The sequence below is a fragment of the Zychaea mexicana genome, assembly GCF_025766255.1.
Source record: "Zychaea mexicana strain RSA 1403 chromosome Unknown BDB00scaffold_76, whole genome shotgun sequence".
In the NCBI taxonomy this organism is placed as follows: domain Eukaryota; kingdom Fungi; phylum Mucoromycota; class Mucoromycetes; order Mucorales; family Lichtheimiaceae; genus Zychaea; species Zychaea mexicana.
Window position 1 is genome coordinate 1 of NW_026516739.1, and position 129,320 is coordinate 129,320.

The 129,320-nt window shown below is 43.1% G+C and overlaps 43 protein-coding genes across 43 annotated transcripts; 14 read left to right on the forward strand and 29 right to left on the reverse strand.

The window, feature by feature from the left end:
• Window positions 1–16: 16 nt before the first annotated feature.
• On the reverse strand, window positions 17–1,056 carry BDB00DRAFT_875639 (uncharacterized protein; the record flags this gene model as incomplete). Its single annotated transcript, XM_053127380.1, has 4 exons — window positions 17–25; window positions 166–301; window positions 409–493; window positions 618–1,056. 4 exons carry the CDS (start codon window positions 1,054–1,056, stop codon window positions 17–19), a joined length of 669 nt encoding a protein of 222 aa, XP_052976312.1.
• A 1,023-nt stretch (window positions 1,057–2,079) lies between these two features.
• On the reverse strand, window positions 2,080–3,612 carry BDB00DRAFT_980116 (uncharacterized protein). The gene is made up of 4 exons (XM_053129970.1): window positions 3,074–3,612; window positions 2,922–3,000; window positions 2,512–2,810; window positions 2,080–2,399 (listed from the first exon to the last, which is right to left on the reverse strand). The coding sequence occupies exons 1-4, from the start codon at window positions 3,477–3,479 to the stop codon at window positions 2,302–2,304; spliced, it is 882 nt and encodes a 293-aa protein (XP_052976313.1). The 5' UTR covers window positions 3,480–3,612; the 3' UTR covers window positions 2,080–2,301.
• Window positions 3,613–8,093: 4,481 nt separating this feature from the next.
• On the forward strand, window positions 8,094–9,371 carry BDB00DRAFT_790569 (small subunit of carbamoyl-phosphate synthase; the record flags this gene model as incomplete). Its single annotated transcript, XM_053120969.1, has 2 exons — window positions 8,094–8,292; window positions 8,392–9,371. 2 exons carry the CDS (start codon window positions 8,094–8,096, stop codon window positions 9,369–9,371), a joined length of 1,179 nt encoding a protein of 392 aa, XP_052976314.1.
• Window positions 9,372–9,415: 44 nt separating this feature from the next.
• On the reverse strand, window positions 9,416–11,084 carry BDB00DRAFT_567556 (uncharacterized protein). Its single transcript, XM_053117887.1, has 3 exons — window positions 10,893–11,084; window positions 9,688–10,818; window positions 9,416–9,592 (listed from the first exon to the last, which is right to left on the reverse strand). Exons 1-3 carry the CDS (start codon window positions 10,968–10,970, stop codon window positions 9,461–9,463), a joined length of 1,341 nt encoding a protein of 446 aa, XP_052976315.1. The 5' UTR covers window positions 10,971–11,084; the 3' UTR covers window positions 9,416–9,460.
• Window positions 10,993–11,867, reverse strand: BDB00DRAFT_567621 (dynein associated protein). The gene is made up of 3 exons (XM_053117889.1): window positions 11,722–11,867; window positions 11,462–11,661; window positions 10,993–11,364 (listed from the first exon to the last, which is right to left on the reverse strand). Exons 1-3 carry the CDS (start codon window positions 11,758–11,760, stop codon window positions 11,073–11,075), a joined length of 531 nt encoding a protein of 176 aa, XP_052976316.1. The 5' UTR covers window positions 11,761–11,867; the 3' UTR covers window positions 10,993–11,072.
• A 737-nt stretch (window positions 11,868–12,604) lies between these two features.
• Window positions 12,605–13,995, reverse strand: BDB00DRAFT_567567 (uncharacterized protein). The gene is made up of 5 exons (XM_053117888.1): window positions 13,606–13,995; window positions 13,376–13,523; window positions 12,956–13,301; window positions 12,734–12,796; window positions 12,605–12,649 (listed from the first exon to the last, which is right to left on the reverse strand). The coding sequence occupies exons 1-4, from the start codon at window positions 13,627–13,629 to the stop codon at window positions 12,793–12,795; spliced, it is 522 nt and encodes a 173-aa protein (XP_052976317.1). The 5' UTR covers window positions 13,630–13,995; the 3' UTR covers window positions 12,605–12,649; window positions 12,734–12,792.
• A 366-nt stretch (window positions 13,996–14,361) lies between these two features.
• On the reverse strand, window positions 14,362–14,637 carry BDB00DRAFT_769475 (CAP Gly-rich domain-containing protein; the record flags this gene model as incomplete). The annotated part of the gene is made up of 1 exon (XM_053119817.1): window positions 14,362–14,637. The coding sequence occupies one exon, from the start codon at window positions 14,635–14,637 to the stop codon at window positions 14,362–14,364; it is 276 nt and encodes a 91-aa protein (XP_052976318.1).
• A 354-nt stretch (window positions 14,638–14,991) lies between these two features.
• On the reverse strand, window positions 14,992–16,211 carry BDB00DRAFT_769460 (HAD-like domain-containing protein; the record flags this gene model as incomplete). Its single annotated transcript, XM_053119816.1, has 6 exons — window positions 14,992–15,107; window positions 15,167–15,300; window positions 15,373–15,578; window positions 15,637–15,748; window positions 15,861–16,004; window positions 16,096–16,211. The coding sequence occupies 6 exons, from the start codon at window positions 16,209–16,211 to the stop codon at window positions 14,992–14,994; spliced, it is 828 nt and encodes a 275-aa protein (XP_052976319.1).
• Window positions 16,212–16,445: 234 nt separating this feature from the next.
• BDB00DRAFT_790571 (Mal s 6 allergen) lies at window positions 16,446–17,519 on the reverse strand (the record flags this gene model as incomplete). Its single annotated transcript, XM_053120970.1, has 7 exons — window positions 16,446–16,536; window positions 16,634–16,722; window positions 16,814–16,890; window positions 17,031–17,154; window positions 17,242–17,301; window positions 17,388–17,426; window positions 17,505–17,519. 7 exons carry the CDS (start codon window positions 17,517–17,519, stop codon window positions 16,446–16,448), a joined length of 495 nt encoding a protein of 164 aa, XP_052976320.1.
• Window positions 17,520–21,040: 3,521 nt separating this feature from the next.
• Window positions 21,041–22,094, reverse strand: BDB00DRAFT_839401 (uncharacterized protein). Its single transcript, XM_053124695.1, has one exon. The coding sequence runs from the start codon at window positions 21,732–21,734 to the stop codon at window positions 21,162–21,164; it is 573 nt and encodes a 190-aa protein (XP_052976321.1). The 5' UTR covers window positions 21,735–22,094; the 3' UTR covers window positions 21,041–21,161.
• BDB00DRAFT_839402 (uncharacterized protein) lies at window positions 21,971–22,477 on the reverse strand. Its single transcript, XM_053124696.1, has 2 exons — window positions 22,198–22,477; window positions 21,971–22,070 (listed from the first exon to the last, which is right to left on the reverse strand). The coding sequence occupies exons 1-2, from the start codon at window positions 22,457–22,459 to the stop codon at window positions 21,976–21,978; spliced, it is 357 nt and encodes a 118-aa protein (XP_052976322.1). The 5' UTR covers window positions 22,460–22,477; the 3' UTR covers window positions 21,971–21,975.
• Window positions 22,478–23,177: 700 nt separating this feature from the next.
• Window positions 23,178–25,252, reverse strand: BDB00DRAFT_567794 (uncharacterized protein). The gene is made up of 4 exons (XM_053117890.1): window positions 25,076–25,252; window positions 24,721–24,898; window positions 24,497–24,642; window positions 23,178–24,407 (listed from the first exon to the last, which is right to left on the reverse strand). The coding sequence occupies exons 1-4, from the start codon at window positions 25,076–25,078 to the stop codon at window positions 23,214–23,216; spliced, it is 1,521 nt and encodes a 506-aa protein (XP_052976323.1). The 5' UTR covers window positions 25,079–25,252; the 3' UTR covers window positions 23,178–23,213.
• Window positions 25,253–25,427: 175 nt separating this feature from the next.
• BDB00DRAFT_769480 (chromatin associated protein KTI12-domain-containing protein) lies at window positions 25,428–26,596 on the forward strand (the record flags this gene model as incomplete). The annotated part of the gene is made up of 5 exons (XM_053119818.1): window positions 25,428–25,590; window positions 25,769–25,824; window positions 25,887–25,966; window positions 26,084–26,246; window positions 26,315–26,596. The coding sequence occupies 5 exons, from the start codon at window positions 25,428–25,430 to the stop codon at window positions 26,594–26,596; spliced, it is 744 nt and encodes a 247-aa protein (XP_052976324.1).
• A 323-nt stretch (window positions 26,597–26,919) lies between these two features.
• BDB00DRAFT_839410 (thioredoxin-like protein) lies at window positions 26,920–28,018 on the forward strand. Its single transcript, XM_053124697.1, has 5 exons — window positions 26,920–26,980; window positions 27,069–27,293; window positions 27,393–27,536; window positions 27,607–27,747; window positions 27,833–28,018. The coding sequence occupies exons 1-5, from the start codon at window positions 26,977–26,979 to the stop codon at window positions 27,904–27,906; spliced, it is 588 nt and encodes a 195-aa protein (XP_052976325.1). The 5' UTR covers window positions 26,920–26,976; the 3' UTR covers window positions 27,907–28,018.
• Window positions 28,019–30,797: 2,779 nt separating this feature from the next.
• BDB00DRAFT_918147 (beta-lactamase-like protein) lies at window positions 30,798–32,190 on the forward strand (the record flags this gene model as incomplete). The annotated part of the gene is made up of 5 exons (XM_053128723.1): window positions 30,798–30,943; window positions 31,023–31,078; window positions 31,224–31,419; window positions 31,509–31,650; window positions 31,727–32,190. The coding sequence occupies 5 exons, from the start codon at window positions 30,798–30,800 to the stop codon at window positions 31,943–31,945; spliced, it is 759 nt and encodes a 252-aa protein (XP_052976326.1). The 3' UTR covers window positions 31,946–32,190.
• Window positions 32,191–32,732: 542 nt separating this feature from the next.
• Window positions 32,733–34,656, forward strand: BDB00DRAFT_918151 (major facilitator superfamily domain-containing protein; the record flags this gene model as incomplete). Its single annotated transcript, XM_053128724.1, has 5 exons — window positions 32,733–33,127; window positions 33,226–33,456; window positions 33,522–33,651; window positions 33,877–34,360; window positions 34,456–34,656. The coding sequence occupies exons 1-5, from the start codon at window positions 33,052–33,054 to the stop codon at window positions 34,654–34,656; spliced, it is 1,122 nt and encodes a 373-aa protein (XP_052976327.1). The 5' UTR covers window positions 32,733–33,051.
• Window positions 34,657–35,700: 1,044 nt separating this feature from the next.
• BDB00DRAFT_567849 (uncharacterized protein) lies at window positions 35,701–36,182 on the reverse strand (the record flags this gene model as incomplete). The annotated part of the gene is made up of 2 exons (XM_053117891.1): window positions 35,879–36,182; window positions 35,701–35,768 (listed from the first exon to the last, which is right to left on the reverse strand). Coding segments are annotated over exons 1-2 (184 nt in total), but the record flags the coding sequence as incomplete, so codon positions are not given.
• Window positions 36,183–41,201: 5,019 nt separating this feature from the next.
• Window positions 41,202–43,023, forward strand: BDB00DRAFT_769414 (major facilitator superfamily domain-containing protein; the record flags this gene model as incomplete). Its single annotated transcript, XM_053119815.1, has 6 exons — window positions 41,202–41,311; window positions 41,394–41,458; window positions 41,551–41,789; window positions 41,879–42,346; window positions 42,454–42,748; window positions 42,827–43,023. 6 exons carry the CDS (start codon window positions 41,202–41,204, stop codon window positions 43,021–43,023), a joined length of 1,374 nt encoding a protein of 457 aa, XP_052976329.1.
• A 4,862-nt stretch (window positions 43,024–47,885) lies between these two features.
• Window positions 47,886–48,550, reverse strand: BDB00DRAFT_875650 (uncharacterized protein; the record flags this gene model as incomplete). The annotated part of the gene is made up of 2 exons (XM_053127381.1): window positions 47,886–48,205; window positions 48,271–48,550. 2 exons carry the CDS (start codon window positions 48,548–48,550, stop codon window positions 47,886–47,888), a joined length of 600 nt encoding a protein of 199 aa, XP_052976330.1.
• A 2,837-nt stretch (window positions 48,551–51,387) lies between these two features.
• On the reverse strand, window positions 51,388–53,281 carry BDB00DRAFT_839456 (uncharacterized protein). Its single transcript, XM_053124698.1, has one exon. The coding sequence runs from the start codon at window positions 53,139–53,141 to the stop codon at window positions 51,585–51,587; it is 1,557 nt and encodes a 518-aa protein (XP_052976331.1). The 5' UTR covers window positions 53,142–53,281; the 3' UTR covers window positions 51,388–51,584.
• A 31-nt stretch (window positions 53,282–53,312) lies between these two features.
• Window positions 53,313–53,840, reverse strand: BDB00DRAFT_839457 (uncharacterized protein; the record flags this gene model as incomplete). Its single annotated transcript, XM_053124699.1, has 1 exon — window positions 53,313–53,840. A coding segment is annotated over exon 1 (259 nt), but the record flags the coding sequence as incomplete, so codon positions are not given.
• Window positions 53,841–54,302: 462 nt separating this feature from the next.
• BDB00DRAFT_839459 (P-loop containing nucleoside triphosphate hydrolase protein) lies at window positions 54,303–58,078 on the reverse strand. The gene is made up of 6 exons (XM_053124700.1): window positions 57,935–58,078; window positions 57,461–57,721; window positions 57,362–57,387; window positions 57,257–57,272; window positions 56,519–57,174; window positions 54,303–56,380 (listed from the first exon to the last, which is right to left on the reverse strand). Exons 1-6 carry the CDS (start codon window positions 57,969–57,971, stop codon window positions 54,467–54,469), a joined length of 2,910 nt encoding a protein of 969 aa, XP_052976333.1. The 5' UTR covers window positions 57,972–58,078; the 3' UTR covers window positions 54,303–54,466.
• A 381-nt stretch (window positions 58,079–58,459) lies between these two features.
• BDB00DRAFT_568002 (P-loop containing nucleoside triphosphate hydrolase protein) lies at window positions 58,460–60,899 on the reverse strand. The gene is made up of 6 exons (XM_053117892.1): window positions 60,432–60,899; window positions 60,307–60,330; window positions 60,087–60,209; window positions 59,902–60,016; window positions 59,681–59,773; window positions 58,460–59,585 (listed from the first exon to the last, which is right to left on the reverse strand). Exons 1-6 carry the CDS (start codon window positions 60,523–60,525, stop codon window positions 58,532–58,534), a joined length of 1,503 nt encoding a protein of 500 aa, XP_052976334.1. The 5' UTR covers window positions 60,526–60,899; the 3' UTR covers window positions 58,460–58,531.
• A 1,582-nt stretch (window positions 60,900–62,481) lies between these two features.
• BDB00DRAFT_884277 (ubiquitin-related domain-containing protein) lies at window positions 62,482–63,855 on the forward strand (the record flags this gene model as incomplete). The annotated part of the gene is made up of 1 exon (XM_053128315.1): window positions 62,482–63,855. The coding sequence occupies one exon, from the start codon at window positions 62,482–62,484 to the stop codon at window positions 63,853–63,855; it is 1,374 nt and encodes a 457-aa protein (XP_052976335.1).
• A 2,188-nt stretch (window positions 63,856–66,043) lies between these two features.
• On the reverse strand, window positions 66,044–67,564 carry BDB00DRAFT_875655 (HAD-like domain-containing protein; the record flags this gene model as incomplete). Its single annotated transcript, XM_053127382.1, has 8 exons — window positions 66,044–66,216; window positions 66,318–66,359; window positions 66,481–66,497; window positions 66,589–66,751; window positions 66,837–66,995; window positions 67,082–67,124; window positions 67,267–67,410; window positions 67,481–67,564. 8 exons carry the CDS (start codon window positions 67,562–67,564, stop codon window positions 66,044–66,046), a joined length of 825 nt encoding a protein of 274 aa, XP_052976336.1.
• A 1,369-nt stretch (window positions 67,565–68,933) lies between these two features.
• On the reverse strand, window positions 68,934–69,246 carry BDB00DRAFT_769353 (uncharacterized protein; the record flags this gene model as incomplete). The annotated part of the gene is made up of 2 exons (XM_053119809.1): window positions 68,934–68,999; window positions 69,085–69,246. 2 exons carry the CDS (start codon window positions 69,244–69,246, stop codon window positions 68,934–68,936), a joined length of 228 nt encoding a protein of 75 aa, XP_052976337.1.
• A 298-nt stretch (window positions 69,247–69,544) lies between these two features.
• Window positions 69,545–70,112, forward strand: BDB00DRAFT_875657 (uncharacterized protein; the record flags this gene model as incomplete). The annotated part of the gene is made up of 2 exons (XM_053127383.1): window positions 69,545–69,669; window positions 69,749–70,112. 2 exons carry the CDS (start codon window positions 69,545–69,547, stop codon window positions 70,110–70,112), a joined length of 489 nt encoding a protein of 162 aa, XP_052976338.1.
• Window positions 70,113–71,400: 1,288 nt separating this feature from the next.
• BDB00DRAFT_839496 (uncharacterized protein) lies at window positions 71,401–72,558 on the forward strand. The gene is made up of 5 exons (XM_053124701.1): window positions 71,401–71,658; window positions 71,814–71,888; window positions 72,021–72,204; window positions 72,291–72,314; window positions 72,420–72,558. Exons 1-5 carry the CDS (start codon window positions 71,562–71,564, stop codon window positions 72,484–72,486), a joined length of 447 nt encoding a protein of 148 aa, XP_052976339.1. The 5' UTR covers window positions 71,401–71,561; the 3' UTR covers window positions 72,487–72,558.
• A 142-nt stretch (window positions 72,559–72,700) lies between these two features.
• Window positions 72,701–74,673, forward strand: BDB00DRAFT_839500 (uncharacterized protein). The gene is made up of 6 exons (XM_053124702.1): window positions 72,701–72,964; window positions 73,036–73,104; window positions 73,188–73,231; window positions 73,329–73,462; window positions 73,674–74,111; window positions 74,193–74,673. The coding sequence occupies exons 1-6, from the start codon at window positions 72,862–72,864 to the stop codon at window positions 74,272–74,274; spliced, it is 870 nt and encodes a 289-aa protein (XP_052976340.1). The 5' UTR covers window positions 72,701–72,861; the 3' UTR covers window positions 74,275–74,673.
• A 425-nt stretch (window positions 74,674–75,098) lies between these two features.
• Window positions 75,099–78,098, forward strand: BDB00DRAFT_839502 (monodehydroascorbate reductase). Its single transcript, XM_053124703.1, has 13 exons — window positions 75,099–75,358; window positions 75,462–75,553; window positions 75,616–75,664; window positions 75,764–75,807; window positions 75,881–76,142; window positions 76,226–76,328; window positions 76,422–76,517; window positions 76,607–76,691; window positions 76,789–77,268; window positions 77,346–77,494; window positions 77,590–77,704; window positions 77,799–77,866; window positions 77,961–78,098. The coding sequence occupies exons 1-13, from the start codon at window positions 75,270–75,272 to the stop codon at window positions 78,039–78,041; spliced, it is 1,713 nt and encodes a 570-aa protein (XP_052976341.1). The 5' UTR covers window positions 75,099–75,269; the 3' UTR covers window positions 78,042–78,098.
• An 873-nt stretch (window positions 78,099–78,971) lies between these two features.
• BDB00DRAFT_568999 (uncharacterized protein) lies at window positions 78,972–81,702 on the reverse strand. Its single transcript, XM_053117896.1, has 6 exons — window positions 80,691–81,702; window positions 80,428–80,571; window positions 80,106–80,363; window positions 79,859–79,949; window positions 79,489–79,781; window positions 78,972–79,400 (listed from the first exon to the last, which is right to left on the reverse strand). Exons 1-6 carry the CDS (start codon window positions 81,498–81,500, stop codon window positions 79,122–79,124), a joined length of 1,875 nt encoding a protein of 624 aa, XP_052976342.1. The 5' UTR covers window positions 81,501–81,702; the 3' UTR covers window positions 78,972–79,121.
• Window positions 81,703–82,660, reverse strand: BDB00DRAFT_568927 (uncharacterized protein). Its single transcript, XM_053117895.1, has one exon. The coding sequence runs from the start codon at window positions 82,425–82,427 to the stop codon at window positions 81,906–81,908; it is 522 nt and encodes a 173-aa protein (XP_052976343.1). The 5' UTR covers window positions 82,428–82,660; the 3' UTR covers window positions 81,703–81,905.
• Window positions 82,344–84,570, forward strand: BDB00DRAFT_839509 (uncharacterized protein). The gene is made up of 2 exons (XM_053124704.1): window positions 82,344–82,487; window positions 82,611–84,570. The coding sequence occupies exons 1-2, from the start codon at window positions 82,426–82,428 to the stop codon at window positions 84,430–84,432; spliced, it is 1,884 nt and encodes a 627-aa protein (XP_052976344.1). The 5' UTR covers window positions 82,344–82,425; the 3' UTR covers window positions 84,433–84,570.
• A 94-nt stretch (window positions 84,571–84,664) lies between these two features.
• Window positions 84,665–85,931, reverse strand: BDB00DRAFT_875663 (uncharacterized protein; the record flags this gene model as incomplete). The annotated part of the gene is made up of 4 exons (XM_053127384.1): window positions 84,665–85,045; window positions 85,131–85,227; window positions 85,301–85,357; window positions 85,858–85,931. 4 exons carry the CDS (start codon window positions 85,929–85,931, stop codon window positions 84,665–84,667), a joined length of 609 nt encoding a protein of 202 aa, XP_052976345.1.
• A 166-nt stretch (window positions 85,932–86,097) lies between these two features.
• On the reverse strand, window positions 86,098–86,899 carry BDB00DRAFT_568718 (uncharacterized protein). Its single transcript, XM_053117893.1, has one exon. It carries the CDS (start codon window positions 86,795–86,797, stop codon window positions 86,306–86,308), a length of 492 nt encoding a protein of 163 aa, XP_052976346.1. The 5' UTR covers window positions 86,798–86,899; the 3' UTR covers window positions 86,098–86,305.
• A 102-nt stretch (window positions 86,900–87,001) lies between these two features.
• On the reverse strand, window positions 87,002–88,126 carry BDB00DRAFT_790591 (uncharacterized protein; the record flags this gene model as incomplete). The annotated part of the gene is made up of 2 exons (XM_053120971.1): window positions 87,002–87,486; window positions 87,604–88,126. 2 exons carry the CDS (start codon window positions 88,124–88,126, stop codon window positions 87,002–87,004), a joined length of 1,008 nt encoding a protein of 335 aa, XP_052976347.1.
• Window positions 88,127–88,335: 209 nt separating this feature from the next.
• Window positions 88,336–93,300, reverse strand: BDB00DRAFT_568814 (uncharacterized protein). Its single transcript, XM_053117894.1, has 4 exons — window positions 92,963–93,300; window positions 92,600–92,702; window positions 90,814–92,482; window positions 88,336–90,740 (listed from the first exon to the last, which is right to left on the reverse strand). Exons 1-4 carry the CDS (start codon window positions 93,094–93,096, stop codon window positions 88,702–88,704), a joined length of 3,945 nt encoding a protein of 1,314 aa, XP_052976348.1. The 5' UTR covers window positions 93,097–93,300; the 3' UTR covers window positions 88,336–88,701.
• A 2,373-nt stretch (window positions 93,301–95,673) lies between these two features.
• Window positions 95,674–96,674, reverse strand: BDB00DRAFT_769488 (MoaB/Mog domain-containing protein; the record flags this gene model as incomplete). The annotated part of the gene is made up of 3 exons (XM_053119820.1): window positions 95,674–96,269; window positions 96,350–96,481; window positions 96,569–96,674. The coding sequence occupies 3 exons, from the start codon at window positions 96,672–96,674 to the stop codon at window positions 95,674–95,676; spliced, it is 834 nt and encodes a 277-aa protein (XP_052976349.1).
• Window positions 96,675–96,952: 278 nt separating this feature from the next.
• On the forward strand, window positions 96,953–98,869 carry BDB00DRAFT_839534 (uncharacterized protein). The gene is made up of 7 exons (XM_053124705.1): window positions 96,953–97,053; window positions 97,192–97,231; window positions 97,352–97,431; window positions 97,530–97,625; window positions 97,770–97,896; window positions 98,025–98,158; window positions 98,299–98,869. Exons 1-7 carry the CDS (start codon window positions 97,018–97,020, stop codon window positions 98,575–98,577), a joined length of 792 nt encoding a protein of 263 aa, XP_052976350.1. The 5' UTR covers window positions 96,953–97,017; the 3' UTR covers window positions 98,578–98,869.
• A 1,656-nt stretch (window positions 98,870–100,525) lies between these two features.
• On the reverse strand, window positions 100,526–101,878 carry BDB00DRAFT_769357 (arginase; the record flags this gene model as incomplete). The annotated part of the gene is made up of 4 exons (XM_053119810.1): window positions 100,526–100,633; window positions 100,721–101,333; window positions 101,417–101,588; window positions 101,659–101,878. The coding sequence occupies 4 exons, from the start codon at window positions 101,876–101,878 to the stop codon at window positions 100,526–100,528; spliced, it is 1,113 nt and encodes a 370-aa protein (XP_052976351.1).
• Window positions 101,879–102,497: 619 nt separating this feature from the next.
• On the reverse strand, window positions 102,498–105,173 carry BDB00DRAFT_839542 (Aldehyde/histidinol dehydrogenase). Its single transcript, XM_053124706.1, has 7 exons — window positions 104,848–105,173; window positions 104,726–104,775; window positions 104,395–104,638; window positions 104,118–104,301; window positions 103,489–104,032; window positions 102,991–103,389; window positions 102,498–102,911 (listed from the first exon to the last, which is right to left on the reverse strand). The coding sequence occupies exons 1-7, from the start codon at window positions 104,981–104,983 to the stop codon at window positions 102,693–102,695; spliced, it is 1,776 nt and encodes a 591-aa protein (XP_052976352.1). The 5' UTR covers window positions 104,984–105,173; the 3' UTR covers window positions 102,498–102,692.
• BDB00DRAFT_839543 (uncharacterized protein) lies at window positions 105,115–106,218 on the reverse strand. The gene is made up of 2 exons (XM_053124707.1): window positions 105,930–106,218; window positions 105,115–105,868 (listed from the first exon to the last, which is right to left on the reverse strand). Exons 1-2 carry the CDS (start codon window positions 106,159–106,161, stop codon window positions 105,135–105,137), a joined length of 966 nt encoding a protein of 321 aa, XP_052976353.1. The 5' UTR covers window positions 106,162–106,218; the 3' UTR covers window positions 105,115–105,134.
• Window positions 106,219–123,169: 16,951 nt separating this feature from the next.
• On the forward strand, window positions 123,170–123,922 carry BDB00DRAFT_839558 (uncharacterized protein). The gene is made up of 2 exons (XM_053124708.1): window positions 123,170–123,341; window positions 123,488–123,922. The coding sequence occupies exons 1-2, from the start codon at window positions 123,307–123,309 to the stop codon at window positions 123,852–123,854; spliced, it is 402 nt and encodes a 133-aa protein (XP_052976354.1). The 5' UTR covers window positions 123,170–123,306; the 3' UTR covers window positions 123,855–123,922.
• The last annotated feature ends 5,398 nt before the right edge of the window (window positions 123,923–129,320 follow it).

Here is a 129,320-nt window from a genome sequence, read left to right on the forward strand (position 1 = left end):
ACCTATTCGAAGGGCATTATCGGCGCTCTCAGATACAAACGCCAAATCCTTTTCCCTATACACTGTCTTGCCATCGACAGCGAGTCTTATCTTCCCATCTGCTTTTCCCGGTTGATTGAATCTGAGTGTTTGGCGGATCTTCATCCATTCACCGGTTTTATATACCCAAGATCCTCGTCCAAGACTGTAACCGTACGTTGCGTCGCAATATACTCCCTCATCTTGGCATAAATCAGCTCGCTGTAGATCTTCAGGAATATAAGCGTAGAGTTCACCAGCGCCTTCGGCGCGCCACATAGTTCTAATATAATTGTTGAGTTTTATAGTGGGTAAGCGCGGCTTATTACTCTGCACGTATTCTGTTACTGCCGACGTAATTTATCTTTCATGTTACACTTTTTGTTCTACCTTGTTGAGAAACATATATCGGTATGAATACCTCCAGAGCATATCTCTACGGGGCGACCGCCATAAAGACCTGGTAGTTTACCGCCTAAATAGATATCATATCGTTTTTGTTGAAAGTCATCAACAAAGAATTTCTATTAGCAACAACTTTAAAAGTATGAATTTACCTTAGTTGTCGTTAATAGCAGCTTGCTTAGAAATTCATCTACCTCGAACAAAATCAAAGCCCTCCGAAAAGTAAACTTGATACTCAAAAATAGCAGATTTAGCCTGTTGGCGCTGAACGATAGGCTCTGCATAAAATCCAATGCCGCCCTGAGGTCCCAATACACCTTTAGGGTTGATGCTTCCCTCTGGATATGTGATTTCCAGTACTTTTTCGCCCGTATTGGCTGGATCGTCAACGATGCGACGGTTGTTATAGGCTGTACCACGACCTGTTGGCCAGATCCAGCCTTCCGTTGAATTAACTGGGATACCCCACGCTTTACACCATTCTGCATTCTCGTCCGACGTATCGTTCACATAATTGTCCCAGTTTTTAAACGTCCAACTTTGTTTCACCGTGTAAGCACTAGCAAAGACATAATACTGTGCGGCAAGAAGAGCAAAGATTAGAAGCAAAAGAAGATGGGTTAAACGTGGCATATATGGTTGGGAAGTGCTGAAACGGTGTGAGAGTGAAAAGAAGAGAAAAAATTTAAGATACTGAGCTGTGCTACTTTTATAATAATTAGCTCCCGCAAACTGGTTAAACTTACATGCACATTTGGGGCACAAAGCCCCCAAATAAATCAATCCCAATTCATACAAGAAAAAAAGCTTACATGCACGGCTTTTACCCCTTGATAATTATCCGGAGCGCTCCAATTAAATCCCTGAGGCGTTTTAAATGTGAGTCTCGAAACTTTGCTGCCACCGGTGATAGTTAATACTAAAGATCTACATGAAGAACAATTGGTAGCGCTGAAGGCTTCTGGGCTTTTCATTGGCTGGAATAGTTGTTGATAATATACAATTCAAGGTACAGCACTCTATATGAGGATTTTTATAAATCTTATTTATCGTAAAAACTGTTGAGAATATCAACGAGTCATCATTATCGCTCAAATAATGTATTCTGGTCCGTTGGGAACGATTGCGCACAATGACACTGCATAAACATACAAAAGAGGGATTCGCAAAGGGGGTAAATTAATAATCTCTTTTTTATTTTCCGTCAATAGTGACTGGAATTATGTCTGTAAGTTTTATACAAGAATTTCAACATATGTGAGCTTCTCTAATACACAGATTCGATGTCAACACATTATCATACACGGATGAAGGGATTATAGAGCTGCTACTGATAATACTTGTAAGTAACTTGCGTTATGGCGATATGGATCTTCGGGTATAAGTCACAAATAACAGCTGTAGATGTTGTGTGTATTATTATGTATTATTATCATTAATGTGCATCTTGTGCATTGTGAGTACGCTAATGACACATTTTTTATGCTGTAAAATGTGTAGAAAAAACCAAACGCCAGGTGATCTAATCAAGGAGCAAATAGTAGTGAATTAGTTGAGCCCAGGACCTTTAGACCGTACTATCTACTTCGTATTCCTTTTGTTCTAGACATATAGCTATGATAACCAAAAAAGAACCACATATTTCTGCACTATGTTCACTTTTCTTATTTGAATTTCATTCTTTAGGCTGTAGATGCACAAGGTATCATGTGTACATACAGATGATGTCAAAAATTTGTATATTTGTGGATCAATTTCACGGAAAAAAGAAGAGTTTATGTATAATAGGAGCCAGCCCTTGTACATGCATGATGCATCTGAGTGTTTTCTACAAAATACAACAGGACAATGATATATTGTCGGTTTTTTTTCTGGTCTCTAGTACTGAGCCTTCAAAGAAAAGCCCTTGAAATAGCTGTACTCCTTCTTCTTTGGTGCCCAGGCGCTGCCATTGCCGCCAAAGAATGTATGGAAAGCTATATCGAAGAAAATAAGAGCAATGACGACGATATGAGTATTATGAATGATATACGCAACAAAAAATAGCTATGAAGGAACAAAGAGCATGATGAAATGTAGACAACATACCAACACCGACGACTTTGCCGGTATCCTTGTTTAGAAAAGCCAGTTTCTTTTCGGTATAAACATTTTTGCCATCGACGTCGACGCTGACCATGCCATCGTCCTTGCCAGGGCTGTTGAGCTTAAGTGTTTGACGGACTTTAATCCACTTGCCAGTCTTGAATGACCAAGATCCACGACCGAGACTGTAACCGTAGTCCTTGTTGCAGATATTACCCTCTTCGTCGCAGAGACCATCGCGTTGCTTGCTTTCGGGGAGATAGGCATACACTTCACCATCGCCTTCACGACGCCACATGAATCTGATTTGGTTCAACAATGAATATTGATGATAAGTCTCATGGTGCTGTGTGTATAACTAGGTGCTACTGCTGTTGCTATTTCTATGCATTAGTATCTTTGTAAATACGTACCGAGTAGAGAAACAGGTATCAGCATCAGCGCCCCCAGAGCATCCTTCGTGGCCACCATAGAGACCAGGCAGTTTGCCACCTATTTAATAAGACCAATTGTATCAGTAAGGCCATGTGGGTGCAGCAAAAGTAAACCAAGTAATGTTCTTTACCTTTGACAAATTGGAACTTCTTTGGGAAATAAACCGAGTATTCGAGAACAACAGTTTTGGCTTCATTTCGCAGATGGAGCGGCTGAGCATAGAATCCAATACCGCCTTGAGTACTACCACCGGGGTTACTGCTTCCTTTGGGATAGGCCACTTGGAGTACTTCTTCGCCCGTTTTTGCTGGATCCTTGACGATTTTGTGATTCGAAACCGAGTCGCCCTTGTGCGGCCAGGACCAGCCGTCGGATTTCGCGATGCCCCAGGCCTTGAACCAGCTTTCATTGTCACCGTCGGTTTTCGCGTCTTTGAACTTGTTCCAGTTCTTGAAACTCCATGTTTCACCGGTGGCTGTTACAACATGTACAAGGGTGATGACGAGCAAAAAGAGTTGAGCACGGAAGAAGCGCATTTTGTTTTTTTATATGAATTGTATCTTTTGTGTATATAAGGGAAAGTGAGGGGTTGGTGTGTTTATATGTACACTTCTATCAAAGAAGGAAAGAGAAAAGATTGGAAGTGGGTATGTGTCTAAAGAAGTTGTTTTTTGGATGAGGGATGAGGAAATTGAAAATGGATTCCGTATTTATATAGTTCTTGGAGAGCAAAGTCTTCCTCTTACATCCAACTCAATTTCTTTCTTTTCGCTTGCGAACTGGGTGATACAAGAAAGATTGACATTTTTGGGCATAATTTGTGAGATCCAGCACCACACCATAAAATATAGCATGGCACTTCTAATTTTGAAGCAGCAAATGCCCATATCACTCATACTCATTAGTAGCTTTCGAAGCTCCGTCGACCTCATTACCACCTCACCGCCGCTTTCATCTACCGCAATATATATTACTTGAGCTACTCGCTTTCTAGGAGTGTCCCCAGAGCTTCACATGAATAGGGTAACCGGTTTGACAAACAATCCTTTTTGGAGCACTTGGGCCTGACAGCCTGCATTTCACTTTTTTGTGTTACTAATTCGGTGCTACGGTTATTTTTTTGCCACTGCGACCCCTTTAATTTTCAAGATTACTATAGTTCTTCCAACAAGAACTGCAAGTCATCTTTTCGTCGGTAAAAAATGATAATTGCTTATTATATGTAGGCGAACGAGGGAGATCGACGACTGAAGCATCGTTAATACCACGGAGTGCACGAAGACAAATAAACGGCAGTTCCTATGGTGGTGACGGTTACCCTTGTTTTCTCTGAATCAAAAATTAAGAATCACCATAAAAAGGCATTTTTCTAAGTCATTAAGCAAAAATTGAGTAACAGCAAATCGCACGCGAGGTGGCATTAATAAATGAGCATCTAGCCAATCATGGTGCTACCACCATTTCTGGCCCCCTCAACCTCTCTCCTTTTGTTGTCCAACAAGTGCATTGATTTCCTCCCGCTGCCACAGCACTATTACGAGTGCTGTGCCCGTCCGTTACCATCCGGTTTAGCGTGAAGTGATAGTAGCACTCACTTGCCTCTCTCTCTCTCTCTCTCCCTTATTCTGTTGTAGTACACAAAAACTATTGATGTCAATCCATTATCGGTGTTGACAAAAGATCCTCTGCGATACCCATCTTTAGACAAGCCCAATGGCTCGGTATCCTTGTGTTACTCTGCTATAGAAACCCTGTGTGTGGGTTGAACAGCACACATTTATGGGCCTCCTTTTCAGTCTCAGCATTGGAACAACGGAAGCAAAAAAAAAGAGACCCCCACCTGTAACCAAATGACATGCATACTTGCTCAATCGGAAGGTGTACACACAGTATGAAGTAGGAGGCCCTTAAAATTGCATATACAGTAGCCTCTGGATTCATACCTAGCCAGTGAGCTGCTCCATGTGTCGATTTCAAAAGGCCTTTATAATTATGAAAAGGCTTGAAAATGAACGTATCAGCGAACTTCAAGAAGATTTGGTGATAATGGTATGTAGTGATGGCTGAGATGCTGCGATTTAGACTTTTAGTATGAAACAACCACTACTACTATATACAGTATGTCCAATAATTACTACGGTCACCCTTACTTCTGAAGAGAATGCTGCCTGTTACACTAGTAGTACTAGATTCGGCGTTTGATCTTTTTCTTCATTGCACAAGATCATCCCATTGATACCACTGTCGCCATTATTGGTAAAGTGTATTCCGTTCAGGTAATAATCTTCTACTCTATTGTTTCGCCACACACTCGGTCCATACATTTATTAAGGAGTATGGTGAGAAGCCTTCATATACTGCATCCAAATACATGGAAGGAAGGAGAAAAAAACTTAATCGGCTCACATTGTTACGCAAAGCAGCACTGATAAACCCACAACTATTTTCTTTTTAATTGCGCGTATTAGGATTGTGTAGTAGCGGGTAAAATCTGTTTAGTTATACTCTGCAGGTACATACGTATGACAGAATCGTGGTGGTTTTTTTCTCTGCCCAATGGAATCTCTGCTTAAAGATACCTATTTCATCATTTCGTATCAGATAAACCCCAAACAACCAACAACTGAGCGATATACCGGCACAGCGTATACCTAACCTAACATCTCATACGCAAAAGCGGACGAGGGATTGAACTGAACATTATACTATGCCATATCGTGTTGAAGGATATGGCTTTTGATGCGACCAATCAAAACTTTTGCTTTTATCTTTGTAACACTGGAGTAAAATGAAGCGATAGCAAAGTATAGTATAGCTTAGCGCGATGGAAAATCCAGCAGGATTTGACTTTCATGGTAAGCTTTGGACTCAGAAAAACCACATTATTTGTAGATTGGGTACCTTTGGCACGCTTGTACTATGCAGTATCGAATAATGTGTGTCAGTCATTCGTCGTATGGCAGTATCTAGCGTTTCTCAAGAGCAAGTGCATAGTTGATGTGCCCCAATATAAAAACGCAGAAAATGTGTGGGCGGAAGGAGGGTGTGTAGAAATTGACAGTGTCACTACCAATGTGTAGTCAAACGCATAAAGTTATGCGAAATTAGGTTTAAAACTAGTCGCGATCCAACCCGACCGAAAGAATCAACGTGGGCAGATACTTCTTAAACATGTGCCATCTAGAACGATTTCTTACGGCGAAGAACCTGATGGTAAAGTGGGTGGGGGTGAGGGTTATTAAAACTGTAATATCAATTGTTCGATTATATCAGCAGTGTTACTATATCCATAATAATTGATAGATGTAAGCGAGCAGAAATATAAAAACGAGCGATGTTGGGCATCCTTATGGATTAAGGGTCGTTTAGTATGATATGCGCAGACATACCAACTACTCGGCTGAATGATCGTAAATAGTAAATATTGACATGGCTACTCACGTTTTGAGCAGGTTGGCTTGCAGGACTGTTTGAGCACACAAAACGACTGGTTATATGACGATGGCCGTTTTTGACCACAGCTTGTACAGGTAGGGGTAGGAGCGACGCGTTCCTCGATCGAGCGCAAGAAAGAAAACAGTCGCGATGCGAGTAAGTTGATGACCGTGCATACCGTACGAAAGGTAATAAAAGTCAACGTGTCTGAAATTGAAGCAAGACCGGAGTGAACGATGGGATTACTTTGTCCGCTGCCAGTATGTAAATTAGTACAAAAATGATGTGTAGGTACGGTGACTGGTGAGCAAAAACGAGAACAGGGTAATAGTACCCGACACTACAAGAAGAAACGAAAAGAAAGAGGTGGTGGGCCTATCGATCGGACCAGTGTTTTGCAAAGCAGCAGTTCCTCGACTACATTAAGTCGAAACTGAAGCATACCATACAGTGAAGAGAGCAATTAGTTTGAAGTATATGAAATCGGTAAGCTTGGCGTACTTGCATAGCAGCTCATGAAAATCAAACATATTTGCCGGTTACGATCGCGAAGAAGGTTGCACGGTTAGCCTGTGTTTGTTTGCGGATGGTACAATATAGCACCAAGGATATAGGCATCGATCGCGGACTTGAAACGAGCAGGATCCGTGCAACAGAGCGTTAGATTGGCATGAACGGTTTACGGACTGAAGTCGCTGGGAGCACAAGCCCAAAGAAAAACCTGATGCAAGGAGCCACGTTGACTCATCTCCGATCATCATTGTGACCTTGGAAGCACAATGCATAAACAAACACCGGATGTTTTGATTCTCTCACCGACAATTTAGAAGCAGTATGATGGAAAGCTTGCGAAATAATGTCGAAATAACGAGGTCACAATAACACAGTGAGATATGGTGCTTGAGGTTGCTGTTCCCTTTAACGCAAAGATGTATCCGATAAGTACAGATTCTCTGTTCGAAACCACAAACAGATTAATAGTGTGTAACCGGTGTACACGGTGTGCATGTACACTGAGAAACGTGCATATCGATTTGGTGGCTTTTCTTTTTTCAACGAGAATTTCTCATAGAGCGAGCAGTATGCTTCTATACTTCCTTTATCCCGATTTGCTTTCCAAGGATCACATATGCCTTAGCGAAGCAGCATATTAGGTGGTGTGGATAAATCACAGATATCGTCTAGTGGAGAGGTAGCTGGTATGTCGTATTTGTTTCATCAGAAACAACATCACTCGGCGCCATTCTTCATCAAATCCAGGGGAGGAAATGCAGGAAGGCGCAAGCCAGTGCCAAAAGCGGTTCGGGTCGGACACGGTCGGGGATGATGAATCACAGTGCGTGGGTCGGGGCCCTAACAATAAAATTTTAATAAATGTGTGTTTTTTTTCTCTCTTCTGCTCTTCTTCTCCTTGTTCCTCTCTTTCTCTATCCCTCTTCGAGAAACACACACGCCTAGCGACAAGCTACAACACAGAACAAAAAAAGCGATTTATTTTCGCCCTCTTATGTATATTCACGCCTTTGAAAAGTGCTCAGCCGACTACATTTGCGACCAACGTATGTTGCTTCTCTCTGGTTTGATAATACGCTTTTGCTGTGATTAAAGGGCTGTACTTACTTACCAATACTACATCACTATGACATCTATGATTTCATCATGCCGTGGATGCTATATATCAAACAGTCTGGAAAGCCTCTGGAAGTTTTTAAATAATGCATCTCTTGAATCAAAAGCCCAACCTTGCCACTCTCAAACTCAAATCCGGCCAGACCTTCTCCGGTGTCTCTTTTGGCGCTGATACGAGCGTCACCGGTGAAGCCGTTTTTACTACCTCTCTCGTGGGTTATCCGGAATCCATGACCGACCCTTCATACACTGGCCAAATTCTTGTTTTTACTCAACCGCTCATTGGTATGTGCTTGTCCGGCGTTTTTCTCTATTCTTCGTTCTTGCAGAAAACAAATAAACAAATAAAAGGAAAACTAACGCCTTTGTTCTCTTTTGCAACAGGCAACTATGGCGTTCCAGGACCTGTCAAAGACAAGTACGGTCTCTTTAAGTACTTTGAATCCGACAAGATCCAAGTTTCTGGTATCATCGTCAACGACTACGCTGCTCAGTATTCACACTGGACTGCCGTCGAGTCCTTGGGCAACTGGTGCAAACGCTTCAATGTACCTGCCATCACCGGTGTTGATACGCGTGCCATTGTGCAAGTTCTCCGTGAGCAAGGCTCCACGCTTGCCCGTTTAACTGTCCATACTGCTGAAAGCGATCCAGCAACAACCAAAGAAGCCGGTTTTCTGTGGGATCCGAATGCGGAGAATTTAGTCGCTCGAGTGTCCACCCCGGCTCCTATCCACTATAATCCAGAAGGCGACATCAAGATTGCCGTCGTAGACTGTGGTGTCAAGCAAAACATCATACGATGCTTGACCAAACGAGGAGCAAGCGTCACTGTGCTGCCCTTTGACTATGACTTCAACCGCGACCAAGATATCTACGATGGTCTTTTTATCTCGAATGGTCCCGGTAACCCCGCAACGTGCGGTGTCACCGTGGTGAAACATCTGCGTGAGGCTATCGAGACCTATGGCAAACCCATTTTCGGCATTTGCATGGGCAATCTATTGCTTGGTATGGCCGCAGGTATGAACGTCTACAAGCTGCCATTCGGCAACCGTGGTCACAACCAACCTGCTTTGCATGTTCAGACTGGTCAGTGCTCCATTACATCCCAGAACCACGGCTATGCCTTGGATGACAAGGTCATGCCAGCTGGTTGGAACAAGCTTTTCATCAATGCCAATGACGGTTCCAATGAGGGTATCTGCCACGAATCACTTCCCATTTTCTCAGTGCAATTCCACCCAGAGGCTAAAGGTGGCCCACAGGATACAGAATATCTATTTGAAGAATTCATCACTCTTGTACGCGCAGAGAAACTCAAGCGCATGACAGAGGATGATGATGTCGTAGCTGTAGCTTGAAACATGAATACTAGTAATAAAGATATTTGATGTGTATATATTTTGACAAAAAAACTATGTTTTTTCTATATGTTTGTTCTGCGCATCTATTATCGCAAGAACATGCCGTGGATCCGCTCAAATTCAGCAGCACTCTTAATCTGTACGCGATGCTGCGATGCTGATGATAGCGCGGGTATCTGGATCTTGGCCAACGTTCGTGACAGTCCTTCCTGTAATGACTATAAAGTTGATAGACAATCAATTTGATTAGACAAGGAGGTGGCAAAAGGAGGGCATCATATATAAACATAGTCGTTATGTGTAATTTGCGTACCTTGATATTATTATTAGCAGCAAGATCTTTCCGTGCAGCTGGCTGCAGCTGCATTTCTTCCATCCGATTGCGAAGCTTTTCACTTCGCTGCTTGAGGGTATACAGGACCGACTGCTGTGTTTGGTATTGATAATCGGGCGTCTTCTTTTGGCTCTGCCATTTGCCACCGCGTCGCTCAGCATGAAGTGCAACTACCTTTGGTGAAGCGCCTGCCGTTCGCATATCTTTGATCAAAACACGCGTCTCAATGGCAACCGTTCTCAACTCAGTGTTGGCTGACTTGGCAGTTGGCGCGAGAGGATCGGCTGTTGACAAAGTATCCAGCTTGAGCGTAGACGCCAAATCGCGACTTTTGAGGTGCGCATTCTCGGTCTTGAGGTAGCGGATGGCTGCCTTTAATGCCTCTACTTGACCAGCTCCATCATAGGCACTCAAGCTAGTTGCAGAGCCTTCGATTTCTGTGAATAGCTTCTGATCCTCGCTAGTGTCTGTCTTTCCATTGGCACTAGTCTTGTTACTGTTGCTTTCAGAAGTCGACATTTGTAACTTGGCTTCTTGCGCAGCCGTAGCCTTCTTCAACTTGGTGTTTTCTTGCTCGAGTGCGTCGTACTCTGCCTGCAGGTTTTCAATCGCCTCAGCATACATGGTTTCTTGCGTCTGTGACTTTTGCAAGGTCTCTTCCAGCGTTGCAATCTGTTCTGCTTGCTTCTTGACAGTGACCATACGCTTTTCGAGGAGTTCGACCTTGACCGTGGATTCCTGCAAGGCCTGATCCTTCAGCTTGAGATCCTTGATCAGTTTGAGAATTTCATCGCTATGTTGTTGTAGCTTGCGCTCCATATCATGGCTCACAACCACTTCTGCCTTCATGTCGGATGCACGCTGTATCCAGGGTGCTACACCCGTGGCAATCTTGTCCATCTTGTTGTCATTGTCGACGCGTGTCACTGTTGTATTAAGCTCGTTTGTCAGCGATTTGATCGTTCGCAAGCAACCTTCCCAAAGAGAGCTTTCGGCAATCTCGAGTATTTCGTCAGCCTTGTTGTATACGGCTTGTTGGATAATGCCCAAACTAATTTCCTCCTTGCTTCCGCACTTTGCATCCACATAGGTGGCAATTTGCTTGTAAACCTAACCCACAGTTTTGCTTCATGTTAAAATAACGTATGTAGCGATGATATATCTTAACCTAAGATATTTTTTACCTCAAAACAGAACTGACTGAGCTTAGAGCTAATAGCGTACAACGTCTTGAATCTGTGTAAATGCTCAGACTTTAGCATCAAAGCTTGCTCAGACAAATCCTCCAATTGACGCAGCAATTTCCTATTCCATAAAAGACAAGGGGTAAGTTTTACGAGAAAAAAAGGCGTATCCTTGTCCCGCTATTCGCAACACACATACTTTGCCAGAATCTTGCTGTTCTTTGCATGGCTGATAAGACGACCCAACGGCTCAATGTAGTCGTAATCCAATCGTTCTTCACCTTCTGTGATACTAATACCCTCCTTTTTGATCGCATTCTCAACTATCTGCTTGACAAAGGTCAGTTCCACAGTCATTCTATCTGCATTGAGGTCAAGTGCTCGTGTGAGACCAAAGAATTGGTCTGCCAAGATGCTTTCGCCGTTTTGCACCAAATAGACCTCTGTCAAATGCTCCAGCTGAGCAATCATTCTAATCGTACAAGTGATTTAGTCTCTTCTTCTTTTACAGCTTATTGTGCTGCATGAAATTCAATGAAATGGTTTAAATAAGGAGAATGGTCGTTTACCTTTGCAAATCCGAAATACAATCGGAATTGTTCAACTCATCAGTACGAAGAAGCTCGACAATACCATTCAACCGACGCTCAGTGCCCACCAGATCATGATAAACTTGGCCCATTCTGATAAAGATTTCAGGACCACAATGCTTGATGAAGGTGACAAAGCGTTTTGCGAGATCGCTGAGCCATCCAGCACGTTGTCGCATCTATCAATCGAATTAGAACATTAGTGTTTATAAAGAAAAAATGGCGTTTTTTTTACTTACCTCACACACTGAAACTAGATTCTCGCTAACTGTATCCATAATCTTTTCACTGATCGGATGGTTTTGATCGAGCTGTTTGATAATGAGCTCAGATTTAAATACAAGGCGCTTAAACAACAGCAAACATGAAATAGGATCGTTTTCGGTCTTGAAGAATGAATCGGGTAGGTATGGCTAAACAAGACACATAAAAATTTCCATTAATGTTCAGTAAGCATCTATGCTCACTTGTTGTTTTCAGTGTAAACATCTGGTTATGTGATTTGAGGTGTGCTTAATACCTGAACATAAGTCAAACGGTCATTCGCCTGAGCTGCTTCAAGTTTTCGAAGCTCTAGATCAATGGCCTTAGCCTGGGCCTTCATCACCGTAGATTGGAGTTGCATATTGAGTGACATCATTGCTTGCGATTGACTGCTGAGCGAGCTCTTTTCGGATTCTTTGCTGACTTCTTTCTGACGGAGCTGTTCCAGGTCACTCTGCAAGTTGGTGACAAGTTCTCGGAATTGTTGAATAGTTGCTTCATAGTCAGCGTTTGTCTCTTCAGAGGATCGAAGACGGTCCAATTGCTCGCGCAAAAGCATATCACGGTGATCTAAAAAATATTAGAAACGCAAGATTGATATAGTCTCCTCAATATTTTTTGATACATGTGATATTTTTCTTTGTTTTTCCTTACCAATCTCAGCTTGAAGCTGTTTCTCGGTTTCCATATGGTTTTCCTCCAACTCATCAGCAAGTTCTTTGAGCGCTTCCAAATCATCAACAGCAACACGCATTTCTTCTAACTTTTCGTTCAGAGTCAAGTTCTTTTCCGTCAATTGTTCAACAAGGTCCTCGGCGCCCAACGAATCGTCCAAACGCTGCTTGAGATCATCGATTTGTAGTTCAGCATTATCAAGGTTTTCTCTAACACGCTCATATTGCACTATACGACATTACACAACAAAGGGAATTTGTTTGTTACACGATTCATGCCAAATTTCTGTTTCACTGAGCATGCCGAACTTACATTTAAAGTCTTCAAGTTCATAATTCTCTTTTTCTAATATCTTGATTTTACGGTTGAGTTCAGCTTCATGCTCTGTGGTCGCATCACGAAGTCTACGTTATATACGTTATATACGTTATTGTTGTCTCAAATGTACATTTCTCCCTCTTTTTTTTTGCTCTGTATCCTAGCCCCCCAGTTTTTCTAATTGGTTTGTGATTATCACAAAAAATAGGTCCTTACCGCATTAATGCATCCTTGAGTCGCTCATTATGTCGTTCTAATTGGATCACTTCCAATGGTGTCTTATCATCGCCATTACTATCAGTAGGTGGTCGGTTCAAAATATCAGCCTCCTTTCGCAAGATATCCAAATCAACGCTGATCTCTTCAATTTTGTCCTTGAGCAAGTTAACTTCTTGTTGCAGGTTTTCTGCGCGTTCTTCAGCGACCTCCTTATCCAACGTCATCATTTCCATTGATTCAATGATGTCCGTGTACTTGGCTTCATATGAATCCTTTTCACTCATGCTTTCTTTGAGCTGTCGCTTGGTATCGCGCAAATCCTTTTGAAGTTCAGAGATCTTGTCTGCAATACAGATACATTACAATCGTTTAGCTCTCCTGTTGTATGCTGTTAAAACCTGTCATTTTTTTGAGTACCTTGTAATTTGTTTCGTAGCGTCAAGAACTGTTCAGCTTCCTCTTTGACCTTTTCGTTTTCACGATGACGTTCACGATCCTCTTGACGCTTGGCTTCCAGAATTTTTAGCTTAAGTCGCAATTCTTCGTAATCTTTCATAGGCACCATCTAAGTAGTACGTTTAGCGGTTATTCTGAAAACACATATAGGAAGGTATCTTCGTGTCCCTTTCTTTAGTTCTTTCTCCTACCTGTTCTGATTTGCTAACAGGCATTGTAGGTGCAAGAGTACCGTATACAGATGTTGGTTGTGCTTGTTGTATAACCGGTATCTGCGCCTGAGGCTCTGGTGCTGGTGTTGGTTCTGGCTCAGGCTCCTGTTCTGGCTCTAATTCTTCTGGCTCTGGTTCGTGTCCCGACGGTGGTGGTGAAGAAGGTACAGACGGCTGCTGTTCGGGTGGTTCATCGTCTTGTTGCTCCTCTTCTTCTTCTTCCTCTTCTTCTTCCTGGTCATGTGTTTGCTGTTGTTGTTGTTGCTGATGATGTTCCTCAATTTTTTGCTGCTGTCGTTTTCGTTCTTGAAGCTGCTGAATACGCTGTTGTCGTAATTGTTGTAATTGCTTATCGCGTTGTTGAGCACCGGCCGAAGATGCACCTTGTGTGCCTGATCTTGGACGCTGAGTTGCATTCTTTTGACGTCCACTAGATGTAATAGTAATACTCGATGTTGGTACAGCACTGCTTCGTGGCGATGCTACGGCAGGTCGTCTGATCCCCGTTTGACCACCTGGCGCTCCTCCTGCTGAGGGTCGGCCAATCCGTGACCCTATCGGTGATGATATACGTGATGGTAAGAGAGTTGATGAAGGCGAAGGTGTACGTTGTTGTGCTGATCGAGCTGCTGCTAGACTAGGATCTTGCGGTGGTGCGAAACTCGTGTCCGAATCATCCTTTGGTTTTTTCAGTAGTTTGAATTAAAGAAGATTCACATGGAAGAAACAGCTGCTTCAAAGAAATATTATTGTCGTTACCTCGCTGGTTGTGCTCGACGGTGCAGACGGTAACACTCGTACTTGACTAGGACGAACAAAAACACCGTGATTCATTCGACATTCAAAATATCGTTTGCCTTGAACTACGCCGCTGTTCTTGCCAGTGGGTTCATCGAGCTCAATGCCAATCCATTTGCCGGTTTGAAAACTCGTTGCACCTGCAAAACGAATCGTGCCGATTTTGCCTTGGACCTGAACACGACTACCAACTTTAAGTTCGGAATCGGGCATGCCGGTGCTGCTCGTGCTACTGTTATTGCTAGCCGGTGAACGAGATGAATCGAGAACAGATGATCGCCTATAGCGGTCCAATGCAGCCATTTATAGGTTGTATCTGTACTGTTGTTGGAGAAAAAAGCACTTGACGCTTTTTCTTCTTTTCAAGAATCTCAAATTTAGAAGCAAGAGAGAGGAATAATATGAATTATGAAAACCAGTGCCTAGTTTTGAGATGACACAAAAGTCTTGTATCCTGACGAGCTGGAGAGGAGAAGGGGTGTAGAGGAAAGCAGAGAAAAAAAAATAGTATACAATATCAAACGTTTTTATTCTTTCTTTAATAATAATTTCGTGTTACAACACGCATTACTTTTCTATGGATTTGAGGACATCCTCGATAGCTTGCACTACAGAGTCAAATACAACGAGATTCGTGCTATCAGCTTTATCCTCGTCGCCTGGACGATACTTGCCCGTGCGCACTATATGATTGTAGCAAAGGTTAGTGTCAGCTATTGTTGCCTGCTATCTACTCTGTCACTTATAATAAGATGCCTGCCTAGGTAACGATGTAGTCCGAGTTCCAAGGCACCGCCACCCAAGTCATTATTGACATCATCACCAATCATGGCCACGTTTTCTGGACTATCCTGCATTCCACTGAACAACGCAAAACTTGTCAATAGCTTTTCTGTTGCCCAACGTACGCTCTTTGCTTTTCCTCTCATCATTGATATTCTAGCTTACATTTGTTTCAGTGCCAACTCAAAAAAGCTTTTTGTGGGCTTGCCAACCACGGTTGCCTTGGTACCCGTAGCATACTCTAACGCCTCCACAAATCCGCCTGGTCCCATCGATAGTTGTTCGTCTTTATCTGCAAAATATTTGGCTTTATGCACGGCGATCAACGGCATGGAGGGGTTATGGACAAGAAGACGAAAAGCTTCATTCATCTGTTTTATACAACTGTTAAATCAGTGGAATAGAAATAGCAGCTCATCTGTTACTTACATGGTCATAGCGGAACTTGGAAGGGGCCAATCCAACCACTACGCAGTTTGGATCTTTTGTATCGATGCCTTTGAACTCATCGAGAGCTGCATCTTCCATCAATAAGAGAGGTCTGTTTTCAAGTTGGTTTTCGCATGTAACGTATGGTTTTATTAGTATGTAAGTCGAAAAAATGATAACTACAGATTCTCTCGAGAGAGCTAAGAGAAGAGTAAATAAAAAACACAAAATCAAACCTCAAGTGACTGACGCGGTCGCGACATGCCGATAGCGATGTAAACACTTCATTTTCAATGACGTCGAATCCCATGGCATTCAACTTGTCTACCAGCTTACTTGACGAGGTCTTGGTCGTATTGGTTGCAAAGCTGCAAAACCATACGGGTATGGAGGCGTTGGCAAAAGAAAGATAGGGTACTCATATACTCGCTGCCAGGTTGAAACAAAGTGCTCTCTTACCGAAACGGAATCTTGCTTGCTCGCAGCTTGCGTACAGCCTCCGTTGCGCCAGGAATGGCCTTGGCATCAATATGAATAGTGCCACTCAAATCAATGAGCAATGCTTTCACTGACATTTGCACACTTGGTTAAAAAAGCGCCTTGCGGGTGGTAATGGCGCTCTTTCTTCGCTTCGCGCCAAATATAACAGCCGCACTATCGTGCAAAAGACTAAACTAACGAATGACCTCATTTGACACTAAGGACGGGGATAGTGCATGTGCGTTTTTTCGCATTGCGATAGGCTGGGAAAAGTGATTCTTTTATTTGTGATCATGAACAACGGGTGAGCATGAAGAAAATCAAATTATTTACAGTTTACCACAGTCGGTGATCTTGACTTCCTTTTGGGGAGCGCCATTGCGGGTACCGAAGCTTTCGATCTTCTTGACGACGTCCATACTATTTAGTTGGCAGCGGAGAGAAAGAGGCCATTTTTAGTAAAAATTTTTGCATACGTGGGCGCGTGTAGCAGCCAAGAAAAGATTGAATTACGTACCCTTCGACGACTCTGCCAAAGACGACGTGCTTGCCGTCCAACCAGGAGGTGGTGACAGTGGTGATGAAGAACTGGGAGCCGTTGGTGTTCTATTACATGACAGACAGAAAAATGGTTAGCTTAATGTTATATAATGTATTTTCGAGATTACTAGTCTTCACAAAAGAGCTGCTGTCTTACAGGTCCAGCGTTGGCCATGCTGAGAAGACCAGGGCCAGTGTGCTTCAGCTTGAAGTTCTCGTCAGCGAACTTGTTGCCTGTGGGATTCACGCAAAAGGGAACAGAGTTAGCACCACCGCGATAATAGGAGCAGATCTTTTGGTACCCCGGTTTCTTTCTCTTCCTCTTCCTCTGGTTTATCCTGTGTCCTTCTTCGTGTATAGATCATTAAACATACCGTAGATGGACTTGCCACCGGTGCCGTTGAAGTTGGTGAAGTCACCACCCTGCAACATGAAGTCAGGAATGATACGGTGGAAGATGCTGCCCTTGTAGCCGAAGCCAGGCTCGCCAGTGCACAACTAATGTCACATGAACTATATTAGCCAGCTTTCACGTACACTCGCTGTCAACACAGCACGAGAATGATCGTGGAAACAACTGTTTACCTGAAGGAAGTTATCGGCAGTTTTGGGGACAGTATCCTTGAAGAGCTCCATAATGATACGCTATATAAAGAACAACAGCAAGTCTGAGAAAACCAGTCCTCAAACGTACAACAAACAAACGAAGCCGAGATAGAAAGCATACTTACGCCAGCAGGGGTGCCGCCAATAGCAACATCGAAGAAAACCTACGTGGGCAAAGCACAACGAGTCAGCGAACAGAACATACACTTCGATTTCCCCCCTTTTATAAAGAGAAGACTTACCTTGGGGTTGGTCATTTTTAGAAATACAGAAAAAAAAGCTTTGTTTTGTTGAGGTTGCAAAAAACAAGCGGTTTATATAGCCATCGACTAAAATGGAATCCAAAGGAAAAACTGACTTTCAATAATGTACTGCTTTTTCTTTGCGCTCTCTAGAAGTGCCTTCATCCCCAGCCCCCTGTTCGCACTCTGCATCGCTCTTGTAAACTTTCGGTGAGTTGTTCTGAACAACATAGCCGGTCAATAACTTTTTTTGTCTTGTTTGAAACGGAAAATTTTACCTACTGGGTATGTTTGTAAATTAACAATGAAAGGTCTCCCGCCGGGTAACAACGTTGGATGGATTCGGCCCCCACCATTTGACGGATAAATCACGCGACATGACGCGTCTGCATAATTTGATGTTGGGCTTATAAGTTTGCGGATAATCTAGACCCACTGTAAAGTTGTTCTAAAACTACCGGCTTATGAGCTCTCTAAACCGCAACCTGTCACAGTTTCTTCCATACTACCCTTTCATTGACACCTTCGTCATATTTTGCCTATGTTTTGGCAGCGCAATAGACTCTTTCTTTCTCTTTCAGTGGACAGCATTGGTTATACCCGGTTGTTCGATATGAGTATCGTACACGGTGACGCAATAATATGCGTTTTGCCAGCACACTCTGTGGCACCACACATCTCTCCAGCTGTTGTGCTGGAGTGCCTTCTACAGAGAAACTAGAAAAACCCAAAAATGAATAGCGAGCTCTGTTTCGTACACCCTATCACTGGAAATTAACACACAGAGTTCTATATGCTGATAGTAGAATCAGGTGAATGTTTAAACTTCGACATATGATTCATACTTATCAAAAGTAATCGTTTTCTTTTTGCTAAATGGCCTTGTCGGCTTTCAACAGCCGGTTTTGTGACCAAAAAGCAAAGGAGGATTATTCCAGTGGTAACCTTGTAAGGATTAGCGACTTTTTCCCAACAAGCAGTTATGCGTTGTTTCTCTCGAAAATAAAGCTAGTCCTGATTTTCCAGCATGAACAAATAACAGAGTTAGAATAGCCGTGCCTCATCCTGCTCATCCCCCAAGCATAAAAACCATTACGGTGGTGTATTTTTCAAGCATTAATGCGCCTTTCTTAAACCAGCCACATCATATCGTGGATTGTTGCGGCAGGAAAGTCATTGGACAGGTGCCAAGAAAATACAAGAAAGGTCCTTCTCCCTACAATGCGCAAGGGATGTATCTCTATTATCGCTTCTCATTCAGCAGTAGCTTAACGGACAAAAGGCGTATATAGCAAGCATATAATATGTAGAGTCCATATTTTAAGGACGCATGTGCATCTCGTCGTTATTAGGTACGTCTAAGAAAAAGAAGGATCGGCGATCATAGATGATGCGCGCGGCGTTCAAGGGGGGATTTGCACTCTATACTCTATAACTTGTTCTTAACCTGCCGTATGATATTTATTTACAAACAATGAATAGTTGTGGATATTCCCTTTCTTCGGGAACAGGACTGGTAGTAACTCAGCGCAGTAAAACGTGTAAAGAACAACTTTACCTTTCGACCGGTGATGTCACGCATAGGAGCATAAATACAAGGGCGCAGAAAATGTATGACGTCTCGTATTTGGTATACGACGACGTAATATTAAGCATACTCTAAGTAGCACAGCCAACAAGGGCGTAAAATCTTTCCTAATATATAAAAACAAACAATGCTCCATGCACTATGAGTGCATCCGACTTTGTAGTAGCTCACCGCATGGAAAAAGTTAGATAGGTCCCGGGCCACCATGAATATGTTTATGATTCAAAATGACAGTGCTTCGTCTGTAATTCCCTATAAAAATACTAACAACTTGGTATATAATCACGACCCATTGCTTTATACGGATTTATGTAAACAAACGGAACCGTCAATTCCATGGTGGGGTTGCATTCTTAGCTCTCAGGTACGTTAAACAAATACGGAGCACCAAGAGTATGTATAGAAACCCCATTTTAGTAAAGGGTTACCTTCAATCTGCTGCTGTGCTGCTTTGGTCATGAATATAGTATTCAGACCAGTACGTAGTCGAATTTGGACACTTGATAGGATAGGTATGTCTATGTATATAGACTACGCCATAACAACAATCAGTTTTTTGCTTTACGCGCATTTTACGAACGTATGTGGCAAACACAAAACGGCTTTACATCCAGTCTACCGACAGCTTGGCTATACATACGTGTCAGAAACATATCCGCGCTGCATGCTATGTAAGGCTTATTGTTGCGTTGAAGTACTGTGTACACATCAGTAAGAATAACATAGACTAAGGATATGTACTTCACTCACTGCATACATAGTATATAACAGCTGGGGACAATGTAATTCTATCGATGTGTAAAAATGCTCTAAGACCCATTCTTTGTTTTCTTCGCCTAGAAAATCGTACAGCTATACTCTTTCTGGATGATGGTCGGAAAACTTATACGGCTATGATATAACCGCTTGAAAAAATTCAGAGTATACTATTAATAAGATCTCTTCAACATATCACCCTTAATCTTCATAGCAAAATTTCTTCGTACACATGGATTTATTGGATTTTAATAATAATTTAAAAGGGTTTTTTTGTAAAGAAAGTGCGAGCAGTGTGTGGTGCGACGTCTTACTGGTAGATGAAATTTATGTTATACTAGCCTGAGATGTAATGTTTTCTTTATGACAGTACTTAATCAGCCATGAGCGTGTCGTGAAATAACATAAGAATGACTTCGGGCGTATTTCATGCAGGTGGCATCTAGTGCAGCTAGGCCACCTCGTCGGTTGAGAGAAAGACTTACATTGATCTTGTATATCATAATGTGCAGTGTTCAATACAATTGCTCTCAAAACACCAAAGTTTTATATAACCAATGAAAAGGGCCCGTAAATATCCCATTGAAAAGCAACAGCCTGATAAGCAGTGTCTACCTCGAGTAAAACAATATGGTTATGTAGTAGATAATGGCCAAAAGCGGTTGACCGCACGAAAAAATATCACATAACTCATCACCGCTGAATTTGATTTTAATCCCTACTCGTTCATAGATGTGTTCGTCATGCAACCTGGTTAGCGATCCGACGATACGGATAAGCAGTACCATTGATCGTTATTTCCACTTCTTATGTTTGAAAATGCTCAAAGGCCAGTGATCCAGACCCTAAGCGAGTTCTTTGTACCTCTGGACACTGAGACACAAATCAAATGACATGGTGCTGATGATGATAGCTAGGAGCATTGATACGTCCTAACTCAGTAGCAACAGAAGTACATAAAACACAAAATTACGCAAATTATCGGAAGGTGAACATCGATAGTTTTACGGCAAGCGTGAATTGCTACACATCGTTGTCTTTTACTTGACATTGCGGCTCATGATGGCAAGAAACATCGAGATACGTAGCAAATAATTACTTGCTCAATGTTGTACAATATGACTATGGTATCATCAATATATATGGAATAAACTATAGAAAAAAATTTTCGTAATGATATCGAATAAAAAACTCCAGCAAAAAAAAAGAAAGGGTATATATTCCATAATGACTACAACAGAAAAGAAGAATAGAACAGCCCGGGTCAAGTAAAAATGAAGCAAATAAGCAAAAGTGCGGGGGGAGGTAGATTTTTAGGGATTTTGACTAATGGAAATTGTAGGTGTTTCAGAGTTATCAGTAATTGGATCTGTAGTAGAAGTAGCTGTAGCAGTAGTTGTAGAGATAGAAGTAGAAGACGTAGTGGTGGTAATAGGATTGGCGGTAAGAGCAGCAGCAGTAGTAGTAGAAGAAGAAGAAGAGGAAGAAGAGGTAGTAGCAGCAGAGGTTATAAACATTTTCTGATGAAATGGGTCAGTATCAGGCATATTTTGCAAAAACGATTGCCATTCGGCCCAGATATTCAATGCAGGGCCTGATAAACGATGTACTCTAACCGAGGTAGCCTGTTTATCTTGAGTAAAATCGCGACACCGAGTCCATCCAGTCAAGGGATCATGCATAAAGAATGCCATCGTTCCGCATTTCTCTTCGTCCAGAGTGAGTTGAATCTCCAGACGTTCGTTTGTAATGGGTTCGAGCTGGATCGTCTGGACTGCGTCCAAGTCAAATGTCATTTTGAAAGAGTAGGAGCCGTCCTGAATTACCCAGGTCATGTTTCGCTGGACCAGATCACAGTAGCATTGTAGATCGTTGGGCTGTAGCATGACGCGTTTCCAAGTGCCGATCTCGAGAGTGTCGATGGAGAATCCGTGTTGGATCAGCACAGCAGGATCTACATAATGGTTGATGAATAAGTAAAATGATTTATACTTTTCAGTATCAAAATAAGTAGAGAACTAGAGGAGCTTAGGTCAGCAATTATCTGGTTATAGATCATTGATCAACATTTACATGATTGGAATACGTCTGTAGGTGACCATTCATCTGCTGTAGCAGTTGTTGGGATTATTGGCATAGTGGCCCCTCGTTGATGACGCATTTGTTGCTGCTGCTGTTGCTGCTGTTGATCATGCTGATTATGATGATGCTGCAACGTAGTGCTTGGATCCAAAGAATGAGCACGTAAAGGAGTAGGTGGAGGGGGAGGAGGGGGAGGAGGTGGGTGTGCAAACATGGTGTGAGGGTTACTGGTGCTAGTATTATTGTTGTTGTTGTTGTTGTTATTACCGTTATTATGACTCGACGACGACGTTTGTTGTTGATTGTAGTAATAGTAGTAATAGTAATAGTACATTTGTGGGTCCTTGGAATTCTGTTGCTGACAAGCATTTGAAGCAGCCTCTGCAGCTAGTTGCTGCATCCGCCATATCCGGTTTTGAGCAATGCATGTTCGTCTTGCTATATTCTTTTCTTTGGCACGACGGTTTTGGAACCAGATTTGAATGGAGCGTTCTGTCATGCCGAGTTGACGCGATAATTGTTCGCGCATCCGACCATTAGGGGATGGATTGACAGCAAATGTGTTTTCCAACACGGCAAGTTGATTTGGCGACGTGCGAGTGCGTTTACGGGGTTGTTGCTGGTGATGCTGCTGCTGCTGCTGTTGCTGATGGAGATGCTTCATATTATGATCGAATGACACTTAAGGGGGCTTGTTTGGTAGGGAAAATTTACATTAAAGGGGTTGTTTGAAATAAAGAAAAAAGAAGATAAATGGTAGAACAGTATGGAGACCGGTCTAGAAAAAGAGAATGTCCAATTTTTATAATTGCCCATTTCAATGTAGGGCTCGGGAATAAAAAAGCTTCGCGACGATCATGTCCGCAGAGGCATTTTGTACGATGCTGTTAATTGACACATACCGCATTTGAGACGTGCGCGTGGTGGAAATGCCTTTTTTATATATGCTTGCTTGGATGCACCGAATCGTAAGATGGCAGCCCGAAATTGAAGGTTACACAGCCATTGGTCCTAACATTCTCGGCCCTACGAATCAACCAGCGGTCTATATAAGAGCGGGTTCTTTCGCCCACATTTGCTTTATTGGTAATTAAATTAAAGTATTATTGCATAGATCATTGCTACCAGATGATATATATATTTGTGTTCTATATAGTGTGTGCGTGTTGTGTTCTTTTCGCGAAGCGTTGTGCTAGCTTGGAATGTAGATGATAATTTTTGATAGCAGAAAAGGGGGTTGGGTATTAACTAGTATATATTACGGTTAGTATGATTATAAATGCTTAGGCGTATTCTGGAGGCGGTCGCGATGGTATGCGCTCAAGCTGCTGATGTTCATGCTCGAGCGTGGTGGTTACTAAAAAGGGAGCTTGGGAAGCATATTGCATTTGCAGGGCAAAGTCGTGATAGCATGAGCAAAGGAACGTGTGGGGTGGTATATGAGGCTTGTCGATTTCGGGCATTCCACGTTCACTCGCCAGCACGGCCTTCTCCTTGCTGTGCTTATGTTTTGGCTTTTTGGGTATATTGCGAGGCACCGAGCCCAAATCAAAATAAGAGGGGAGTCGGCCAAAGTCTTCCTTGAGGCGGCAATCGAACACGCTGATGGGCACCTCAAACACAATCGTATCGTAGACGCGGTTCTTTTCTTTGTTCTTGTTTCGACTCACGCGAAACTTGGATAGGACATTGTGCCAGCCGGCGGCACTTCCTCCTATTGCTGCAGCATCCAGCATCATCGACATGTCTGCAGTCGAGGCAGGAGGTGTCGATACAGGAGAGGAGGACGATGAAGAAACGGTCGACGAGGATAAGGATTCGGCCAATGGAGGTGTTGTGGTGCCGCCGTCATCAGGCGAGGATATGGTCATTGTAACGGTAAGATAGTGACGGAACTGGATCTCTTTGTAATGTGTGGTGGTGTGGTGAAGGTTCTGGTGGCATGTCGGCGTAGCAAACGTGAGTCGGTGAGCAAATGTGTCGTCTAACTTGATAGGCCGCGCGCCATTGTGTTTGTCAAACAACGAATGTAGCGCTTCCGTGGTATCTTCTGGTATTTCCAGTGCAGTCGAAGCGCGGAACTCGAATGAAAACTTTTCGTGGCCATTGCGTTGTGCTCGCATTTCGAGCTCGAGGTAACGGTTGAGCTCGCTCACAACCAGGTCCATGCTCTCAATCCGCACGTGCTTGCGTTGCGGTTGGACTACCGTGCGGATACTAAATGCCTCGCCTGGCGAAAAGGCCGCTTGTTCTATGACGACTTGGATGTCCGCCGCGGTAATGCGCTTCTCGAGCGTTCGCGAGAGATCTTGCACCGAATTATTGGTCAATAGCGAATTGGACATGTACGTTCGTAGAATCAAAACGTGCTTGGAGACGTGCCACGAGTTAAGAAGCTGGATTCCTGGGCGGGTGACTCGTGCCTCAACGGTGTGTCGCACGCGACCATACATGTCTTCAATGGTTTCGACGACGGACTATTTACATCGAAAAATCAGGAAAAACAATTAGCTCTAGGTCTCGGGAAAAACAATAGATGGAAGATTTTGATCGTTTTATTACTCACGTTAGGAACGAGGAAAACGAAAGGAAAGCGATGGGTGCCTGCAGGCAACTTTGTCGACTGTTCATCCTCGGTCTTTGTCAAGACTTGCACGTTCTCTTCACTCAACACTTTTTCAGAGGTTAGCCGAGTGCCACGAATGCCAATGCCTAAACAACACCAAAATTATCAACGATAAGATAAGCGATAAAGCTGCAGATTCAGTTAAACGCAGTTGATTGCTTTACCTTCAGGCCAGTAAGTGGTCGCTGTAGATTTAAAGGTCACACTAACACTTGAGATCTTTGTCGGTTTTGGTAATGACAAGACAACATTGCCAGAGAAAACTGATTGGACATCTTCTTCGGGACCCCCACGTAGAATGACCGGCTTCAAAGGATCAAACGACAAATGAGTTTGCGAGATCTTTTTTAAGTTCATCGCGTCGGGGGATCAGTAGACGGCACAGACGGAGACAGACAAAAGAGTGAGTGATATAAAAGGCCTTATTGTTTACAAAAGGTCGAGCAAATAGAATGTGAAACTTGCACAGAAACAATAAACGAAATCGATGAAAAAAAAAATCCTCGACCTTGAAGCTACCATATTTCATTTTCAGGCCAAACGCCGACACAATACACAGCTCTAGGTGCCACTAATACAACGACGAGGACTACACCAGGTGCGCTCGGATCAAGATCTCGACACAACCGTGAGAAAATTCACGACGTATTTGGCGATCATGACATGTCATTTTATCGGCAAACGTTCCCATTCGCTGTCCTCAACGAAGCTACTCGAAACCACATGTTCATCTGATTGTTCTTCTTACAGGAACACAGGGCGCGGGCACCGGATTACTCTCTTTCTCTCTCTCGGGAAAATAGGATTCCACAGTCACATCGAACCAATTTAGCCTTTACATCTTTACCTAATACACACGAATAGAAATAATATGCCGTTAATCGTATTGACCGGATTCCCGAGCAGTGGCAAAACAACAAGAGCAAAGCAAATCGAGCAGTACATGCTCCAGCGCCTTCAGGCCGAAGAGCGGTCCATGCGCATTCACATAATCAATGACGATTCGCTCAATGTCAGCAAAGATGCATATCGAGGTGCGGATTTCGCTCTGATCCGTGTGTCTATGCGTTGGAGAATTATAGCTCACAAGTACCCGTTCATACATAGAGGCACGCGAAGAAAAGAAGGCTCGCGGTGCTATGCTTTCAGCGGTGGAACGACTATTAAGCAGAGACGACATTGTTATTGCAGACGGCATGAACTATATCAAAGGTTTCCGATACCAGCTGTACTGCGTTGCGCGCGCCATTAGCACGTCTCACTGCGTGGTAAGAAATATAGGGAATAGACCATTTACGTTTGTTTTATCGTAACCACTTATTGTTGCTAGGTACACGCAGGCACACCGATTGCTATGGCAAAAGAATGGAACACGAAACGAGAATCGGCAGAGGCATATGACTCGACTGTGTAAGCAATATCTTGGGGGGAGGAGAGGACATGCAAGCAAAGTAATACAGGAAAGAGATGGTGCGATTTCGGGGGACTGATTAGAAGATTGATCAACCTCTTCCTTACTGCTGCTAGATTTGATGAACTAGTGACACGCTACGAAGAGCCAGACTCAAAGAATCGGTGGGACTCGCCACTCTTCACAGTCATTTACGATGACGAAAGTGCTCCTGGCGATAAAATCTGGGATGCGGTCATTTTGCGTAAACCGCCACCACCGAACATGTCAACTATTTCCGTAAGTGGTGTGCAACCATTTCCCTTTCTCGTATAATTTAAACCCAAACCTTATTCTGGCTGTCGTAGAAACCCGTATCAGATACGAGCTACGTGTATAAGCTCGACAAAGTGACGCTTGAGATCATCAATGCCGTGACCGAAGGCCAAAAGGAATTCGGTGCCGGTGGTCTGCCCATGGTTGTCCCGCATGCCTCGGCCAAGGTGATCAATCCCTCACGCTCAGTGACCTTATCAGAACTACGGCGTCTGCGCAAGCAGTTTGTGTCCATCAACAAGATGCGCACTACGCTGGACACTGATCGTCTAGGCGATCTTTTTGTTGACTACCTCAATACAAACTTGGAATAGAGATGATATCATGCCATGATTAAGTGTGTGTACTGTGTTTCTGCTTTGGCTTTTTTGTTTTTCATTGGGAGACGGAGGTAGAGGAGGCAAACAGCGAGATTTGATAGGCCATGAAGCGCATGATTAAGCAAAGCAGAGCTCTTGGCTCCGACTCGCTGGCCGACTCAAAATGAAGAAGATCGAAATCATTCGAAGATAGTCTGCGTTTTTGATTGGGTATCACGAGGCTTGACTAAGCATTTCAAGCAGCGAGGGTGGCTGTCCTGTTTATCAACAATCGGTGGAGCGCGCGTCACCTTGAAAACCCGCCCACCCATATAAAAGCCGGGGGCAAACCTGTAATTTTGGAATCATCTTTTTCCCTTTCGTAATATTAAAAAATGGGTAAGCTTCCCTCGCTTCCGCTACTGCTGCGCCTTGTCCCTTGCTTCGTTAGCATGTTACTGACCTCTTCCTGTTTGCTCTTGTACAGTCGCTCAAGTTCAAAAGCCCGCTCCCGCCTTCACCCTTCCCGCCGTCGTCGATGGTGAGTTCAAGGATGTCTCGCTCGCTGACTACAAGGGCAAGTACGTTGTCTTCTTCTGGTACCCCATGGACTTCACCTTTGTCTGCCCCACCGAAATCCTTGCCTTCTCTGAGCGCGTCAAGGAGTTTGAAGCCTTGGACACCGCTGTCATTGCTGCCTCCACCGACTCTGGTAATAAACGTGCTCGCTTTGAACACGCGTTTTTATGTTGTTGTCTTCTTTTGCGGAAGATGTCTTTCTAACACAGCTCCCTTCCGTTGACTTCCATAGAATTCTCTCACCTTGCCTGGATCAACACTCCCCGCAAGCAGGGTGGTCTTGGTGACATGAACATCCCTATCGTCGCCGATAAGACTAAGAAGGTCGCTCGCGACTACGGTGTCTTGCTTGAGGATGAGGGTGTTGCCCTTCGTGGTACGTATTTGATTAAATGTGGGGGAATAACGTGACAGCATTGTACTCATCATTTGTGTGCATTTTACAGGTCTCTTCATCATCGACCCCAAGGGTATCGTCCGTCAGATCACCATCAACGATCTTCCCGTTGGTCGCAACGTCGACGAGGCCCTTCGTCTTGTTGAAGCCTTCAAGTTCACCGATGTCCACGGTGAAGTTTGCCCTGCCGGTAAGATGACACGGAAAATGGAATATGAAAACCGGGAATGGGAAGAGTAGTGTAAGGGTTACTGACATGTTCAATTGCTATATAGGCTGGCAAAAGGGTGCTGAAACCATCAAGCCCGAAGTCAAGGCCTCCAAGGAGTACTTTGAGAAGGCCAACTAAGTGCAATCTCAGCTGTACATGAATAAGACTCCATAGCTTTGCTTTTTTTTCTTGCGCTTTGTACCATACTTTTTAAACCAAAATAAATACATTCTTTGACTGCAGAAAAAAAGAAACGGAAGGACATGGGATCGTGTGTGATAGGCACAATACACACGTGGTAGGTGGCATGGGCTGTCAAAAGTATTCACGCTCCCACGCTTTCGAGAGGGCTTTTAAAAAAGCAGTTCCTATGTAGTCCCGAACCGCCGACGTGTGTATATTTGCGACTGCAACCTGTGCCGCTTAGTATACAAACATAGACGCCCCTTTTGCCACCTATCACTAAAAAAATGCGTTCGGTGTTTCCGACTTCATCGCCTGAGTCTTTACTTGCGTCTCTCTCTCTCTATTGCCTACGTTGTGTATCTGCGATTTCTAGGATCTCTTTCATATATTAAATCACCTCCACGTTGATATATCGCTTCAAACGATCAAATAATATATCGCCCTGTATTCTCTTTCAAACGAAAATCCGGATTACCCGTGACCTCATCTTATTTAACACATCGGTATCAGATACAAAGATGTCAGATCAAACAAAACATATTTTGCAGTTTATAGATACACTGCTGATTCGAAGCGCATCAATGTCAAGTTCTCTATGAATCAGAGCAACCACACAGAATACATAACCTATGATGATTTACAGTGTCGTCAGCAAAACATACAGATCTGTTTTGGTGAGGTATATTGGGCACCAGATGCCTTTTTACATCCTCCGCACCGACAGTTTGAAAAAGGCATTTCCAATACTAGCGGCAACATAGAAGCACCGTTGTTTGACGTGATGTGCTACCCCACGTAACTGCTCACTGAACTGGATGCGCACCTTGCTGCAACAATCGACAATAATAAAGAACAAAGAAACGATATCTCCCTTTCTCATAACTAGTAGTGCTTATGCAAGATGTGGTTGCAGAATTGCATAATAATTCCGGGTGCTGTGGTGTAACAGCTTGATGAGTGCATCGATATAGATATCTATTGCTATGATAGAAAGACGGTTGATTTTGTCGAAAGCAAAACACTGTATTTGGCTCTATCGTACTGTAGAGATAAACACCATTCACAAAGTATCATGCTCTTCCAAGAAAGTTATGTATGTCATACACTCTTTTGAGACAACCGAGCTTATTTTGCTTCGCTTACTTTCTTTGTAGTATCAAGATACGGTTATTGCAACAGTAACGTACTTGCATCAATATTATGGTAGAGGCAGTAATCTGCAAGCAAAGTGTCCGTCAATTCTGGGCTTGCCCTTAAAAAAAGTCAATTGTGCGAAAGAGCAGTATCATTTGCTCTACATATACTTATTTGCGCCTACTGGACGACTAAATGGCATACATGTACTTTGCCTGCATAAAGAATGGCCAAACGCAATTTAACGCTACATATCTCATCGTTACAGCAATTGGTCGCATTGAAAATGAAACGATAGCATGTGTTATACAGTAGCAGAACTTTCATGATCTCATCGGTGAATGACTGACTATCCACAAAGCAGCAAATGTAAACTTGTTGCTTATATAAACTTGACATTTTCGTAGAGCTAAAAAGTACGAAACAAAAAAATCAGCAAGAAATGCACACACCTACTGTTAGCAGGTGTTTTTTTAGGTCAGTGATTCCAAACAATGGAGGTAATCATCAATTACGCCACACTTAAGCCGGTAACATTTTTGGTACCGTCTCGAAATTCAGTTTTGTGATTTAATGCTTTCAAAGGCTCTTGAAGGCTACGAAAAGCGTTTCAAACTTCCGACGACGTAGACGCCGGTGCAACTTTCAACTAAACATTTTTTCAAAAGCTTAGTGGAACGAACAAACAGCCATGCTATTCGTGCAAGTAGTAAATAGAATCCCAGAGGAGTTGAAAGCTATCGAATGTTCTTCGTTGATATGTTCCGTTCATGTAAAGAAGTGCATGAGCGTGATTGAATATTGACTTTGCATCGGGCATACTACAAAAAGTGTCACATAGTAGACCAATGGAGAAAGGATATAGCTGTCATGACTGATGATTAATCTATTACAAATTACGTTGGATAGCAAGATATTGGGAACTTGTAAGATTTTCAATTGAGTAGTAGTAGTAGTAGTGATTGTATAGCAGCAACCTTTCCCAGTTCTGTTACTAATAGATTACCATCAGAAGGAGTTCGTACCACTATCCATCGATTAATGTCAATTCGTGCCATCCGCCAAAAAGCAAATAAAGGGGAGTCAATTCTTAACATATTCCGCAGCCTTACAACAGGCCGATCCAAGATATGAATGCTTCAAGCTTATCCGTACCGATTGTAGAATCAAGCTGAGAAGAATCTAATCGGCTATACGGCGATGTTCCCTAAAGGTCCGTTAATACCGCGCCTGCCTCGAGTAAAATTGACAAGCATACTTGTTGTATTTCAATATAAACTGTCTATATTTCGCAAATTGTAACTGTATACAAAAGATCATTTGAGCATTCGGTAGCCAGCAGCGTGCAACTGATGAACAATGGCAGCATTGTTGTCTCCTTGGGGACAACATTCAGGATAGCTGAAAGGAAGAACAAAGTGAACCATGTACCGATCCCAGTGTCGATGCAACATCAGCATGATGGTTCAGGTTCAAGAAAGTTCTTACTCAGGAGTAGAGTGTTTTTGTGTACAAAGCGAACGCTTTATTTTCCCCTTCGAACGTTCATAGAATAAAACTTGCTGTTGCGGACCCTCTATTCAAAAGAACTTTCTAACGAAGACATAAAATCCTTATAAGGATTTTTTACAGTCCTGCGGCCTCCTTTTTTTCTCTCTTTTATCTCTTATTTTATTTGCGTTTGACTATTTACACCAAAGAAGCACAACATGAAAATCATTCCTATCCAGGTCTTGGAAGACAACTACTCTTACATTCTCATCGATGACACGACGAAAGAAGCCGCTGTTATTGACTGTGTCGATCCTATCAAAATTCTAAATGTTGTGAGCCAAACAGGTGCCAAATTAACCAGGTATTTTCGATATGCCGGACGGCAGCAAGGTCCATTTTTCATTCAGGGATAGCAACAACTAAATAGTCCTGTCGTATAGTGTGTTTGTTACGCACCACCACTGGGATCATTGTGGAGGCAATATCGAACTAGTAGGTAAATAAACACTTTATGACCGGCAAAACGGTTCGCTATGTTTTATTGCCATTTTTAGTTTATAAAGTGGGATCCGAGTAACACAAGAACATCTCGGTGGAGTTTGTTATTTATCGCTGAAGATGGGATTGTATTACACATGTAGCAAAGAAGCCGGGACTTGCTGTCAGTGGTGCAGACGCAAGAATCCCAGACATCAACTTTGTGTGCAAGGATAATGAAGAGTTCAAGCTTGGTACATTGGTAGTAACGCCTCTTCACACGCCATGTCATACCAAGGGTCACGTCTGCTACTTTGTCACGGATCACAGCACGAATGAAAAGGCGGTGTTCACCGGAGAGTGAGTGAGATATAATATGGCCTTTTTGTGCGCAATAGTATCATCGGGAACAATGGGCTGGTATAGTAATCATGAGATATATATAACAGCACACTGTTTGTGGCTGGCATTGGCAAGTTCTTTGAAGGTGACGCGCGGGACATGTACCGTAATTTGTTTCACGTCCTTGGCAAGCTGCCGGATGATACCTGGGTTTACTGTGGCCACGAATACACCAAGACCAATTTAAAGGTAAAAGAAGGAAAGACAACGGGTAAAAAATGCACAAGTGTAATGACATGATCTAAAACGGTAACTTCTATTAAAGTTTGCTCTGTCACTTGAACCCCACAACGAGGCACTGATGGCAAAATGGGCATGGTGTCAAGACAAGCAAATCACGGTGCCATCAACAATAGCGCAGGAGAAAGCATATAATCCATTTCTACGGGTGAACGAGCAAACCATACAGCTGATCACTGGCAAGAGCGACCCTGTCGAAGCTTTAGCAACGCTTCGTGAATTGAAGAATGCATTCCGATGTTAACTGCGGCGATCTCTTTTAGGCTTAAATAACCTTTTTGCATACTACTACTACTACTATGTGTACTACAGGCCAACTAGCTTGTATGTCTAATCTGTCCCCACCCGCTCCTACTTCTCCATCGTGTCTCTTACTTTCCTACTATATAGTCTATCACACTAATTCTGTAATACCACATGACAACGACGCCCTGGCTTTTTTTTAGTATCTTTTTCTTCTATCACTTTTGAGGAAATATTTAGAAATGCAATGTTCATTTTTGATCTACGTCAATCGATATGCTGTGCCTGCATTGTCGATCTTGTTTTTTCTGTATCATCATCATCATCATCAACCTCTCCGAATTTCCTCCTGTCTCACATTTCGTGTGGGACTCCTGTTCGTTGTACAGTGCTTTCTATATAGGAGATACCAGTGACAGAGTACGCTTAAACAGGAGGCAGAACTCTACTCAAATCCCACTTTGCCAGATCCACTGGACTAAGAAAAAAAAATACGTCTATCATCAAGACAAAGCAACAATTAAAGAACAAACAAATCACCACACCCGTCAGCTCGAGAATTTATCATAAAAAACATGTAGGTTCTCCTTTTTTTTCCAATACTATGCTACCTCGTCTAGTGACGTGCCGGGTCGTCATCAAAGCTATATGTATATGATGATGTGACTATTCCGTCCATATCAGAGTGCAAATACATCTATCCAGACATGAAATGTCTCAAATTTGCCTTTGGTTTTCTGAAAGGATTTGTATTTAATTCTGCGTACTTCACATCATTCTGCACATCTACAGCCGCCCCTTCTTTTTCACTTTTGGTTTCTACTTTTATATAACATGTCAGCGCCGGAAGAAGAGCTACAAGTCAATCAAACTGTTAGCGATGACAGCAATGGTGTTTCAAAGACCAGGCGCCATGCCTGGCTAAGGCCGGTTTTGCCACCACTACTACAATCTTTCTTTATCCAATTTCTCACTGGAATCAATGATGGCAACCTTGTACGATACAACTACGATTACATTTTAAAAGGAATCATCGATACACGCCCTTTGCTACCGCTACTCATACACAAATTCTCTTGCGTTGTGTAGGGCATCATTCTACCGAGTATGAAGAGCTGGTATAATGTGAATCAATCCATTGTTTCAATCGTGTTTCTATGTTATGCAGCCGGGTTTGCAATAGGTAACCGTATCGCACCTCATAAATATACATTCGATCAGCAAACGAGCATCAATAATTACTTGCAACTAACTACAAAAATACATATATCACTATAAAAGCTGCTGTGCTAAACGGATTGATTATAAAGAAGTTGAGCCAATCAAAGACAATCGCCATCGGTGCAACGTCCCTCGTGATTGGCTTTGTTATGCTACTGATGGCGCCACCTTTCCCTGTACTATGCATATTCTACGCTTTTGTTGGGTTTGGCGTGGCACTCACGCAATCTGGCGCAAACGTGGTTGTTGGTGAACTGCCGAATGCAACAATGACGCTAAATTTTCTGCATGGTATGTGCTGGTATTGTATTCTATTGTGAGGGTAAGATATTAAAAAGAGTGGAAAATCTTTGCAGCTTCGTTCGGTCTCGGTGCATTGATTGGACCACTTATTGCATCCGCCCTGCTTCAATATCGACCCTGGAACTACACTTATCTCGTACTTTCAAGTTTCGCGGTGGTCAACCTTATCACCAGCATATTCTCGTTTCGCCACTTGAAAATCGCAGAGGAGCAAGATCAGGATGACCGCAGACGACATGTGGGCATTGAACCTGATCTCGAAGCTACCGCAGTTGAACTTGGACGAAGCGAAGAGGATGGCGAAAAAGTATCCGGCAAAGAAGAACAAGAAAAGCCAAGTGCCTCTTCTTGTTGTCGTACTCCTTCCGTACATTCAACGCGCTCCAACCAGTCAATCCATTCTTCCAGCAGCGGTACTACAGCTGTCTCCTCCTTAGGCGACCAAGATCAACAAGACGCGCAAAGAAATGCTCTATCTCAAGTGATCCGTTACCCCATTGCTTATGTTGGAGCATTCTTTTTATTGGTGTATGTTGGGATTGAGGTGACCATTGGCGACTGGGCATACACTTTTCTAATTACCGAACGAAGCCACGATCAAAAGTTCATGTCCCATTTAATGTCCTGTTACTGGGCAGGGATTACTGCAGGCAGACTCATTTTGGGCTACGTGACAATGAAGCTGGGTGAAAAACGCATGATCTACGTGTACATTGCCATCTTGATTGGCATGTGCGTCGTGTTCTGGGTCATTCCGATAGTGGCGGTGGATGCAGTGGCGCTAGTACTATCTGGTTTTGTGCTTGGACCTCTGTTTCCCACGATTTTGTCTGTTGCCAAGCAATCTGTACCATGCCATCTCTATGCAACCACTGTAGGATTTCTTTCTGCTGTATGTCATTTCTTCTGTTTCATAATATGCCAGCACTTTGTTCCTGTTTTTTTATTATTATTGCTGACCAATATCTTTCATTTACTCGCATACAGTTCGGTAGTGGTGGGTCGGCACTTTTCCCCTACATCACAGGTGTACTTATTGGTGCTGTTGGAGTCAAGGCAATGCCTCCGCTGACGTTGGCAATGTCCACTACTATATTTATTGCTTGGTTCTTTATACCAAATCCTGAAGCCAACCATAGATCGTTGGTTAGGAAACTAGCGGCTTTCATTTTTAAACGGGCGCAGTAATTTGAATGTTGTACACATAAAGCAGCTTTGTATGTATATACACACACCAGAACATCACATGTGTGTCGCGGAGCCCCAGAGAAGGATTAAAGAAACGGAATATCAGAAGCATCGTATGTAGTAAAAAATGGATGTGTGTCATTCAACTTTATCTTTTTTTCTTATCAACTAATTCAACTCTTCTCTTTTTCAAAGAATAAAAAACAAAACAAAACTTTTCATTATCTTAAAAAGTACGCGACATAATGTATTAACATAACATAACTAAGGTATTAAGGAGCTACTGCGAACAGTAGAAGTTCGAGTACATGTTGGTATTAGGATCGTCATAGAAAGGAGTGGTTGGATGTTGTTTTTGTTGCTGCTGAGAGAGTATCCACGACATGAATTCTTCGTTATCAAGCATAGGTTTTTCGGCAACGTCTGCTGCTTCGTCGAAAGGATAATGGAATGGGGCAGAGCTGGAGTCCATGGAAGTGGTGCTGGAAAGTGGTGTAGGGAGCGGAGGGGGAGAACTGCTTGCTGTAGATAGACTACCGGTGATACTATTAGCGCTGTTGATAGCAGTGATAGGAATGTTTGCAACTTGTTGTTGGTTATGAGGCTGTCTGTCGCTTAATACTACTGGCTGTGTACTTGGTAGCAGTGGAGCCGTGGAAGTAGACGGAGCTTGATGATGTTGGTAATGGTTCTGATGATGTTGTTGTTGCTGCTGATGTGGATGCGGATGCGGATGCGGGTGCTGATGCTGATGCTGGTATTGTTGGCTTTCCTGTTGTTGCAGGTCTTGGGGTATATTGGTCGTGTTCACGAGACTTGGCGGTGTGCTTGCTGTGGATGACACTGGTGAAAAGCAAGCCGATGATGTCGCTTGGTTGCCCACAGAAGGAAGGTCATAGCCGCTTGGGGGAATAACCGAACCAGAAGGAGGGGCAGGGAGACCATTGGGATAGGCACCTGGCTGTTGCTGCTGCTGTTGACACAAGTAAGCAAAAAGGAACGCAGAAAGCTCGCCATAGGTGGCAAAGACGGGTTGGAACTGTCGCCTTTCGTGAACTTTGTAGTGCCGACGTAGGTTACTAATGACGGTAAAGCGTCGACCACAACCTGGACTGTATTTACGTTTGACGTGAGTACGCTTCTGTTATTTTCTCTCTCTTTCTTTTGTCGCTACTACTCCATAGCAAACGCGCACATAGTAAAAGTGAAGAAGAAAACTTACACATGGCATGCGAACGGCTTTTCACCCGTGTGTGTGTATCGGTGTGGCCGTAAAGCGCTTGGACGTGTGAATGTTTTGAAGCAAAACTCGCAGTGAAGAATACGTTTCTTGGTCATAGTGCTATTACTGCTGGGAGCCTAGAGGCATATAATGAAATGAAGGGAAAGTAAAGAAGAAAGAATTAAGCACAGATTCTCGCTCGCTGCATGTTTAAGTAGTGAGCGGGTTACGGGTCAGGGGCAACTCAACAAGAGTAGTCCAGCATGTATGTATGATACGACTTATAGTAGACCGATCGTTTTTGTATATTGCAAATAATGCGTGAAAAAAAAAGATACATTAGGAAGCTGTCATTGAAAATAATAAAGCATACATCACAGTCGTGCGTTCAACAACCATCCAACAAGCATTCACTTTATTTTTTCTTCATTCCAATGTTGGTACAGTAGTATTAAGAAACTTATAAATTAGTCAATGCACTCGTTTTCCTGTACCTGGGATGTAAATCATCACAAAAGGGTCCATAAGGAGACTTATTCCTAAATGCTTTTTTTTTCAAAGTATTAGGTGGAATTTCCGAAACTCTGACGCACGTAAAATTTAAACGCGTATCCGGTCTTGGTATGTGAGGGGAGGAAGTGTTTACGCACTTGGCTTACCTTGTGGTACTTTTTCACAGCTAACTTATTTTGTGTATACCTTATGGTGCTGCTGCCGTAATAATAAGATTTCCGGATACTTACCTGACCACTGGGTGCCAATGTTTCATTTACGTAGCAAGTGTTACCATCGTGCATCAATGCCACTCATACATAACGTTGTAAACAAATGGGCTCATCACGATCACTTATGTAACGTTACGCCGAACGACCGCTATGGTGGTGGTCCGTCACAGCGCAGCAAGCATCTGCGGATGGATGCTTGGTTATTTAGTTAGTTAGTTATTCAAGTTTAGCGCTAGCACGTTATTCAGCGGTTTGGCTCGTTCCATCTAAAAGGAGGAAGCGATCAGCAGCTCAAAAGAACATGCGCCAGATGCATATAACTGATATTCAATATTTGCAAATTAAAAAATCTTCAAAAGAAAAACTTGACAGTACAAAGCGGGGTCTCCTTAACCATGCTAACGCAATGATTTATACTCTGCTCTGTTGTCAAAAATGCAATACATCCCATCAATTAAATTTGATGAGTAGCAACGCGTACGTAGTGAAGGGGAATGGAAGGGAGATAATGCATCTACTATATGAAGTGATATTCGTGATGATATTCTCCAAGGGTTGGTGTAATAATAATAATAACAGAGGGAAAAAAGAGCTATGCGCACAGATCATCATATGCATTTGTATCCACATCGGCGAATCTGTACTAGCCCGCTGTGTATAATGTATAACGTGTGCTTGGACCAGTCATAATACGAATCTTGTCACAAACGTTATATGAGGTGAACGCAAATCGATCTCCCTTCCAGATTCTTTCTGATAGTGTCATGATCCTCGTGTGTTAGGTAATAATAAGGCTTGGTCATCATCGGTGGCCCCAGAAACGCAATAAGCTTTAGCCTGTATTTTGTGCATTCTTCTTTGTGGTGCTATACAAACCACTCTTCTAGGTTTAGTTGACTAGTTTGGGAATCGATTAAAATTTTTCTCTCTCTGACTTGACTGTACTGGGTACTTCCCCACCCTTGCCTCCCCCCAAGCATTTATTGCGCCGAAGGGGTGTGCTAGCATTCGAACCACTTTTTTGTTCGGTTACATGGGCCCTGTTCTGTTAAGTTGATGCATGTGCAGGGTCATGAGGTCTTGGGTGCTCTCCCCCCACCCCTACCCCTACCCCCGCCCCTCGGATGAGGCAAGGCATCAGTTTTCGAAAAGTAGCTAGCTCTGATTGCCTTTTCAGGGGTCATCGAAGTAAATGCATTGTGTCAAGCCGTCGTTGTAAAAGTCGACAGTACCCAAGTGAATATCGCGTACATTACATTTATTGTGCATATTGAGCAGACCATCATCCAGGAAAACACGGCCTGGTCTCCTTACTATGTACAAATAACGATTATTTCTCTTTACAGCGGAAGAGAAGCCATTTCTTTTTTAGAATTTTCTACACAGGCAAGATGTGAAAACTAGAACTAACTGGGTATCGTAATAACCTCTTCCAACGTATTATGCAATCGTTCCGATATATGCCCCTTGTCCCCGTGCGCTGGTATTCTGACCAACCGGTCGTGTAGTAGAATGGCATATGCTTCAGTACTTTGCTTTTGCTGTATATGATACGGCTTCCTTGGCTTTCTGTTGTCTGTATAGCACTTCAATGCAGTGCAGACAATCTTCAATTGATACTGAGAAGTGCTGTGTGCTGCATCGGTGAAGACACCTACCTGTCACGTTCCGAGCGTATTTATTTACCAAGTTTCTTTTATTTACCAGCACTAAAAGCCTTCGTTTGAAAAGTTGTTTGTTGCACATGGTGGTGGCCAGGGGCATACACATATGTCCGATTAGACCCATTCTTTTCTTCCAGCTCTCAGTGTACGTTAAAAGGAAATCAACCTCTCTCTCTTTATATGTATGCTACTACTGATGGTTTTTAAAATGCACGGGACAGGTAAAGCTTGCATCTGGTAAAAATCCCAATAGTTTTAAGCAACATTAAACTGGAACTCGGATGCGTTGTGCTATATGGCTTTAGAGAAAAAGAACACCCTTGTGCTACAGTAAACACCTGATCATTCGATCTGTGTGACCACGACATACTTTACGCGCGGGCAGTTTGAGTGGGAAATCGTCCCGTTTGTAACACAAAAGGCTATACTAAAAAAAGCTTGTCCCTGATTGCCATGGGAAACCTTTTATTCCTTATATACAACAAAATGGAAGCTCTTTGTGATACCTGAAAGGCTTTGGCATGATGATCGCCATTGCATAGTGTCTAGCCGATGCATGAAAGAATACGAGAATATATCTATCATCTCGTCAATTGTACTTTACAACGACAACAGTTATGAGACAAGCACTCACCAGTACATACTTACATATAATATGGTGGAAGAGAACCAATGAATGGGTTGTTTTAATTTTCAGACAACTGTGTACTGTTTGCTATCAGTTTGAACGCAAATATATCAATAACGTGTCGGTGCACCATATGAGCTCATTGTGTACGCCATCGTGTTGATTATGTAGTATAGCTTAAGGTATAAGCTTCGGGCATTCGTGCTGCTTGCATAAAAGTAGCAAATCCTTCTCTTTTTCAGATTTGCGGTACATATTGTCACATGCTACATATGTTAGCATATGTCTCTATAAGTTGAACGATCGAAAAAAAGCTTCGCTCCACCAATTTTTTTATTTCTTGTACTAATCAGCATTATCAAGAAGACTATTCATGACTTCTTGGCTACTTTACTGTACGGACATTAGAGTATACCATTTTTTTCTTTCATAATGACATAGTGCTTCTGAAACCTATTTCAACATAGTAGACGAAGAGAATAAAACAATAGAAAGTATAGCTCTTAAACACACTATATGAACTACATACCTATTTAAAAATCCAATGACTTTAGTAGCAGCTTTTCAAAGAATAGATCACATTTAATAGAAACTTTGATGGTATATAGTGAAGAAGAGATATACAGAGAGCCATATTGCTACAATATCATTTTCTCTAAACAATGGCTAGTGAAGCATCCTGCAAGGTAGAATTATGTGGTCTAGAGCATAGCTATATTGTAAATTATTGATGTTGTTTCTGAGGATATCTCGTTAGATAACAACAGTAATATATTGGAAGCGCTCGAGATAAAAGCTTCGTATTACAGATCTTTTCGACGTGTACAAAAATCGATGAAAGAATAAAACACTGTTGTATCGTGCTATTCGTAAAATGTGGAGCAAAGTACTACTTTTGCATTCCGCATGCCAAAAATTTCAAAACATTGCAGTATATTTATCTGTCATCTTCATACGTATCTTTATTTTACAACATTACGTCTGCAAAACACTCATGAGAGCACTGTGTTAGTTTTTTCAGGGTGGCATCTACTGCTTTGAAACCTGAAACTCTCCTGGTACACCAAATATAAACTGTGTGCATAGTCATTACATGTTGTGTGAACAATTCTTTACTTATATACGGAGAATACAAAGTTTGACTCGATATAAAACCATCACTGCAACTCCTTTTCTCTCTGGCGTCAACATCGTCATAGTTTCTATATATACGAAACTTTGGGATGGTGAAATTACTAAATCATAAACAATTGTTCAACAAGCGACGTTAAAAGACTAATTAACAGCGTGCTATAGTGATACTTAGGCTGCCTTTTGCGTGAGAGAACACAGGTTATTCGATCCGGCAGAAATGCAGAATCAGGCATTTTGCAGGATCTAATGGCTGGGTGCAGCGGAATACCGAAAAACCAATGGCATTTGTGGAAAAGCATCGTTTTGGCGGCCTTACAACAACAAACATTACCGGATAGCAAACAAACATTGCGTGTTAAGACGAACAAATCTAAAGGGAAACGTAATCACAGCAAAGCAGTAGCTCTAGCAGCTTATGTTTTCGGATAATATAGTAATTGGCAAAAGTGAAAAAGATCACGATAAATATGAAATAATAAGTGCAAAAAAAAATTCAGTACTGGGTAGTGCTTCCTTAACTTTATGAGAAAGTACACATCTTGATTATGTTTATTTATCTTCGCAGTTATATTGCCACTATGTCATGACGTACCGCAATACATCAATGCTTTTAGAAACCCAGTTGCCACACCAGTCATTGTTTACTGTTGTGTATACGGGTTATATTATGTTTCAGCAGAAAATACCTTTTGATTTCTCTGTGGCAATCTATTCTATATTCTGATCTTTCTATTCACTTATTGCTTTGTCCCAACTTCTTCTTTTATTTTTCTTCTCTCATACCTATATGCACATTTTTAAAGATGAAGACCAGCAGCCGGTCAAGAATATCGCTGAATCCAGCTGCTATAAGAGCGTAACGTCAAACGACGATACGATTGATATTCTATCATCGTCTGAAAGCGTCAATACTACAGAATCAGCATATGCATACGCTGCTAGCGACACTACCACAGCAGAGCCGTTGTTAAAAGACACGTCTAGTACACGATCATATACAAGCATATACTCGCGAAACGTGCCCAAACGAGGCATTGACGATCGTCAAGGAAGATTATCCGATACTGCACCAGAGGAGCTACGAACACAATATATTTTGGGCGGAAAAGCTAGCCTAAATACTATCATCATATGGTTTGTGAAAACAATTGTTTGATATGGACGCTCTACATATGAATCAAACTCAATCTATTACTAGTGTTTACATCGGAGTATGCCTTACTTGCATTGATGCATCAATTGTTTCAATAATCATGAGTCAAATTGGTAGTGAATTTGAAAGGTATGTCTTTTAATTTTCAAGTATAAGTATTAGTCTCTGGTTAATCAAACTTATGCACATATTGACTGGTGTAACTTTATAGCGCCAATCTTGCTACATGGATTCATAGTGCATACACCTTAGCAACGCTCGTGACTATGCCACTAGGTAATAAAAAGCTTGAATATCAACGCTTCTTCTGTCATTTAAATACAGCACTCTTATTTTATCTGGTAACCTTCGTTTTCTTCTCACTACAGCGGGAAAACTATCCGATATATTTGGACGCAAAGTCATACTGGTTGCGATCAACGCGTTGTTTCTAATTGGATCGATCGGATGTGGCGCGGCACAAACGTTCAACCAATTGATCCTTGCCCGAATTGTAGCAGGGCTTGGTGGAGGTGGACTCACTTTGATGGCAAACATTATTATTCACGATCTTGTACCTGCCAATAAACGCAGCCAATATCAATCTTACGCAGGAGCAATACAAACTGTAAGTGCGCCGATACGATTCCATGGCATGGGCCCACATATTTAAAAGTGGATTTATTATCTAACCATATTCTGCTCTCATACAAAAAGCTTGGTGTTGCCCTAGGTTCGTCCATTGGAGGAGTGATCACCGATACATTTGGATGGAGATATTGTTTCAAGATTAATATCATTCCTTTCGTGTGGATGTTATATATATTTATATTCCAAATGAACAACTACAATGCACCATCAGCGACAGCCAAGTTGGGAGAGAAACTGCGTTCGATTGACTTTCTTGGTGCTGCTTTACTGGCCTTAGCCAACGTGACCCTTGCGACAGGACTCTTACTAGGCGGCAATACACACGATTGGAGTGACATCCTAATTATTTCGTTGATAACCACTTCAATCACTGCATTTGTCTTGTTTGGATTCCATCAAGTCCGATGGGCCAAGAATCCTATCATCTCGCCTACGACAGCTGCTAACCGCAATGTGTGTGGCGCGTCCCTGTGTATGCTTTTGATCTGTGTGGCGAGCAGCGCCACCATATGTCTGGTGCCACAGTTCTTCATGGTAATGTGTGACATTACAGTAGATCAATAACAGGAACAGAAACTGCTACTAGTACGCCTAATGAAACACGTTTGACCTCTTTCCACATGACATATCAAAATGACCAGGGCATCTTAAAATTCACAACGTCAAAGGCAGGGCTCTGGGCGATGGCGGAGGCATTTCCAATTCCTGTTGGATGCTCGGCTGCCGGACAATATATTCGATACAGCGGACACTTTAGAAACTACCTGACTGTATCGGCTGGTTTCTATGCTATAGCATTGTACTGTATCAGTCGATGGATGGTTCTGCTTGTGCCCTTTTCAGTCGGGGTAATTTGTATTGCATTGGAAGGATTTTTTGCCGGCTCTGCTATTGTTGGAAGCGTCATTGCAGTAGGAGCAGATATACCGCAGGAAGGTAAGAGAAATTACGGCCCAAAGTAGCAGTATAACTACATCGGAGGAACTAACGATTGCTCTTTTATTGCTACTTAAGAAATCTCTTCTGCAATGGTGGTTTTGACTATGTGTCGTTTTATGGGTAATCTAATGGGTCCTGCAGTTTCCTCTGCCGTCGTACAAGGAAATTTGAAGACACTTTTGCTTGGTCGAATAGATGGTCCTGAAGCTCAAGAGGTAAAGCAATTGAGGAATTTTTTATTATTATTTTTAGCTCGGCATATAGGATACTAATAACGACGACATCTGTTTACGTTCATAGTTGATACATTTCATTCGGACATCGATCAGTAAAGTGCATGTACTAGAGCCAGAGATACAAAACATTGTATTGGACGTGCTTGGAAAATCATTGCAAAAAGCTTTTCACGTAATGAGTGGGTTTGCCATAACCGCTGTTGCTGCGTCGACCATACAGAGAGATATTTCTATATAGCCCTTTGTAATAGTATTTTTGTTTGTATGTAATACCCAAAAAAAAGTTGTTTTTCATTATTTACTTTTACTTTGACCATGATTTCTATTGGGGGCGAATGATGGATGTCGTATACACTCTCTTATTGTAGACAAAGCATCTTTTCTAAACAAACATAACGGGGGTCGCTCAGGCCTATGTCTTTGTTTAATGCAAAGCGAGGTGGCCTCGATTAATAAGGCAAGTTGGCACAATCACTGTACATATATGCCAGTGTTTCCTGACCGAGTATATATGCAGGGCCACCTTATGGTACAAGGTTCAAATCCCTCCCCCAAATGACGATACGGGATATATCTAGTGAAGTTAGCGTTAGTAGGCCAGATGACAACAAGTTTTGACTAAGCTCACAATGTATCGATCTATCGAGATAATAATGTGACCTCATCTGGTGCACACAGGCGAACCACGCAATTTTCTCGTGGTTGCAGTGCCAAGGAAAGTTGTATCCTGTGGTTTAAGTTTGTGCGCCGTCTCGGTCATCTGCAATCGAATGGCTTGCTCATTATAAATTTTCATTGCTTCTTTTTTTGATATAACTCTTATTGAAGCAAGATGTTTTATTCTCTTCTAAGCTCATTAAACCATTTTAGCTAGAAATTAATGGCGGATATGCGTGTTCTGTTACCAAAGCCAATAAGAAATGAATTTAAAAGAGAAAGATATGGTGGGTGATCTTGGTCAATCGAGAATCGAGGGCTTCTTTATCCCCTAAATAATGCAGCAAACTTGCGCATATTACGTTCTAGCTATAACAAGCCGCGTTACATTTGAAGCCACTGAAAGGGTGTATATCTCTACGAAATGGCCAAGACGACCGTATGAACGGAAATATTTTGGGGGGTAATTTTTTTATCGCCATGCATGGGCCCACCGATGGTCATCTCGATTCGGAACCGCGCATTGCTGCATATGAAACGCTTGCCATCACACCACATCGACCCAAGCTATTGGACCGACCTCAGTGTTACACAACGACATGATTTGATGAAAAAAGGGAGCTTCTAGCTCTTCGTTTCTTTTGTTGTCGTCAAATGAGGGGGGATGAGGGCAGGGGTTCCAAAAGACATATCGTGACAGTAGCATAGGACTATTTACATGGCATTTATCGGTTTAATCGAGAACAAAGCAATGCTCCACATGAAATTTCAGATTTGCTAGTGCGCTAATTGCTTTTATGCTGACACATGTGTACGATACTCTGATGCTTTGCTTCCCCATTCTATTACCGGCGTACGCGCTATCAAAAGCTTCCCCTTGGTCAAAAAAAGGCAGAATTGTGGCTATCAGTGGATGCCCTTTTCTGTGATGCAACGAAAATCATCAGGGATGGTTTTGGAGGCAATGATGATGCGCGTTAATTTTCGTCAACTCTTGAAATGATATGTGTAATACTTGCCTCTCTTATACATTTAAGATCGCTTCGGTCTTAGCGTCGCTATAGCAACTGCTACCTCTGTATCACCCTATTCTACTAGTCCTTTTTTAGGAAAAATTGCGGTCCACGGGGAAAAATCCTGCGAATGGAAAGCTGCGAATGGAAAGTTTAAGTTATTATTTCTTGTTCGCGTATGTACAAAGCTGCACAAAAACAATAAGGGCTAAACCATTTTTACTTTATATTTACATTTATGACAAAAAAAATCCATCGACACGCATTTATCAATCTTTTTACGATTTTAGTCTTAGAGAGTGTAATACCTGTAAGCTGCATTTCGCTCAACGAGATGTGCTATGCTATGCTCCAACGCACATGATTCAGGAGCTTCCCTCCACACCCCCATTTTGGCGCGGGAACCCCATATTTATGATGCTGCGTCAGCCACGCTTGTGAGTATCTCGTTGCTCCCTATCAACACAGGTCGCACTTTTTGTGCTGCAGCAGGGACGATCTGAATTCTTATTAACCAGGATGCAAAAGGGTAATTCACTTCTACATTTTTAATGTATGTATTAATAATATTGCCTGGAATATCATATCAATATGTCCTTGTATTGCTATATTAAAAACGCTCGCGTAACACAATATGCGTTTTTCTGTAAACCCTTGGTAGATCAGAATGATTATTAATCGTGTATTTGTGATTCCAAGGACACGGCGCGACTTCTCAGAAGCCTACACTGAAGTGAGCTAACGGCACAAAAAAGGAACGGATCCTTGCTGCTAGCTCTCAGTCTCGTCAAAGCAGTACAGCGACAAACTTACCTGAAGAAAAGCACAAGGATTAAGTGCACAAGGCAGCTCTGCAAACACTTTTATCGAGTTTGTTTCCATGCATTGTTTGCCAACCTATAACAGTGTACGCATATGTAATGTTGCGTCGTTCGATTAGGAGGGGTTTTTTCCTTTTTTAGATTTATGAATGCAGTACACAAAAATCAATCTGTAGGAAACAATGTAGCTCTTACCGAAATAATGCACCCGTAGTTAGTCCTGCAATTGAAAGTGGTCTCTCTCTCTACTTTTGATTGCCCCCATGCAAATTGCTATGTTGGCGTATAGAGCATAAGTGATGCGTAAGTATGAGCATCATCACCTGTTTAAAGTCTCTGAATGACTGAGGAGCGAGTATCATTAAGTTGCTTCCAACTGTCATATGATCTGTGCAGAACGAGTTACTTCTATAAGAGATTCGCAGAGAAACGCAGGCTTTCCACCTTTGCTCTTCTGCTGCTGTACTTGCGCTTGTGCGTACAAGTGAGTATGAGACTAGCAGCGAACTATGCAACTTCTTGAAAAGCCTACTGGTACATGTGCGTGTACGATTGAGAGAGATGTAGACAGCTTCAGGGTCTCCGCAGTTACATTTTTACCAAAATCTGCAAGTCAAGTGTTTAATTTCAGTGACGAGGAAGACAATGTTGTATCACTTCAGCACATGTGCATGTGGCCGTGTCAGTTCGATGAGTATTTCTTGCACCTACCATAGTCATGCCTGGTATTTATTAGTATTTCGATCTGGTCGAGCACAAAGTAGTGTCTACGCGCGACCTAGTACTTTTGTTTGGAGTAGTCTTTAATGCGACAATAACAAAAGAGGAAAATCTAGCATGTAGGGACGTACAAGCGAATATAGCAATCGGTGTAAATTATTGCCTTGAATGTTATGCTTACGTAAAGGATGTATAGCAAATAAGCGCTTACCAAAAATTGTACAGTAAATTTGGCGCCAGTGACAACTTATGATTTTGTTGCAAAGTCGCTACTTGTTGCTTGTAGCAACAAGCAAAAGGACGTGTCATACTATTCCAAAATGTAAACAACGACCGTTTAGTCAATAGTCAAAGAACAGAGAAACTCATTGGCAGACCAGACTATTCGTGAAAGCGCTCGTTATATTAAAACTTATTGCATTATCGCTCCATGACCTTTTCTCGTAAAGCCCGAGAACTATCTCCAATACGTGATAGAATTCATCCGTTGTATAGTACGTGCAGCGCATCTGCTTGGAGGTTTAACTATATACTAAGCCGTTTGGTTTTTGTATTTACGATCACTGTATCGATGGTACAAAAAAAAGAATATAGATGTAAATGTAATGTAGGAAAGAAAACCGCTGGCCTTCTTCGTCCCGTCGCTTATATATAAATAAAATAATGGTCAAATGACCCTACCAAGCAGGAAAGTTTTCACATCTATAAGTTTTCGAAACTCACAATAAACACACATCACGGAAACGAGGAACGAAAGACAATTTGATATTCAAATGCTATTCAGAAAGAAAATATAGCGATGTGGATGATCGATCGCTGATACACTGTTTAGTGATAATGTGATGTACGATTCTCTTTGTTGAGATCTCCCGGGACACTATGTGTTTACTATACGGACGTCAGCTGTTTCGGAGAACAGCATGGAACGAAACGGCAGAGGAATCGTTTGTATCTAGAAAACATTACCGAGTGTTACCAGTGTATGTGAACCAAGCTCCCCCGAGTGGACGAGAGATGAGAAAGGCAGTAGTCTTATTGTAAAGTAAAACTTTGATCAGCGAGTGGTATGTAGAATCAGGGATACGCTCTATGTAAGTCATGCGGGTCTTCTTTATCATAGAGCCCGACAAGGTTCGTGTTTCGTAACGATTACAATTGTTGGCTATGTTGTATTAAATCATTGTTCGCATACGCACATATATTGATAATAGCTAGAGAAAATAATTGGTATTCTTTGATTATCACTCAACGATCAGTGTAAATAGATCTGCATAGAGTTTATTCTATTTACTAAGACTGCGTCTTAAAGCGAACGCTCATTGATTATGAAAGTAGCAATGTATCAACAGACTACCGAGTGTTCTATCGGCAACAGCGGTATGCTTTTGGTCGTAAAAACAAGCAATCCAACAACGGATGGTTGACAATCTATGTTCCCTAATAGATATTCTTCATCTTTGGATCTAACAGCACCACTAGCAGAAATACCAGAAGAATAAAAGACATTTCGTGATCCACAACATGAGGTTACATTTTGTCTGATAATGTGAGGTACCAGGTCAAAGACGATCCAGTCCCTTCTACCCGGTGTAATGCCCTGTGATAGCATTCCACCAAATCAATGGAGCGATGAGTGACATGATAAGAAGGTATATGTATATATATTCTTCTAATACTTAAAGTATTATCAGCTTCCTATCCGTCCACTAATTCGTCGTTGCGCTTGCACTTGCTGTCTTTGTTTTGCAACCTTGACTATCGTCAATGAAGATTTAATCATGTCGGATATATTGTTAAAAGACTCAATACGTTCCACTTCTGCAACCACCTTGCGAACATCCACAATATCCTCCGTAGCTGTATCGACTTGTTCTCGGGTCACGCGTAAACATTTTTTCTCATCGACAATCTGAGGTATTTTACGTTGAATATGGTCAAACACCCTATATAATCCGACTGAGCAATCGTTTAATGCAAGCTGGGTTGTTGTTACTACGCCTGTCGTCACTATAGATACAAAGTCAGTTTTGTTTGCTTATTCCATGGTTTTTTTTTTTTGGAGAAATAATAACCTTGATGAGCAGCATCGTGCATTCGTTGCTTCCGTTCTTGCTCATCCGGTACTCGCTGATTTTGGAATGATTGTGTCAGAGCAGAAATGGTTATACTGGAACTCGATGCTCGTCGAGCAAAGATGGAGAGTTGGTCAATGGAGAATGGAGGGGATGCTGATGGCTCGCTTGACGGTGAATTTTGGCGCCAAGAATTGCGTTGCTGCTGCTGCTGCCGAGAGGACGACGAAGATATTGACGTTGAGGAAGAAGATAGTCTGCTTTCGCTTGATGTTGTCATATTTGTGTTCTTGAGGCTTTGCCAAAAAAAAAAGAGCAAAGATCCTACACAGCCTTCACTGACTGCGGTTTTAATTCATTCCTGCTGCGGTCTTTTTGTGTTACAGGCACGAGAATCAAAGTCTTTGATACTCTACCTCTTTTTTTCTAGTGATATGAAGAAAAATATGGTAGCGAAATACAAGCCCGTACCGTGCGTTTTTGTTTTCTTGAGTGATTACTGCAAATACGGTAAGGATTTCTCCACAACACACTCGATTGTTACAGTGTAGCCAACAAGGAATGATTTGCGAGCGAGTTGAATATTTTATGCTGTGGCGTATATCATATAATCGAATCGCTAGGGCATACAGAGTTTTCGCTCATATTGCTACTCATCTGTCAATAAGAGACCGGAGATCCTGGCTGTTGTTCCAACAGAGAATCTGTTCGAGCACTTCGAGATCATTACATCTCAAGCATGGATTAGCGAAAGAACTACCCGATTTAATGATCAAATCTGTCAGCAAAGTTGATATCTTGCTCCACAGTTCATTAAAAAATTTGACAAACATCTATTCTATTTCTTGACGATATACATATATAATACATCATGTCGCACATTACACTTAAAATTGATTGGCAGAAACCCTTCTCGATATCGTTCAGCTTTTGTCATTTGACTTCGCTCTGCAATACTGAATTCAAGCGAGAAAAAGTATTTTTTTTGGCTTAGCGCTACATGGCTGGACAATCGATATCAATGAATTTGACCATTTGTACAGTCATCTCGATTCGCTGTCGACAAAAAGCAAGACGACAAACAAGCTTTGAGGCCACCACTTTTTATTAAATACGCGAGAAGAAATGTAATAGCAAGACATCAGCAGCGAAAGAAAATGAGGATGATCATCAAAGTGGATTCACCGAATTAGTGCTCAATCCAACTAACCCGTTATTACAAGCCTGTGTATCATCAGACCGTGCTGATACCAGTAATGACGATTATGTTGAGCGTGACGAATAATCTTGAATATATAAGCTCCATTTATAACAAATCAGCCGAGCCTTAAAGTAGCTAAAGTAGGACACAGTTATTTATTCATACATCCATGCGTAGCTTCATGCCAACTAGGTAGCAGCTTCTAATCGACATGATTGAACAATGATATAACCTCACCAGCAGAAGCTCGACACCGCCGAGCTACATAATCACCTCTTGCCGCCAAGTAATTACCATCATAACAGCAAAGAACAACAGCAACAACAACAACGACAAGGTTATCTACGACTGTGAAGCAGATTTCCTTGTTGTTGCGTATGTCTCAAAAATGATGGAACCGGAATCTATACACATTCGTGTGTGTCTTGAATTTTCTCAGCCACACTACAAAGTGATACCGCTATTATGGTGTGCCCAAACGGCAACCATCGTATTGACAAAAAAAAGCCCACTCAATTGGACAAGCTATTTCGCTAATTGCACTATGCCCATCTTCTAGTAGCAGCTACAAGCGTGAATAAGTACAGTGCCGGATGCACCGTTGTATTAGCCGCTGGTGGGATCGACTCATGTTCAGCAACAGCCTCTCATCAATCTATTCTTCGCTAATAGCTGCACCGTCAAAATTATCTGAAAATCCAACAACATCCCTACTGAAAGCAGCTATCGCCGTCGGCCCACATGAACACATCACACGTTGCTATTCCGTCAATAATTACGAACGATTTGCAAAGTGAATGCGGGCTTCCAGTTCTACGAACCCGATAATGCCGATGATATTTACTTTGCAGGAGCAAGAGGAAGCCATCATTTAGATGCATCAGTCGCTATGTTGCGGCGAAAGCAGCAGCGGCAGCAGCAGGAGGAGGAGGAGGAGGAGGAGGGGAACGAGGAAAGGACAAAACATGCCAGTTCAAGCTGAAGTACGTAATACGATGTAGGCACGACATTAATAAACAATCACACAACTCCTTCGTCTTAAATTCATTAAGGCAAAGTCACCGAACCAACATGATTGCCTTAATGCTCAAGTCCAGCCAATGCCATCATTTTATGATCTTTGTATCGAGGATACACAAAAATATTGGCAATCTGACATGGTTCGCAACAATGCGCTAGAAAATTAGACACGCGCGGTATAAAATATCTGATCGAGTTTAAAGGAAGACATTATAATTGGCTTTCGTAGGATTTTCAGAAGGTCCACTAACTCATGGAAATCTGAGCCACTGTCAGTTTCATGTACTTGATACCATTTTCTCCTGTGTGAATGATGCTATAAAACGAGGAAGCGGACATATTTTTGCCGTGGCATGCAAGGGCTCTATGTGGATGCATTGTCAATTCGAATCCAACAATACGAGAACCTGCATACATTATCCAATTTAGCTGCCAGAGATTCAGCAGCCCAACATGTGCGGAGGACGATCCCTTATGGACAACGAGGCAATGCATATGTGTATGACAATGATGAGTATGTAACAACAGTGCAGTGCTCTTTTTATGTACACTGATATCCGACTCCCTGTCAGTGAATCTCTGAGATTGGATAACAAATTATAGGCGAAAATTGACTCGCTGCGCATGACGCTGCATCGTCAGGATAGAGTGTCTGGAACGGCTGTGATACAGAAAGTGAAGGTGGAGTAAACGAAATCCAAGAGCCTTACATTCTATTGAAGATGACCCAACAGTTATCCTAATTAACCAATTTTAAAACTATGTAGCTTATAGGATTATTCGAGCCATACAAGGGCGTGGATTGATTGAAGACATACCTACGTATGATGAAGTATATGATATAACTTAGCGTGCACTCATTATGTAACATATTCTTCATAGTATCAAGTATAATACTTCAAATGAGATATAGCAGTCATTTATATACAGTTAAAAAAAAACAGACAGACGATTCGAAATGTACAATTCACTTATTGGGGAGAGATAGGAAATAGAGAATGAGGAGAGGGAAGGGGAAAGAAAGGGGGAGGGGTTAGCGATGGAAGATGAAAGGTATATGTGTGTGTGAGAAATAATGACAACGACGTACATTTCATAATGTACCAAGCAAGTCCAAATCCGCCCTTGTCAACGGCCCACGCTCCTGAGGTCCTTCACAGGTCACCTTTAGCTTTTCTCGAGCATCCGCAATCCTGTTTGCAAACACAACTCTGATATGCTTGTACAGATAAACACGTTTCTTTTCCGTTCTGCACAGCTGGACCTGGACGGCATAGCGCAACGAATGGCCATCATAAGACTTTTGGCGCAAAAACGTCTTTGTGTTTTTTGGCATATCCGACACATCGTATGGAATCAAGAACAACTTGACGGCCGTCTTGTTTGGGTTTTTGATCACCACCTGCAGTTGGCCTTTAGGTGGCAGACGATAAGGAGGTAACAAATCAACGGTGCCTACATAGGGCGGTACATGGTCTTGTAAATCGTAGAAAAACGCAGGAAATGTGATGGCACGATGCGGTGGACATCGAAGCGAAGGCTTGCATTCTTTGCCCAGCACGCCAATTTGTGCTTGGAACAGAATGGGTTTGGATGGCATGGCGGACATGCGTCCACTTAGCAGAGATTCTTCATAGCTGCCTACAAGTGAGCCACCGTGGTCGGCTGTCCACGATGTACGTCGTCCTTGTTGATGGTGAAGATGATTTGTCGGTGTCGGTGGAACAGCAAGCCAGGGAGCACGGGTACCGAACGAGGGGGAGGGGGAGGTGGAATAGGCAACAAGGCCATGATGATGGGTATACTGCATGTTTGGTATGGGAATGCTTGCTGACAATGTCTTTTTAGTAGGTGGTATGGGTGTTGTAAGGTAGGGTGGTTCGCGTGGTTGTTGCTGAGCAAATGGATGATGATAATTGTGTTGTTGATACTGTTGGTCATGCTGTTGCTGCTGCTGCTGGTCTTGATCATGTTCATGCACCGCTGTCGTTGCTGTTACCGTATCATCTTCAATGGCGGACAACGAAAGGCGGGACAAGCGTCGCATGGCAACACCACATGGAACCGATGGCTCATCTGCATGAGCATCCAGATACATTACTTTGAGGTTGACACGGCCTTTGGGAAGAAACTGGTGTGTTTTGATATGTGCGCTATGCGGGAAATCGGTGTTTGGAGGACAGGAACGTGAATAACAACGATACCCATCGACGGTGATCATGGCAGCCAAATCGGATTTTTTCAAACCATTATTGGAAAGCAGCGTGTGGACAGGCATGAGACGTGTGTGGGAATAAACCGCTTGGAGTAGCAAAATGGCATCTGTTTCGTCTGTCGTCGTCGTTGTCGCTGTTGTCGTTGTTGTTGGATCCAAAGACATGATCCAGCGCTCCAACAAAGTTCCGCTATCGTTAGTGGCGTTGTTGGTCTTTTGGAGAATATGAACGACAACTGAAAAGCTACCACGAATGCGCTGGAGATGGTGGTGCTTCAGACCAAAGCAACAAATGTCAAGGTGGTCCTGTGCGCACCCATACTGGGTACCCAGGCGAGCACGTAGAATAATTTGAATGAGTTTTCTGGTGGCATCAGAAGTTGAAATGCTGCAATGATCTAGCGTAGAGGACGGTACAGCAACAGGTATAGGCATTTCGCCCTTTCAGAATCTGCTGTTGTTGGGTTTTGGAGGGTTTGAAAAAAGAAGGGATAAAGCACAGAGACACGAACTCAAAACGATCATTTATATGCGCCAGACAACGAGAAAATTTTTTTCTTTTTTATTCGTGTGAGATATGATAAGATTTACTAGCTTTTTTTTTCACCTCGCTTCATATCAACTCAGCGGTAGTAAACGCATAGGGCAACCGGTTAACTTGTTTTTAAACCAATGAGGGATCGTATTTGAATATTTCCCTTTCGTTTCTTTTGTACTCGTCTTCCATTTTTTCCTGGAGCAGAAAAAAGAAAGTTTTTTTTTCGGGGGGACTTGGGAGGGAGGCACCTTCGCTTGTTGCGCTGTTGTCAAGCACGCCATCTGCCGACAAGATGACTCAGAGAAAACTCGTTGGCATGAGCATAACAACCAGTTGATAGCCATGGTTACAAATTGGATGGTGTCTAGTCAGTGCGTTTCTACAAGAATACGTGCATTTAGCGTAAAGGAGCATCCATCACTCCATGCACATGACATTTGATGAACCCGAGGACAGCCGTCTCATCTGAATTTCGAACGCTTAAGAATACATAAAACAGAGGTGAGGCGCAATATGCACCCTCCGTCACGTACCATCAACACACATGCAGCATTAAACCTTCAGGCTCACAGACTTGGAAATATAATACCTGTTACCGCAAATACACTGTAAACAGCCCTCCCATCAAACTGTTTTGAACAGCTCATTGTACATGTATATGAATGTGCGTCGCACGGACTCTGTCGGGATCACCAAAAATGCATGCTTAATGCTACACAAGCTTGACCGAAAAAAATTTTAGAGCCAACGCCTGGAAACGGAGATAAGCCTAGTGCAAAGAAGTGAAAGAGCATTACATACTGAAGAGGCTATTGTTGCTCTTAAATGTAAAATATCACATTGGCTTCAATATGTACCGAGCAGTTAAACAGTCGATGAAGTAGTATACAGCAATGGATGAGTGCATACTATGTAAAATGTTTGTAACCTAACATCATAGCCTGTAGTCATGCATGCTCTTGTTCAGTGGATGACTTGCATGTTACACCGTGCTTATTACATGCTCGTTGCTTCCGACAGAAAATATGTTTAAATCCAAAAATATGATAAGTTTATATGTAGTTTATAAAGTAAACAATATGTACATCAAGTAGATAGTGGGGAAATGGTAATAAAGCAGGCCAAAAAGGAAGAGAGACGGAGAGAGAAAGAATAAACAAATAATATCGATATGGAGTGTATGCGCTAAGAAGGGGAAAGGGGGTATAACAGCGTTCTTGGTTTAGCAAATGGACTTTGTACTTTGAGGACGATCAAACAGCAGCGTCCTCTTTTCATCCAACAGATCATCCGGATGGATCTTGATCGCATCCATCCTATGCCTCAGCTCCTCCATATCGCGTTCATTTTTAATCTGCTGGGTATTGCCTTGAAGCGCCATTTCCGTCTTTTGCAGCTTGGCTTCCAGCTTGACCGTATTGCTGCATAAACCCTGCAAGTCATGCTCAGCCTTGGACAAGACAGCCATGACACCCTGAGCATCCTTGTTTTGGAAACAGTCATCAAAGTTGATCTCAAACTTGATCATTTCGTCCTCAATCTTGACCTTTTGGCTCGTCAGTTGTTTGTCCAAATCTGCTACGCGTCGCATCACCGTGGCATTCTTGCGAGACGCCATCATCATTTCGGTTTTGGAGGATAGCAGCACGTGGGTCCTGTCCAAGGCTGTGTCTAACCGTTCTAGCTGGACAGAATAGCCGTCGTGTAATTGCACATAGTGGTTGGAAAATGACTTGAGGTCGGGAACGATCGCCAAGGACTCGACTTCGGACTCGCTCTTGATGCCTTTCAGTGCTTCTTCATGCGCGAGCATGATCGATTCCTTTTCTTCCAACGCTTGCTCAAGCTGCTCTTGGAGCTTTTCAATGCGCTTGCGTGATGCCAGTTCACGTTCTTCGGAATGTGCTTGCAATGCAAGCACGTTTTCTTGGAGACGCGCAATTTGTTGATGTAATACGCGTCGCTCCTCCTTTTCTTCCGCCAACGTCGTCGTTGTGGATCGATCGTCTTCTGAAGAAGTGCTCGCGGATTTTTGCTTGTCTAGTTCGACCATCATGCTAAGCAACTTGGCCTCGTATTGCTGTTGCAGATCTTCCCTGTCGCGTAGCGTATCGTCCAATTTGATTTGCAATTTCTCGTTAGACTCTTCTACAGCATCCAGTTTGCGCGACAAGTCCATGATATGCATTTCAGTCCTTTCTTCCGCTTGTTTAAATTTGTCAATCGTACTCTGTAGCTCTTCCACCAATGCTGAATTATCATGAGTGTCGTTCTGGTTGGATGCATGCTGCTGCTGCTGCTGCTGTTGTTGTTGTTGTTGTAAACGACGTTCCATCATCTCGATCTGCTTTTCCTGATCCTCCATCACGATTCCGTACTGTTCAATCTTGGCCTGATGCTCTTCAAACATAAAGTCCGAGTGGTTGAGTGCAGCACGGGCCATGGCAAGCTGAGACTCAAGTTTTGACATTGTCTTTTCGTACTCTTCCGCAATGGGTTCGGCATAATGTTGGAAATTGTACGTCTTGACGCGTTTCAGCTCATCTTCTACTACTCTGTTACGTTCGCGCGTGACAGAGGCTTCATGATCCAGCTCTTCTACTTGACGCTGCAGGTCAGCAATCACGTTGCGCTGCTCTTGATACAGCTGATCAAAATCCGCGCCTGAAAGGACAGGTGATCCAGCATCAAGAGGTGTTATTGTACCTGTTGGAGCTGTTTGTGGAGATGCTCCTGCTCCTCCTCCTCCTCCTCCTCCTCCTTTTCGAAGCTCTGCTTTTAAAGTGGATATCATATTGCGTAGCATATCAACGTTGTCGGTCGTCATCCATTCCTCCACTTCGTTCTTTTCAAGTTTGTTCTTAATGTTGCGTGCACGACTTGCATATTGTAACGTGTTGATAGTCTCGGGCAAATTGTATTCTGCTGGGCTGACGCAGGCAATCATTAAAGTGGTTGCATTACCACCTAGTGAGTCCTGCAGCAGGCGCGTCAGTTTGGAATCACGATAAGGGATATGTGCATGTCGCTTAGCAGGATCGCCTAATACTGAGATCACGTTGCCAAGTGCCAAGAGACCAGCGTTGATGTTGATGCCTTCTTTACGTCGGTCGCCTTCTGCTGCTGTTCGTTTTAACTGGAACGCATTTTTAATTGAAGAATGAAATTATATTAGTAATTTCTTCTCCCTTTTTTTTTCTTTACTAGATGAATGAAAAAAATAAAGTGTTGATCAACTGGTGAGTATAGTAACAGCAATCAATGATAAACCTACTCTTTCACTACCGGCCAAATCGACAAAGTGGAACTTGGACGTGGTAATGATCCAATCGCCCGCATCTTCTTGCCCCAGCTGCTGTGCTCTTTGTTTGCGAGGCGTCCATCGTTCCTGTTTGAGCGTGATGGACAGGATCGCATGGGAACGCGACGACTTTTCATTCATATCAGTTGCGCCTGTGGCACGGTTCAATGTGCCTTGCTGCAGGTACATCATAATATCGTCTGCATTTTGCACAGGCATTTCCTTGACGCCAGTCCAATAGATCTGGCCCTTGACGTCTTCGCGGATGGTTATTGGCGGCCGTTCCGTAGGCGGTGCTGGATTCAGCAGGTCGATGAGTTCTTCATTATAGATTTCAACAAAGGACACTTTGACGCTATAGCGGTGTTGCGTCGCTCCTGCGGCTGATGCCGGCGGTGTTGTAGGGGGTGTTGCAGAGCGTGGAGCGCGCATACGGCTTTTGCTGTAATTGACGGATGGTGCTGGTGAGGATCGTGCGGACGGTGAGGTCCCACCAATGCTGCTGCCGGTAGCTCCTCCCCCTCCAGCGGTAGCAAGCAGATCAAAAAGTAAATCCACCGCTCGTGGAACAATACCATCGTGCTCTACTCCGCCATTGTACTGCGCTGTACCCATCGTGTACGTCTTGCCTAGACATCCGGAATACATTTAATATTACTTCAGGTTTCGCTATTAGACCGAGTAAGCATGATCTAAACTTTTGTTTGGTACCTGACGATGTTTGTCCCTACGCAAAGTAAACGAAAAGTTGTCAGCATATCTTTGTTTGTTTGCCTCACTAAGAGAAAGAGAAAGAGAGAGAAGAGAGTTCCATACATAGGCGAGTATTGTAACGTTGTAGCCTAAACACACAGATGGGTAAGAACATATTTTCATGGTGACTACTACTACTACTACTACTACTACTACTACTACCGCCAAATCCAAAGAACAGCAGCACCCTGCCCCCTTTACACAACATACCGTCGACAAAGTGACGAACAAGCTTGTCACCGACGTTTAAGAAAATGTCGGACTGCGCACAAGAGGGTCGGAAGACGTGGTCAAAGTGAAACAGCTTGCCCTGAGAGACGACATGGACATTCTTATCTTGAACATTGAGTACATCATTCTCAGATAAACTTGCAAATCGAGGCTGTGCTCGATCTCGATCGTTTAACGGTCGGATACGTAGTGCTTTACAAGATTGAAAAAAAGTTGTTGTTGTGGTTGCATTAGTTATAATCTAATACAAGGAGTGTATTTTTTTATATATAGAAAAGACCAGACTGAAACCAAGTACTACTACTACTGCTGCTGCTACGACTACTACTACTCACTGCTTCAGCCCACACACTCAAGCAAACACACCGCCCCCCACCCCTTATGTTTTATGCGATATACACTTGCCTACTTGCACAGCAGCTTGAGTAGGGGCTTTTGTCATGGTGTATTGGTAGTTTTGTTACTTTACACAAAAGAGAAAAGAAGGTTTAGACATTTTATACAGCAACTGTTTATTTTAAAGTCGCACAGCGTTTTTTTTTTATTTTTCGACGCTCACCCTTCACCTCCCCCCCTTTTTTTTTCGCTCTCTTTGCTTTAGTATTACACGAACATCCCCGACACATTCTCTGAGGCCATTAAATGCATTTATCAGTAAAATTAAGCAATTATCATCCTAACTAACATGCTAATGATCCTTGTTGTCAGCCACAGATCTGGGGATATCTGTTGCGCGGATGAACACAAAGAGAAAAAGTGTTCGTCATCATATGCTATGCGTTTGCAAGATATAAGATGCGTGTTTGTTGTTGTTACATACGGTGTGTATGGCAAATGTGCATGTCCTATTCTTTTTTAGTGCCTGACGAGATGTTGATAATGAAAGCAGAGGATTTCTCTCGGAGATAAGGAGGGAGGGAGAAACTGTATGTTATGTGTAAGTGTAATTGGAAAGGGAGAGGGGGAGGGGAAATAAAAGGCGGTACAAATTATATATTGCAATTATAGAACACTCTTGAATCGCTTTTCGACTTCTTCCCAATCCTCTGTCGGTATTCTGGTGATTTCTCGCTGGAAATGCGTCTCGATCTGATGCATCAGCTCCCAGCTTTTCTTATCATGTACAAAGTTGACGCTGACGCCCGTGCGGCCGAATCGACCCGTGCGACCGATTCTGTGAAGGTATGCTTCATAGTCCGGCTGGCCACGCTGATCCAGGGGCAGGTCATAGTTGATGACCAACGTCACTTGTAAGATATCAATGCCACGAGCCAACACGTTGGTCGTAATGAGCACCTTGAACTCGCCCCGTCGGAAATCGTCCATCACCCTGTCACGTTCTTCTGGCGTCATTTTGCCGTGCAGAGCCACCACAGCATGGCCCATGCCTGACATGCGCTTCGCAATCTCGTCGGCCGTGTCACGCTTGGCACAAAAGATGATGCTTTGACTCACCGTCAAGATGTCGTACAAGTTGCACAGCACATCGTACTTGTGCTCCTGGTTATCGCAATCCATGTAAAACTGCTTAATCAAGTCCACAGACAACTCTTCACGCTTGAGTGAAATCTCGTTGGCCGATGGTGCAAAGCGGGTGGCAAATCTGCGGACATGGTCGGGGAAGGTGGCAGAGAACAGCACGACCTGGAAATCCCTGTTCTGGATGGCTCCCTTGATACGGATACTTTGGTCGCCCAAGCCAGCTTGATCCAACATGTTGTCAGCTTCGTCCAATACAAAGATCTTGACCTGGTTCGTCAGCAAAAGACGTCGTCGGATCACTTCTTGCACAGTGCCCGGCGTGCCAACCACAATCTGCTGGTGCACGGGACGGCCCTTGGGAAGTGAGTCCTTGACCGCAAGCACGCTCGTGAGTTTGGTGAACTTTGACATTTCCTGCACAACGTCGAGGATTTGGCGCGCTAATTCACGTGAAGGTGCGAGACAGATCGCTTGGGGTTGGTTGATCGCTTCGTTGACTCGCGTAAGCATCGTCAGTACAAAAGCTGCCGTTTTGCCCGTTCCACTCTGCGACTGGCCGATCATATTTCGCGGTCTACTCAAATACATTAGCCATCTATTATACGCTTTTCCCGATATGTCGTCGCTGCCTAATCCCCTTTTTCGCCCTCTTCTCGTTTAAATACTCACGGGTTAGCAATGAGCAATGGTAGAGCGCGTTCCTGAATCTTGGATGGTTTAGAGAATTTCATGGCATAGAGGCCTTTGAGCAACTCTGGGCTCCTACACAATTGAGTGTATATCTCATGTTAATACTCGGAAAACGCGACGTTGGCGGAACCACGACTCTCTAAACATCCCCGCCCCCTCTTTCGTGCCCATTCACATCCCCCCTCCTTGTTTAAACATACAGTCCTAACTCCTCAAACGATTTGACGGAATAAAGTGGCGAGTTGGGGTCGGCCTGCTGATCTGCTAACTTGACCTGGACCGTGTGTGTGCTCTTGATCAAATTCGATTCTTCATCTAATATGATTATTTCTTAGTTACACACGAAGATCCATAGAAACTACCATGTAGATCCTATTTTTATTACCTTTGGATTGCTCTTTGGATTGCTCAGTTGATCCATCAGCGGGCTTGTCGTTCGTAGTAGTAGTAGTAGTTTGAGCCGGAGAGGCAGGCTTAGTAGTTTGAACCGGAGAGGCAGATTTCTGATCTATAAAACAACGGAAACCGCCAGGTTCTAAGTTAATCAGAATGCTCTCTCAAACACATCTCTCTAAAACAACACGGTCCATTAACCACATGCTTACTCTCAGGCTGTTCGGAATCTGTAGCTGTTGTTTATGACACCACAAGAAATATAGGAAAAGCAGTACGTTAATCAAGAGATCAAAACCACGAGAAATAAAATAAAAAAAAATGCTTTGTTTTTTACGTTTTGATGTAGTGAGATCACCGAGCTTTACAGCAAGTGTGTCGACAGATTCTAAAAAAAGACCAATAAACGGGTTAAGTCTCAAGACATTCATTGCGTGTGTGTGTTCTTTCAAGATTTGAATCAAATAGATTAGGGGGAAAACAACAACAACAACAACAGGGAAAAAAGTAGATCGGGCTCGAGCATTCTTGGTTTCTTTTCTTTTTGTATCCCTTACAGTAACCTTTGGGTGTATTCTCTCGAACAACACGGTGGGATTTTTTTTTTTGTTAGGAGACGAAAAGGCGCAAAAAATAACTTTGGCACCTTGTTCTCTCCTTTTGTTCGGTTGTCTATACACTTGTGTATGCGTACGATCGTGTGTGTGGAGAAGAGAAGAAACTTTAAAAAGAACCAAGCTCGGAACACCCTAGATTTAAGAAAAGGAGAGAAAGGAAAAAAGTAGGATTGATGGCAAGGATCTGTGTAAAACACGTACCATTCTTCATTGTGATATTTATTTGCGAGGCCCTCCACGAATACAAAGAATAAGAAGAGCGCTTTCTTCAGTGAAATGTTGCGGCTTTATTAAACCCAGCCAGCCGTGTGTGCTGCGACATGTTCTCCGATCTGAATTATCCTTTTTCCATGAGAACAGCAGCTTTCAAATACGATGCGAGCAAATACTTTGATTTTTATCAGTGAATTACACTTGGTAGCCATGGTTGCTAATGCGGTTGGCTGGGATGCGTAACTATCACTATAAATCTGTCGTGAAATAGTATAGTAGCTGTACTGTTGTCATAGTTACTGCGTGTCGTTATGTGAGCTTATTGATATTCTTTGCATGTATAGTAGGAATGCAGCGCCACGTATCATTCTACATAGAGCCACTGTCAGTACAGCAGACGAAAGGAAACAATGTCTCTTCTATACTTGCCCTTTACTACTGTTATTGCGTATATAACATCGCTTATTGGCAGGTTGTATTTCAACGAAAGAGCTGTGGTGGGTGGCCTTCCCTCTGCTCGATGTTACGGAACAATTTATCAGTTCATCCTCGAAAGCTACATATTTTGATCAGCCCGACAAAAGAGAGTAGATCGATCCCTCGCTGCCAAGAGGTGATGGCGTTCCCGTTCAAGTAGTACAGCCATGCCTATATTAGGGGACTGCATGGCGTAATAATAACAAGCTGGTTAAGCGTGGTGCCACTTACTATTCCACCGCACTTTGCTAACAAGTAACATTGCGGCTCTTGATGACTGAGAGACTATGTACTATCAGGAGCGTTGGAAGACAATGGTTCAAGTACGAATGAACAAGCAATGGTTATTCCTCCACTCGGCAAAAAGTAAAAACGAGATCGTCATAGAAATCAAAAAAAAGTGGCTTGAGCGAATAATAGGATCACCATGGAAGGATGTGTGAAAGCCGGCAGGGGTTGGTTTTCCTCGCGCTCTGCGGCTGCAAGTGATATCATCGTCCGATTGGAATGATGATGGTGATGATGATATCACACACACACAACTCAAACGAGATTTTGCTGGAAAGTACTCGACCAGTGAAACACCGCCAACCGCCATTTTAGGAAGCATCGGATTGCTGAGTCATACAAAGCCCATAACAAAGAAATACATGCAGCCAGCCTGCTGTTAAAAGACCGTCGATAACCCCCAACCACTTTTGCAGGAAAGCATTGAAGAGTGAACGAAGGGAGAGACAGAGCGAGGACGTATCAAAGTAGTATGTGCGGAAAGAAGAAGAAGAAGAAGGGGCCGGTGGTGACAGTGGGCTATCGGATGGAAAAGGAAGCGAAGGAGGGGGGTGCCGCCATAAGGAGTAGGCCTGAGAACCAATTGAACTGCGGATAAGACTCGTGCTGCGGCGTGTGTGTGTGAGTGTGTGAGTGAGTGAGTGATTAAATGCCGTATGTGTTAGTTGTAGTGCGTGTGACGTTAAAAGGTATATAAAGAGACACGGGAAATTTTCCGTCCGTTTCGTTTCGTTTCTTTTTTTCTTTCTTCTTCCTCACTTTTTTTTTTCCTTCAAGCAATACCACACCACCATGCAAATCTTTGTAAAGACCCTCACTGGCAAGACCATCACCTTGGAGGTCGAGTCCTCTGACACTATTGACAACGTCAAGACCAAGATCCAGGACAAAGAAGGCATCCCCCCAGAACAGCAGCGCCTTATCTTTGCCGGCAAGCAGCTTGAAGATGGCCGCACCTTGTCTGATTACAACATTCAAAAGGAATCCACCCTTCATTTGGTGCTCCGTCTCCGTGGTGGTATGCAAATCTTTGTCAAGACCTTGACTGGCAAGACCATCACCTTGGAAGTCGAGTCATCCGACTCGATTGAGAATGTCAAGACCAAGATCCAAGACAAGGAAGGCATTCCCCCAGACCAGCAGCGTCTTATCTTTGCCGGTAAGCAGTTAGAGGACGGCCGCACCCTTTCTGACTACAACATCCAAAAGGAGTCCACCCTCCACTTGGTGCTTCGTCTTCGTGGTGGTATGCAGATCTTTGTCAAAACCCTCACTGGCAAGACCATTACTTTGGAGGTCGAGTCGTCCGACACCATCGATAACGTCAAGACCAAGATTCAGGATAAGGAAGGCATCCCTCCGGACCAGCAGCGTCTTATCTTTGCCGGTAAGCAGTTGGAGGACGGCCGCACCCTTTCTGACTACAACATTCAAAAGGAGTCTACCCTCCACTTGGTGCTTCGTCTTCGTGGTGGTATGCAGATCTTTGTCAAAACCCTCACTGGCAAGACCATCACTTTGGAGGTCGAGTCGTCCGACACCATCGACAACGTCAAGACCAAGATTCAAGACAAGGAAGGTATTCCCCCAGACCAGCAGCGCTTGATTTTCGCCGGCAAGCAGCTTGAAGATGGCCGCACCCTCTCCGATTACAATATCCAAAAGGAATCTACCTTGCACTTGGTGCTTCGTCTTCGTGGTGGTATGCAGATCTTTGTCAAGACCCTCACTGGCAAGACCATCACCTTGGAGGTCGAGTCGTCCGACACCATCGACAACGTCAAGACCAAGATTCAGGATAAGGAAGGCATCCCTCCGGACCAGCAGCGTCTTATCTTTGCCGGTAAGCAGTTAGAGGACGGCCGCACCCTTTCCGATTACAACATCCAAAAGGAGTCTACCTTACACTTGGTGCTTCGTCTTCGTGGTGGTATGCAGATCTTTGTCAAGACCTTGACTGGCAAGACCATCACTTTGGAGGTTGAGTCGTCCGACACCATCGACAACGTCAAGACCAAAATCCAGGATAAGGAAGGTATCCCCCCGGACCAGCAGCGCTTGATCTTTGCTGGTAAGCAGCTGGAGGACGGTCGCACCCTTTCCGACTACAATATCCAGAAGGAATCCACCCTCCACTTGGTGCTTCGTCTTCGTGGTGGTTTCTAAATCCCCTCTTCCCACTTTCACCTTTCTTCTCTCCCGCACACACACACACACACACAAACAAATACTTCTTTCCTTTCGCACATTCAAAACAACGCATGATTCATTGCTTTGCTCTCAAATAAACAATTAAATGGCATCTAATGAAAGCCAAACATTTGTTTGTCAATAACATGAATCTTGTTCTTTTTCGATTTTGTTACTGATGAGAAGTGGTGCAGTGCTTTTTGATCACATGTGTTTTATAAACCTGTACAATGAGTCACTTGAGTGGTAATCAAGTTATGCCAAGCAGATACGTATGAGACGATGGCGAACGAGGCGAATTGATAACATTCTCCCTTTTTTGGTCTGCCAGAAGCAGCGATTCCGATCAATCTAAAAAGAGAGAGTATCGTGAAGCAGTAGGAGACAATTCTTTTGTCATTGCGTGTATGCACATGGTACGTAGCTCGTTTCCACCCTTTGTCCTATTGTTGATTTCTTATTAACACGCCATTCGTGTTGTTCGGGGCAGTTAGTGACGCCTTGATCACTGTGTCAGTGAGCCACTCTGTATCACCAAAGCTACTGCCGATATGATTTACTTGGAATCAAACATATTAGTGCTATACGTAACATTTTACGGCTGATCATCAAAGACTGCATCGGCCACTTTAGCACACCTTTTCTCAATAAACATTACGATGTCTAAGAGAGCGACAACCTGGGCGATAAAGCAGGAACCGTTTTCTCATTAGATGACTGTTCTGAAGGACTTGCGAGCGCAAAAGTGTTATAGTACATAGAATTCTCTCGTTCTTTGTATATAGACTGTCTACATGAAAGAAACATCTTATTGCTCTGTATGTATTGGTCATAAATACTCACAGTGGTACTTGATGTTAGGACTGTTGATCGTACCCCACCACGTTGCTCTGCTGAGATATGCGATGTCTCTCTCAGCGTCGAGAACACCAGCAATTTCTTGCAAGAAGTGTAAAGTTCTTTCAGACCTTTGTATCGACTTTGAGTACGATGTCATGACTTGATTGAACCTTATTGATCAAACTGCATTGGTTTTTTTTTTATCGAAAATATGCTGTATTACAGGGAACACTTGCATAGATCAAAGTAATGATCAACAGCTCTATCACAGCCGGTGCATATTATTTGTCATGGATCTAAGTACCAAGGCATTGTCAGTTTTCTTCTATACATATCCCTCACAGTCGCCATGAAATTGCACATAGCTTCGAAGCATCATACACTTCTATGGCGGATAAATCTCATATAACTTCGTATGCCTCTTTCTATCCTTAAGCTTATCATCTACAATGTGTTCAGTGGAAAGCAACGGATGCTTTCAGACAATGCTACAGTAAATTGTGCTTCCAATATGCGAAAACAAAAAAAAAGAATTCTATTCGTAGCAGTTACATCACCTCAATCATGCACACCGAAAAATATTTGCCCTTGAAAAGATATAACGAGCCGCCGAGCCGAAGCTCCGTAGGAATTGACATGGAGCGAAGCGTGAGGGGTGCGGGGTGCTCAAGATATCATAAAGGTGCGAAGGCGACACAGGCTCGTGACCAGTAAATTACTTCTTGTACATCCCCTTGTTATCAAACATCAGTATCCCTATTTTGTAAATATGCGAATTATCATTCACAAAAAGGTACCACTCCTCCCTTAATATATCACCTGCAATCTAGAGAATAAAGAAAAATCCAAGTCTAAAGGAAAAGGTGGGTAAACTTCGTTACGCTTTAGTTAGCGATACTAGAGGTAGCACGTTAGGACTCGTATTCATCAGTATGTAGTGCTATCCTACCTCCTCCATTGTAGCTATGGGTAGCAAGTAATTAATATAAAGTAAGAATGATTAAAAGCAAAACATCGTCATTGTATACCGGGGTTATGCGCACATCGTCCATGTGTGGCACATACTGTATTCATGGATATACTTTTAAATTAGCTGTATCTTGCTCTAGCTATAGCTCATGTGTCTATACACACTTTTTCCCCATTAACAACAAACTATACCGCTTTTCAGAGTGCAAAAAGTGCAAAATATGTGTTTCATAAGCAAAACATCAGCTTTCTACTACTGTATGCTGTACAACAGAGAAAGTAGTTTATTATACAAGCTATCTGATTGAAAACAGCCAAAACAGGATGTGCATCTTTTGGAAAGACTACACGATCCTCAAGATGAGGCGGCAACCACACCGTCATCACGCGGTGTTGGCAGTTCTTTGTCACGCATTCCCTGTAATATTGGACAGAGTTCTTGCAGCGACATGATCGTTTGTGGGATCTGGGCAGGGGACATTTCTGCTGGCACCAGGTCCGGTGCTGAATCTTGATACGATAGTTTACCTATAACCAACACGTTCTTTTTGGTTAGCTAGACTTTCTCCATTGTTGTACTGATCGCTCCTTGACGTTTTCCCCAGTCCCAGAAGTATATAGCAACATACATCGCTTCAATAGAGTAGCATGCCAACCTGCATGGCGAGCACCTACAAGCATTGAAAATAAAAAAAGTAAGCTAGCAGTCAGCCCTTTTCTCTTTTGTTCTTCCCCTCCTCTCTTTCTCTCTCTCTATCCAAAAAGAGCGTATCGGTATCCTTCTATGCAAACCAGTACCGTAATAATCCCTGCATTGATACACATTGTTAATCAGTAAAAGGGTAATACCTGATTACATCTATCATTGCCCAAAAGAAAAAGGGGGGGAAAGTAACATACTTTTCTATATCATCGCCAACATGTAATGCTTCCTCGGGACGTACGCCCGTGATTTCACAAGCCTTTTCGAAAATTTGTACCTCGGGTTTTTCATATCCGGCCAAACAACTTGGAAGTACAAAATCGAAATAATCATCCAATTCCAAACTCTTGATCACCGACACTGTATGCAAAAAATTGTATGATTTCGGATAATGAGGTAGTGAGTGACTCATATACTACACCGAGAAAAGATGGGGCAGACTTACACACTCGTTCGTCTGAATTACTAATGACACCCATCTGAAACCCTCGTTGCCGTAACTGCATCAACGTCCTCCGTACGTCAGGGAATGTTGTGTATCCTTCGGCCGTCATGAAACGCGTGTACAATGAGTTGAAAAGTGTGTCGAATACCGGATCAAGGTCTATTTGGCACGTAGCGAGTTTGTTTGTTTGTTGTTGTTGTTGTTGTTGTTGTTGAATCCATAGCATCCTACTACTAACTCCTTACCTTTCTTATTGGCGCCTGCGCCGACAAATGTTGCATAGACAAGCTATGGATATACATTATTCATACGGTAAGGGTTGCCAAGCAATTTTGTAATTCGATCGAGTAAAAAAGGCACAGTTGTTGTCATTAGCAACCACTACCATTCAAAAAGACAAATTCCCTTTGTTTTTCTTTTGAACACAAACCTCTTCCCACCATTGCCGAGTATGCATGCCTAAATGTAAACCATAAAATGGTGCTCGTTCAAGTTGATCCCTATAAGCTATGCCGAAATGTTGACTGACAGCTGATTTCGATACGTTTACACCATGTTTCACGGCTTCCTGCGCCTTTTCCAGATAGCATGTAAGTTTTCTTTCCCTACTTTTCCTCCCCTTTGTTAAAAAAAAAAGGCTGTACATATTGAGACGATAGTGAGCCTTTCGGTTTGAAAAGAGTATTGTATGCATCGAGTGTCAAAAGTCGTATACGAGCGGCGGACATGACAGTGTTGTTGTTGTTGTTGTGTAAATAGGATAGGTTATGACAAAGAGAAAAGAATAGAGTGAGGAAAGCAAAAGAGAAATATAAAAGGAAAAAAAAAAAAAAGAGCGAGGATGATGAGGTTCGCGTCCCCTGTCATGTGGCACAGAAGCTGCTCTGCTTGGCTGAGATCGATTACACAATGTACTTTGCATACACTGCAGATCCTTCCGATTTTCTACCTAGTTCAATTCTTAAAAGTAGACATGCTCTCTCTGCTATACGCTTTGGGTTTGACTTTCTTCCAAGTGCATCCGGTTAACTACAGCGCATTTCTTAGGGGATGAGGGCTCCGTGAAGGGTCAGCATGGGTACATCCGGGAGACTGACGGCACTTGGATTGTTTGTAGATTCAATTGTGGTAGTAACATTAATGTTTGTTGCTTCTTCCAAATATAAAAAGGTTCCCACAGCTCATTGTACTCTTAATTTGTTAGGGTGGTGAGCACGTACAAAGCTTTAAATTGTTTGAGGATGATCAAATGAGGGGCGTTCTATACAAAAACAAGTGTTGTTGGGTTGAGATCATCATCCATTAGAATGTGGAACACACTCTTTTTACCGATATAATACATACTGCTTGAAATCATGTAAATCATCTCTAGCATTTGATATGGAAGCTCGGGTAGCTTTTGTACTCTAGAAGATCAGCAATATTGAGTGTAGCATTGACGCTGTGAGAGAGCGTCAATGACTCGATTTGAATTCCCTTTCCAATGGGCTCACTTGCGACAGCTTGTTCACTGTATAAAAAGCAGTAAAGTGCATGTCACCGTATATATGTAGTAAAATTTACTGGATACCACAGTTACATGACCATTGAATATTCTTCCCTCTTGCGCACTCATACTACTTGTATATAACCATTAAACAGATCCACATCTCCGGTTGGAAGATAGCAAACCCGAGCCGTTCAGCGATGCCACAGAGCGAAGCAAGTCCTTATTTCATCTTTCCGTAATCCATCCCAAAAGTGAGCATCTCCTCTTTCAAACATCATCCTTATCTGGCCCATTTGTTCCTTGATCCTTCTTGACATATTAAAGCGCACTTCATCAATCCAACCTGCAACGGCTGATATTGTCTCACAATGACCTGTTTTTTTTATGGAATCATGGATTATATAACGAGCATTTCTAAACTTTTGGGACGATGTGTATATTATATTACAGCTTGAGAGAAAGAGGGGGAGAGGGCGAACGAATAGATGTTGTTGTGGTTGTTGTTCTTGGTGAGGTGGTTGGATAAAAACAAAAAAAGGTTTGACAGGGTCGTCGTCGTCGTCGTCATTATTGTTGTTGTTGTTGTTGATTGCAGAATTCTTTTATTTTTACAGGTGTTTGCTGAGACGCGCCAAATGGTAGTTGATGGTGTTTTGCTGCTTGGTCTTACGGCCCTGTTTTACAAAATTACAAAAAACACACGCAGTGAGTCAGTCAGTGGTACATTATACATTTTAGGAACAAAAAAAAACACTTTACTGGTTTTGCCATGCATTCTTGTAGAGATTTAGCAACAGCTTGACAATGCTTCTCGTCAATGCCAGAAGTAGCCCAACATTCAAACAATGCACCCATTTCGACGACGCATGGGCTTGATTCCAAAAGCTTCTTGGGTCTAACTTTGAGTTGCTTCAACTTCATGGTTTTCGGGAAAAAAAAAAGTGGCTCTTGGCTTAAACGACGAAAACCGGACAAAAACAAAAATATTGTTGGACCGCCGTCAAATTGGATGGACTTTAAAAAAATCTTATGCCCCGGCATACTCTGATGCGGGTTCCGTCGGCCAGCTTTGACCATTTCGACAATATACATCCGTTTGAGGTTGGTTTTAGGTAAATGTGAAGAATTCCCCAGAATTACAAACAATTCCCACCTTCCTTCAGTGTTGTTGCTCCTATTAGTTTTGGATTTTTCAAAAATACGGAAACAAAAAAGGAAAATGGTGTTCCGGGACAATGACAAGCAAGAGATCCGGCGCCAGCGAGAAGCTGATTCGCGAGAACAACAAAACGTCGACTGTCTCGATAGTATGACGCTACAAATCCTACGTAAATATCGAAAAAGGTAACGCTATCAAATGTGTGTTAAAGAAAACACAAACGAAAGCCGAGCGTGTAACAAGTCAAATGTTTGTTTTGCTTAGACTGGAACCTTCAGGGTATCAATCATTACCAGACCTATGGCCAGACCTAAAGGAACTGATTGATGCATCCTTACAACTGCCATCCTGGCAGGCCATTCAACGGCTATTAAACCAAACAAGCTACTTTTACGAGTTCTGTCATGGTTACCGCGCAGACACGGAGCAAGTTGAGTACCAAGAATATTTCAAACATCTGGAAGACGCATGGATACATCTTTTTGGACAAGAGGATCTTGCAATGACGGATCGGATTAGAGCGCTGAACGTGTTACGGGATGGGCATCAGCTTGCTGCAGAGGAATTTGGTATTCCAAACGCGTTGAATCGAGCTTTGGAAGCAGGTGTCATCCAACAACAGCAATAAATCTTTTCTTCTTCCCCCCCTCAAAATAGAGTTACCTTGATTTGGTTCGTTTTTAGGTCTTGTGTGACAACATGGGCTTGTGGATCCATGTGCCATTTGGTGGGGCGATCTTTTTATCTTTGTTTTTATTGCTTTGGTTCTGGCCCGACTTGGCGATCTAATTCTCCACTTGGCAGAGCCTCTGTATCCTGTGATTTTCATCGTTACTAGTTCATTCTTCGAACAATTTTCTCATTTTGATATACAAGAGAAAACAGCACAAAACTTTAACCGCGGCCCTAGCACCTGGAAAAAGGGTCTTTTATTATACGATTGTCACTGCATATCCAGCTGTAGAGCTATCGATGTACTGTTTACTGTAACGTACATACATGGCACTTTATTTTGTGATAAACCAATTTCGTGTCTTTGTCCGATTACATGCATATTCTATCTAAAGGTGGTTTCAAGCATCGCTTAAGCCCTTTCTTTCATCTATAATCGGGGCTTCTTCATACTCGATGCCGGGTGTTTCAAATATCTTGAGAGGGGTGCGGGGACGCCTTTCTCCATCTCAACTGTGTAAAAAGCTGAAAGTTGCGTCCAGTTAGCACTTGTATCTATCATTACTCTTTTTCTTTGTGTTTGTATCTATTTCCAGGGAATCAATGTCTCTATTATTTATGTCACCGAACAATCACACGAAGCGAGTGATTTCCAAAAACAGTATAATATGTAATGAAAATACATCTCACATCTAGACAAGAGGATATCTACTATTACTAGCTGTCAAAATTACCTGCTCACTGTCTGTGGTACGTAGTGCGTACCGATGGTGTTCATATCTTTTGATTTTATTGAGGCACTCCTCCTTTCCACTCCCCTTCCCCTTTCTATGTATATTTAAAATGACGAGAAGAACGCACGCAGTTTAGAGTTGTGGTTGATCCCTAGGATGGTGGCGGTACGTAGAGTAACTTTTGAAAAGGTATGATAGAAATCGAAAAAAAAAGGCTCATTATAACAATGTTCACGGGTAACAAAGCAAACATAGTTATTGGTCTCGTCAACCGTGTTCTTTGTCGTAGCGGGTGGGATCGACGTCCCCTCGAGCTTCATGCAGAAGAGACTGTGCTACAGATAAAGAGGCTCGCAATAATTATATAGCACTATTAAGTGGGATAACCCACTCCACATTGTTTTGTACGACAAAAAAGCCAGGCACCTTTTCTTCGCTTTCACACCGGGTGCATGCAAATCCTGCTTTTCTTTTCCGCTGCAACTGCTGTCGACTCGCCTTTTCCTGCTCTTCTCTTTTTTTTTTTTTTCTTGCTCTCACTTCTTTTTCTTTATTCCACAACCTATGTTTATGCCATCGTAAAATATATATCCAACCCAATCTATTATTTCCATAGTACCTAGATATAAAAAAAACCCCCCACCCTCAAGTATACGTTTATTTTTTTAATCATGAAACCCGCCTGGATTGCCGCCACAGCACTGACGACTTTGTGCTTTGCGTATACCGCCACCGGTGCCCCAACTACAGCAGCAAACGATTGCACAGGTATGTCTGCACATATTGAGTGGAAATGACCTTTGTCTCATGTCGGAATCGCTGTGGTCAGAAGCGAGAAAGAGAGTAGGCTCGGGTTTTACGGGGCTGCATAATAAGGCAGTGCCACTAACTCACTTGCTGCTGCTATTATTCCACTGCCACAGGTATCGATGTATTATACCCAAAAGAAGGAGCGTCGTTTAGTCGCAGTGAACAACAAACAATCTATCTCATTCTAGGTAACGGACACTGTGAATAGCGCTCTCCCCTTCGTGTCACTTCAGCGATCGTGCTTTTTAACTTTTTCTACTATGGTTACTAACTACGATTCCTCTTACTGCGGGTGGGGGTGTGGACATTTGGCACGACAGGCAACAAGGCACATGATGCAAAGTTGCGACACATCAACGTGGCGCGAGAAACAAGTGATGAGGCCGGCGCCGACAAAGCGATGGAGACGGGGATAGACAAGGACGATACGCTTAGCAAGGTGGTAGTGCTCCAACAAGACTTGAATCAGATTGAGGGCACGATGCCTGACAAATTCACGTTCCGGTAGGTTACGAGGTTTGAGTCCGTTTATGGCTTGGTTTTTTTGAAAGGGCGGTTCCTGAATCTTTTTTTAAACCTGGAAAATTAAGGGGGGGGAAGCGCTTTTTGAGTGGGTAGGGTCGAAAGAAAGAAAGGAGGAGAGCTCCGAAGGACGATAGTCTCATACATGCCACTGACTGACTGACTGACTGACTGTCTGTCTGACCACTTATTAATAGCATCCAAGTGGAACAAGACGGACGCGACTGCGTGTATGAATCGCCTTCCTTCGAGGTGACAGACTAAGAGAGAAAAAAAGAAATGCGACCAAATAAAAAAAAAATATAATGAAAATTCTGGACTATGCTCAATTGGTGCGGGTTCATTAACGACGTGCTCCCGTCGTCTGCTAGCTTGTGTGACATTGGCAAAGAGCAGCTAGCCAGCAACAGATAATATAGCACTTGGCAGCAGCAGCAGCAGTATCGAGAGAGAGAGAGAGAGAGAGAGAGAGAGAGAGAAAGGATCTAAATTTATTTTTTCGCTTCTTTTCTTTTACTTTTCTCCTTTCCACCTCTTTCTTTCTTTCTTTTCTTTCTTTCTCTCTTTGCTCTACCTGTCCTTCCTTTTCAACGTCTGCTCTCTCGTAGTCTACCGCGTTTCTAAATAACAACAACAACAATGAAATTCTCTGTCGCCGCAGCCTCTGCCTTGTTGGTCTCTGCCTTTGCCGGCATGGCCAGCGCTGATGCTTACGCTGATGCCATTGCTGAATGGTGTGATGGTAAGACTTGTCTTGCTTTCATCTCTGCTGCCAACCGGTGACCCTAATTCTTGCTATTTGATCTTGTATAGGTTTGGAAATTGTCGAGCCCAACGAGAACACCATCGCTGTTGCTGGCAGCGTCACCAAGATCACTGCCAGTAAGTTGTTAGCCCTCTGTTGTCTGAATAGTATCAGATGCTTTATAGTATATAAAAGACGTATTGACAATGATGCTATCTAGCTCGTGAGCCCAATGACAAGCAAAAGACGGTCAGCGGTCTTGATGTAAGTAGCCCTTTTGCCGGCTGTATCCCCAACAGGCACACACGCGCACACAAAACAAATTGCCCCAGGTGACTAAAATTTATGATTATCTTGACAGCTTTACTCTGTTGACAGCGACGGTCAAGCCAAGTACATCCAGAACGTCTGGCAGGGTAACTTTACCTTGAACCAGCGTGCCACCATCACCGATGACATTCCTGCCAATGTCACCGCCGGTCTTTACTACTACCGGTACGTATCCTAAATAACGCATATAGCCTAGTTGCCATATAAAGAATACATGCTGTTGAGTGGGTCCTGGGTCCCCCTTCCCCCTCCTCCTAATCCCGCTCATGCTCCCTCTTTGAACAATTTTACTCATTCATCATCCCAACAAAATTAATAATAATAATAACAACAACGAAACGACGACAACGACGACAACGACGACGCACGACAATAGTGCCTGGATCACCAACTTGATGGACGGTGGCAAGCACGGTCCCGACTGTATCGAGACTTCGCACAATTTCAAGGTCACCTCGGGTGTCCACCAACACCCGAACGGTATCAGCTACTACACCGAATCGCTTGACGACGTTCAGTTCTACCACCCCGACTACTTCCGCGGCTGCTTCGGCTTGAAGGTCACCACTCCCGCCAAGGGCAAGACTTACAACGTAGGCGACCACATCACCGTCACGGCCAACCGCGACAAGGCTTCGCAGACTGCTGTCCTCAAGAGCATCGACTTGTACAAGTCGACCGAAAAGAACAAGGCCGTCTTTGTCGAGAACGCCTGGGAGGGTAAAGAGCGTTTCACTGACTCGTTCACTCTTAAGGATCACTTTAAGCCCGCAAAGAAGGAGGATATTGATGAGAGTGCTACCTACTACTACACGTAAGTCAACTACTACTACTACTACTACTACTACTTATTACTACTACACTGTATCCTGATCCACTCTTGTTATGCTCTTAGTTTGACTGTCACCAGCAACAAGTCCAAGGATGAGGACTGCACCTTCCACTCCGAAGGCTTCAAGATCAAGGACACCAACTAAAAAAGAACAAGCTCAAGCGTGACGCGGGACGCTTCGCCCACCACCACCACCACCACCTTTACATCTTAACTTCCTTATACCAAAACACAAACCCTTTCTCTTCTCCATTTAAACAGATGCTAAGCATTTTGCTTGCTGACCATTCTCCTCTTTTATCTTTTTTCAAACAACCACACACACACACACACACATCAACAACAACAACAACTTCTCTTGTAGTTTTCCTCCTTCCTTCTTTGCTTGTGTATTCGTAAAATGCAATCTTTTGTCAATCAAGAAAACAAGAAACCTTGAAAAATGAGTGCTCTAGATCTTCTTGCGCAAAGAAAAAAAAAAGACTTGATGTATCTATTAATATCTCATGGTGCGGGGAGGGGGGTGGGAGGAGACCCAGCCAATTAATAATGACTCCTTGCCATTTTTGCAAGAGTCCCTACCAAATAAAAAAGAAACCTGACAAAGGGTTGTCAGGAGAAAGGGGGAGGGGCACCGAGTTTCCACTCATTGTAGGTTCTGCGTGCGCGGGCTTCTCTTGGATGTACTCCTGGGGCTCCGCCATGTTCTGTATGTGCGGCAGACACAGCAGCGATCACATTTACGTTGTCTAGTAGACGCAACGTGTGTGTCGTCATGCACTTGCTGCCATGGCGTAACATGAGACCACCAAGTATAGCCATCCAGGTCTCACAAGAAAACTACATACTACAGACCGCCCACCTTGCACCACCACGTTGTTTGTTGTTGTGGGTGCGCTTGTGCTGCCGTCATACAGTAAAACAAACACACCGTTTCTCGGAGGGCGCGGGGGGGGTTGGGGAAGAGGTGTTTTGATATCATCCGCGTCCAAACAATTACGAAATGATACCATCACTTTAGTTCATAATGACATCTGTTGAAAATTATTGATACAAGAAAAGTTTCCGTCTGGTCTAAACTCTTCTTTTCCTCCACCACCAAACATCCTCTTTTTGGTGCTGATACTCTCTTTTGACGTGATGAGTGAAAACGACAGTGCCAATAAACGAGCCCGTGTTAATAATCGTGTCTTGGCCGCACGAGAAGATGAGCTTAAAGATATGGAAAGGTACACGACACTGTCATTGGTACTAGAGTACCCTTTGTTTTTTTTTTATACGTGGATTCAATCGTGCTCGAAACTAAACCTTGTTTTCTAAAAAAACCAACAGAAAAGAAGTCAAGGTTGATGACGAGACCAGCTTTATGCTCACCCGTCTTGGTGGAAAGTATTATGCAACATCTGGCAAATGCACACATTATGGTATGTTTCTATAGATCACTTTTATAGAGAGGAACACCCCACTCATTGACGTGTTATATTAGGCGCACCATTAATGAAAGGCACCTTGGCATCTGACGGTCGCATCATGTGGTGAGTGGAAAACAACTCCATACTATGGAAAAAGTCCTCAAGATGTAGGAATACATACACAAGGCTCAAAAATCAAATGTTGTCATGTAAAATTTTTAGTGCATGGCACGGTGCATGTTTCAACGTTAAATCTGCCGATATTGGTAAAATAATGACAAGCTAGGATGCTTTATACAAAATAGCGGGATTGTTGACATTTGAATGTTTGCTACTTAGAGGATGCGCCTGCACTGGATAGTTTGCAACGTTTCGACGTATCGGTAGAAAACGGCAACGTGTATGTTACTGTCAGTGAAGAACAACTCAAGAACTTTCGTCGCCACCCACACTGTGCCAAGCACGATCCCAAGAACAAAGAGACTGTGGTCATCATTGGTGGTGGTGCAAGTGCTGCTGCTGCTGCACAGAAGCTGCGCGAAGAAAACTTTCGAGGTCGTATCAAAATCGTTTCTCGGGAAGATTACTACCCTGTGGATAGGTAATTATACAAAAGCGTCTTCTTTGTAATCATCATCCCACTCTATGATTAGTGCGGTCTTCACAACGGTTTGCTCTTGTTAGAATCAAAATCACAAAGCAATATGCTATCGAGAGTGCCGATTCCATTTCGCTTCGTCCAAAGGAATTCTGGGACGATATCAACATTGAGTTCCTACTTGGAACGGTATGTATCAATAGAATAAGCCAAGTTGACCTTTCTCTATTTTTATATCAAATGAGCTCATGATATGCTTCTTTTTGTCATTGTTAAATACAGGATGCCACAAGCGTCGACCTCGAGGAACACAGCGTGACGCTCCAAGATGGTCAGCAATGGAAGTACGACCATCTTATTCTTGCTACAGGTGGCTGGGTATGTCTTTAGAGATAGTACTGTAGTGGAACATTGCAGTTGCAACATGAATGCGAGATGCTTACAAGTCCATCCCTAATACGCAATAGCCGAAAAAGCTGGGCATTCCTGGTGCTGATTTACAGAATGTGTTTACCATTCGTACAGTCGAGACAAACCAGAAAGTTGCACAAGGTATCTTTACAGGGTCTCCAGTTTATACTGAAAGACAAGAGGAAGAATAGCTATGTAATGGGAGCATTAACGATATGCTCCTCCTTTTGAAAATTAGCTATCAAGGAAGTAAGCGAAAAAGTAGGTCGCAAACCTCGACTTGGTATCATCGGATCATCCTTCATTGGCATGGAACTAGCCTCAGCAGTAACTCAACAAGATGCCGCCCAAGTTACAGTCATCAGCACCACAAAATATCCATTCACAGCCGTGCTTGGTGAACACATTGGTGAGGCTCTCATGAAGCTCCACGAATCCAAGGGTGTTCGTTTTGTGAACGAGGCCAATGTTCAAGAACTCAATCCCAAGAAAGAAGACGAGCACGCAGTGGGCTTTGTCAATCTGGAAGGAAAAGATCCAGTACCTGTAGACGTTGTGGTGATGGCTGTGGGTGTGCAGCCGCAGACGGATTACCTTCAAAAGAGCAACGAGAAGAACTCATCGTCGTCAGGTAAAACGGTGCCCTTGGCTGATGATAAGGGTGTGCTCGTCGATCGCTGCTTCAAGGTTGTGGGGACAGACAATGTGTATGCAACAGGCAAGTAGACCATTCATTATGCATGCGCAGCAAGTTGCCCCAGTCTTGTTCTGACCCAAAAGTATATATATATACAGGTGATATTGCCACTTTCCCGTACCAGCATACGGGTGAGCAATTGCGTATTGAGCATTGGGGCTATGCCGAAAATACTGGTAGAACGGTAGCTTTGAACATTGCAAAGAAACAAGAGCACAAGTTTACTCATGTTCCTTACTTTTGGACGGTACTCTATACAAAAACCACTATAACATATGCTAGTTTCTTTCTCTTTCTCCGCTTTCTACTTGTCTGATCTTGATGGCTTTTGTAATCGGATAGGTACATTTTGGCACTACCTTACGCTATTCTGGTTTTGCTAAACAATTCGACAGAGTAATTGTTCAAGGAAACACAACCGATGTGGAAAATTACTCTTTTGTTGGCTATTATGTCAGTAAGTATGAGTAACCTTGTTTTTTTTTTCTTCATGACCCTAGCGAAGGTGGGACTACATACCAATCACTTTAATTTTTTTTTTCCATCTTTAGAAAATGATGAAGTGCTTGCTATCTGCTCCTATATGAAGGATCCTATCGTCAGTCACTGCGCTGAACTGGTAAGTTACAGTTGTCAACCTATTCTTTTTCGTATGCGACCTTGGCATGTATGCATTGGCCGTGCAAATAATTAATGCTGTATATTTGTATTAGCTCCGTATTGGCAAAATGCCAAAGGGATCAGAAATTGACAAGGGTGTGAATCCTTTGGATATTCCTCACATTGTTGATTAAAATCAGATTAATATTGATTGAGCCCCTCAGCATGATTTTCATGCGGGTGAGTTGATCACGACTAGCTTGAGTAATTCTTAATTTTATTACTGGAAAACAGGGGAGAAGAAAAGGATTTACTATGATACAATGTTGGTTTTTTTTTTTGCGGGATGGAACACAAAGAGAGATGATGATATATACACAACTGTGGAGAGGAAGAGGAAAGAAAAAAAGATAGAATGGCACTAGGGAGGTGATAGCAGTTATAATAATAGTTATAGTGGTAGTAAATAGTATGTAAATGGGTGGAGTGGGTGGGTTGGGGGGGGGAAAGTAACAGTGATGATAATAGGGTTTGAGTTCAGAAGCTACGTTGGCACGAAGAAATCTTCTTCATCTAAAAGCAAGCTTTGTAGCCAGAACACGATTTCGTCAACAAACTTGCTTCGTGACGTATACGGACCCGCAGGTAAAGGATACAGACCGACATAGGGATAATCTTCGAGTCCATAAGAGACGGTTGTCAGCATGTTCTTAGCAAAGAAGAATAGCTGGACAATGGCGTAAGTAGCGAGAATAAATACAACGGTTCGCCAAGCACGGGCGGTTGCTGTGGTTTCGTGGAATAAGGTGTTATGTGCCATTGTCTGCAATAGTAGTAGTGAGTATCACGCAAAACATAATTGGCAGTGAAACTTTTTGTTTCAGCTTTGAACCCAACTCGCTATCGCTTCTTTTTTTTCTTTATCAACTTACGATATATTCAGATACTGGTACCCCATCCCTTCGGGACCCCATAACACGCACGCGACGAATTGTTTCGGCTTGGTCTTGCACACGTTGAGTGAGATCCCGGATGGAATGTTCGTGTTCCGCAGCAATATAGCCGCACACCTCACATAATTCTACTGTTTGCGATTGTACACCTTTCGATGTGGTTGGACGAGGTCTGGAAGCTCCAACCGCGTTCTCAATATCATGTAGTTCTTTAAATAATCGAGTGTTTTCCCTTTGTAAATCATCCCGGTGTCGTTTTACTATTATTCAGAGAGAAAAAAAGGACATGCGTCAAATAACAGTTCCTGTTGCTGTCCCTCTTTAAAAGAGAAAACGTTTACCTCTCATCAGATTTTGTTCCACATCAGCCAGCTTATCCTCAAGTTCCTTGACCCGTCGTTCGCTAAGCTCCAAATGTTCCTCAGACGTTTCCAGCTGTTGTTCGGTTTTCGCAAGTACAACTCTTAAGGAATCCAACTTTTCCTTGTCGCCAACACTGCTACCACTCGAGACCTGCTGCTGCTGCTGCTGCTCTGTTTGTACTTCTTTGGTACCTTGTCCAGTAACAGAAGATGATTCGCCTAGTTCATCACTCAAAGTCTACATTGAAGGTTCAGCATTTAGTTCAAAGCCACCTTATGTTTAAAAAGAGCCTCCTCCCCTCCATAACCCTATCATCTTTTTTTACCTTGACTGGGACAACGATCTGTGCGGCGCGTCGTCTTGCTTCATCCAAATCAGTCTTCATATCATCAATAATGTGCTTCATGCGACTGTTCTCTCTTGTTTTTTCCTCGAGTTCCATAATCAACGACTGTTTTCCTTCAATCTCTTGATCCAAATGCATCTGAAGTTCGGCGGTTTTCTCACGAGCAGCTTTGTGAGAACTATATTCGAGATACAGCTGTTCAAAGTTGGCCTCTGCTTGTTTCAGCTTGCCCGCAGCAGTTTGCAGTGCTTCCTGCAGCCTAGCGACCTCCTCTAAAAACCGATTTTAAACCACATTTTTAAATAATCGCATAGATATGACAAGACCACACACACATGTTAGCCCTTACCATTTCTTTCTTCTAGTCTGTTCTTGAGTTGTTCATTTGTTTGTCGGATTTTTGTGTGCTTACTACCGTATTCTTCTATTTGTGTTTCGAGCTATAAAGAAAAAAGAAGCCAGGTTAATTTTGATCTCGTTACTGCACACAACTTCAATAACTATGGTAGTAATTAAAGGATCTAGCTCTTGCCAAGTCCCCCCCCCACCTCCCACCTCCAGTCCCGCCTTGATGTGGAAAAAATAGAAACACTCACATCACTAATGTGCTCCAATCGCATATGTTCCTGAGTCTGATACTCTGCAATCGTTTTCTTATGCATGACAATTTCATGGCGCATGGTACTAAGGTCGACTTCTAATTTAGCGATCTGTTCGTCGTACTCTTGGGAAATTTTTTCGAGTCTGCGTTCGGTTTCTTGGAGCCGTCGTTGTGCTACTGAGTTACTGCTACTGTGATGATGCTGGCTATGTAATGATTCGGACACGGATGCCATGGGTCGAATATTGTCAACCTATAAAGTTTAGCACAAAGTGTGTTAGTTTCTAGAAAACAACACAATCTATTTTGATACATACATCAACCATATCCCTCAAGTTCCACGTATTATCACGCAAATGATGTTGTTCGAGATTGTGATGTGGTTGTGGCGACGCGTTGAATCTACTCTGTATGCCACCTGACCTTGTCAGGTCCCGATAGTCGTGATCATCATGGATACCCTGCATGCATGTATACACAACAATGAGCATAAACAAACGGACAAATCAAGAAATAAATTACTCATTGTTCTCTCTCATTCACATGTTCTATCATCCTCCGCCTGCTCATTTCAACTTACAACAATGGATACTGGCGATACGGATGGATGGTTTAAACTTCCACCTCGAGTACCACCCGTTTCAGCATCTGAATCATCAGCAGGATCGACTCGACGCATTTTCTGGAACCTTGCAGGTGTAAAGTTCAGCAATCTCGACGTGCGTGATCGAGCATCCATGGACTGTGATACGGGTGAATCAGCCGGCGGTTGTAGCAAATCTTGATAAACCCGTTGTCGTTGTTGCTGCTGCTGTTGATGTTGATGTGCCAATTCTTCTTTATCAATGCTATTGTCGTATTCGTCATTGACACCATCATCTACATGCCCTTCCACGTCCTCGTCTTCGTAATGCCCATCATCATTCATATGCTCACTGGTTTGATAGCGATCGATAGGGTGGTTATTGCCGTTAGCATAGGTTTCAATGGCATCCTCGTCATCGTAATGAGCGACATTGGGGTCGTTTCCATTCATCATAACGCGACCGTTTTGACGGCGTCCACTGAAACAGTGATCATCGTCTTCATCTTCGTCGTGGTCGTCGTGGTCGTCGTCATACTGTCGTTGCTGATATTGTTGTGGCTGTTCCAGATCCCCAATAGACTCGTCACCTTCACAACTGCCGACCAGAGTCTCAAGCAATTCGAAAAAATCATTTGGGTCGAGCAGCAAACTGTTGCCCTTGAGTCTGCCGTATAGATGGATTTGCTGTTTTTGTAAATCCGTCAACAAGGACTTTTGGGCGATCTGTTCTTTTCGGTCCAACAGGCTCAACCAAGTGTCGACAGTGGCTTCCCTTGGCAACTCCTTAACAGGAATTTGTAGCATACTTGCAATGTCCTCTTCTGGAATGTAGGATCTCTGATTCTGTTAATAGAAAAAAAAAAGATGGTAAGTGTGATTGAGGGTTAAGAAAAAAACAGAAACAAGGCGGGATATTCATTATATTGTTGCGTAGAGAAGGGTTCGCTCGTGCACAAGCCAAACTCTAACCCACCCACCCCCCTCTTTTTATCTCCTTCGCTTGAGTCAGGAAAAAAAACAAAACGGTTAGAAAATTCTACATACACGACTGCTTGAATCTAATTCGCGTTGATGCAAATCAGGGATGCTGCTGCTGTTATTATCATGCTTTAGCATTTTTTGCAAAGAGGGGTTGGACAAGGAAAAGAAAAGAGAATTGTAGAGATGAAACGTGTGCGTTCAGCGATTCAACGCGCTCGTCTTTTTTTGTTATGCTGTGGTGTCTACTTTAAGGGTTTTGTGTGTATGTGTGTGTGTGTGTGGCGTGACCGGTCCGTTCAAAAGAGGGAAAGAGAAAGAGAGGAAGTAGAGAAAGAAAACTAAAAGTAAGGGGAGGGGGTCGGCCTTTGTTGCGTTAAACTCTGATTTGCTTGTTTTAATTTTTTTAATGTTCTCTCTTGTATCCAAGAAGCATGTATCGCTAACTAACGAACGGATAGTAACAACCAAGTCCGGGGAACAGGACAAGTGTCTTTGTCTCTCTTGCCACTCTCTCTCACTCCTCACTCCTCGAGAGGCCCCGGTCCCCTGGGTCTCTGTGTTCTTTAATATTATTATTGTAAAATGACCTGACGGGTTTCGCCCTGAGTCAAGCATATGGTCAATGCATCCAGTTTCTTCCTTTTCTACCCAGGCGCTCGGGTTTTTTCTTATCCAGCTTGCATCTAATCTTCCTATTTTCCATTCCTTGCCGAACGTACCACCGTAATATTTATTGCATGCACACACCATGTCAGACGCCGATGAACGGCCAATAAAGCGACGTCTACGACAGCCTTTGTCTTGCCAAAGGTAAGATTAAAAGAAACAAAGAGGACATACATATCCAAGACACTTTGTGCTCTTTTCCTTTGTGACAAAAATAGCCAACAATAACAATAATAGACTGATGCCATAACAAATGTAATAACAAAGGTGCCGAAAACAACGATCGAAATGCTCACGAGATCGACCGACATGCAAACAATGTCAAACTGCCAATGTTCCTTGCGAATATCTTGATGCACCGGGTGATCTTGCAAGCACAGCCTTACGAGATCGGTTTTCAACACTCCACGGCCAGATTGATTCCCTATTGAGTGAGTTTGGATTGATTGAACAACTCGTATATAATCGCGATCCGGCGATACGCACAGATGCGCTTCGGTCATGGCACATTAGCAACGATACTGGCATAGGGGTTTCGATCGATACACATATGCATCACGTAGAAGACATTTATGCTGTGCTGCTACAGTTTGCCCGTGACAATGATAATTCATCAACAGTGACACCGTCCTCCTCAACATCATCCTCTTCCTCTTCAACAACAAGAAATAATAATCTCTGGTTAACACGCAACAATACCATCTATCCAACCATCAAATTAAGTCATTTCACGAGTCTGCTACCAGCTACAGCAGCAACATCACCCGATAACGCACTGTCACCAACACCATCCCTTGCATCTGCCCCCGACCACGAAAATGCACTCAACCGTGATACCGTCCAATGGTTGCTTCATCTATACCCAACGTGTCTGTTACATGGCTCGATCCTTGGCTTTGAACCGGTCATGGAAAAGCTAGTACGCATCAATGAACACAAAAAACTAAACAAGACACCGATCCTTCGATTGCTATACACGTCCTGCATGTGCTACATGCTCCTCCATGCATGCTACTGGCATCCAATAGAATCGATCACCTCAACAACCGATACTGTCGCACTCGCCCAAAGTTATTATGATGAAGCCAAAGAACTCGTATCGTCACTCTATTTCGAACAAGAAACGCCCAGTGTGCTTATTTGTCACGCCATCTGTAATCTCGTTCTTTATCACATTGAAAGCGGCAATACATCAGTCATTTATTTGTATTCGGGTATGGCGGCACGATTGGCGGCGAGTTTGGATATCCCGACATCTGACAATGAGGAAGAAAATGTATATTTGTTGTCATCGTCGTCGTCGTCAACGTGTCAAGAGGGTGATAATATGGTCAGCGTCGTGTTAGAGCCATCTTACATTCGCTCGATCCGTTGGTTCTTGCATTCCTTGGACACGGCAGCGTCACATTTCCACAACAAACCGTATGAGGTACAGTTGTACAATGAGGACGGGCCGCCGTATCCCGACACGAGTGACAGCCACAACCTCGATTATCAGCAACGTATATTCCAATGGCTCGAGTATCGAACCTGCGAAATTACACGAGACATCCGGCGGACGTGCTTTTCAAATGATCGGCAACAAGTCCCTTACAAGGAAATCGAGCGGATCGAGCAAAAACTGCGGCTGTTTCAAACATACCTGCTGCGGTACACCTACGACACCAACGACGATCAAACCGAAAATTACGACAGCAACAACAACAACGACGACAATGTGTTATTATGGAAACGACGATGTAAATACATGCATTCGATCCGGTACTATGGCCACTGGATCTTGCTACACCAAACATACTTGCCTACGCCATTATCAGTGGAACGGTGTAGCAAGGCTGCATTTGCACTGGTGGATCTATTCGATGTATGGCAGCTCGATTGCTACTTTCGACCCTGCATCCATGAACTCAAACAAGCATGCGAGATCCTGGAATATCTCGTCGACCATCAACCCAATGAAAAACAAAAGGCACTCGATGCTCTATCACGATTGCTCGGGGTCATTCTTGGTACACCTGTTCATGATATTGCGCGCACACGTCCATTTATCCAACGAGTTCAACACATCCTTGCATTGCATCATCAATAAAAAAAGACAGCAGCATCCCCGCCCATACAACCAAAAAGAAGAGTGATTTTTGAATCTTTTACTTCAAAAAAGAAAAAAAGGGAAGGGGTGGTTTTCAAAAAAGTTGTTCTTTTTAAAGGGAAGAAAGAAAAAAAAAAGAGAGAGATCCTCACCGCACCGGCGACCGTATACAAGGCACGATTTATATATGGTTTGTTTCTTAGACGTGTATACGCAATGTATGGATTTATATTTACTGTTCAGCAGGGCTGCGGGATCGAGGCGAGGGCGAACGCGAGTCGGCGCGTCGTTTCTCAGGGACAGGAGAGCGGGAACGTGAGTCGCGGGTGGCAAGTTCGGCGGCGGGAGGATAACGTTCATCAGTATATCTAGGAGGCGAGCGCGAGCGCGAATCGTAGCGACGGTCATAAGGAGGAGGCGAGCGTCCGCGGGGAGATGGGGAGCGGCCTGCGCCGCCACCACCACGGTAGTAAGGGCTGCGCGAACGGCTGCGGCCACGAGGGACAGGTGCGCCATACGATCTGCTGTAACGACGTGGGCTTGGCGAACGAGGACGGCGGCCAGGCGAGCCTCTGTCATAGCGCCACGATGCACTTGGTGCGTTACGAGCCCACTAGCATAAACAAAGCGTATCATCAGTTTACCCCGATCCTATTGCAACCAGAAGCTCTCAGTTGGCCGAAACAAAAAAAGTTTACCTGTACGCTGATTGTATAGCCATCGATACGTCTTCCATGCATCTCATTAAAAGCATCCTCAGCATCACGGGGATCTTCAAACTCTACAAAAGCATAACTGTGGTAGAAGACCAGATTCTTTAGTTGCCAGTGATACGACGGTAGATCAACGCTAGTATCAGAATACTTACGGCTTGGAGGAGTAGCTCTTGGGTGCAGGGATATCACAACGTACAAGACGACCATATCTTTTTTTTTTTTTGATTGTCCAAAAACAGTTCAATAACACAAAACGAATCATTTGTTTTTTTTTTGTTACCAAGTCGTATAAACGGCGCGGGAAAGAAGAGAGAGATATGGGATGGATCGTTAGTCGTCAGGCAAATAAGAAACTCGTAGACAAGGGAGAGAAGTGTGTGGAAAAAAAAAAAGGTTCGTCGTTCGAGGCAAGCACGCAAAGAGGAGGAGAAGGAGCAAACAGAAGAAAGGTTTCCGTTTCGTAGGAACGCGTTTTATCTATCACTTTTTCTATTTCCTCTTCTCGCTCTTTCTGTTTTCCCTTCCAACTCAAGAGTAACGACGCTCGACTCGGGCTCTTTAGTGTGTATACCGACGACGTTTTTCGAAATGGTGTTTGTGGTCGACGACGGAAAAAAAAAATAAGGAGGGGTGGGAGGGTAGAAAGAGAGAGAGAGAGAGATCTTTCCAATGGAGTAGTAGTAGGTTCTGGACATTTGTTGAAAAGTACCTTTCAAACTCGTATGCCAAGTCTCTTGCACGCGTTCGGGAGCCAAAGCCGGCGACAAACAGGGTCGTTCTCATTGTGTGATGCGGTGTACGTAAGTTGAATGGGTGGTGGTGGTGGTGATGTGTTGGTATGGAAAGCCAAAGAAAAAAAAGAGCCTTTTTTTTTTCCTGCTCAGCGCTTATTTTTTTTTATTTAACGCCTTTATACTACTGATTGACAGAGAGTGGAAGAGAGAGCCGAACAAAAAAAAAATTCTGCTTATACGTCACAATGTCATTTTATTGGCTAACGTGAACGGCGCTAAATGATGCTAAAAAACGGAAAAACTTCTTTCATCATCACTGACGCCAGCCTGCGTTGAGCTGCATCAAGGTCAGTACAGCATCCATAGAATATTCAGGCTTCTTTATCCTTTGCTGCTGATGATGTGGTTGCTCCTCTTCATCTTCTACTTGATCATCTGCATCATCATTCTTGACATCACTTCCACCGCTTGATTGTGGTATGTGTTGGTCTGCTTCGTTCTCAACGACATTGGAAGAATGGGTCGTTGATAAATCTGCTTCTTGTCCTCCTGACGTAAGTAAGAGTGATTGATCTGCCGGTTGAGTTGATTCATGAAAATGTAATGATTCCATGTTGACGTCTTGTTCCTTTTGCTCGTCCTCTTGCTGCTGCGGTTCTTCTTCTGGTTGCGGTGACGATTGTTCCTCATTATATTCTTCGGACGGATGATGATGATGAGGTTGTTCGGATGATGATGATGATGATGATGATGATGATGATGATGATGATGATGATGATGATGTTTGTTGTTGTGGTTGATGAAGGTAATCGTTTTCTCGCTGCACGTGTTGTTGCTGCTCTTCATCCTGATGTAAAAATTGATCGTGTTGTCCAAACTCTTCGCCAGGCGGCGTCGTTGGTAACTTGCCTCCATTCGTCAATGCTTGTAAAGTCTGTTGGTTTCAACAAATAGGGGAACGCAGGACACGGATTTTGTATATTGTATTGGTTGTATGAAAACAAGGATTGTATATTTTTTTTTGCGTATATATAGAAATCGTTGTGTGGTATATGCAGGATGTATGTATTTTGCGATCAATATATATATTACATTACTTCTTTTTTGCTTTTCCCTTTGTTATGAAGAACTGTTCGAGTGTGGATTGTTCAGAAGGCTTACAATCATGTTATTGAGTTGCTCCAACAATTGCCGTTGCAGCTCAGGAGGAAAGTCCAACATTTTGGCTGCTGCTGACTGATCGACTGTCATGGGTGGCGGTGGTGCAGTAGCAGCAGCAGCATAGTAGCCCAGCTGTTCTGGTAACGCTGCTGCTGCCGCTAATGCTGCTGCTTGTTGCTGTGGCGACTGGTGTGCATCGTCTGCTGAAGACGTCGTCGTTGCTCCAGCACAAGAAGAAGGCACGGTCATGATGCCACTTGACGGGCTTCCTGGTACACTGAGTACATTGTCAATCATGTTCTTCCGTCGTTCTTTCTCCATGCGCTTTTGTCGCCGCTTTTCGAATTCGTCATTGGCCCACGCCCGTTTTGCTTCAGTGTCGGCTGGTCCAAAGAGTTTACTCGCTCGTTTATTGACTCGGCATCGTAAGTCATTATCTTTGTCTACACAAAATAGTTAGAAATGTTTAGTTCCTTTAACACTTTTGGCACGTTTGTGTGTGTATGTCTATGGGTTTCAAGCGGAGGAAGTTTGTTCACAAAGTAAAAAAAAAGCCATACTTCGCTCTTCGTTGTGAATACGCCATTTCTTCTTTCGTTCTCTGTTTGCAGCACGAATGTTATCTCTTTTGACAAAGTCAATATCGGATCGTGGTGTCTGTTGCTGTGTAGGAGGTTGGTGTTGTTGATTTTGAGGCTGTAAGAGTTGTGGTTGTAGTTGTTGTTGTGGTGGTGGTGGTGGGCTAGTGTTGTTGTTGTTGTTTGAGGATGACGGTGAAGATGCTGTCGAAGAAGAAGAGACGGCAGCAGCACCAGCACCTACGGCGGCTGCAACAGCTGCTATGAGCTGACCATGCTGTGAAAGAGAAGCAACGCCGTGACTGTTGACAGCGGCCAGCATAGCTTCGTGCAATTGTTGGTGATATGGCTGGAGCGCCGAAGAGGACGGCGTGGGACTACTACTAGTCACGGTAGGTGTGGTGGTGTCATGGTGGGTGTTCTCACCGGAGGCGCAAGAGGTGGACTGCTCTTGCATATTTATGTCTTCCGCTTTGATCACAATATTATCACTGGTGTCGTCCATTTTGTATGCTTCCGTTTCTTTTGATGATAATAGTAAGAAAACAGTGGCGGTCGTAAATAAAAAAAATAAAAGAAGAGAAAGCGGAATAACGAGCCTGCAAAAAAAGAAGTTGCTTGTTTGGATATCTTTTTTTGCTCTCTCTAAGTTTTTCCAACAATTCGGCCAATCATAGGCAGTGGCTGGCGCAAAAAAAAATTTGCAGATGTGGACGATGGATGGGCGTTTGCTCTTTGGCAACATCCAATCTGTATGATGATTAATGCAAGAGTCTTTTTCTTTTTGTGGTTGCTTTAATAATAATGATTGGCGAGAGACGGTAAAATAAAAGAGTGTGTATGATCCGAGGGAAGAAGAACGAAATATGCAATGGGATAGTGGTAAGTGTATAAATATAATAGTATATAGTTATGTGTAATTGCGTATGGAGTATGGAATATATGAGAATGGAATGCTTTGTTGTAAAGCGAGAGAACAAGGGTGATGACGACGACGACCAAGAAGAAGAAGAAGAAGATGGTAATGATGATGATGATGATGACAGGAAGGAGGAGGAGGAGGAGAGGGAAAAATACATTCTACACTTTCATGACGCCAGACTCGTCCCATTCAAAGCCAGGCATGATCATATCCATTCCATTTATACTGTTGTCCATGCCACTTTCATACCAGCAGCCGCTCACATCCTCCTCATCCACCTTGATCTGTTTAATAAAGTCGTTGTCCGGCGCAATGGAGAATGTTTCATCCTTGTAACCTTCCTTTAGTGGCGAGTCGAATGCCAACGCACAATTGTGTCCATCCTTGATGATTTCTAGCGGTGCTGATTCTGAGAACGCGTCGTGGATGCCCCCACTCAATTTGCCCGCCACTTCTCTGAGCACATCGTTGGCAAACATCAATGTATTTTCCACCTTGTCGTTGGCTCCCATGCCTGGACGTAGCGTAGGCGTGGTCGTCGTTGCTGCTGCTGTTGTTGTTGTACTTGGTAGTGGTGGTACTGTTGACGTTGCAATAGATCGCGTTGTCGGTGTCATTGAAGCTGCGCTTGAAGGTGTTGGTGCTCTACTGGGTGTCATGGGCGTTGCACTAGGTGATGCTCGAGCTGCTGCTGCTGCTGCAGAAACAGGTGGCGACATGGCCATTGTAGCATGAAGCATCCGTTGCTGCTGCTGCTGCTGTTGTTGTTGTTGTTGTTGTTGTTGTTGTTGCAACTGTTGCTGCTGCAATAATTGCTGCTGCTGAAGCTGTGGAGTGCTGATCGCAGTAGGAGCCACTGAAGTAGGCAGCATGGCAGCAGATGTAACAGGAGCCAAAGAGACTGGTGTTTGTTGAGCAAGCGATTGTTGTAACTGTTTCTGCTGCTGTTGCTGCTGCTGCTCTGCCAAAAGCTGCTTCTTCACTGTCTCGACACGCTCATTCAACAACATGCGGATTTGCTGGTATTCACGAGGCCCCAGCGAAATCTTCTTTTCTTCCACTTGTTGTAGTATATAAGTGCAGTGCAATGCTTTTGCAGGCAACCGGTCTATGATTGCTTGTGGCAGGCCTTGCAGTCTGGCAGCTTCTTGGACGTTGGGTAATTGTACGTTGGGAATCTGAGCAGGTCGTTGACCAGGCATGGTCGTTCCTGAAATGATTTCTTGGGGTGTGTTGCCACCAATAGGCGATGCTGTCGTCGTTGGCGTTGCTCCTGCCATCGGCTGCTGTTTAATGACAGGGCTATCGCTCACCACAATGGGTTCCGCATTGTCCTGTTCAGACGCTGTTGTTGCGGTGGTCGTCGACCGCTGAGTCTGTGTAGGCGATTGCTTCTGTTCCCCTGGCGTCTGGCCTCCTGCCGCACCACGCTGCTTCTTGGTTGGCGGTAACTTCAAATCAATACTTCCTCGCTTAATGCCTCCCATGTTTGCGTTCATGGGTGCGTTTCCAGCAAGCTGTTCGTTCATTTGTTGCTGTTGTGGCGTACCAGCACCTGGCACTGGCGGCTGTTGTGGAGGTCTGGATACAGGCTGCTGCTGTGGAAGTGGAGATGGGACGTGTTGTTGTTGTTGTTGTTGTTGTGGCGGCTGCTGTTGTCTTGGAAGACGTTGCTGCTGTTGGGTAGGCGTCATTTGTGGAGTTCGAGTCATTTGGGGCGTCTGGCCCATTGTCATTTGAGGTGCTTGCATCTGGTTCATTTGTGGAGTTGCCATCATTTGCTGAGGGTTCGAAACCGGGTTTGGCTGAGGAGCGGACGCCATGGGTGCGCTGGATGTCACCATGGATTGAGCCAACTGCTGCTGTTGCTGGTTTTGCTGCTGTTGTTGTTGTTGTTGTTGTTGCTGTCCAGTAACTGCATTACGTACATAGGCAAAGTAACCCGTAAACTGCTCCCGTAGCTTGTGAAGGTTCTCCAGAGTGAAAATAAACTTTTGTTCTGGCAAATATCGAACTTGATCTTCAAACATGTATTTCATGATAATGAGACGACGCGCAGCTTCACCGTTTTGCGTTATGGACAGAAACACGGGCAGCAGTTCGTCGATCTTGTCGCACATGGGTTTCATCTTTAAAATGTGCTCGGCAATCTCTTGCTTTTCCTGTGGGCTCAAATTCTCCAGAACAGTGGGCATAGCTAAGGATGAAAAGGTTAATCTGTCTATCCATCATACTTGCGCATCTTCCCCCTGTCATGATCAGGAACTAACCTCGACTGCTTCGGACGTTCTCATCTAATTGTCGCGCAAACTCTACAGCTCGTTGGGGCTGTTGCATTGCTAGTCTCATCGTGTTGGCGGCTTGCTGTTGTGGCGTTTGCTGTTGCTGTTGTTGAGGCATTCCACCAGCCATGTTTTGCTTCATCATAGCAGGAGTGGCGGCAGTTTGAGGCTGTTGTGTCTGTGCTGGTTGCGAGACATGTTGCTGCTGCTGCTGCTGCTGTTGTTGTTGTTGTTGTTGTTGTTGTGGTGGTGGAGGTGGCTTTTGTTGTTGTTGTTGAGGTCTTGGAGATGCCTGTTGTTGTTGCTGTTGTTGTTGCTGCTGTTGCTGCTGCTGCTGTTGTTGTTGCTGCTGAAGCAACATATGCTGCTGTCTCTGTAAATGCTGGATCAAGATATCCTGCGTGCTTTGTGGAGTAGCTCCCGCCCCATGGGGAATTCCTTGGCCTTGCTGTGGTGGCGGTCGATTCAGCTGTTGAGCAGTGAGGTTATTTGCCAAGAGCGCAGCTGACGCAGGGGGCATGGATCCCGGGTCAATGACATTGGCAGCAGCAGCAAAGCTTGTGGGTTGCATCGACGTTGGCGCACCTGGCATGCTTACTCGACCAGGACGAAAGTTCTGTTGTTGTGCCAAGTGCTGAGCCTGAGCCTGTGCCTGGGTCTGTGGCGCCTGCTGTTGTTGTTGCTGCTGCTGCTGTGATTGTTGCTGTTGCTGTTGTGGCTGCTGCTGTTGTTGTTGCATTGCGCCTCCTTGTTGTTGTTGTTGTTGTTGTTGCTGCTGCAACTGCTGCTTCTTTTGTTGTTGATGAATGGCAATTTGACGAGCCAAGTACATTTGCAACTGTTGAGGTGACAATGACACGCCCTGTGGTTGTGTGACGTTAACTCCATTGGCACTCAGGTTCTGTAAAACGTTCAGTGAAAGCTGGGCTTGCTGTTGGTTTGGAGTCTGGACATTGGGCTGTTGTTGTTGTTGTTGTTGTTGTTGCGCTGGTGGTTGCTGTTGTTGGCTCGCCAAACCTTGCGCTTGTCCTCCTGCTGCTGCCACACTCATTTGAGCCGCACGTTGCAAAGCAACTAGTTGAGCCTGCGTAACCTGGCCGGTAGCCGGTTGTTGTCTTGGAGTCCCGTTCTGAGGCATGCCCGGTTGCTGCTGTTGCTGTGGTTGCTGTTGTGGAGGCCGTTGTTGTTGTTGTTGTTGCATCATGTTGGGTGGAAACATGTTTCCTCGTCCAGCTGCTGCAGCCGCTGCCGCCGCCGCAGCAAGTTGCTGTTGGCTCACACCAAAGGGCAATTGAAAGTTGTTCTGTTGCTGTTGCGCCTGGTGTTGGTTTTGCTGGTTACTCAATTGCGGGGAAGCGTTTTGTTGTTGTTGTTGTTGTTGTTGTTGTTGCTGCGGCTGCTGCTGCTGTTGTTGCTGTTGCTGTTGCTGTTGGACGAGCGGAGACATTTGTTGCTGCATCCCCATATTGCCGTGGGCCATCTGACCGTCATGGATCATATTGGGTGCACTGGCTGGCATATTAGCTCCTACTCCTCCTGGTGCGCCGCCGCCGCCGCCATTGACGGCACCTGGCCCTCCGTTTCTTTGCGCTTGTTGCTGTCCGATGTTAGAGCGGATTTGGTGAAGCTTTTTGGCATATGCCAAGACGTATTGATTCTAACCGAAAAATTCATTGAGCTTCGTCGCGTTCTTCGGGGATAATCGAGTAGCTCTCTCTCTCTCTCTCTCTCTCTCTCCTCCTTTATTCTCTTCTTCCTTTTCAATGCTAATCACCTTGTTTATACTGTTTTGGTACAGATTCAACTCAAAATTTCTTGCAGCAGCCATGATATCATGCTCCCGCGTGTTGGGTGAAAGAACGTTCAGTGCTTGTGCCCTGTATGTAGATAACAGAAAAAGAGAGCATCAGAAAAAAAAAGGTCCCTCTCACACCATGTATGTCTTTGTATCCACACGCTTTTGAGGGAATAGAAGAGAGGCCTTTTGTGGAGAGTGATGCGAGGGGTGGGAAATAACATGGATCACGCACATAAAGCCGAAGATAGATAGAGAGCATACGTGTGTGTAGAGGAAGAAAAAGTACGTGTGGGTGGGGAAAAGCGAGAGAGAGAAAGAGATTACAGTGATTTCGCTTACAACTGAGTGATAAACTGATTTCTGTCACTCTGTGACAACTCATCACGCCAATTGGGATTGGGAACGCCATCGTTCTGAATACCCATGTTCATTGCCTGCTGGCCATTAGGCACGTTGGGGTTTTGCTGATTCATCGTCAAACTTTGTAACCAACAGCTATGTTGTGTGAAAAAGCGGTTGCTTGGTTCTTTATGTTGCTGTTTGTTATGTGAAGCGTATAAGCGTCTGGGTATGCAAAAGGAACAAAAAGGATTTCAAAAAAGAGAGCTGCTGGAAAGAGACAAAGGAGTAGAGCGTGAGCGGGACAAGAACAGAGCAAGAGAGAGAGAGAGAGAGAGAGAGAGAGAGAGGAAGGAAGAGAGGGGGGAGGGAGTGTAAAAAAGCTGAATTGCGTCGTCTGACAGCCAATCATTGTGTTCAAGTGCACGGTTGTGCGTGATCCCTCCATACTGGGTAGGTATGCATGCTCAACACCACTCTGTACTTTTTTAAACAAAAGTACTGCGTTACTACACATCAACACTCTGCATCCATGGCAAAGAGAGAGAGAGACAGAGAGACAGAGAGAGTGCGTATACGTTTATCAGGCTACCATGGCTATGCTGTTCATAAAGCCGTGCCTAGTGCCGATGCCTGCATGGTGAAGGTTCTGCCGCTGAGGATACGGGTAAGTCTAGCTAAAAGGACAGAGATCTGCTACTGTGTCTATGCGCACAAGGTGCCCACAACGGCCAATAGACATAGCAGTAGATGCTCCATGGCTTCTGCAATGCGATGGCAACCTGCGTTGCGACAAAGAATAGAAAAGGTTGACATGAGATCGAGTCCCAATATATCAATTGCAATGTGGTGCTGATCTCATGAAAATGGCAGTTTTGGGCAACTGTTTAATTAGCAGCAATGGCCTGCAGGCAGCATAACAAAAAGGCTCTCTCTCATCATAAATTATCAAGCTGCATACACACACACACACTCTCTCTCTCTTCTTTTATTAGCACCTTCCCCTCCCCCCCCACACTATCTTTTAATGATCAGACTGTTTTCAAACCAGCGTTCCCCGGACAACAGGCACTCGTTTTCACACCCCAGTATGTCACTCCCACGATAAACCCGGCGAGCTACAGCTCTTTACATAATATGGATTCAGAGCCCTTTTGATTCTACTTGATCGGTACTAGACACTGGCCATCATTGTCCTGTGGGGAATATACCAACATGTGCATAGTCCTATACGGGCTCTACCTTTCTTTTTGTTCCTCCAGTGATGTTCAGGGGCTTGACGCATATTATCTTTCTTTCTAGGAGAAAGCAACAAAGTGTGCGAGAAAATAAGAAAAGGGGGGGGATGATGAAATTCAATGTCGTGGAACCTTGGAGAAAGAGATATGAGCGTTGTGAGTCACTCTACTACTTGGTGCAGTTGTATGATATGTTCTTACTTACATATAACTATGTTACAACGATGATTCTTCGCTCACAAACATGCATCCAAATGAATAATGAGATAGTGCAAGGCACCATACAACAATCGTTTGGAACTGGTGTCTCGGGATCGAATACTTCTTTTTGATGCTGTCGCTGCTACGCAGGAATATGAAACTGATTGACCGAGACGATCACACGGTTAGTGGATGCTCAGGCACGGCCGCATGATATTGGTATATACCTCTGTGATATACACTATTATGCGATAATGAATATGTGGTGACCCGTAATTATATGTCTGCTGTATCATCATATGCAAATACTTGTAAAGGACCCGGCTTTTGCGTTGTTGCAGCAATCACCGTCGGCAACCCTGATTTAATATGCCTAACCTTATTTTTACGAATCATTATGAGATATTTTGAGTAATTATAACTTGGATTATATAACAGAGTGCTACTTCATTATCAGTGCTGCTTCCGTTTTGGCCGTAAGGGCACATCGTACATTTCTATGTACATATCGCACTGTAAACCTGGCGGTAATCGCACCGTAAATCTGGCGGTAATGCAGCAGTAATTACAAAACTGGCAGATCATTACTTTTTTTATACAAGATTTTATTTTTAGCCAGCTTGTCGGATTTTTATTTTTTGCAAGCATTGCATATTTCGGATTTCTTTTCTTCCTAAGCTTGGATATACTGATGCGGTATGTACTGTAAGATGTAGTACTGATACTTGAATATATTAGGTAGCATTCTATATCCAACTTCTTTATTAAAAGTACTGTTCTGGTCAATAAACGATGGATATATAACGAGTAGATGTTCGGAAAGTTGTCGATCTCCAAACCAGCTCCAACCTCTGAGATGGGCACTAGAATTTGCTTTTATAGCAACACCGACGTGATTACGAGGAGTCCCCTTCCTCGGGAAATCCTTTCTTCTTCAAGAGAAGAAGAGCACTCTATTAGCGGCTATGTACATGTTTTTTGCTATGCCGACTTCACAGTTCATCCAACGTATGATTCCGTTAAAGATGCGAGCATAATCTTACTGTTATACCCATGAAAGGCTGTGATTCTCGGCACAGTGGATCCTCCGTATCTGCCTCTGAAACAACAGTAAATGGTGAATAACGGGAAAGCATATAAAATACATGGTCTATCGAATTAGAAGCTATTATGTAGTAGTAGAAAAATAAATATACAATGCACGTTTAAGAAAAGGGACTGGGTGCATGAGAGGAGGAGATGACTGTGGAAAGAGATGAGGAAGAGCGTTGTCTACGTGTCAACGTGATCCACCTTTTTGACCGGCTCAAAAAGCCACCCTTTGATACCATCCAGCACTTCGTTTCCAATGATTTTGATGGCCTCCTGGTCACGTCCCACAATGCTAACAACAACACGAGCACCGTCCTTGCTTGATCCCCACTTGGGATAACTGCCAATCTTGACATGCTGATCGGTTACACGATTCTGTGTCTCTGTCAAAAAGTTGGCAATATCGCCTTCAGACATCTTTGTAGCTACTTGTACGCGATAATAGCGTCCACCTGCGCCTCGCTCTGAAGCCATGTGCTCAAACCGTGGCTTCAAATCCGCCATCAGTCGTTCAAAGAGTCGAGGGATACCAGGTAGAATGTGTATATTGTCGTTGACGACCACCACTGGCACCCATAATTCGTGCGGGCTTGTACGTAGTATCTTGGCGGGCGCAGGAAATGTCGCCATCCGCTTTCGAGCGTCAGTCAGTTTCCAGTCCTTGAATTTGACACCCATCACTTTTTGCATGGCTGTGCAGGTCTCTTCATCGACTTTGAGTGGCAAAGAGTATGCGCGAGCAATTGCTTCATAACTGATATCATCGTGTGTTGGGCCTGATTTTGTTGGTAGGAGTCGTTAGTATACTGTTGTATATTTGTGCATAACTCGAGTCGTTTGACATTAAGTTCTTTACCTATTCCACCGCTCGTAAATACGAGGTCGTGCTGGCTTGATAACCGTGTTACCGTTTGAGCAATATGATCGTAATCGTCACCAATAATCTCCACTCGTTTCAAATCAATACCACAGTCAAACAAATACTTTGCTAACGAGGTCATGGAAAGTAAAAGTCAGCGTACCATGGTTATTGTTATTGCAAAACGTTTTTATAGAAGCTGTCAGTGGGGCATACCCAAGAAGTGAGCATTAGAATCGCGTGTTTTGCCGTTCAGAATCTCGTCCCCAATGATACAACAGGCTGCTGTCACTGGCTGATTTCTTGGTGCTGTGGTACTCATAAATCGTTGTCTTATGCTTCTGTTCGAATTTAATAGTGAATCGCTGTATGTTGATCTTGCCCGTGTCGTGACTTTGGTGAATAGCGCTACTTTGTGTAAGGGAGATGGTGGTATATATGTTGAGGGTGGAGCAAAAGTGGTTGCAAGTCGCTTAATAACAAACATACTATTGTAGTAGTAGTGTGCAAATGTTCCAAATAAAATAAAAGAGAGCGTTCTTGCCCTAGCAACTTACCAAATATGGACGAGCCTTTGTCTGAGAGTTTGCGGCATTATCCATGCGAGACTGCGACAAGCTCGCAAACCGTTTCTTTCTGCATTCTTTTCTATATGCTTTCCCACAATGGCGGCTAATGCTCAAGAATTTAATATCGAAATGGTAAACTACATACACACCGTAGAGAAAGACTCGGAGATATTTGCTTTTCAATCGCTGTAAATAGGTTTTTCTTTCGATGGAACTTTTACATTAACTGAAAGGGGTGGGGGGGGGTTTTTTGGGGAACCTTCTTCATAGGCCGCAGTTCCACGGGAGCATGTCAAGGATGTTCTTCGAGGTATTTACAAATGGAATTGAAGAAATCATCTTTAACACAGCTTTAAATCAGGTTCTTGATGCTCTTTTCTCGACCTTACCTTCGAGTACCTGACCAACTTGTTCTTATATGATAATACAGCCTTACTTCACTCAATATTCTTCCATCGATTGCTTGTACACGTTACTCCTCGAGAATTTGTAGTCTTGGATACGACAGTGGTAGGTGATTTGACACGTGCTCCCACCGACTGCTTCCTCAGCTTGTTAATCAATCAATGCTTTCTCCCACTTTTTCCACATGAACGATCCACCTTTAGTCCGCAACTGATAACCGAGATGTTGAGCATCTGATCGACGAACGAGCCGCGGAGTTTGTGCAAAATATATGCTCAAGCCATGTGAAGCAGGGCAAGGTATATATCCATCACCTATTTACAAAGAATGTGTATATATGTGGGTGGATAATGAACGAATAAGCGAATGTGAGCGCAGGAGGAGGAGTGGATGATATAGTAGATAAGAACTACGGGCTGAAACGAGTGGATCAATTACCATAGATTGCGGTGCTATTTTACGAACAACGGGATAAAAAGATTTGGTTTCAACTGTCAAAAACCAAAGAGCTTGTGTGCTGGGAACGATGGGCCATAACCATGAGCCTAGCACAACCTGCAAATGATCAAGGTAAAACGCGGTATATCAGGGGACATGTCATGAAGGAGGGGATTTGGGAGGGATAACCGTGAACCATCTTTTAAGCTAACACTTTCACGATGTATATAATGCTATTTCTTATTCAACACATTTTTCAGACCGACAGAAAATACAACGATCTTTAGAAAAGCAGCTATCAAAATCCCTGCATGATATATTGAGGCTAGCAAATGATCACAAGGAACATATTCCATCTATCAAAACCATAGATGGCAATCCATTCCCATATCATGTGAGTATAACAGTATAAACAGGATGAAGGGAGAAATATGGGGGGGTGGAAAACGATAAAATAAAGCGTCTCGACTTGTCATAAAGACGGATGGGAATAATTGATCAATAACACTCTTCTCCCATTTCTGTACTCGATAGATTGCTATTTTGTCACAATCAGAATCATGGGGTGCAATGATTAAACGGTTGCTGGTCACGGATGCACCGGCCGCCAGTGGCACCGAGAGTGATACGAGCGCAACGCCATCACCTAGTTCAAGCTCTAGTATAAGAAGAGGATCGTTAGGAGTAGGCGGAGGTAGCAGCAGTGCAGGTCTGGCACGGCCTGCTCCTACAAGTAGTACCAGCAGTAGTAGCAGCACTACTGCTGCAGCTAATATTTTATCAAGGAGTCCAAGAAGAAGTGATTTAAGCTAATATAATAACAATCTTTTATCTATCATCCCATGCAATTGCAACCCCACTCTCTTAACAAATATAACTATATTAATCCTCATCGCCATCACCATCACATGTACGCACCAATTCACATTCGCACCACCACCGTCACCTCACTATTACACTTAACATCGTCACCTATTATTATTATTATTATTTATTATAGACACCGTAAAGAACTGCTTTATTTTTTTATTACATATCATACCACCTATCTTTTTTCCCTTCTTTTTGTCAGAAGCCAAGCAATTGTATGTATCATTTAAACAACAATGTCTTTTTGAAAGACTTTAAGCATTTATTTTCTAAGATATCATCAGAAGCTAACACAAGTTGGCAAGTAATGGAAAGCCTGCACTCAACAAATACGATGAAAATGATGTACGAATATCCCCTTCTAGGATTATGTAATGCGGCAGTAAACCCCTGCCGTTGATTTCATATGAGTAGTAATCTTTGTTGTTGATGTTTGTGCGATAACCCAAGAAGTTTGAAAAAGTTGAAAGATTGAAAGTTAACGGGTGTGACATTAAAGGGGATCGACTGTAAATATCAAGGCTCCTCCTCATATAATGAGATGCATATATTGATTCAATCTTATTAAAGAAACAGCTATCATATAATGGCCGTTTCTGTCTACGCAAGACCCAACGCACAAAGAATACTTACAACATACTACATCGTAAATTTGATCTTTCCGTCTATGGCTACAATCGAAGGAAAAAACCACAGGCCGAACAAATCCAGGCTCTGCCTATAGGGACAGTCTATAACATGAACAATTGATTTTCTACTAGAATCGTCAAACCCGCGCCGCTCTAATGAGGCAGTACTCTGTATGAGTTCATAAACTACATCTCCCTATCATGAAGGAAAGAAAGCGAGTATAAAAGTCCTTCTAGCAGTGAAATATGACAGGGTTTAAAAGACAAAAGAAAGTCAATTAGTGCTATGTGCGTCCAATTGCAAACAACCACTCATCCTTCGGTGCTTATTCGTGTGTTGTCCGTAATAATTCCGCGCCGTACTTTGTCAAAAAGTTTTACCCTATTTTCTATCAGTTTACTATACTCTACCATCTACAATTGTTGGTGGGGAAAAAGTTTGAAGCCGACTTTTGAGAAGGGAGACAAAGGCGAGTTAGATCCATGTATTTGCTCCTTTTCGAGTCGTCTGATCAAGGTAAAAAGTACTAAGCAGATATGAATTTGTGAGTAGACGATATCTTTGCGCCTCTATCATGTGTATGATATGATACTCGAGATAATTACTTAGCATTGATTAGATGTCGTTTGATGGATGCGTTATTTGCGTTGGCAGAATTAGCTTGGACATAGGTCAATTGTTTTAGCATGATCATGCAAGTTTAAAGTAAATTTTATATATCAGCCACGATGTGGCGCATAAGGTATGCTAAACCAAAAATCAAATGGACGACCAAGGCTTACACGAAACGCCGTCCAGCAGGCAATTGATACATGTCGTATTCGTCTAACAGTCTACGAGCGCCAACTCTCAAGGCAATGGCTCCTAACCTTTCTCTTTGTCACGGGCAAGCAAAGATCATGCTTATGCTAGGAAATATTCCAGCAATTCTTTTTCTCCTTTTTCCGATTGAACATCGCTGTGTAAGACCTATATTTACATATTACAATACTGGCAGCAATGGTTCATCATACCCTCGCTCCCTATTGTGATTGAGATTGTGGTTTAGTGACGTCTGCAACATTAACGATATCAACAGTAGAGTATTTAGAATGATACATACATATGTGGAAAAGCGTAACATAATGTATTTTTTATTGAGCGAAGTATATGAAAGAATGATGGAAAGTGTGAAATAAATATGCAGCTAGCTAGTACCAAGAACTAAGTATGAACAGAATACAAAAGAAATGAAGTGGGTGATGCAAAATTAACTTGCTGATTACGTAATGGGGGTCTTGACCATCAGGGACATGACTTCAAGCATCAAATCGGCAGCAGCCAAAGCAGTGACTTGAGCATTTGTATCATAAGGAGTTGATACCTCGACCTGAAAAGCGATCAAGTTAGTATAGATACTCCATTGTTTCAGCACTCTATATTAATAAGCATCGATCATGAAAAAATCAACACTTACAATGTCGGCACCAACAAACTTGAGGCCCTCTAAACCACGGACGATGCGCCGCAACTCACGAGTGCTCCAGCCCCCAGTCTCGGGAGTTCCAGTAGCAGGGGCGAAAGCAGGATCCAAAACATCGATATCGATGGAGAGATAGACCAGGTTATCGCCGACGCGCTCACGAATACGTTCAATAATGCCCTGGGTGCCAATTGTGTCAATGTCACGCGCCTCGACGATTTCAAAGCCCATTTCAAGATCGTTTTCATAATCACTTGGTCCGCTGAGGGTGGTACGGATACCAGCGTGGATCGACTCACCCTTCTTGAGCAAGCCTTCTTGCGAAGCGTGGTAAAAGTAAGTGCCGTGGTTGACTGCAGCCACAGCAGACTTGGAGCCACCAAAGACTTTGGGCTTCCACGTGTCAAGGTGAGAATCAAAGTGGATCACAGAAACTGGGCCGTAGGCACTGTTGATTGACCGAAGCAGGGGCAAAGTAATGGTATGGTCACCACCGAGAGTAATGACACGAGGGAACTTGGTGAAGCTGGGAGTAGCGGGAGCGTGGTGCAAAACTGCTTGATGGCCATCCTGGATCTGCTTAATAGCAAGCTCGTTATCGTAGGAGCTGTATAGTTATGAATACATTAGATTTACTAATTTTACTTTATGTGCCAGCTTTGTAGATGTGGAGAAATGAATATTTTATACCTGACAAAGATATCCGAACAGTCAACAACGCGGGCACCGGCTTGGAAGGGATTGACGTCCATAGGGACATTATAACCACCATAAAGAGCTAGTCTTCGAGAGCCATCTCTAATTCCGGCAGGGCCGAATCGAGCGCCAGGACGGTACGAGGTACCGGTATCGAAGGGAGCGCCTTTAACAAAGTTAAAGTTAGCATAATGTTCAGCTATAGAGTTCTCACAGGTTTTATCTTCTATATTTACCAATGAAAGCAATATCAAATTCGGCGGTATCGTTGCTCCAGCACTGCTCGTAGGGAAGATGAGCAAAAGTGGGGATACCAGCAAACACGGCATCGGCAGTCTTGCCACCATCGCCTTCAGGAGCACCAGGATCACCAACGGATGGGGTAGAGGATGTCTGGACGTTGTGCACAGCTTGACGATTAGGACGGATATCGTGATCGCCAAATGATTGTTGCATGGGATGTGCAAAGACCGAGTTGACAGCGGCAGCAATCAAGCCAACGGAGAGGATAATCTTGGGTACCATCTTGGCGTAGTGAAGTGCAGAAGAGCGGGAGGAAAAAGAAGAAGAAGAATGTAGGTTGGTTACTGGGGCTGGGAGAGGGTCGTTGTCTTTATACTTTTCCATTGAAGAGACAAAGGTACGAGATAACCGGGGGATGGAGGGCTTGATTTAAGTGTTTCTCGGTTTGCATTATGTAAAAAAATGTGTAAAGCGCCTGGGTTGCCTTTTCTGGTGTGATAAGATTAGACATGCGCGACTTGGTTATTTTTATGTAATATCACCACTCGCTCTCGCGTGCCATTACCACTGACGAGAGACGTGTTTATTTTCCTTTGCTGTACGTAGTAATAGAGAGAAAGAGAGATGAATCTAGTTCAAAGATTACTCTATATGCTATAGTGCTTCATGGCGTCAGTCCTGCCGCTGTAAGCTATTATGACGGTCATGGCTGCTCAATGTGCTTTGAGCGTCAATCAGGTTGTACCGACCGAGATAGTGCGGAGAGAGACGCGTCGAACCAAATTTAGTGATTTCATTAGGTAAAAGAAAAGTGATAAGCGGATTATGTTTGCGCAAGAGCGTGATTATTACAGTCAAGTGTTAAATTACTTTTTTTAAAGTTTTTTAGTTTGTAGAATAATAGATACAACGAAAGAGAGAAACATTGAAAGAGTAGGGGAAAAGATGTTTACGTGTTTTTCGCGTGTAAAGTAGTAGGGAAGAGGTTTAGAGGGGAAATAATGGCGAAAAGCAACAGTTTCTTTTTTTACATGTTTGCCTTGGCAAGATCAAACACTGCCTTAACCTTGGCCAGATAGTATGGTGCATACATCATATTGATCAAGCCTTGCAAGAACGTGAAGCTCTTGGTCAAGCTATCGATGGGGTAGTCGAGGATCGGAGGAATGGGCGTCTTGACGAAAGGAATGCGATCTACAGTGACGGCCTTGGGCACACACAAGCCGCGGAGACCTTCAACACCAGCCTATTTTACGTAAAAAGAAAGCACCACCCGGTAAATAATCGCACTCTTTTTAAGTTTAAAACCCAATGACTTTACTTACAAAGCGGCCATATCCGGAGATACCAACACCGCCAAATGGCAAGCTCTGGCACAAGTAGTTGACAGCAAAATCGTTCACGTTTGTCATACCAGTCTTGAGTTGAAGGCACATACGTTCAGCAAGCGTCTTATCAGCAGAGAACACGGACGATCCCAAGCCGTAAGGGCAAGCATTGGCAATACGAACAGCATCCTCAGGTCCATTATGCTTCATGATGACCATAATGGGTGCAAAGGCTTCTTCGTTGGCAATTTCCATATCCGGGGTCACATCCACAAGCAATGTCGGCTCAAAGTATTGGCCATGAGGATGCTTGGGATGTTGGTAGCGCTTACCACCCTTCAACAAACGAGCACCGCGCGACACAGCCTCTTGAACAAGTCCTTCCAGTTTCTCAAACTATTTGTAATTTTCCAATGGCACCGAAACATTATAGTCAACATACATTCATGCCCATCGTTCAGCAAGAAGCCCTCCATATCTGAGTCTGTATATTACCTGTGTACCCATTGTCTGTGCACCACAGTCGACGCCTTCACCATCAGCCAATACAGAGCCCTGACGAAGTCCCGAGATACGCTTCTCCATTTCTGCGATGACCTTGTCATAGATTTCAGCAGCAATGATAATACGTTCGATACCAATACAGTTCTGACCGCAGTTCTGGAAAACACCGCGCATCAGCACTGGAATAGCCTGGTTGAGATCCGTATCCTTGAGCAAAATGGCACAGTCTTTGCCACCCAATTCGAGCAGACAGGGTACCAGAGAGTCGACAGCATTGCGTTGCACGAGCTTGCCAACACCAGGCGAGCCAATGAAAGTGACATGGTTCACACCGGATCGAACTATAGCCTCACCGACGTCAGCGAAACCAGTAATGAATTGAACGAGATCGGGGTCGTGGCCGTGCTCAGCCAAGCAGGTCTGAACAATACGCTGGTAGTACTGTGTCGACCAGGCAACATATTCGGATGCTTTGACAATGATGGCATTACCAGACATCAAAGCAGAAATCACGGGACCCAATGCATTATGGAACCTGGATATAGTAAAATCAAAATCGTCTAGAGCGTTAAATTACTTTGATTTGGTACTTTTACGGGTTTAAATAGACGGAAGCTTACGGATAGTTCCAGCTGACAAGAGCAGCAACAACTCCCATGGGTTGATACACAATTTTGGCATGCTTGTACATCATCATCAATCCAGGATCACGGTATTCAGGCGAAAGAACGGCTTCACCGTTGTCAATAGTCCAGCGTAATTTGGCACAGGTCGTAATGACTTCACCAAGCGAGGCATCCACCACTATAATTCATACACGAAACACCCAATGAGTAATCAAATTGTAGCCATCCCCATCCCAGCTTAAATCGTGATAAGCGACAGCAGTAAACCTACTCGTCTTGCCAGTGTCTCTGCATCCAACGCGGCAAATATCTTCTTGATTTTCGAGCACAAAATCCAATAAGCTTCGCAAGACAGCACGTCGTTGTTCAAACGTAGTCTTTGTCCATTTTTGTTGGGCACTACGGGCACGTTCATAAGCCTCTCCGACTTGCTTGACCGTAGGCGAGGGAATATTACCCATGTGGTAGCCAGTGGCAGGGTCATAGCACACAATCTCACCCGGGTTGTGAGGGTCCTAATAGGGTACAATCAATCCGCGAGTCAGTATTAATGAGTTTCCTATTTCTCAGCGTCGGGCCGTTTAATCTTTGCCAAAGCTTACGCGAATAGAGGGGTTTTCAAGAACTGGGCCTTTCCAGGATGGATGAGCAGCTAATAGCAATAATACGCGGTTAACGTGGTACCGCCTTTATATTGACATTCTGCTTTCCGAGGTACACATACCAGCAGGTGGCTCAACCTTGAACTGCTTCGTTTTTGGTTGCGAAATCCACGAGAGCATGAGCCAGCTCACCAATGCACCAAAACCAATGGTGGCCCATTGCGTGATGGTTAATTCGGACAAATTTAGCGAGTCCATCCGAGAAACTTGAAGACACACAGACACGCTTGTTCGGCCCGGTGTTCCTTACCAAAACTTCAATTTTGAGCGGCGTTCGAACGTACAAAGTGCTCTGTTCCCTTTTGTATGAGCCGGGTGGAGGCTGAAATTTTATTGGTTGGTCACACGTTCAAGGAAGTGGCGTGCCAAAATGAAACGCATAAAGGAAGCAACAAGAATAGTGAAAAAAAGTACAAATTAAGATATATGAGCCATTATTCATCCACAGAAATCTGAGGATGTAGTTGGTGGTAGAGGTGGAGGGCAGACTGGGCAACGATGGCCGGGTCAAAGGGGATGCGGTCGAAAACCAGCTGCCAGTATGCGCGCCAAAGAGCAAGAAGCGTACGTACTCTGGACGGCGGAGATGTGTGGGGTGAGTGTGGAGGGAGGAGCAAGGCACCAATTGAGCTCTGTGATGAACTGTGAAAGGCCCAGGGCTGTTGGTCCGACGTAAAAGAGAACACTCCAAACCTGTGTCCATACCTGCCAGCGCGGTGGACAGGTGATGAGAAAATGCGGGATTGTGTCGAATGCTCTGTTTCCTGCTAAAGTATTTCCATTTACCCTGAGTTGTACCAATAGCGCCTTCAATATCTGATATAATGAAATCGCTCTCCATGAAATCTCTACTTCGGATCTCTTGGTTGGCCGAAGAGCGTGGAGAAATGTACACTCTGTCCACCAAGGACCTCGCTTTAAGTTTTTGCACCGTTTGTCGCAAGAGACGGACTCGTGTTGGATGATCATCGTCTGTTACAGACTTGCGGCAGTAACCAACGATGGTATGGTTATCTTGTTTCATCTGTTTGATTTGTTGTCGAAATTTTGGTATGTACGTCTTGATGGATTCGGCTACAATGCCTATAGGACATATGTCTATGAGCATCACTTTCTTCAACAACCAGATAATTTCGCATCTTACCGTGATAAGCTTCCTCAAGCACGTATAAAGTACGATACCGGACTCTTTGGCGACCAGGTCCTTCCGTACTTTCTCGTCGGATAGTCTCAGATTTGCAAAGGCTCAGATTGTTTCTGCTGCACCATTGTGCAAATCCCAATGAGGATTTCTCGTCGAAAAACGTGCTGAATGGTGATATTGCTGCTTGAACCCCATCCATCGTTACCGATTTTCTGGTATATAATTCGTTCATTGGGTTTTCGGCAAGCTAGGCTATTTAGAGGAAGTAAAAGTCGTAACAAGGTTTCCGTAGGTGAACCTGCGGAAGGATCATCATCAATCGAAGGTTGGTAACGAAAACCTCGTTGAAGAACTTCTTGGCCATTGATTCGGAAGCTATTAAAATGACAGAACTCTTATAAGGGCATTTTCACCAACACAGAAAAAAATACTGTATAGTATTTACAGCACATACTTACTTAACACAGGGTTAGCATTTTCGCTTGCTGTGGCTGCTTCTGAGACTTGATCCTGATATTCGTGATATCTGAAAGGATTCGACAACAAAGTTCTTTTGGGTATCAATACTGGATCTGTTGGATCCTGGCTATAGCAGAGCACCAGGTCCCGCACAAGCTCCAGGTTTTTATTGCTCTAAGCATAAAGACACAGAAATATATCACCGATAAGGGTGGAGGATATACGTACGACGTCTGTATCAACTTTTTGTGTCCGTTGGCATACCCGAGGTGGCAATAAGAAAGCTCCTGGAGATGTAAGACCATTTGCAAGAGAGAAACGCACTATGCGCATGACTTTGCCTGCGTGTCTGCTTTGAGCCAGTCATGTGTGGCCGTATACAACTCGTATTCAACAAGCGCTTTTGGCTGTTGAAACGATGTCTGTATTTCAACGGACCTTGCGAGACCAAACAGACATGATACAGAGGAAAAGGAAAAGACAAGGGGACAAAGGAAAATGCAGGGGTTTAGAAGATATTCCTGCCCCGGCAGTCAGAAGGTCATATGGTTTTGTTTTGCCTCCCTTTTTATTCATTGTTTTTTGGCAGCAAGTTCGGTACATAGCTCTATAATCTTTGCACAGTTTTTGATACCCTTCTTCAGGCGTATCCAGAGTCCCGACTTTAGCTCCTGGCCAACACCCACGACAACGATGTCGATGCTGTTGACAACACCCGCGACGGCCACCTGATCACCGACTTGGCCGAAACTCTTAATTGTCCGGTGCAATTTTCCAGAGCAGCTCGAATTCATCCCACGAAGCTGTCTCGATCTCTCCGTCGCTCTCGCCATGCGATGGAGTACACTGGCTTTTTTCCGTTCAATATCCCACAATGAAATGGCGCTACGTAAGAAGAAAGTCACGGCGGTTCGAAATTAATGTACATCGAATAAGGGAACATGACCTCATCAATTCATAAGAGTTACAAGAGACATACCGCCATCATCGCCTGCTGAATACTTCAAATACGTAAAATCAGTCCTGATAATTCACGTCGAATTGATCCATTTGTAAAGTACAAAGGCGGTTCTTTACTGCCAACAATCCCAAGTTGACTTCGTCAAGTCACAGCTCAAGTTGAACTGTTTAACCGAATCGCAGCAGCAGCAGCAGCAGCAACATCGGTGGACCCTGAAAGAAACTAAACATATCTCACAACATTGACAGGTGTATATGCTGCTTCCATTAGATGATATTGAGTGAAAATTGATATATAAATTGCAATTTTTGCGAGCGAGATTCCGCGTTCACAAATCTGTTAAGCAGACTCCATCCCTAACTATGGCACCTTAACCAGATACTAACTAGTGAGCGCACGGCTGATATTTAACTATATATCGGTATGATATACCTAGGCTCCTATAGTAGCCTTGTCATATAACTGTTCCTCTTGTTGTCCCTTTTTGCTAATGTGCGACAGATACAAATAAAAGAATACTATATCAAAAGTACGATCTGTTTTACAAACCAAAATAAATGTTACACTCTTGTGTATATGCGCTTTGGATGCTCACACTATGCATAGCCTTTGTTTGGATTGCCAACCGCACCGGCAGGTTTGTCAGAAACAGAATAAAGACATTGAATTTCTACCTCTCACTTTCTATTTAAATTTTCAAGTGTTGTTTTCAATCACTCAAGACCTAACACGGCTTGTTTTATCTTACGTAATGTTTATTGCTCATAACTGAAGCTAAACAAACACTTCTATTAAGACCAGACGTAACATTCCTGCTCTTATTTCTCATTTACTTGGACAGACGTAGCATTCCTGATCCTTATTTCTCATTCATCTTGGACAGACGTAACATCCCTGATACTTATATATTTCTACTCACTGAGCTTAATCAAGACAACAGCTCACCACTATTTACAACCTTGGACATAACCCATACACATTTCTATGATGCTTTACTTTACACTCATATCACTTCACAACCCGTCTGTAATAAACGATATTATTACTGGTGCTCACTACAAAACATGCACACAAACCGTTACGTAACTACCTACCCCAAACTCACTGTAACAATAGTATGTAGTAATATGCAGAATGCAGTATAGTGTTATATTATACTTTTAGAAATATCAAACAAATTACAATTTCCCCATCGAACATTTTTATACCTTTCTTTCATTGGATATTATCAGAGTCATCTGTTTTAAGATAGCAATTTGATTACATACAGCCAAAACGCCTATTGTTGAATACTAGCGATTCTATTGGAAGCTATAGTTGTTGATATCATTATTTTATTTGAAAAGGTGAATTGTTAAGTTTCGACAACTCAACATTTCGATACCTATCCTGATGTAACGCAGATATCAAAATTTGATTCCTTCTTCTTGGTACTCAAAACTCAATACGATATCATCTGTCATATCCAATAAACCAAAAGAGACAGAATAAGTCAATAAGACCTGAATCGCTAAAAAGAAAAGTGGGGTTATTATCAATTGATGAAGTCTCAGATGTTAAAAACCATATATTTTAGGCACTTTATCAATCTCTTATAAAAATTATTTTGATATTTTGATATTTTGAACTTTTTCAATTTTCTTTTCATTAATATATCGAATTATATTTTTATAAAAGTTTCTATATAAATGAAAATGATCATTCTTTATTATTGAATTTTTGTTTGAATGTTTATTTTATCATTTTTTTCATTAAAGCTATTCTCTTTGTCAATACTTCTATTATCTTCTCTATTTTTTTCGATTCATGTTTATTGTTGTTACTATTATTATAGTAATTTTGAAAAATGTTATAAGAAGAACATTTACTTTAGTGATAAAATCAAGTATAAAATCTTGAGGTCCGCCAAAGTCCACCTGGGTCCACCATTTTTTGAAATCCCGATAGCAGGACCACAGTGATATCCAGCGATATCATTGGTTATACCGAATGATATCTGCGAATATCAATTGTTGGGGACCGTTTTTATAAGTAGAGCTGTGGACCTGCTTGTTATTAATAAAAGAAGAGCTTGGTATCTTTAGAATAATTACGGAAAACCTTCAAAATGCTTTAAATGAACCGGGCATTGATTCCATGTATTCAAGGAAAGGTTAATGTCATCCGAGATTGCAGAATAAGTTTTCTAAATCGTGCTGTTCTTAATGATTGAGCTGCTCTAGGTCGTGTAATTTGTATCATGCTAGCTACATACAGCAACTGTACCACTCAAAGAGCCTACATTTTAGTGATCTCTCCAATACTTTCAATGTTAGATGACAGTGATATGGATGCCATGGTGTTAGCAAAACTACTACACTCTAACATACACATAGATCCAACATCAGTGTCTACACTTCAGACTAACCCTATCTTTCTTCTGTCTCGTCAGGTACCTTGTTGATAGCTTTCAAAAAGCATTAGTATAGATGGCACATTGATTCAGTGGATTGGACGGTATACGCTGTTCTATCTATGCTTGAGATATTAAAAATGTTTTCTCTCCTTTCCTGTACTTTGAACATGTAACAGACACTAGGTAGAGATAGTTAGTGTTGTTTTGTGTAGGAACATGTCATATCTTGTTCCTTTCTTTGCCTGACTGATGAATAACAGCAACTTATTGCTGCCATTGCAACGATTATAAAACCACTTTGTAACCGCTATCGACCGATGAACTAACTATAAGCAGTTCTAATGACTATCATCCTTCCTTGATAACTGCTCAAGATTTATGTATTCACAATGCATTTTGACAGCGGAAGGTGCGAAAAACCAGCGCAACATCTGCAGCAGTACGAACATATTTGGAGAGAAAAACTAGTCTACATCGCCTTCATTCAAACAACATATTCCTGTTTCCAGTAATACATTATCGCCATGCTGCTAACCATGTATCGTTCGTGGTATACACAGTCGTCTCGAGTGTCCATTGTTAAATTACTAAAATTAGAGCCATATCCAGTACTGCGTGTATATATATAATCTAATTCCTACATCTTAAGTTCTGCATCAAGTGCAGCTGATTTATCAAATGCTTCAGAAAACGTACTATAATAAGCATTCCCTATTCCAAACCATTGACAATAATCATTTTTAGGACAGGCCTCGTGAGCCCACAAAACAAAAGTTATATATTCTTTGAAAAAAAATGGGGCCAAACAAGGCCACGGAACAAGCAAAAGTTAAAAAGAAAAAAAAAGCGAGGCAAAAACCATCATGGCCAGCAGACCACAACATGAAAGTAATACAATAAAAAAAATATGGCCAAGCAAGGCCAATGTTAGAAAGTTGAAAAAAAGCGTGTCAAAGGGAAAGCTAGCGAGTGAAAAAAAGAAAAAGATGGTGAAATGAATATACAAAAAGTTTAAAGTGTATCAAAAAAACATAAGTCTTTCGATAGTGAATCTAATGAGGTAATGCCGACAGCGAGATAGTGTCTATGTATAGTGTCCAACGCTTCTGGTACTCTTTCTCGTATTCCTTTTCTTTCGATATAATCTTGAACTTTCCGAATAATCGCTCGTGTTCTACGAAACCATTTGCCGTCTGAATCACTGTTTCGCCATGCAGTTTTGTACACTTCTTCCATTCTAATCACAGACATGCCGCCATTCCAACCGTCAAACCATTCATTCCATAATTGTGGGATTGTTTGGACGTTTGTGCGGTTCATGGATGGATATATGGGCTGTTGTTGTTGGGGGTGATGATGATGGTGATGATGATGGTGATGAGTTGGTGCTGATGCTGCTGACGATGATGATGACGATGTTGGTGCTGGTGCTGCTGACGACGACGACGAAGATGATGATGGCGCTGGTGCTGCTGATGGCAGTGCCACAGTTGCTGTCATGGTGGATGGGAGGGAGGAGGACGAGGACGGGAGCGAAACCGAGCCCCAACCTTCCTGCTGCTGTTGTTGTTGCTGCTGCTGACCTGCCAAGTTGAGCGTGACGCTCAAGGATGCTTGTCCGCTGGCGATGCGGTCCCAATGCTGTACAATATTTCCTATACGACTCATGTTTGGTGCAAGCTGCGCAAGTGCTTCCAGAGTGGGTATGGCGTTAGAGAAAGATTGTACGATGCGATTGGTGTCTTGTTGCTGAGCAGCGATTTGTTGTTGTATTTGTTGTTGCAAGATGGCAAGTCTATTTTCAATGATCGGCACGGCACGTTGAAGTAACAGATCAGTGGGCTCTTCGTTGTTTTCAAGTGCATGATTCAAGTTACTATTTTAAAAGGATAATTAGTATATAAACGAAAGACTGTAGTCCACCAGCACATACCGTTCAAATTCAAGATACAAAGGATCACGGAACAAAGGATCTTGCCACAAATGATGACCTGGACAGCGCTTTTTCATCAAAACCGAATCTTGCAAAAATACAACACGCAACTGCACAAGAAGACGCAAAAACGAATCAGCCGCGCACGAGTCCTCCATTTGTTTGGCATCCAGCAACGCCCGCCACCGATCGACTTCAGGAAAAACCTTCTTGCAAAGCTCAAGGGGTGGTGTAACAGCAGCACGAGGTAAGTAGAATTGGCCAGCCTCTCTAGTGAATCCTGCCATGGTCCGCAAGATATCACGAGGCAAATTGGTTAGATAACTGGTCGATAAAGCAGAATTATTCCAACGACCTAATCGCCGGATAGACTCTTCGCTCGTTACAGATATCTCTGCCATGCGTGCTGACGAACCCCTCATAGCGTGAGTGACCGCTTTACTGTGAATGCCGACTGACTTGAATGCTTCTAAAATACACTCGCGATGACGATCATACGTAATGGACTGCGTGTTGCGATCTCTGCCTCTGATGAGCTTGATGTCGAACCAATCTCGATTGCTTTGGAAACAAGGGAATGCCTCACCAGCAACGTGCCACCGATGAAAGAGATAAAAGGAAAGCATCATCAAAGGACAGATAACAACATTGGCGTTACGCATCGCAGCAGCAAACTCCACACGGCCCTCTTGGTTTGTTTTTCCTTGCTTAAGCACCATCACCAACGCATGACATTCAGTGACACCCTCGCGCTCAAGAAGTAACGTTTGTAGATCGGCAAGTTCCATCATACGAACGCTTTCGCCCCGTAGAAGTCCATAGTGTTGCAGAAGAAAAGCAGTGCAATTTCGCAGTCCTTGTTGCTTGTTGGTGGCCAGAAAATGATCTATAATACGCTCCATCTCAGCTGATGTCGAATAACCATCTGCTGTCGTACGCATGCCTCTGTCTTCGTAGTTTTGTCGACTAAGCTCGTTTTCCACACGTTTCAAATGATCAACCAGTGCATGAACAAGTGGGCCACGCGGATGCAGACGACTGAAGCAAGGGTCTGTTTCGGCTTGTTCAAAATGGAGATCGACAATGGAAGTAATGTATTGTTTAACGGTAGCAAGCTTGACTTTGGGGGCGGGGGCATCAGGCGCAACAGGTTGCTCAACGGTATAACCCGGAGCATCGCGTAGAGGTAGAGCAGCAGATGATGACGACGACGATGATGGCAAGATGGTGGTGACGAGCGAGAGAACAGCAGCAGACGAGGATGATGGCATGACGGCGGTGGCGGGCGAGAGAACAGCAGCAGACGAGTATGATGGCATGATGGCGGTGGCGGGCGAGAGAACAACAGCAGCAGGCGAGGATGATGGCATGGTGGTGGTGGTACGCATAGCAGGAGCGGGTGACAAGGCGGGCGACAGCACAGAATTCTCTGGCTCTTTTCTCTTTCTTCCAGGTTTACGCTTCTCTCTGAAGACGACCTAAAAAGAACACAATTGTAAGACATGCGTACATATATAGATTGCGAACAGATATGTGGCTAACCTCTTCCACAAGAAAAAGATGAAGCTTTCTGTCGTCGATCAACTGGGAAGAATAAATAGTTATTATAGTTAATTAAAGTTACTATAGTATTATTTTATTTTATAATATAATATTATTAAATATATATTGTTATAAATATTTTCTTTTTTTTATTTTGAAAATTGAATTTTGTAGTAATATAAAAGAATAGATACAAATATGGAAAGCGATATAGAAATTATGAGTGAATATATTAATAAAAATGATGAAAATATAATAAATTTGAAAAATGAATTAAAAGATGAAGTTAACAAATTAGTTTTAAACCAATGGTCTTTTTTAAATGAAAACTGGAAAATTATAAATTATAAATATAAACATCGAACTGAAATAAAAAATATAAAATTTATAAATGAAGTAAAAGAAGATTATCACAAAAATTAGGTTACACAAGTGTGTTTTTTTTCTTAAATAATTTATATTCAAATATTGAATACCCATCACCATATGTAGAAATTGAAAAGGGTTTAATATTATTATTCCATTTAACATCTGGATATACAAGCAAAAATATGAAAAAATATATACCATATACTAGTTTTTATGCATTTTATATAAAATTTTGGATTACAAATTATGATTCTTTGAATAAAAAAGTTAATTATTATTTATTAAATATGTTCTCAAATATGAAAATAAGAATTTTAATAGCATTAATTAAAAACCCTAAAAATTTTAAAAATATTACACTATTATTAGATGGACATGATAGTTCTATTTCTTATGATAAACCAAATATATCAGTACAAAAACGGTGGTCATATAAATTAAAATCTTCTGGTATTCGAACACAAGTGGTTTCAGATATAAATGATATGGTAATATTTGTATCTTATAGTGATTTATGTGGAAAAGTTAGTGATGGTATGATGTTCCTTAATATGAAACTTTATAATAAAATTTTAAAACAAGACTGTGTAGCTATTGATGGAGGTTATACATTATTTATAAAACAATTTGAAGATTTATGTGATAATAAAGGGTATGATTTAGATGATAATAACTTTTTTTATCCCATTAGAAAAGAAATAAATGAAAAATTAAATGAACAAGAAATATATTATAATAAAGTTTTTGGAAGTTTTAGAAGTAAAATAGAGAATCAGTTTCAAGAATTATTTAATAAGTTTAAAAGATTTAGTAACAATAACTCAACATTAAAAACAGATGATATTAAATATATAAATTTACAGATTAAAGTAGCATTTTTATTAAAAAATATAGAAAAATTTTCAAATACATTTAATATTATAACACAGGAACATCATAAATTATGGAAAATGGATAATTTTGATTTTCCACAAGAAAATAGAATAATTGATATTGTTTATAATAATGAAATGAAACAGATTAATAAATTTAAAATATTAACAGAAATACAAAACGATTTTTTAAAATTAAATATAAATGAAGATATGATTGTTGATGAAAATATAGATTCTAATAATAATGAAAATAATATAACTGAAGAAAGTGATTTAGATTATCCGGAATTAAAGAAAGTTACTAAAAAAAGAAAGAAAAGGTCAAATAAATCTAATAAAAAAATAGAAAATATGAGAAATGTAAATAAAGATGATAATGTATATGAAATAGAAAATATAATTAACATAAAATAGAAAATAATAAATACTCCTTTTTTGTTAAATGGAAAGGCTATAATAATGATAATAATTCATGGGTTAAAGAAAATGATTTTTATGAGAAACAGATTATTTCAGATTATTTTAAAGAAAAAAATATTATATATCAAATTTAAATATAAGTTATTAATTATATAAAACATAAATAACAGTATATCTATTATTTCATATATTTTGATTATTTTATAAATATAGATTATTCTGCTGGTTAGTGTGATCATTTGGACAGTGTCTTCGGCACCACTCGAGAAATTCTTCCTGCCTGGGAGAATACGATCTAACTGTATTCTGCGGACGGCTTCCTCGTACTTGTTCGTATGTAGCTCGGGCAGCAGATTCAGCAGCAGCTTGATACTCCATTTGCGAGCTCATGAAAGAAGTATACTGTGGTAGAGGGGGAGGGACAGGGACAGAAAGAGGACGTGGTGAGGCACCATTACTCGCCACCACACGGCCCGGGCGATTAGCCAAACGGGCAGTGCTTCTGCTAGTAGGAGTAACAGTGCTACCACGACCTCTGCTCATGTTGTTAAGATAGTGAATGATTTAATGAGGAATGGAAATGAGATGAAGGAAACGGAATCTGACAGATGTGCCTGACAAAAGAAAAGTAGCGAAGCTTCGAAAATTCTTTTTTTTTCCTGGATATCAAGATTGGGTCCCCGCTATGCTGTGGACCTGAGTCCGGACCCGCACTAAACACAAAATGATACACTCTTTCCGGAAAGTAATTCGCCCAATAACAAGAACAAAATTCGGGTTGCACGAAAAATCAATTCGCCCTGATGGAAAATCAATTTGCCTGACAGGAGAGCAAAATTCGTGTTGTACGAAATGTAAATTCGTCCTGGCTGACAAATCAGATGTCCTGCTGCCTAGAATATTTTGTAGGACAAGTCTTGGCATCTTTGGATATTTAAGAGCATACCAAATGCTCGTCTTCGTTTTATTTCTTTTTCACAATTGCATCAGAAATCACAGATTATGAACATTCAATTCATGTTTGAAAATGGGAAAGGCTCTGTTGTCGACGAATATGGTCGACCTGAACCAATGGATTATATTGTTGATGGGGAGCAGTTTCGTCTCGAAACGTTGAGCTCTCATACACAATATTTAGCTCAATTGGCTCTAAAGAGCGAAAAAGAAATAGAGACAATGCAGGTGGAAAAAGAAGTGGTAAAGCCTTGTAGTGATGTTATTATGAGGGAAACATCAGTGAAGCGAAATTATACACGCTACTGTGATCAGGACAAAGTGAGGTTCTTTAAATTGCTGTTTGAGAAGTGTTTGAGTGCGGCCACTGCTGCAAAACAACTTGGGATTCACGTTCGTACAGCACAGAAATGGGCTTAACAATACGAGACGGATCCTGACAGCATCTTTGAGAAACGGAGAAGGACTGGTCGTCCTCGTATTCTCCATGAGGAACACAAAAACGCTATCCTTGAGTGCATTGATGACAATCCTTCCGTCGTCCTGGACGAAGTAATGAAGAAGTTAAAACAAATATTTACAGAATTAAAAGTATCCAAACTACCTTGTTCGATTTTGTAAAACAACATTGCAATTTGTCTCTCAAAAAAGCTCGGCTTCGACCCATAGACCGGAATAGCGAAGAAAAGATTCAAGAGTGCTTGGATTGGGTTCGTAAATGGGAAAAAACAGACATGGATTTCACGAGAAACTGTGTCTTTCTTGACGAGTCTGCTTTCCATATTAATTTGAAACGTAGTATGGCATGGTCAAGGAAAGGTACACCGGCAGTGATCACTATTCCCAAAACACGAGCGACAACAATGACTATTTAAGGCGCGATTTTTGCTGAAGGTCTAATCAAATGCAGCCTTAGACTTCCTCAGCTTCCATACAATAAAAAGAGAAAGCGGGGAGATGGTGTTGGGCAAATAAGCAAAGGAACGGTTACAGGACACTATATCAGCTTTCTAAAAGCCACAATGGATGAAATGGACCATTATCCACACATGAAAGGTCATTATCTTGTGATGGATAATGCTCCTATCCATACTGTCGTGGCTGACTTACAGCGGTTTCGATTAGAAACCAGCGTCAAGAAGTATTGGTCAGGTTGCTGAGCGGATCTATCATTTATCTGGTTTTTCTTTTCATCGTCACAGACCCTGGTCGTGTATAAATAGCTGTAGAAAACAAGTGAAGGATAGATCATTGATTCTTTTGGAATTAAACAGCAATCTCGAAGACTTCTAGTCCCTTTCTATTGTTGAACACCACATTTTTTTCTTCGAATTTTGACTACCAATCTATCCTACCACTATGAACAGCCAAGCCACTTTCGATTTCAAGAAGGCTCAAGCCACTGAAGACCTTACCATGGAGGAAGTTGTTGGCGAGTCGTCCCGTTCCCCAGGCATCTCCAGTGTCGAGAAGGACATCTATGCCCAGCCTGTAGCAGACGGTAGCACCACCGCCATGTTATCGAGCTTGGAGTCCAAGCATGCTGACCCGCAGGTCATTGCTTCGAGACTTTTTGAGGTCTATAAGGCCCAATTAGAGCAACTTTTGTTGGAAGCACTTCGCCTCGAGGATGCGCAAGCACCCGCTGAGCAGAAGGCATACCATCAACGCCTTGTTGCTGCTGCCACTGAGCGAGCCCGTGTGTATAAAGACGCCGGTGCCATTGTGAAGTGTGTCAAGCAGGAGAATGGACCCAAGATTCCTTTGAAGGATCTGCCCGTTTTCCAAATCAAAAACAGTGTCAGAGACAAGACCAAAGAGGTTTTTTCATCTGTCAACGACTTTTTGACCAAGTTTGAGGTCGTGGTTCGCCACCACAATGCTTCGCCAGAAGATTGCTGGGAAACCACCATGCTGCCAACATTGTCGACCGAGCAATTGTCTTGGTTCCAACGTCACTTGGCGGACAAACGTCTGTCTTGGTCGCAAGCCAAGAAAGCATTCAACCTGAAATATGGTGGTGCTTCGCAAGCAGTTGCCATCTCAGACCAGTTGCATGCAATGAAACTTAGACCAAGAGAGAATTTGATCAAGTACACTGACAAGTACAACAAGCTCATGCACGATGCCGAGGAGGAGGACAGCAAGACTTGGGGTCAAATCTTTGTCCGGTCACTCACTCCAGAGCTGCAGATGGCCGTGAAGGTGGCTTACGCTGCCTCTGCCAAGGATCAGCCTCTCAATGTTGCAAAGGCGACCGAACTGCTGAGCATTGTGTACGACGGGTACAAAGATGCTGGCCAAGACGTCAACAATTGGTCACTATCTGATGATGATGGTGAAGAACATGACCGCAGACCTGCTAAGAAAGCAAGAAAGCAAGAGTCGCGAGTCGACCAGTGTCGTCGCCACCCCACATCCAACCACACCAATGGCCAATGTTTCTCGAGCAAGCCCGAGTCCTCTTCTCAAAAGAGAGACAAAGGTAAGGAACGAGCCGGAACCAAAGTCAATGAAGAACGCTGCTGGTTTTGCGGCCGCATTCGTGTCGATGGTCACAAGTGCAAAGAGTATCTCGAGCACAAGCAAGCAAAAGAAAAACAATATGAACTAAAACAACGACGTGCCCAATTGGAACAGGAAAGGGCTCAGTCCGCAACCTCGGCCGCCACCCATAGCGAACCCAACCAGCAGGACCTCCTTCCGGTCACTGACATGGATTTGGATTTCGACGCTGTCATTGACAAGGCAAATCAAGGTATGCAGCAGCCGATCCTTTATATGAGATCTGGCGCAAAAGGAAATGAGCGTTCACAGAACAACACTAACGATTCTATTTTCGTTCCTATCACGGTACAGAATAGTAGAACCTTGGGACTCTGTGACAGCGGCGCAAATTTTTCTAGTCTGAGCAATAAATTTTGCCAACAAAATAAAATACATTTTACAAAGCAAACTGTTCCTATCCATGAGGCAGCGAAAGGCCATATCGCTATGAGCAATGGCATCACTGACCCTTTGACAATCATTCACAATGGTATTCAGACAACACATCGATTCTATGTGCTTGATATGACAGATGACACAGAGGTTTCACTCGGTCTTGACATCATGAACAAAATTGGAATTTTCCTCGGAGGTTTGGCGCGGTCATGGGACACCCCAACACAGGTAGTTGAAAACACCGATGAGTATCAAACTCCGGATGAAACGCCTGCTGGAACCCCAGAAGAAAGAGACGCCTTTTTCTCTACTGTTTCTCCCATTCTCGAAGCCAACAAACGGATACCACCTGGAGCATTTTGCAATATCCCAGAAGCCGTTGTGCGCATCAAAACAATTCCTGGAAAGACAGTCTACACGCGACAATATGATCTTCCACCGAAACTTAATTCTCTTCTGGATGAGACCATATCAAAATGGCTCGCCGATGGTCTTATACAAGAAGCACCAAGTAACACGGAGTTTAACAACCCAATTATCTTTGTGCCCAAGAAAGACGCTGCTGGTAACCTCGTTGACAGAAGGCCCTGCCTAGACTTGCGCGCCCTTAACAGGATTCTCATTGAAGATGATCGCTTCCCATTACCATTGGTGAAAGACGTACTTCAGACTCTTAACGGAGCTAAAGTGGTGACACGACTCGATGTCAAGTCGGCATTTCACAAACTGCCTATTCCAGACCCGGTTGACCAGTCCAAACTAGCCTTCACTCATCGAGGGAAGCAATGGGTCTATAAAGGTGGGGCTTTTGGCCTAAAATTTTTGAGCAACCAATTTTGTCGGTGCCTTGCTACTATCACAAACGGAATGCGTTGTATTTCCTTTGTGGACGATGTATACGTTTATGATACAGATTTGGCTTCACATAGCGCCAATGTCGCAGCTGTGGTATCCAAACTGACCGAATGCAATTTGCTACTGAATCACGAGAAATCCGGCTTTGCACTATCACGCACCAATGTTTTGGGTTTTGTAGTAGGCGAATCAGGGATATTCTTGGATCCAAAAAAGACATCCAATATACAATCGATTGACAGACCTCAAACAGGCAAAGAGGTGATGCGTTTCTTGGGCATTGCAAATTATATGCGCACCCACCTGCCACGATTTTCGGATCTGACAGCACCTTTGGACAAGCTACGCAATGTACAAAAGATCGGCGATCTATGGACTCATGAGTGCCAACGGAGCTTTGAAAACATCAAGCTAGCCCTTACTCGAGCACCTACTTTGAGCCAATTTCGACCAGACTTGAAATGCTACCTTGGTACCGACGCGAGCAATGTTGGAATTTCCGCAATCTTATTCCAAAAGCATCCGCGCACAGACAAAGATGGTAACACACAATACGTCATCAAGTACATTGGCTTTATGGCGCGATCTCTTTCTCCATCCGAGACCCGCTGGAGTGTAACTCGACGCGAGTTGCTCGCTGTGGTATTTGGCTTACAGAAGTTTCATAAGTATCTCTGGGGCACAGATATTCCATTCGAGATCCAAACTGATCATCGCGCACTTGTCTATCTCAACTCCCAAAAGTATGCCAACAGCATGATGATGAATTGGTGGGACACACTGCTTGATTACTCTTTTACCGTTGTACACATCCCAGGAGTTACAAACGTTATTCCCGATGCCTTGTCTCGCTTATTCCCGCCTAACGAAGAGCTGGTGGGGGGTAATGACGTGAACACATCGAACTCGAGGACAAAAGACGCTCTTGTTACACGTGCTGCAAAGACAACGGTACCTGAAGATGCTATGTCACCACCTGATACTGAATCACGTAACCAAGTTATTAGTGATCTACACAACCACATCCACGAGCTATTTGATCCAGAATACAAAAGCTTGCCTGGTAATGAGCGAAAGGATTTGCTGTTGAAGAAACACTTATTTGGTCACTTTGGCGCAGATGCTATCGTGCGAGCTGTTCATGCTGACGGTCTCCACTGGAAGAACCTGAAACAAGATGCTATTGAAACAGTCAAGCAATGTAAGCAATGCATGCAGCACAATGTAGTCCAAAAAGGTTACATCCACTACAATCCATCGAGAGCAATTTACCTGGTGATCATTGGGCAATTGACTTTGCGGGACCCTATGACCTCTCACATGATGGAAATTTATACCTCATGGTGATGATCGACATTTTCAGCAAGTTTTGTTTATTACGCGCTGTACCAGACAAAACTTCCCCGACTGTTGCTACACAACTTATCAAAATAATAGCTGACTTCGGACCAATGCAAATATTACAAAGTGACAATGGCCGCGAGTTCGTTAATGAATTGATGAACTTGGTATGCAAACAAGCTGGTATTGATAGACGTTTGATATCACCATATCATGCACGTGCTAACGGTGCGGCAGAGCGGATGGTACAAACAGCTAAACGAGCCATACACAAGATGATTGACGGCCAAGTCAAAGACTGGGATCGACATGTACCTTTTGTTCAGTTGGCCTATAATGCACGAATCGCGCCCATACACAATTCAGCTCCATTCTCACTTATGTTTGGAAGAAGGATGAACGCGTTCAAGGACTATCGGAGTGATACACCCAGTCCTGAGGAGCCACTTGCCCCATATGATGACACAGACCTGAGGAAAAGAATTGATGCCATGGCAAAAATTGCTGTGCCAGCCATCAGCCAACGCATCCGCAACGTTCGACAAGCTGCTCAAGATAAATTTAACAAGGCACATCGACTCATCGAATTCCCCATCGGTTCCCTGGTTGCAATTGAAGACAAAATACGCACACGTAAAACGGATCCAAAATATGAAGGACCTTTTGTGGTACATTACAAAACAGACACAGGAGCATACATCCTCAAGGATAAGACCGGTGACATTATCAGGCCGAGCTTCCCCCAAGTGCGTTAAAGAGCGTATCTGAGGATCCACTCCTGAGAGATGATAAGCATTATGTGATCGATTGTATTATAAACCACCGTGGCAAACCAGGAGAATACGAGTACAAGGTTCGATGGAAGGGCTATGATTCATCTGAGGATACTTGGGAACCACCAGAGAGCTTCGACTCCCCGTTCCTTATCCAGCAGTACTGGCGGAGACGTAATGATCCCACCAGAAATTCTATTGCCGAACGAGTTGCAGGACGCAAACGAAGACGCCCGTAATCGACCTACTTTCAGATCACCACTTCTTCTTTCCGGTTGCAACAACCTGGAGGGGGGTTATGTCGTGGCTGACTTACAGCGGTTTCGATTAGAAACCAGCATCAAGAAGTATTGGTCAGGTTGCTGAGCGGATCTATCATTTATCTGGTTTTTCTTTTCATCGTCACAGACCCTGGTCGTGTATAAATAGCTGTAGAAAACAAGTGAAGGATAGATCATTGATTCTTTTGGAATTAAACAGCAATCTCGAAGACTTCTAGTCCCTTTCTATTGTTGAACACCACACATACATCAGATAATATCGCTAAATACATAGAATCTCGCGGTTACCGCTGCGCTTATTTGCCTCCATATTCTCCTGAGCTCAATCCAATCGAGCAATTCTGGTCAGTGGTCAAAAGCAAAGTGAAGCGCAATAAGTTTCTCGAGAAGGAAACGTTGATGACCCGGATCAGTGAAGCTTCTAGTAGCTTGAAATTAAGTGATTTTAAAGGGACTGTTAAACATTCTTATAAATGCTTGGACAAGTGTCGTAATGGGCAAGCACTCTGAAGAAGCTTTCTTTCTACGGAAATCAGGGTGTCTGTTTCTAAAAAAAAACCGACTTATTGAAATGGATCCGTTTACGTTTCTTTTTCTTTTCTCTCATTGGCTGAATTTTTAAAAATATTACGTTTACGTTTACGTTTCCGTTTACATTTCCGTTTACGTTTCCGTTTACGTTTCCGTTTACGTTTCCGTTTACGTTTTCTTTTTCTTTTCTCTCATTGGCTGAATCTTTAAAAAATATTACGTTTACGTTTACGTTTCCGTTTACGTTTCCGTTTACGTTTACGTTTCCGTTTACGTTTCCGTTTACGTTTACGTTTACGTTTACGTTTACGTTTACGTTTACGTTTACGTTTACGTTTACGTTTACGTTTACGTTTACGTTTACGTTTACGTTTACGTTTACGTTTACGTTTACGTTTACGTTTACGTTTCCGTTTCCGTTTCCGTTTCCGTTTACGTTTCCGTTTACGTTTCCGTTTACGTTTCCGTTTACGTTTCCGTTTACGTTTCCGTTTACGTTTTCTTTTTCTTTTCTCTCATTGGCTGAATCTTTAAAAATATTACGTTTACGTTTACGTTTCCGTTTACGTATCCGTTTACGTTTACGTTTACGTTTCCGTTTACATTTACGTTTACGTTTCCGTTTACGTTTCCGTTTACGTTTCCGTTTACGTTCCCGTTTACGTTCCCGTTTACGTTTCCGTTTACACAGGACTCATTCAACTCTTCGGGCGTGGGATCTATGTTTAGCTCAGCCAGCTTGTAAATGGCATCATATACGGAATCTGCTACGATCTGGTTGTACGTTTCCATTTACGTTTCTTTTTCTTTTCTTTTTCTTTTCTCTCATTGGCTGAATCTTTAAAAATATTACGTTTACGTTTACGTTTCACTTTATTATTTTTTCCATGACAACGCCAACTTTTTCAAATTCCCTTTGAACGAAGACCAGGAACGGACACGACAACTAAAAATCTTCTGAAACATCCGGAAGTCAAAGACATTGTAACTAAGGCAGTCGCAGGTGTTGATGGCGATGCCTATATAATTGGAGATTCTGAATGGGCGGACGGCACACAATCTGATGTACTATACGCTCCCAAGGATGAATCACTTAGGCATGCCCCAATTATCGTTGAAGTACAGCATTCAGTGAACTTTGCCTTTGTCAATCGATCAATCAGGTATTGTACCTTAGCTTATCAGAGGTTCCAAACATTACCTGTATTAGTTGTTTTTTGTATCAATGCAACAAGTGGCATCCCAATTAAGCTCCTTAGTGGGTACTGCATTACCTTGTTGGTTATAAATTAATATTTGTTTTATTAAAGAACTACTAATTTTTTATATCTAAATTGAATTTTATAATATAAATAAATAATCACTGCGCGAAAAAGTAAATATCACCATGTTTGAAAACAGGGTGATATCTACCTATCACCAGGTTGTGCGCCAGAAAAAAGAATATGTAGCCTGTAGCAAATGCAGCAACCAAATTCAGTAGTCATTTACGCTGTTTTCCTTCATGTACAAGCGAAAAAGGGGCTCATGCACAATATCTGTGATGAATTCTTTTTTGATGCATTCATTATACCCCCTACTGGACTTTTCTTCTTATGCAATAGCCATTAGTGTAGCAAAACAACAATACGTTGAACTGTATAAAATGCAAGCATGCACCCTTCCCCCGACCAACAATTTAGCGTTCACAGGGTCATGTTCCTGCCCTGTAATAAAATATTTTGCGTTGCACTGAGGAGGGTAACGCATGATAAGAAAATAGGATCAAAGGGGAAGTGCATAATGTGGTTACAATGTAGTATTAAAAAAATAAGAGAAACTCAGTACAATTATTGGAATCCCTGATCTTGTTCATCTACACTTTTTTTTTACAATGGAGGACAATGACGAAGGGCGTTTATTTCCGTGCTTTTGTCCTACATGTGCGTCGACAAGCTTCGGCTATCAAATGGTGCCTTATAGAATCCGAAACTATCACCAGCAGCGTATTCTTAATGAATCTACAGATGAATTTTCACACAATGGTACTTCTTTCAGGCACGTTCTTCGAGGATTAGTTAGTAATATAATGCGTTGCATATGTAGTGAATGCTATCGTAGCTTCTATCGAGGCTAGCTTCGGACAAGGACATCCATCCTCACCATCGCCGTTGCTTTCGGGCGACGATATGGATATGGATACGGATGTAGTAGCTGATCCTTCCTCTCCTAGTATGATGAGCTGTTACAATGATACTAGATGTGAATAAGTTATTTATCATTGTTGGGCTTGTAGGCGCTGCAGCTAGTCGTCATGTCCCTTTTTCCGTCGAGGATAATGTTTTTGCTGCTGAAGACAATGAGGCTGACAATGGCGAGTTGTCCGCTGACGATCTTGTTGTAAATGCCGAAGACATTGAGTTTGGTTATGCTGGAGGCAACTTTGACAGAACTGCCAATATTGAACCAGGTTGGTTTGTAAAAAAAAATTTATTAAAGCAAATAACAGACTTTAACCATACTATATATCTCATTATTTGAAAAATAGACACTCACCTTCATCCTCCTCCTCCTACCGTTACCGAGGTTCACACCTACCCGCACCCCTTTGCCCTCGTCGTTCTCTTCCTCGTGCTATTCCAGCTACACTTTGTCTCCGAGCATCTCTCCTCCACCATCATTGACTTTTGTGTCCTACTTCTTAGTGATCTGCAGCCAAACTTCTCGATCCCTACCTCGCTTTCTACACTTCGTCGCATTACTGGCTTCTCTGCATTGACTGACCACTTGCGCAAATATGTGTGTTGTCCTCGCTGTCACAACTTGTATCGTTCGACTGATCCACAATGCCCAAGAACATGCACGAACGACGACATCCGATACAACAGCTTATGCGGCAATGAATTGTTTAAAGCCGCAGGCAATCCTTGGACTCCCATTAAGGAGTTTGCATATCAGCCCTTGTCTGCGAGTGTTGATAGACTTTTTCGGCGGCCAGGGTTTGAAGCAAAGTGCGAGGAATGGCGAAATCGAAGACGCGTTGCCGACACCTTCTTTGACATATACGATGGTGATATGTGGCGAGAGTTCCGTGGTCGTGACGGCAGCCCGTTCGTGGAGCAGCGCCGTTCACTGCTGTTGACACTCAACATTGACTGGTTTGGGCCATTTCTAAACTCGACTTATTCATGCGGTGCCATTTACTTGACCATCAATAATCTTCCACGATCTGAACGCTACAAGACAGAGAATGTCATTCTTGTTGGTGTAATGCCTGGCCCACGAGAAGCGAGCACAACCGACATAAACAATTACCTTCGACCCCTGGTTGATGAATTGTTGGAATGGTACGGTGGAAAATCGATCAGTACGCGCGAGCATCCACAAGGAACTTGTGTCCGTTTAGCCTTGTTCATTAATGCTTGCGATATCCCTGCTGCACGGAAAACCAGCGGTTTTACGTCGCACGCGAGCCTTTGTGCCTGCCACAAATGCGTTCGCCAATTCAATGTTTTCCCTGGCACAACCAACATTGACTACTCTGGGTTTGATGTCGAAAATTGGGACTTGCGGACGTTCGAGGACAATCGAGCATGTGCTGAGCAGTGGCGGGGTGCAGAGACGATGAGTGCTCGACGAGATCTGGAACGCGCAAATGGGACGAGATGGTCAGAGTTGCATCGTCTTGGCTACTTTGATCCTGTCCGTTGCACCATCATCGACCCGATGCATAACTTGTTTCTCGGCACAGCAAAGCGCATGGCAAAGGTCTGGATGGACAGAGACCTCATTGACCGAACCGACCTCCAACAGATGCAGGTGCTGGCGAATGGCATTGTTCTTCCTCCTGACTATGTTACCTTGAACCGAAAATTCGAAAGTGGCTTCTCGTTCATGACCGCTGACGATTGGAAATCATAGTGCATTGTATACTCGCCTTTTGTGCTCGACGGCCACCTTCCCAGAAGATATCTCGAAAACTGGCTGATGTTTGTTGATGCGTGTCGCTTGCTGGTCAAGCCATCGATTACTGTGGATGAAATTGCAGAAGCAAACAACCTGCTCCAGCAATTTTGCACTGGTGTTGAACGGTTGTATGGCCCAGAAGAAATCACACCGAACATGCACCTGCATATGAATTTGAACGCGACGATCGAGGATTTTGGGCCGTTGTACGCGTACTGGCTCTTCTCGTTTGAACGGTACAACGGTTATCTGAAAGAGATCGACACCAATCAGAAAGACTCGTTTGAAATCACGTTTATGAAGAAGTTCTTGCAGAAGACTGGTGCTCGCGATTTTGTCCGTTCGTTTGAAGCCCACTTCCAGCACCACCAACACCATTTCTCTTTTTTGAATCGGTTCCTTGACCTTGTACAGCCGATCCCACGCGCAGCTGATGTTGTCCAGCGTCAATTCGATGTTCATGCGTTTTTGGCGTTGTCGACGGATGTTGGTACCAACCACTACGTTACAGGAAGTGAGCCGCTGCCGCCAGATGTACACCCTTTGCATTATGGACGGATAGCGTTTATGCCTGAGCAACTGTACAGTTTCTTGTTGGCATTTTACCGTGCTGTATATGACGATCATCTCGTTCACTATACCCAAGCTGGTGATGGGCAAGTTTTCATCAGTAACCAGTACTGGAAAATGAAGACGATAACGATGATGGGGCAGATTTACCGCAGTGCTGAAGCGAGATCGCGACGTGGTGCCCACGCTCAAGTTCTGTTCCACGTAGACGATCGCGGAGAAGCAATGGCCTGGCCATGCGAGATCCAATTTTTCTTTCGGCATGTGCAGTTGATTCGTGGGCAGCAGAGAGAGCATGTTTTTGCGTATGTTCGATGGTACAGCATCCACAGAGACAATGACGGCCGACGATTCGTGGATCCCTACGTTGAAACTTGGTGTAGTCGTTTTCGAGGCGAAGCGATGGATTGTATTGTACCGGTCCATCGTTTATATGGACAAGTTGCTGTTGTGAAACTGGGTGCACAAACTAGTGCAAATGCTAGAACAGTAGTCCTTCCCTTGGCGAAAAAGATGCTAGCATAATCAAAGCGTTGACTTTTCTTATTCGTCCCTTCTAAGTTTCCGCTATTATTGATGAGTTAAAGTGTTGTATATCGCAAAGGGAAATTCGGTAACTAAGTTGCAAAAAAAAGATGAAGTTAAATTCGAGATCCAATGCGGTGCGAACGAAAGAAGAGCAAAGCTACCAGCAGCTGTATACACACCAGGTACCAATTCGTATTATGTAGCTTATGAGAACGGTTGTTAAGACTTTTTATCGAACTTGAATCGAAACTAATCGTACAGCAAGATGTTATGGTTACCAGATTAGACGAAAAGCTTTTCCACTGTTGCTGTTTGTAAAGCTTTAACGAGCACACTGAGTGACTCTGTTGTCTGTGCTGCAATAAGAGATGACAAAGAAGTGACGTGTCTAAGAGCAGTGGCCAAAAAAGAAAAAAGATACATTTACCACGAGTGATATTTTTTATAGACTCCCCCCACTCCGAAAACAACAGCTGCATATGCAATAGTAACTTTTCTTTTGCCCACCCCTTACCCACACGACACGAAGCCGTGCAACCATTTTTTTTTATTTTTTATTCTTAAAAATCAACTGCCCAACCCTCCAATTGCGCTCTTGCATCGTCAGACAAAGCTGCACCACCAACACCATCCACCCGCATCAATCTATTGACGTCTGCGTCTGGTCTCAGTCCGTCGAGTGTGCATAAGAACTCATTTGCCTACAAACGATTTGTCAAACACAACTTCGACGCATTTACCAAACAAGCACACAACAATTACCCTCTCACTCCTCCACAAGGGCTTGAGTACAACCAAACGCTTGTCACCATCACCTTCGACGTCCGTCTCTTCTTCAGACATGTACTCCAACTGGAGCAATGCCTCCCCTCCCGGATATGTTGCATCCAGCTGTGCCTGATGCTGTCGGTAAACTTGAAGTCGGCGCTTGTGCTTCTACTTTCTGTGTCAGAACTGATTATACTAAAAAGAATGGATGGTTGTTTCTTTTTCTTACACTGTGGCGACGACTATTTCGGCGAGCCGACACTTTTCTTTGTGCTGCACGCACAGCCGACCGACGACCCTCACGACGCATATTAGCAAAAAAGTCGTAAATCTTTGTAGACAGTTCAGCGTGTGATAACTGGTACCGTCCACCACCATCGATGTACGACATGATGCGGGTACGAACAGCGCGATTGCGTGCTGAACGATAATCGGCATCCAACTGGAAGCCGCCGTCTCCCAGAGAACGATGGAAATGGCGGATTGCGCACTATAATTCGATGATACTATTAATCGGCTATTTACCTAGATATATCCATTAGTTTTCTTACAGAAACATGCCGCAAACGATGCACTGGAGGTTGTTGCATTGGAACCTCGGCTCGAGCTGGATGTTCAGCAGGAGAGGGCACAGGCTGCTGTTGTATGGCCAGGTTCTGTCTGGCAACGACGTTCCCCATCGCTTCAAATTGGTTCTCCAGCGCCAAGTTTCGCGCCTCCAATGCCCTGAGGCGATCCTCCATACTCAAAACGACGTTCCTGGCGTTTTCTTGCTCAACTGCCGCCCTACGCTCGGCGTTCCGTTGCTCTCTGGCGGCATTACGTTCTCCTATAGTAGGCATCTACACAGAGTCTTAATATACAACACTCAATGGATGTACACTAACTGCTACCTATTCACTTTTTTTAGTAGTTAAACGTGAGGGAAGGTAAAGCAAAAAGAAGGCA

Excerpts from the sequence above, each read along its gene's own strand:
- BDB00DRAFT_839402 (XM_053124696.1), bottom strand. The coding sequence starts at position 22,459 with ATGCGCGAACAATTATCGCGTCAACTCGGCATGACAGAACGCTCCATT. Across the intron at positions 22,071-22,197 it reads GTCGTCGAGTCATAATAACG|CACTACGTTGCAGCATCATC; the intron begins GTAATAACAACA and ends TTTGGATCCAAG.
- BDB00DRAFT_839410 (XM_053124697.1), top strand. Across the intron at positions 27,537-27,606 it reads TGAGGGTGTTGCCCTTCGTG|GTCTCTTCATCATCGACCCC; the intron begins GTACGTATTTGA and ends TGCATTTTACAG. Across the intron at positions 27,748-27,832 it reads CGGTGAAGTTTGCCCTGCCG|GCTGGCAAAAGGGTGCTGAA; the intron begins GTAAGATGACAC and ends ATTGCTATATAG.
- BDB00DRAFT_839534 (XM_053124705.1), top strand. The coding sequence starts at position 97,018 with ATGGCGGCTAATGCTCAAGAATTTAATATCGAAATG. Across the intron at positions 97,232-97,351 it reads TGTCAAGGATGTTCTTCGAG|CCTTACTTCACTCAATATTC; the intron begins GTATTTACAAAT and ends ATGATAATACAG. Across the intron at positions 97,897-98,024 it reads ACAACCTGCAAATGATCAAG|ACCGACAGAAAATACAACGA; the intron begins GTAAAACGCGGT and ends CACATTTTTCAG.
- BDB00DRAFT_567621 (XM_053117889.1), bottom strand. The coding sequence starts at position 11,760 with ATGGATACAGTTAGCGAGAATCTAGTTTCAGTGTGTGAG. Across the intron at positions 11,662-11,721 it reads ATCTAGTTTCAGTGTGTGAG|ATGCGACAACGTGCTGGATG; the intron begins GTAAGTAAAAAA and ends TTCGATTGATAG. Across the intron at positions 11,365-11,461 it reads TGTATTTCGGATTTGCAAAG|AATGATTGCTCAGCTGGAGC; the intron begins GTAAACGACCAT and ends TTGTACGATTAG.
- BDB00DRAFT_839502 (XM_053124703.1), top strand. The coding sequence starts at position 75,270 with ATGAGTGAAAACGACAGTGCCAATAAACGAGCCCGTGTTAATAATCGT. Across the intron at positions 75,359-75,461 it reads GAGCTTAAAGATATGGAAAG|AAAAGAAGTCAAGGTTGATG; the intron begins GTACACGACACT and ends AAAAACCAACAG. Across the intron at positions 77,867-77,960 it reads TCAGTCACTGCGCTGAACTG|CTCCGTATTGGCAAAATGCC; the intron begins GTAAGTTACAGT and ends TATTTGTATTAG.
- BDB00DRAFT_568999 (XM_053117896.1), bottom strand. The coding sequence starts at position 81,500 with ATGCTACAAATTCCTGTTAAGGAGTTGCCAAGGGAAGCCACTGTCGAC. Across the intron at positions 80,572-80,690 it reads TATCGCCAGTATCCATTGTT|GGTATCCATGATGATCACGA; the intron begins GTAAGTTGAAAT and ends ACATGCATGCAG. Across the intron at positions 80,364-80,427 it reads ACTTGAGGGATATGGTTGAT|GTTGACAATATTCGACCCAT; the intron begins GTATGTATCAAA and ends TAAACTTTATAG.
- BDB00DRAFT_567567 (XM_053117888.1), bottom strand. The coding sequence starts at position 13,629 with ATGCCTGTTAGCAAATCAGAACAG. Across the intron at positions 13,524-13,605 it reads CTGTTAGCAAATCAGAACAG|ATGGTGCCTATGAAAGATTA; the intron begins GTAGGAGAAAGA and ends CGTACTACTTAG. Across the intron at positions 13,302-13,375 it reads GCTACGAAACAAATTACAAG|ACAAGATCTCTGAACTTCAA; the intron begins GTACTCAAAAAA and ends TCTGTATTGCAG.
- BDB00DRAFT_567794 (XM_053117890.1), bottom strand. Across the intron at positions 24,643-24,720 it reads GACCACTTACTGGCCTGAAG|GCATTGGCATTCGTGGCACT; the intron begins GTAAAGCAATCA and ends GGTGTTGTTTAG. Across the intron at positions 24,408-24,496 it reads TCGTTTTCCTCGTTCCTAAC|TCCGTCGTCGAAACCATTGA; the intron begins GTGAGTAATAAA and ends CGATGTAAATAG.
- BDB00DRAFT_568814 (XM_053117894.1), bottom strand. The coding sequence starts at position 93,096 with ATGAATCAGCAAAACCCCAACGTGCCTAATGGCCAGCAGGCAATGAAC. Across the intron at positions 92,703-92,962 it reads AATCAGTTTATCACTCAGTT|GGCACAAGCACTGAACGTTC; the intron begins GTAAGCGAAATC and ends ATCTACATACAG. Across the intron at positions 90,741-90,813 it reads GAACGTCCGAAGCAGTCGAG|CTATGCCCACTGTTCTGGAG; the intron begins GTTAGTTCCTGA and ends TTTCATCCTTAG.
- BDB00DRAFT_839496 (XM_053124701.1), top strand. The coding sequence starts at position 71,562 with ATGAAACCCGCCTGGATTGCCGCCACAGCACTGACGACTTTGTGCTTT. Across the intron at positions 71,659-71,813 it reads AGCAGCAAACGATTGCACAG|GTATCGATGTATTATACCCA; the intron begins GTATGTCTGCAC and ends CCACTGCCACAG. Across the intron at positions 72,205-72,290 it reads CCTGACAAATTCACGTTCCG|GGGGGGGAAGCGCTTTTTGA; the intron begins GTAGGTTACGAG and ends TGGAAAATTAAG.
- BDB00DRAFT_568718 (XM_053117893.1), bottom strand. The coding sequence starts at position 86,797 with ATGGAGGCAAGTTACCAACGACGCCGCCTGGCGAAGAGTTTGGACAAC.
- BDB00DRAFT_839542 (XM_053124706.1), bottom strand. The coding sequence starts at position 104,983 with ATGGACTCGCTAAATTTGTCCGAATTAACCATCACGCAATGGGCCACC. Across the intron at positions 104,776-104,847 it reads CAAGGTTGAGCCACCTGCTG|CTGCTCATCCATCCTGGAAA; the intron begins GTATGTGTACCT and ends TATTGCTATTAG. Across the intron at positions 102,912-102,990 it reads TCTCCGGATATGGCCGCTTT|GCTGGTGTTGAAGGTCTCCG; the intron begins GTAAGTAAAGTC and ends TACGTAAAATAG.
- BDB00DRAFT_839509 (XM_053124704.1), top strand. The coding sequence starts at position 82,426 with ATGTCAGACGCCGATGAACGGCCAATAAAGCGACGTCTACGACAGCCT. Across the intron at positions 82,488-82,610 it reads CAGCCTTTGTCTTGCCAAAG|GTGCCGAAAACAACGATCGA; the intron begins GTAAGATTAAAA and ends GTAATAACAAAG.
- BDB00DRAFT_568002 (XM_053117892.1), bottom strand. The coding sequence starts at position 60,525 with ATGAATGTCTTGAGACTTAACCCGTTTATTGGTCTTTTTTTAGAATCT. Across the intron at positions 60,331-60,431 it reads TGATCTCACTACATCAAAAC|CTACAGATTCCGAACAGCCT; the intron begins GTAAAAAACAAA and ends CATAAACAACAG. Across the intron at positions 60,210-60,306 it reads AGATTCCGAACAGCCTGAGA|ATCAGAAATCTGCCTCTCCG; the intron begins GTAAGCATGTGG and ends GTTGTTTTATAG.
- BDB00DRAFT_839456 (XM_053124698.1), bottom strand. The coding sequence starts at position 53,141 with ATGCCTATACCTGTTGCTGTACCGTCCTCTACGCTAGATCATTGCAGC.
- BDB00DRAFT_839500 (XM_053124702.1), top strand. The coding sequence starts at position 72,862 with ATGAAATTCTCTGTCGCCGCAGCCTCTGCCTTGTTGGTCTCTGCCTTT. Across the intron at positions 73,105-73,187 it reads CGTCACCAAGATCACTGCCA|CTCGTGAGCCCAATGACAAG; the intron begins GTAAGTTGTTAG and ends GATGCTATCTAG. Across the intron at positions 73,463-73,673 it reads GCCGGTCTTTACTACTACCG|TGCCTGGATCACCAACTTGA; the intron begins GTACGTATCCTA and ends GCACGACAATAG.
- BDB00DRAFT_839459 (XM_053124700.1), bottom strand. The coding sequence starts at position 57,971 with ATGACAAAAGCCCCTACTCAAGCTGCTGTGCAAGTAG. Across the intron at positions 57,722-57,934 it reads TCAAGCTGCTGTGCAAGTAG|CACTACGTATCCGACCGTTA; the intron begins GCAAGTGTATAT and ends AATCTTGTAAAG. Across the intron at positions 57,388-57,460 it reads GCTGTTCTTTGGATTTGGCG|GCTACAACGTTACAATACTC; the intron begins GTAGTAGTAGTA and ends CTGTGTGTTTAG.
- BDB00DRAFT_568927 (XM_053117895.1), bottom strand. The coding sequence starts at position 82,427 with ATGGTGTGTGCATGCAATAAATATTACGGTGGTACGTTCGGCAAGGAA.
- BDB00DRAFT_839401 (XM_053124695.1), bottom strand. The coding sequence starts at position 21,734 with ATGCTACAGCCCAACGATCTACAATGCTACTGTGATCTGGTCCAGCGA.
- BDB00DRAFT_980116 (XM_053129970.1), bottom strand. The coding sequence starts at position 3,479 with ATGCGCTTCTTCCGTGCTCAACTCTTTTTGCTCGTCATCACCCTTGTA. Across the intron at positions 3,001-3,073 it reads GAAGTTCCAATTTGTCAAAG|GTGGCAAACTGCCTGGTCTC; the intron begins GTAAAGAACATT and ends CTTATTAAATAG. Across the intron at positions 2,400-2,511 it reads CGGCAAAGTCGTCGGTGTTG|CTTTCCATACATTCTTTGGC; the intron begins GTATGTTGTCTA and ends TCTTCGATATAG.
- BDB00DRAFT_567556 (XM_053117887.1), bottom strand. The coding sequence starts at position 10,970 with ATGCTAAAGTCTGAGCATTTACACAGATTCAAGACGTTGTACGCTATT. Across the intron at positions 10,819-10,892 it reads TCAGTCAGTTCTGTTTTGAG|GTTTACAAGCAAATTGCCAC; the intron begins GTAAAAAATATC and ends ACTGTGGGTTAG. Across the intron at positions 9,593-9,687 it reads CTGCTAATAATAATATCAAG|TCATTACAGGAAGGACTGTC; the intron begins GTACGCAAATTA and ends TCAACTTTATAG.
- BDB00DRAFT_839543 (XM_053124707.1), bottom strand. The coding sequence starts at position 106,161 with ATGAACGAATTATATACCAGAAAATCGGTAACGATGGATGGGGTTCAA. Across the intron at positions 105,869-105,929 it reads GCTTGAGGAAGCTTATCACG|GCATTGTAGCCGAATCCATC; the intron begins GTAAGATGCGAA and ends TATGTCCTATAG.
- BDB00DRAFT_839558 (XM_053124708.1), top strand. The coding sequence starts at position 123,307 with ATGGCATCATATACGGAATCTGCTACGATCTGGTT. Across the intron at positions 123,342-123,487 it reads GAATCTGCTACGATCTGGTT|ACCAGGAACGGACACGACAA; the intron begins GTACGTTTCCAT and ends CTTTGAACGAAG.